General features: G+C 46.2%; 2 protein-coding genes and 1 long non-coding RNA gene across 18 annotated transcripts; 2 read left to right on the plus strand and 1 right to left on the minus strand.

Moving 5' to 3' along the window:
- Window positions 1–6665: 6665 nt before the first annotated feature.
- On the minus strand, window positions 6666–14442 carry LOC107077532 (uncharacterized). Of its 2 annotated transcripts, none has more exons than XR_011191051.1 (6): window positions 13766–14442; window positions 11047–11129; window positions 9142–9269; window positions 8469–8586; window positions 7737–7903; window positions 6666–7471 (listed from the first exon to the last, which is right to left on the minus strand). It is a non-coding gene; the product is annotated as an uncharacterized lncRNA (long non-coding RNA). The 2 variants fall into 2 exon arrangements; XR_001478562.2 differs by having other exon boundaries at window positions 11011–11129.
- On the plus strand, window positions 13323–20614 carry ccn2b (cellular communication network factor 2b). 2 transcript variants are annotated; one of them, XM_069195535.1, is made up of 5 exons: window positions 13323–13676; window positions 15089–15305; window positions 16399–16650; window positions 17616–17851; window positions 18819–20614. In XM_069195535.1, the coding sequence occupies exons 1-5, from the start codon at window positions 13623–13625 to the stop codon at window positions 19116–19118; spliced, it is 1059 nt and encodes a 352-aa protein (XP_069051636.1). In that variant the 5' UTR covers window positions 13323–13622; the 3' UTR covers window positions 19119–20614. The 2 variants fall into 2 exon arrangements, with proteins under 2 accessions (XP_069051636.1, XP_069051637.1); XM_069195536.1 differs by having other exon boundaries at window positions 13328–13676; window positions 17640–17851.
- Window positions 20615–25086: 4472 nt separating this feature from the next.
- On the plus strand, window positions 25087–106347 carry epb41a (erythrocyte membrane protein band 4.1a). 14 transcript variants are annotated; one of them, XM_069195505.1, is made up of 25 exons: window positions 25087–25144; window positions 62249–62673; window positions 64633–64893; window positions 65814–65918; window positions 67372–67414; window positions 68588–68663; window positions 69140–69358; window positions 70914–71001; window positions 72987–73139; window positions 73523–73620; window positions 73999–74171; window positions 75024–75137; window positions 77787–77903; window positions 78412–78510; window positions 79506–79744; window positions 80896–80955; window positions 81074–81115; window positions 83470–83532; window positions 87133–87312; window positions 97753–98160; window positions 100669–100797; window positions 100905–101006; window positions 101245–101325; window positions 102292–102405; window positions 104363–106347. In XM_069195505.1, the coding sequence occupies exons 2-24, from the start codon at window positions 62257–62259 to the stop codon at window positions 102388–102390; spliced, it is 3366 nt and encodes a 1121-aa protein (XP_069051606.1). In that variant the 5' UTR covers window positions 25087–25144; window positions 62249–62256; the 3' UTR covers window positions 102391–102405; window positions 104363–106347. The 14 variants fall into 14 exon arrangements, with proteins under 14 accessions (XP_069051606.1, XP_069051609.1, XP_069051604.1 ...); XM_069195503.1 differs by lacking the exon at window positions 25087–25144 and adding an exon at window positions 28880–29171; XM_069195504.1 differs by lacking the exon at window positions 25087–25144 and adding an exon at window positions 41984–42145.
- The last annotated feature ends 32531 nt before the right edge of the window (window positions 106348–138878 follow it).

Raw genomic sequence — 138878 nt, forward strand, 5'->3', positions numbered from 1 at the left:
TCACTCCATGGTTTTATACATTTGATGAGCTCTCTCATAGGAACAATTGGCAAAAAAGTGACAGGTAATGTTACAGGATTCAAGCTGTCAAAAGTCAATTTTCCCGTCACAGATAACTGGCCCTGAAAATTGTCCTCTTGCAACTCCATTACTCCAGATCCTGTTGCCATGCACACCCAAGTCAAAATCCAGCTCAACATTTTGGCCCTGTATCCCCTCTCTTTCTCTTTCTCTTCTGCGGGATCCCCTTTCTGTTTTCCTTCTCCCAGGGTTCGGTCATTCTCCACCCTGGCCCCTCAGTGATTGAGTGAATTTACCGCAGAAAGCAGAGCTGCTCAATCCTTGACTGCTTTTTGGCACCAGCTCAAGATTAATCTGTCAAGACAGCACCTGTCATGTCTCAGCTCATACCCTACATCTGTCAATGACTCCTACACTATATTGCACTAGAGTTTCTAAATCTCTAACTGGTAATAGAACTTGCTATTGGCACTTACTCACTGCTAATATGGAATACTTACCTACAGGGTGTTTGCATTACTTGTCTGGTCCACATAATTTGTATTGCTCAGCAGATAATTAATAGTACCAATAACGAGTCTGTCACGGGAGCCGGTTTTGACTCCCATGAAGTGTGTTGTTAAAGACCCTATGCAGGATGGTAGTATCCGGGAGTGACTGGAGGAGGACATCAGGGAAGATACGGCGAGGAATGGACGGAATAACGGACAGGGGGGCGGTGAAGACTGTGATCATGGAGGGGGAGCACAGGCGAACGAGTCCAAAAGGAAGTCCAGTGGGGGAAATCAGGGCGCAGTCCAGGGTTCAGGTGCCATGAGATCCATCAGAGACGCAGACGATTAAAAACAGGAACAGGGAACGGGGACCAGGAACACGAAGGGTTTAACCCAAAACGGGACAAGGTGGTCCGAGCCCTGGACTCAGTAGGTCAGGGCGTCTGGGGAAAAGGCCTTGCCCTTGGACTACTCCTGAGTCCGGTGGATAGGCGGGCCTTCAGACATCCGTCTTCCAAAGCTAAGCCCTGAACTACGGAGACGCCGGGCTTAAATAGGGAAACAGGAATAGGTGGGATAAATAAGGCTGGGGAACACAATGAAAAAGGAGCGCCCTCTAGAGGAGGGATGACACTCGTGACAGAGTCTCATTAGAATTAGGTGTTGACCAAATTACTTTGAGTCAGCATTTTCTTAGATCTGTGGTCTCCAAAAGAAGATGTGCTACTGGCCCATTGTTGGAGGTTACATCTCCTGAAGCCAAAAAGCATTGAAACCAACAGGGCACTCTGTCCAAGAGAGAACGCCTTGGAGCACAAACGAGAGCCATGGAGGTAAGCCAACCACATATGTGCTGATGGGGCATCTTGTGACGTCTGCCTCCCAAGTCATTTCCAAAGGCAGGGGCTGACAGGGCAAGCTGTCAAACCTCAAGAGACACCACCCACGGGTGGCACAGCCTGGACACCTATTGAACAGCGTGACAACAGAGGGCACCACTGGCGGGAGAGCAGCATACCAGTGCAAATCTCTCTGCTGCCCTTGCGGACCAGCAGAGGGCAGCATTGCTGATGATGAAGGTTTCATTTTAAATTAATCAAACCCTCACAGATGACTTTCATTTAGACCCATGTGAAGATGTTGCCTGGTGTGGTTTTGTCTGGGTTGTGTATCACTCCCTTAAATTGTCCTGTTAAGGGGGTTAAGGTTACCTCCTTTCATGTCTTTTAGCTTGTAACACTGTCCTGTAGATGTGATCTGCATAGTTCCTTGTTGATCCTTCCTACGTTCGGTGCTATGACACGCTCACTGGAGGTTCAAGAAAGCACTGCTTGTGGAAGAACTGAAGTTGTGTGGAAGCATGTAGGAAGCTCCCAACACTTGGCAGCCATTAACAAATTGTGCACTGCGGACACACACTCTGGCCCTTTCTTTTATCTCACTGGGCTCCACAAAGCTGTCGTTTCCCAGAACTGTCGGTGATCACATCAAATAAAAATGCTAACACTCGTGGAAACTATTCCTTATTGTCTGCTGTTGCACTTGTAAAAATATTTAACTTAGTGGATTCTGAGATTTGTGAAATAAAGCCCTCTACTAGTCTCAGTATATCTAACAATACATCTGGCAAAAGGGTTTTAAACAAGCTGGTGTTTCTCCAGCAGACTGGGCTGGAATTGTCCCCATATTTACTGGAAATTGTGGTCTGGGAAACAGAGTAAAGAAAATGGATGTTTTTTTGTGTGTTTCTTTAAAGCTGGATTGTTTGAAAGTTGAGAGGTGTTTTGTGGGTCACCCCATGGTTAAATATAGACGAGTGTTTATATGAAGGTCAGAGGGCCAGCACGGGCTATGGGTTTTGGTTGGGAACATTCGATAAAAAACATTTTGAAGGCAGGGGTTTCCACTCAGTACAGAGCCTCTTTCTTTGGGCCACCTGGTGGGAGGGAAGCTGTTTCACAGGTGTGGAAGCTGAAAGAATGGAGAGGTGGGGGGGGGGAGTCGACCACCATTGTGAGAAACATCTGGACAGCAGATCACAGGCTTCACAGACCCCCCCGTCTGTCTGTCTGTCTGGGGGCAGTGACAGCATCCTCCAGGGAGCAGGCCCATGTCCCTGGTGGAGCAGACTCCATGCAGGCAGTCTATTTCCTCTCATAAAGGTGGATGTGGAGAGGTGCCCCTCTGTATTGGGCTAATAGACCGTTTTAATGGACTTCACACAGCTCCCAGTACGAACTCCGCGGGTCGCCACCAGAAAAATAATTGACGGCACTCCAAATATGAAACAGAAGCTGGCCTAATTAGGCCACAGCATTGCTACTCGCGTCTTTTTCTGTGCTCTTCTGTTTCACTGAGCATAAAAACCCAAAGACGTTACAGAGACTTTGCTTGCTGGACCAGAAATGTAAAGATTTTTATATCCATAATGCACAGAATATAAAAAAGGAACCTAAAGTATTTCAAATATAGAAGTATGACGCAAATAATATAAAAAGTATTATAGCCTTATTCCTTATTTCTTGCCATTTCACCTTTCTAAGTCTAGTACCATTCTGTAGGGGAGGCTTGAAATGGATTTCTATTTATGAATAATTTATCCATTTTCTATCTGCTTTATTCAATTTGCAGTTGCAGGGGAGCCTCAGCCTATCCCAGCAAGCAATGGGCGCTAAGCAGGGTACTGTACACCCTGGATGGGATGCCAGTCCATCCCAGGGCACACACACACACAGACACACACACACACTCACACCAGAGACAATTTTTCCAGAAGCCAATTAACCTTCCAGCATGTCTTTGGACTGTGGCAGGAAAGCGGAGCACCCGGAGGAAACCCACACAAACACAGGGAGAACATGCAAGCTCCACACAGAGAGTACCTACGATTTGAACACAAGGCCCCAGCACTGTGAGGCAGCAGTGCTAACCACAATGCCACCCTGCCACCCATTTTAAAAAAAATATACTCTTTAAGAAAAAACAAAAAAGAAATCCAAAATTGAGTTGTTCACTGTCTAGGGTACTGCTAAGATGTCTGGAAGTGAAGCTCACTGATGCCAAATGCTGCAGGTCAAGACCAGAGTCAGCCTGCTTGATTTTCAAGGGGAAGAAGCAGACCTCATCGCAGCTGCCCAAGCGTGGTGAAGAATGTGCCCTTTAACCCGAGCACAACCTGGGGAACACAGAGACAGAATAAACTGACCAGGAGTCGGCCTCTATTTTTAGCTCTGCTTTTCACCTCATTAAAAGGATGTTTCTGCAGCCACAGCAGGCTGTCAGCAGGCAATCAACCAGTGCCAGAAAAACACAGACGAAGGAAAAAATGTCTTTAAAACCCATCTTCATTCCAGCACAGTGGTTTTCCAGCCTATTATACAAATTATGTAATAAAGCCTGAATTTTTGCTCTCAACAGTAAGTGCCTTCTTTTTTTACAGTCAGGAATTTCACTGGTGCACTTTGAGCATCTTCCTGGGCAGTCAGCATCAAACAGTTTATAGATTTTACAGTTAACATAGCTCACATAGCTACATAGCAGGCATTTTATGTGCCTATGCCGTCTTTGAGTAAGTGCTCAGGGCAAGACCAACAACAAAGTGAAGGAAAAATACAAGTATGCACAAACAGGATTTTGAGTGTTGGAACATATTTTGACTTTATTGCATCCTCCCTTTTATATTAGTCAGGAGCCTGTTAAGTTGTCTACTGTCTAATTCCAAAATTCATTAAAATATTAAGCAGTTACACATTACATATTAGTATAGCTGTATTTTTTCTAGGGGTTTTCTTGTTGTGGCTACCTAAGATTGAATCAGATTCATCGTTAGTTGAGGATGAATAGAATAATATCTCAAAAGTCACATACTAGAAGTTGGTAAATAGCTTTATTACTTGACTATTCCATCATAGCTGAGGAACGCATGCTGGTTCAGTTGTATGGACATTGATAGATATTTGAACTGACAATGTTGGATCCCTGTTATTTGTCTAAGAATAACACAGTGAGTGCTGAGATGTTTTTGTAAGCTGTGTACTGTATTTATTGTGTGCAAATGCCACTTGATTTATTTCCGAAACCATTGTTGGCTTCGACTTACATATGAAATATGTCACTGAAAATGTGCCTTACCATCATCTTTCTCATTGTCAAAGGCTTGAGGGTATTTTTGCTCCTCCATGAGATAAAACATGGAGTGATTCAGTGATATGTTTATTCAGCTCTGCACGTATCCTCCAGTTATTACTGAGCAAGTGGATCTGATGAGGAAAACCCCAGAAAATCCATCCCCAGAAATCAAACCTTCCAAAAAAATGGGAAGAACTTGATTTACAAAATGTATGAAGAACGTGTCTGAAGAGGTTTACATATGTTGTACTTGCTTTTGGCCCTTGACACTCTGGGGGCAGGTTCATAGTCAGGTACAGGTAGGTACATAGACACATAGACAGGTATTTGCAGGTACAGTGCATAGACACATAGACAGGTATATGCAGGTACAGTACATAGACACATAGACAGGTACAGGTAAGTACATAGACACATAGACAGGTATTTGCAGGTACAGTGCATAGACACATAGACAGGTATATGCAGGTACAGTACATAGACACATAGACAGGTACAGGTAAGTACATAGACACATAGACAGGTATTTGCTGGTACAGTACATAGACACATAGACAGGTACAGGTAGGCACATACGGTACACAGGTGCAGTACATAGACACCTTCCTGAAACTCTATGAGAAGGGATGAAGGAGCTAAGGAAAGCTTGCATCGGGGATCAAAAACAGCCCCTGATCCTGGGTTGAATTCAACCTTCTGTCCCAGTGTGGGATAACGAGACAGGATCTGTGGCTTGGCACAGGTGTGGAGAATTAGAACTCCATAATTTATCTGGTTGTAATGGAATGTGCGTGCGCATGGCGGATTTTTATATAACTGAGATCTTGCTTGTACACTGAACATCGCAGAAGCACATACAGTACAGAGATCTTTTTGGCAACATTTTCTCAGACCTGCCTACAGTTAATCTGCCTTTTGTTGTCTTGGCTGGAGGAGGGGGAGGCAGGAGCAGGGGGGCTATGCAGTGTTTTTTAATACTGCATCCCATCATGAATGTACTGGCTACCTTGGCCCACAGCACTGGTAGCTGTGTTGAAAAGATTCTGTTTCGGTCTGGTGTTAAACCATTTTCATGATCTTTTTTCATGTTAAACATAAAGTAATGTCAGGCCAGTACCCGTCTTGCTTGATGGCCAGAATACCATGTGGTGACATCCCAGTGGAGATCTGGTTACCTGTACGTCAGCATGAACTTAGACACTGCTCCAGTGAGGCATTCATTTTGAACTCTTCACATTGCCAGTGGTCTGCTATTAATGCGGATATTCCTTTTAAATGAGGCAAACCAATCTCTATAATCGAGTACATATGTGCTGAGAACTTAAAAGCAAACTTGCCGTTAGACAGGATTTGATGAAATACTATTTGACACCACCTCTGGATGTTGGGCCTGAGAGATGGAAAAGGTAGGGGAGATTTTCCACTGCTTGTTCTTGCTGGTGGCATGGGGGAGACAGCAGTTATTATTAATATTAACATATTGATAAGATCTTGGCAGGACGGAGGCACAGAGGTTAACATTACTGCCTCGCAGTGCTGGGGCTCAGGGTTCAATTCAATTTGTGTCTGTGTTTGCCCAGCGATGGACTGCTGTCCCATCCAGGGTGTACCCTGCCTTGTGCCTGTTGCTTGCTGGGATAGACTCCTGCTCCCCTATGACCCAGGAATTGGAAGAAGCACTTAGAAAATGGATGGATATTAATCAAACCCAAAGTGACTTGCATTTGCATCCTTTAATATGGAGGGGCATTTTGCATGAGTATGGCTGTGCCCCTTCCAGGATCTGAACCCGTGCAGCCCTTCTAGTTTCAAGTCCTGAGCCCTGGTGGCTCCTCTGTGCTGAGATCTCACTTGGCTGGCAGGTTGTCAGACAGTCACAGAGTGCTTGCAAGACAAGGTGCTGGAACGCTGGCTTCCTGTTATGCAAGTCATGGCCCACCACAGGCATCTGCTGCAGATTCTCATGGTGACGCAGGGAACATCGGAATGGCAGCACACTGGAGGAGCGCGAGCTTGGTGTGGTTTCTTGTTCAAACAAACCGCAGCAGGCCGAGCTCCTGGGAGAACAGTACGCAGTGGAGTGTCCTTTCACAACTCCAAGCGGGCTCAAATCCAGACTCCTCTCAGCCTCAACGGGCCATATTTCAAAACATTGGCAGGGTAAAAGCAGGTGGGTACACAGCGTCTCAGTGTGCTTTGCCTTGCAAGATTTTCCATGCTCCCCCTTGACAAGAAGTGTCAGCTCCCATTATGGTTCATTATGCTGCCTGTACTGTGTAGCTCTGCATTGCATTAAAATGTTTTGAAGATTTTTTCCCGACCCTCACTATGCAATGCCTGCAAGAACTAGCCTCTTTAGATGGGCAGATGGTCAGGCAGGCAGACAGATAGTTGGCCAGGTAGAAACAAATGAATGTTTAATAATGTCAACCTTGTCTACAGACGGAAAACCAGTTTTTTTTCTTCATCTGATAGATGGAAAGGTAGCAGGTTCCTCTTAACAAAATGATGTCATCACACGCCTGCATCTAAGAAACAAGTTTAGAAGACAACCACGAAGAACGTGCTGTCTAGTCCATTTTTTTAAGACAGCATCCATATACTGCCATAAATGATGAAATATGCAAACTTGCGTAACATGATCTGGGCCTCAGAAACAGAGAAAAGTCTACACCTCATACCCTCTGTACTTTTTTATTGTTTTTGGCGAATCAGCATTTAACTTTGAAACAGTCCACAAAGACAGCACGAAGGTGGCGACTCCCCTAGACCTTTGATGTGCCAGCGTGTTGGGTCAACAGTGCAGTAATGTGAGAAGGACCAGGAGTCTGAGGGAAAGGAACTGCGTGAGAACAGGGACTTATTCACAAGGCAGAGAAGAGGGCCTTGCCCTGCCGGAAAGCCTTCACAATAATAAATATGGGGATAGACGGTGAGATTAACGTGTAAAACAATGTCTGGAAAGAGAGAGGACAGGTTTGCCTGTCTATCAGGTCACTGTAACTCAAACCCCCTTCGGCGATTTGGCTTTCTTTTTCTGTAGTTGTCCGTGAGGACCTGAATCTGCTACCTGTACACTTCATAGACACTTACCCCAATATTGACAAGAACCTGGAGTGCTGCTCCAGAGGCCTGCGCGGGACCCAAAGCTGACTGTTCACACCCCCTGGAAGATGGCTCTTCCCCCCGCCAGCGACAGGAGTGGGCCACAAGCGGCAGGCGTAGTTTGTTTGGCTCATGTTCCCCAGGGGGAGGCGGTTCTGCAGGGTAAGGTGAGAAAGGATGGCTAGATTTGCTTGGTAATGATGAAGTGAAGAAGAAGAACGAACGAAAGCTTAGACTTGGTGTGTATACAGTACGTAGAGGGTTCAACGAAATTAGTGCTATCAATCAGGCCTGTACAGTATATCAGCCATGTTGTATCACCTTGATTTTCAGTCTTTTGCTGCCATTCGCCTCAGGTTTATGAGACTGGGGATCAGCTCCATCACCCAGCCCAGAGCTGACTGTCACTGCCACTCTGAAGTCTCAGAGCTGACTCCAGCGGTAGACTCCTAACGCAGCTACATCTTCATCAGCACTGTTCGACGTTCACATCATTGTTTTAGCAGCGGCATTGAAGCCTGACTTCGGTGTTAGTCTGTGAACTCTGAACTTTCAGCAGTTGTACTTGTAAATTTATTACATGGAACATTGTTATGATGCTTTGAGACATTTGTATCTGCCTACAAATTAAACAGGGCTCAGTTAAGCACGAGGGCCAATGCTTTGTGATTGTGGTCCTGTGTTTGCACTTGTATGAAGGAGCTGAAACTGCAGAATGACCTTCCGTCTTCCTGTCTCTTCCCCAACCACGCTGGGAGAGCTCAGAACCACTGGACTGCTGAGCACCGTGGGAATCCACAGTCCAGTCCAGTCCCAAAGTCTGGGGGGCTACTTCAGTCTGGAAGGAAGGGCGAAGATAAAAGAGCGCTCTCAGCTGACACAAGGTATAAAACCTGCTGATCTAATCTCTCGCCAGTCCCCTCAGCCTCTCCTCCCCAGCAGTTTCAACAAAAAAGAAATTCCGCCAGCAAATTTCCCCAGCCGTTTGCGTCAATATTTGTTCAGTATTTTAATTTGCTTCTTTTTTTGTTCTTTGTTTGTTCGGCTGGGCCTCACAAAGACCCAAATCCTGAAAAGAAAAGAATTCGGCCCTGTCTAATGCGATTAAGAAACGGCCTACCTAGCTACCCACGCTGCCTTGCGCTCCCAGTGAAAACACTGACTCATGGTCAGTTAGCTGGTGCCAGGTGTCCAGGTGCTGACCTTGCAAAGCAAATGGACTGGAATTACCCACCCCCCCAACATCTCCAGTTAACAATTAGCAGCTTACCTAATTATCCACCATAGCAACTGCAGCGCAGGACAAGGAATGATACATTTCAGCCTGAGGGTTCAAAGGAGTGATAGGTGGAAAGCTAATGAACAGTCATTGCTTCTCATTCAGAGACCTTACCAGTGCAAATACTTGGTACTGAAGTGAAAATCAGGAGCATTTCTTTGTAGCAAGTGCAGGATTTGTTTTCTGTCACTTTGCCTGCTAGTTCTTTTCCTGTTGATGTTGTTCTTCGTTGGAGGAGCTGTCTGTAGCAGACAGGGAATATAACAGTGAGGTTCACAGGGAGCTCTCAGTTGTGTCTTTTAATTGTGCCCCAGTGCCTATTGAATGTAAGAAGATGTTCTATGCATGCTAACAAGGTCCTATAGGTTCATTACTGCAATGTGTACATCATATTCTTTATCTTTAGTTTTTCTCCAAAGCCATTCAAGGCCTAAATGTTTTGGAGGTGAGTATGAAATGTGAATTAGCTCAAATGCAGAGTGTGCAGGTAGCAGAGCTCAAGACACCTATATTAAGTCAGGTTTCTCTGCCCAGTCTAGTCTTGTGCTGGAAGGCTTGGCATTCCTCTCTAACCTGCTGGGCAATAAATCCTGCAATTCTAACAAGTCATTCTGAGAAACACTGTACCATTGCCAGGACATATTGGTCAAGACAAATCTTCCCACAGAAGATTGTTGCCGATTTCCACTCTTAGATCAATTTAAGATTCACAGAGATGAAAGACAGACAGAGCGGAGTAATTAGAGTCCTTTTGAAGAGACTCTGAAATGAACTGTTGTTCGGTACTGTAATTCCAGAACCTCTAAAATGTGAGTTGTCATATATTAATCATCCCTTTACTGTATGTCTTACTGTCTGTTTCTTTTACCTATAGGCCTAGCAGTGGTGAAAAAGAACGTGTGTGTTATATATAACCTAACAATGAAAACATAAGCGCAGTTATACAACAGCCTTTGACGTTGATGGCAGAGGTTTATGGGCAGGACAAACCGGAGGAGCTGTGGGAAGGAGTCTGGGAGGGACACTGACCCTTGTGGACACTGTTCACCTTCCCCACCCTCTGCTGTTTAGCTAATCTGCACCTATGGGAAACAGGTCATGGGACATGCAGTGTGGAGCGCCCCTGTGTTTATCCCCACCCCTTCCTCCACGGCCGCAGGTCCCGCTGCCCTCTCTGCGCTCCAGGATACACACGTCTCCCTGCTGTCGGCGCCTGCACCTCCGCCACAGCGGAGCCTCAGCAGCCTGCCGGCTCGGACCCTGTCTCCGCGCGAGCACAGTCCCGAGCTGAGCGCCAAGAGGAGGCTGGGCGTGCAGCAGCCCCGTCCAGCGCCCAGTGTGGGCATCCCCAGAGGGCAGAGGGGGTTTCTCCCCCAGGCAGGAGGGTCTCCACCCCCCCGCCATCTCTGCCAAAGTGTGTGCTTTCCAGGATGGGGGACGCCAGGGAATTCAGGTGTGTACTGTATGTGGGTTCTGTACTGTGCATGGCACGGCTCCTATTCCACTGCTGTCTGTTACAGTATCGTGTGTTCAACATCCCTCATCAGGTGATCTGTCACACACTCTTCTCTGGGGCAGTTGCACCCTCTCTCCCCAGCCCCTGCAGAAACTAACCCCTTAACCCTGTGCTGGGAGATGTCAGGTTATCAGTGGCAAATGTTCCCCCCTCTGTCAGCTTTGGAATAATCTCCATGCTGGGAGCAGTGCAAGGCACAGGGGCCACCTGTTTGTAAAGCCCTAAACAACCATACAATGAGACTGAAAGAGATAGGATGTTTTTCTGGCCTTTCGTTTTCATCGTTGACATCTCTCTCACAACAGCCATCCACCCACTCATTCTCTAACCACCTCTTCCAGATCAGGGTCCCAGGGAGCTGGAGCCTATCCATCAGATAGGACCCCAATCTAGCACAGGGCACATGCAGACACAGACACACACAGACTCACACCAGGACCACTTTTCCCAGAAGCCAAGTAACCTACCAGTCTGCCCCGGAGCTGCAAGACTTCAATGCTTACCGCTGTGCCACCCTCTTCCACAACACGCAGAATGCAGAGATTGTTGAGGCCGGTGGAATGGAACATCATCCCATCCTAATGTTCTGTTACAATAGGAAAGGAGGAACAGTGGTCAGTGTTCTGGACCAGCAGCTGGAAGACTGGATGGACTGTCTTCCAGAAGTAATTGAAGGCTGAGGAAGAGGTGTCATTCATTTGTAAATCACTTTATAAGTAAAACTGAGAAAAACAAGCAGCTCTCTGTCCTGCTGGGGATTTTGAAGAAAAGTAGTGCAGGCAGACAGGAATTACTGTTAGACCTCTGGTGGCATAATTTGGTACTGCAGTCTGCGGAAAACTGGATCTGGCAAGTACTTTACAATACTGTGTCCATGATACTAACGAGCCATATAACTCCACCACAGAGGAAATGAGTATTAGGGATAATTATTCTTTGAATGAAGAGCAATGTATGTATCAGAGTGGGATTGATTATTTAAATATAACAGTTCTACAACTCAATGTGATTCTGATACTACAAATGTCAGAAGAGAAGCAATTATCCTACACATGGGCAAGGCGCAAAAAGTAAAGGATTTGATTGGTTCTTGAACCCATTATGAAGATGTATTTCCCAAGCAGTATTCCCCTGTGACAGGTGGCCCAGCCTTTTAGCATAGGGGAATTCAACCCCGCCTGACGGAGCCCTATGTGGCTCAGGGGCTGGGAGGTGACTGAAAGACACGTGTCAGCAGGGATGAGTGACGCAGACATGCCGTGATCTGAGTCTGCACCTGCAACTGAGACCTGTACAGCTCAGTTATCCAGCGCAGGTGTTGCTGAGCATGGAAAGGGCCTAATCCTCACGAGCACGCCACCACATGTGTCATATAGAGGGGTCGGCTGGCCATGACAGTGACACATTCATTAAAGCAGTTAGAGAAGCATATGAAAAAACACTGAAATGCTACATCTTGCTGTTTTTTGCAAAGATGACCCAGAGATAAGGCAGATACGGTCTCACAGCTGGCAGTCTTGAGTTTGAAAGGAATAGGGAATGTGTACTGTACCAGGCACTCACAGGACAAATCAGATTGGTCTTGGTGTTGACTTTTCAATAGACACTTCCCCACCTGTGGGGGTGTGGTGGAAGAGATTAGCAGGCACTGAAAAGGGCTTCTATCACAGATAACCAGCAATTCTTGAGGCATTTTGTGTCTATTGTTTTTGGGATGGGGGGCTTTTTTTGGTAGCAATTTCTGAATGGAGGATATGTAGCTCAGAAACTGATACAAAACCGTCGTTTCATTGCTTTTGCCACATTTGCACAAGAAATGACAAAACATTTTCTCCATTCTACTAAAACAGAGCCGCAACTCTGATAGGCTGCTGGCTGCTCTTGCTCCACTGTGTGCTTTGCAGTTAAGACTTATTTGTGTTGAAGCTGTGCCCCTTTAGATGTAACACCTTGGTTTCACAAGGCTCTCTGTATTCATTATGCTGTATTCATGAGCCCTGGCCAGCACGCGTTTCAAAGGTGTCTGGAACAGGGAGAACGTGCAAACTCCACACAAACGGTGCTCCAGTCTGGTAACGGATGTAGGACCCAGGAGCTGTGGCACAGATGCGTTAATACCCACCCTACCTGTGCTCTAGCTGTCTCATACCGCATTTAAAAACATGATGCGATGTTATATCGAGTGGCAGACAAGGAGAACTGATTTCCAACCACACGATTTCCCCCAAAACGAGAAAAGTTTAACTGTGACTGAAACGTATCTGAAATCGGCATTACGTCATATAATCACACTACATGTATTCACATGGAATGACATACATTTCTAGAAAACTATACCTTAGAGAAACACTGAACCCCCCTGTACTCGAATCTGATTATTTCACTACTACACTTTTTTCCGTTTTCCACGTTTGAACACGAGGACGTTTGAATCTCAGTGCTGTTTCATTCGAAACGAAAAACAAATATCACAGTCTAGCGAAAAAATAGACACATAGCACATCCGTTTTTCCCGTCGTTTTCTCTTTAGTGGTTGCGCTGAAGCCACCGGTGAGTCGCAGCGCAAACATTTGAACAGTAAGCTGGTGATCAGAGAAATATTTGAGATTCTTTCGCTTCCCATCCAGTCTGGACATTTACAGAAATACAACCCCCCTCAAAAAAAGAAGGGAAAGAAAACAAGCCGGCGGTCGGGGGTTCTGTTTCTAAAAGGAGGACTTGAACCAGTTCCAGATTGGACACGCAGCTTCGACAAACCGCTCGCCTCTCGGGAATTGGAAAAGCCGTCTGGAATTTGAATATTTTCGCCCCTTTAGGTCACTTGGCATGCCACTGATTTCCTGGGCAACACCCCTTCGCAGCGTATTTAAACGGAGGGAACTTTCTCTGTTTCCAATCCAAGCTCCAGTCCTAACGACAAATCAGGAGTGACCACGAAAGAGCGCAGCGAACCGAACCGAACCGAACCGCACCGCTACTGCAACAGCAACAACAACAGCAAACAGCAGCTCCTAGCTCCAGCTCCAGCCCGCTGACTGAGTAAATCTCTTGGAATCGTCAACTCGCAGACACTGTGAAGATGTTTGGGAAAGCTACTGCGAAGGGGTTTCTTCTTCTGCTGGTTGTCTACACGGTAAGGTGCCTCAGAGCTCAGGAAAGGGCTCTGCTTGATCTCCTTGGTTATCTGCTGTTATCTGCTTGGTTAAGGTGTTTGGTACTCACCCACAACCTCGAGTCCTGCAAATGTGGCACACTTGTTTTAAAATGCTATTTAATTTACGTCAAGTAGACACTCTGGTCTCCTGTATCAAAAGACGACTAGTCTTGCGTGTATGTTGTGTAGGACTGAAGCTTTCACGGCAACCAAGTTATTGTGTGTGTGGTCAGCGATTAATTCGTTTTCTCCGGAGCGTCGCTGAACATCTCCAGCAGGTTTTTGAAGTTCGCTGTTTCCAGTAAATCCGTACAATTGTTTTCTGCACAGTAGCTGGAGTTGCGGTGTAGCTTTATAGCATAGCCGTGTAACCAAACTCATCGCATTACAAGTAGAATGAATCTGGTCAACAACTCGCGCTTTGAGAATGAGAAAATAATCCTGTTTTTTGAGGTTTCGCGTTCACGTTCACTTAAAGTAAAAATAAAAAAAAACGTATTTGGGTCTTGCAAAGGTCCCAGTTACGTTTCTTGCAGCAGTAGAAAATTTAACTTATACTGTACGTACAGTCTTCATAACCTGTACCAATGAACAACAGGGTCGTGTTTATCATAATGCATGTTTTTTTTTAAAAAAAACGTATTATGCAAAAGGGAGAACTCTTATGACGAGAATTGCAGGTAATATGAAGTTAACGCTGGAGTGCCTTAACTCCAGGTGTTTGTTAAACACGTCCTGTGTTCCTGTAAATAACGTATCCAGGGAAACCGGCCACTATCTGTCACTCTTAACCTCTCACCTACTGAACCTTTGGAAACAAAGTTGAAGTCCGTGTTTTATCGTTTCCTAATCGTAAGAGTATTGCTAAGTAACGAAACTGAAAGATGCATGGGTGTACCCCCTGTTGCTATCCCTTAGGTATTTCTTGAGCTGGAATCATCAGCCTTCCTAGGTGTTCAAATGGTTGCTTGTGAAACGCGGTGCTTCCACCTGGCGGGTGTAAATTGACACTACAACCGACAAGGGACGTTGTACTGCATTCGTTGCATCTAAGATAATGTGATAAACGACTACTGTTAGACGATAATATCCTTTGTGAAACTGAAACTTTTCATTGCTAAAAAAAAGTATTGCAACGTAGGCTCAGACTTCGAAGTCTTGTATTTTTTTAATGTTTGTCTACTGGTAGTATTTGCATGTGTTTTGTCTGGAACCTAAGCTGTCGCTTGAGAAATAGCGTTGACCGGTAAAGACCCTCTTTAGCGCCGCCTTCTACAACCCTGACTACACGATCCGTAGAAATAAAAGCTTGTAGCAATAGTTCTTCAGGAAAGCGCAGCGGTCATGATTGTGGCTGTTTCACGGTGTCCGCGCCTCTCGTCCCCCTGCAGACCCGAGGACAGGAGTGCTCCTCGCCCTGCGCCTGCCCGCCAGATCCCGCTCCTTGCCCGATCGGCACCAGTCTGGTTCTGGACGGCTGCGGGTGCTGTAAGGTGTGCGCCCGGCAGGCCGGCGAGCCCTGCTCGCTCCTGGAGCCCTGTGACCACCACAAGGAGCTGTACTGCGACTACTCCATCCTGAGCGACACCGACACTGGCGTCTGCATCGGTGAGTCAGGCTTGGCGCTCACGACTGCTGGTGAACAGAAAGAGCCGATTGTTTTTTTTAAAGGAGCGAGCAATCACGAGCTTAAAAAAATACGCACCTTTGGATTTTTCTGGTTCACAATCGCAGAATTGTGGTTCGACTCCTGGTTTAAATGCAGTGCTTTAGAGTACGTCATCACTAATTTTGTATGAGTCAAGGCTGTACAGGGTGAGCTTTGTGCAATCCCTCTGTCCATGGCCTTAGAGTGTTTCATAGAGTTGATTTTGATGAGCTCTCATGTTCAATTATAACATTTCTGCCTGAGACGTTCAGTGCTCATTAACGATGGGAAAAGGCTGGTTTCTTCAGTAAAGCTGGTCTGGAGCCTGTTGGCTGACTGTTCCTAATGTGTAACCATGACACAATGTGAGACACTGAAGACTGAATTTTGGAGGTTGTGCTGTAAAATAATTAGTATTTACCCAGACATGCTTCAAACATGTGGGGGAAGACCTGGACCGTCTTTGAAGAATTATACTCCACTTGTTTTGTGCAAAAAAAAATGAATCCATGGACAGATGTAATGCAATTTTTTTTAAGAGCTTTCAATTAAATTTCCTGAGGGAAGACAGCAGCCAAATTATATTTCATCTCAGCTTCCCTAACGTGTGATCTTCCCTCCCATATTTTCAGGACAGCTAGAAATCCCCTGTTTAAGGCTCTGTTCCTCTAGATCCCCTGTGGCGTATTCACCCGTGTCTCTGTGCAGGAGACACTGACACAAGCTTGTAGAATATGGGGGATAGGCGTTCCTGGGTTTAGAAACTGCTTTCCCTGCCTCAACGCACAACATCTTCCTTCGCCCCATCTCCACCCCTGCATCTACCTTCGGGGGGACTCTGCACGTCGGGGGTCCTGGCCTAATTGACCTGGGGCAGGGGGTGGGGTGACCCTCAGCCAAGTGGGTAGAAGCCAAATTGTCTCCTGTCCCCTGTTCCTGGTCCTGTCCCCATTCTCCCATTCCCTGCAACACGTCCTGACCGCAGTGACCCCTTGGGGTGTTGCTCCTGCTTGAGACGTGTCCTCCTGACCGGCTGTTTCTCTCCCTCCCCAGCCCGCGAAGGCATGACCTGTGACCTCGGCGGGGTGATCTACCGCAGTGGGGAGAGCTTCCAGCCCAGCTGCGGGCACCAGTGCCTCTGTGTGAATGGCGAGATCGGCTGCGTGCCCACCTGCGCCAACGACGTGCGCCTGCCCTCGCCCGACTGCCCCTACCCGCGCCGGATCCAGATCCCTGGCCAGTGCTGCGAGGAGTGGGTGTGCGACCAGACCCCCCAGGACAGCCTCTTCCAGTCCGTCATGGCCGGTACGTATAATAATGTATAATGTTTCTTTATTAGCCCTATACAATTTCTTGCATTAGGAATTCGTCTTTTCGCATACCCCAGCTTTTCTCCAAGGAGACACAGACAGGGAGAGAAGCTTGGGGTCAGAGCGCAGTGTCAGCCATTGTACGGCACCCCTGGAGCAGTTAGGGTTAAGGGCCTTGCTCAGGGACCCAACGGAGTAGGATTCCTCTGCCAGCCGCGGGATTTGAACCGGCAACCTTCCAGTCACAGACGCAGATCTTTAGCCACAGAGCCACCGTCAGCAGCCAGGCGTCAGCAGACAGCACCCAGGCTGGGGCAGCACAGCTGGGGCAGGGCCCTGCAATGTCTTGTGGGCATCCAGAGCTCATAGATTTCCAGGGCTGCCAGTAGAAACCTTTCCTCAGGGACGCAAGAAAGACCACAGAGGGGAGCAGGCAGTTCGGGCCCATCTAGCCTGTTAGATAGCTCGTAGAGAACTGATCCAGGAGTATCGCCCAGCTATGTCTTGAGAGAAGCCAGGGGAGGGGATCAGCTTCAGCAACATGGCTGGGCACCTTGTTCCGCGTCCCCACCCACCCACTGTGTGAAGAAGGGCCTCCTGCTCTCCGTTTGAAACGCACTTCAAGCTGGTGCCCCTCTGCTCCGTGTCTGGCTGGTCATTCTGATGGCCTCCGCTGGGCTGACCTTGGCTGAGCAAGTCGTTGTGCAATGCAGTGACAGCGTGAATCGCGTGCACGCAGTTGGATGTTGGGATTAGGGTATTTAAATGCCGTTGGTGGTGTGATCCAAAGCCTGTCTTTGTAGTGGGTTGACGGAAGTGACGCAGACCTCTCGGTGAAATTTGGACCCAGTTTGCTCGAATAGCCAGGCCAGCCTTCAGCCCGCATTGCACCGTAGTTTGAAAGTCTCGGCCGTGGTTCCTGCTCTCAAACACTCTCTGTTGCCTCGCTCTGACCCTCAGTCCCTCCCCGTCTGTACCCCTCAGTGTACCGGGAGGTGCCCGCGTACAGCCCGGAGCCCGAGAGCCCGCGGGACAACTGCATCGTCCAGACCACGGAGTGGAGCGAGTGCTCCCAGACCTGCGGCATGGGCATCTCCACCCGCGTCACCAACGACAACGAGAAGTGCCAGCTGGAGAAGCAGAGCCGGGTGTGCATGATCCGGCCCTGCGACGTGGCCCAGGAGGAGGGCATCAAGGTGGGTGCCAGGGCAGACCGGTCTGGATGCTGGGCATTATGGGATGCTTGTGTGTAGTGAGAGGCCAGTGCGTCTGTCCAGCCACTCCCTCGTGTCCTGCAGGAAGCTGGTAAAGAGGAAAGCTGTAAGGGGTATAGCTACCTGACCTTTAATGGTGTTGATACTGGAAGTGCTGGAGGGATGACAACAGCCACGTTCAATCAGACGCGACTGTCTGTAATTTGCAATCACCGCTGACGTCATTTCCTCTCCTAAAACTTTATAAATACTCTACTTGATCCCCTTCTCTCCCTCACATCCCTCTTGGTCACTCCTCACTGTGCATGGGGGTCCCAGCCAAGGGGGTTAAGCTAGATTTTGACTTGAACTCTCCATAATCCTTTCAGTTTACCTAATTCCTGGGTGGTGGTATTCCTAGTGAAATACCATATGCTGTAGTTTGTGGGGAGGCACGGTGCCACAGTGGTTATAGCATCGCTGCCTTGTAGTGCTGGAGCCCTGGGTTTAACTTTTGTCGTGCTACCTGGGTTCAATTGCAGACCTGGGATGCTCACTGTGTGGAGTCTGCATGTTCTCCCTGTGTTTGTGTGGGTTTCCTCCCAAAGTTTAAAGACATGGTGGTCAGTTAATTGGCTTCTGGGAAGACTGGCCCTGGTGTGAGTGTGTCTGTCCTGCGATGGAATGGCATCCCACCCAGGGTGTATCCTGCCTTGTGCCTGTTGCTTGCTGGGATAGGCTCCGGCTCCTCTGTAACCCTGAATCGGATGAGGCGGTTAGAAAATGAATGGATGTTGTCGTTTGTGCTTGGGATGGGTCATATCACCTTTTAGAAGCATCAGAGGCTGTAACTGTAATTGGGATGCAGAGAACCTCTGTGTTCGGCCGGCGGCGCCGTATCACAGTCTCGGGATTTGCGGCATGTTGTATCCCGCGCTGACAAGCCTCTCCCCTGCGTCTCCCGTCACAGAAGGGGAAGAAGTGCATCCGGACGCCCAAGACCCCAAAGCCCATGCGCTTCGAGCTCTCCGGCTGCACCAGCACCCGGGCCTACAGGCCCAAGTTCTGCGGGGTGTGCACGGACGGGCGCTGCTGCACCCCACACACCACCACCACGGCCGAGGTGGAGTTCCGCTGCCCCGAGGGGGACAGCTTCCGCAAGAAGATGATGTTCGTCAAGACCTGCTCCTGCCACCACGACTGCCCGCGCGACAACGACATCTTCCTCAGCACGCACCGCCGCAGGATGATCGGGGACTACGACATCTGAGCCCCCCCCCGTACACACACGCACACACGCGCATGCAGAGACCCGGAGAGACGCCAGCCCCGCGGCATCTCTCTCTGCCGCCTAAAGAGGAGTGCACTGAACAGAGATACCCGTTTGCATGCTGTTTTGTTTTCTTTCTCTTTCACAGAGGAGTGATGGCCCCTCTTCCTCAGTCCCCCTTTACTTTACAATCACACAGTATTTGACATGAAGGAAAGTGGCCTTTTTCGGCTTTCGGCTCTCGGAGATGGTATGTTGTTGGAGTTTCTGTGGTTGGCCTTGTCGCAGATCTCGTGCTCCATTTGGACACCTTCCACTTAGGGGGGAAAACGCCTATCTTCTGTTCACCAGTACTGCGGGGTACAGGGCATGTCCTAGATGACAAGTCGTTTTTAGGTATTTAATGCCCCAGTGAAAAGCACTGTGTTTTCTCTGCTTGCACAGACTAGTCTTTCGATCAGTATGTTCAGTCCTGCCTCGGTGTGCAGCTAGTACAAGACTGGAATCTCTTATTTGCTATAGTGCTCTTCGGAACATTTTGCCACAGAGCGTTTGTCAGAAATATGCAGCAGGGATGTCTTCCTGCCATCCTGGGTCTGTCATCAGAGTTATCCGACTGAGGTAGCTGAGGTTTTCTGGATCTAGTAGTCCAGGATCTGATGTGTGCTTGGCGTCAGAATGCAGTGCTGGGATCCAGGCAGTGGGGAAAATTTAAAAGGAGGGGAAAGGGTGTCTCAGTGACCCGGCAGTAATCAGTCCAATGCTGGAAGAGCACAACATATCCTGAATCCTTTGCTTGTGCCAAAAGTTTATCACCACGGTTGGTTGAATGACTGATCAGATTGTATCTGTGGGGGAAAAAAGAGTTCTTCCGATGTCAGTCATCACAGTAAACTTTCAGGTCCACTAGAGCTAGTGGCCACTGCGAACACGACAGACTTACAGACCATAACACCAGCCCAATTAGATCCGTGCCACAGCCCCACCTCTCCATAGCACTTACTTGCAGTCACTCTGATGTAGCACTCTGATGAAGTGACTGCGAAAATGCTGTATGTCTGAACAGACGAATGCCCTGAGAGCATTCCCCAGAGTCGGCTCCCTGTCCTGAGAAGAGGGGGGGGATTTGTCTCTTGGTGACGCAGTGAGGGACCTGACACGACCTCCTGAAATGCTTGTAGAGGGAGGAAAAAACCTATAAAAGAAAAACAACACATTGAAAGTGTGGCTTTTTAAAAAGAATTACTGTTAATGACATTGCTTACTGTATATTTAAATAAGAAATGCGACTCTTGAGAAATGTGCCTTTGTGTAAATAATGTAAATAGACTGTGTACAGTTTTGTACTATAATTTATGTTATTAACTCCAGGCATAGATGTATTGTACTGTATCCTTTATGTTTCACTGCAACTGCTTGTGTTCTTCCAAGACACAAGTGAGTAAATATTTGTTGCACTTTAGTCGGTTTCCAATAAAAGTGTTATATTTTTTGTATATCCTGGTCTGTTTCATCCCTGAATGTGTTTTTTTTGTGTTGGGGGTGTGGGCAGAAGTTATTTCTATACACAGGAGTAAAAAAGTGAGGCTGGCTTGGTCGTTTTTTGGCTTTTTTCATTTCTCACAAGGGAGTTCTGTGCTCTCTGGAGGCAGATGGCCCTGAGAGTTGTTTCACTCGCCAGCTCAGGAAAAAGCAGGCCTACAATTTTTCCCACCCCTGTCAGGATGCGATGCTTCCCTGGGCTTCCCGATAGATTTTGGAAACATCTTGGTATGACTCTCGTTACGAAATGGAGGGGATTGGGAAAGAACATGAAGTTGATGTTGTGGTGCCCTGGAGGTGGTTGTTCCCCTCTCAGGAGTGTTAGTTTGGTGTTAGCTTTACGGGGGAAATGTGGTAAAGGCACCTGGCGAACTATGTCGGGGCGGACTGTGAGGTCTCAACTGAACAAGAGGCGGACTCCGCACCGAAAGAGAAAAACGCGGTTTAGCTGCGAAGCCTCTTCCGTGTGTGGGGAGAGCGGGAATGCGAGGAGTGGATCTGGGAGAACTGAAGAAAGAATTTGCGAGAAAAGTGTCAAGAGGTGGAAAACGTACTAAAAAATGGGCGAGGAATTCCCCCGGGAAGTCTGGAAGGTTGCAATCTGTAAGGGAACAGAGAAAAAATGGTCGATCTTGGGAGTGCGAATCCTGATTAACGTTAATTTTGGCTTCTGTAGTCTTTCTGGTGTGGGGGTCTTTGAATCTCTGTGAAAAGATGCAGATAGAAAGGGTGGTGTAAAAATACTGTTGATCTCCTTTCATTTTACTTCTTGGCACGGAATTAACCTCTTTGACTTCCCCTCCGTGACAAACAGGCAAGCGCTTTCCTGAAGCTTGTGTCTTGAATTGCTTTCTGCCAATCTCCCAATACGCGCTTAAAACGAGGCGGGAGATAAAGCTCAGCGGAATGCACTCTTCTTCTGCTGTCCTACATAGATTATAGAGCCGTGAGCATCGCTGAGTGCCACATAGATCGAGCCACAGCCGTCGATTAGATGGACCTGTAGTGTGTGTTGTCAGCTGTGTGCAGAGATAAATCAGGCAGGCAGGAGGGTTGTTAGAGTGCCCTCTGCTGGCGAGAGTTGGTGATGCAGAAGTGCTCAATACTAGTTCATACAGAATTTAATGTGAGGATTGGGTATCCATGGGAAGCGGTTAAGTGCTTCGGGTGATTTTGCTTTCATAAATAACATCACTGTCTCCGTAGCCATTGCGTAGGATCCTGCAGAGAACAAGACTCAATGCACTATAACTAGCAGTGACTCTAAAATACTGTCCTGTTTTTTCCTTTCATGTCAACTTCATGAATAGCCACACATCATGTAAAATGTAACTTCAAAAGATCTATGCAATCCATAGCAGTATGTTTAGATGAGGAGGAGTTAAAACCTGTAAAAAAATTACTTTTAGAAACACATTCCAGAATCTCAAAAATTAACGGGAGCTAGGGCATCACTTATTTAGTCTATTTAGTCTTATCCCTGCATCGGGGAACAAAACAAGTTGCATGTGAGTTTAAAATTGAAAAGAAAAAACACATATTCTGTCTGCTGCTGAGCTGGGGGCTGGCTGGGTGCAGGCTGAGCACCGTAATTTCTCTTATCTGCACTTGGCAGCTCAATGCAGCAGGCAGTTCTGGGAAGCTAATCTTCACTGGGTGTATCTCTCTGGTACAAGTGCAGGTCCAGGAGACACAGGAACCTCGCCAGTTCTTGGGGAGTGCCTGTCAGTGTTGCACTCCGCACTGCAGTGCTGGCTCACAGCCTTTTCACACAGAAGACACAGGCCTGCGCCAGGAGAGCAGCTCAACATCTGTAAGGATCCAGGCTCTTTATTAGACATTTCAGACTGGGCTGTGCTGCAGAATGAATGATGTTTGTTCAACACAACGCGTTATTGCTACAGGCCTCCCCACTCCCTCTGACAGCTGTACACACATCTCAATCCCCCAGCTGAAAGCCTGAAATCTCATTGATTTCGTACTGGGCTTTTCTCAACCAAACCTGTGCAATTCAGAACCACTGGACAAAATTCATACTGCCAGTGGTTTGGTCTGAGACCTGGCAGATTCCTTTCCTGTAGGGCCTGGTTTCTGTTGGTTATTGATGCAAGCCGAGTAATCAGTTCAACAATTAACCAGAGGCAAGAGAGCATGTACTATACTAGATGTTGGTTCATTTTGTTTCAGGTTTGTCCCAGCAGAAAAGAGACTCAACAGTGTGACTCAGCTACCGTAGTGAAAACCAGTTTCCTATAGAATAATCTTTGCTATTGTGTGTCAACACTCTGGGGAATGGACAATGTGGCTGAGCCATAAAATACTGTAACGCAACAGGGGCTCAGGCGGGCGCCCTTACCGCATTAGGTCGGCCCCCCACCGTCGGGGGCTCGAACCCAGGACTCCCACGTCTCTCTGCAGCGACCTAGCCCCGTGAGCTAAAGAGAGATCTCTCTACAGCCCAGTAGCTGTAGTCCTGCTATCACAGGGAAGGGCGGTGACATCACCTGCTCTGGTACGCCGGCTCTTACACAGTGCCTGTCGGCCGTAAGCGTTACAATACAGTGCTGTTCTTAAATCACTTCCATTCATCCCTTATCCAATACAGAGTCACAGGGGGGGGCAGAGCCTATCCCAGCAAGCAACGGGTGCAAGGCAGGGTACACCCTGGATGGGACACCAGTCCATCACAGGGCACACACAGACAGGCACACACTCACACCTACCAGTATATCTTTGGACTGTGGGAGGAAACTTGAGGTCCCGTAGGAAGCATGCGACACACAGAAGGCGGATCCAGAGCTGAACCCAGGCTCTTTGAGGCAGCGGTGATTATTTTTTTTATTGTTAACGAGCATGTTGCTTGAGCAATCGCCTCCACAGAAAGCCATGCGAGCAGGCTGCGCCCTCCCTCTCGCGCCAAGCAGCACTCCAGGGGGTCCGTTCCGCTGCTCGGCTCCTGCCCCGCACCCGTCCTTGAAACCGTTCCCACAGGCACCCTGGGAAGGAGCAGCGCCCTCTGTGTCTGCAGGTCTTAAGACACAGAGCAATAACTCTGGCGCAGGCTCCCGTTAAGGCAGGTCCGAACTATCTCCACCGGCTGTCTGTAGACAGTGCGGCGTGTGTGGGTGTAAAACAGCAGTAAAAATAGACCTACCAGAAAAAAAAAAACAGAAGAACATAGAGGCTGTTAAGAAAGCAGAGAGGCTGGTAATCTTTGGGATGGGGGGGATCTGTTTTGATTTTCTCTCCAGTGTAATACCATACCAACCCGGGGACTGTCTTCCAGCAGGCGGGGCGAGGTGTATGGGCATCGCGGGGGACAGACACTGGGACTGGCACACAGGCCTCCTCCTCTCTCTTTCCCAAGCGCCCCAGCAGCTTGGACGCCGGGTTCACTGACAGGCCAGCTCCTATGGCTGCTTCTCCTAAAAGCGGGAGGCAGATGTGAGCCTGTCCTCTCCCTCTCCTCGCGTCGGTCTCGCGTTCTGGGATGAGCTGCCGATCAGCTGGCGTGGGTGTGCGATCATCCGTCCGTAACGCGCAAGGGCACAGATGTGTGTACACATCCACGGCATGTGCTTTCATGCCTCCCTAAACACCGGGGGTAATGTGCTGCCCTGCTGCTGCGATTGATTTTTAAATATGTGTTTGTTTGTGCTTTATTTCCCCGTGGTTATTTACTGTTCATTTTGAACAGATGTCCACTGCTACAATCTTAGGTCACAGGTAAGCAGGCGCTGCAGAAGATGTAAATGTGAAAGAGTCTAATGTGTTCTTATCAAGAATTTCTAAATACTTTACTGAGGAGCAAAGTGCCGTTTGTTTGCCTTGAATACTGGACAACGTCTCATTTCCTTACTTCATCGGCATGATCATTGTAGTTTTAAGATTAAGAAGGTGAAGTTTCAGGAGGAAGCACATTTAGTTGTATTCTGGGTCCGACTTAATCCGGTTTGAGTTCTTTCGTAAGAGGCAACAGGAACACTCATTTTGCCGCAGGACTCCTATGACCTTTCCGTGGGTTGGGCATATAAAATATGATTAACATTATTACAGACGGCGTTTATAGAGCCAGAGCTATGGTTTTCGTTGGGTGACCCACTTGTGAGTTCGTGCGTTTCAGCGGGACAGACACACACCTGCAGATCAAAGACAGCCCTCATTTCTAACCTGCCGAAAGGACGCCGCGCTGTCTCTCAACCAACCTTGACACCTGACTCGCCACCCCACCTCTCCTACACCTGCGTTCCAGAGCCTTCCTCCAATCTGCTCGGTATGTGGGCGGGGTTTATCGTTCTTCCCGGTGATAGGCCGAGAGCGACACCCCACCACCGCCCCCCCCTTCTTCCGTGACGTCATTCGAGAGAAGGAGGCAGTATCTGTGAGAGAGCCGCAGAAGTAAGGCCCCCCAACTCTTAAAGGGGTAAATAACATTAAAAATATTACCAAGCGGGAATTGGGGACTGCACTCTCACAGCTGTCAGGTAAACAAGTTTGTGCAGCGTCAACGTCCAGTTTTCGCCTTTGCTTTCGGTGTGCTTTAGATTTTTGAGGACTGTCACTGATTTTTAATCTGCACGGGAATTTGTAACTATGCTGCAATGGCTATAAGGTTTAAACATTTGTGTTTCGGCTTTCGCTTAATTTGACATGTTGCCTTGTCTGGCAGCCGGAAAGCGGCTATCTTGTAAGTTAAGGTGTAGGTCTTTCTGTATTTTGGGGGGGCTTTTTCTGGGATAGGTAGGTAGCGAATTCCTGGTTGGGGGCTTTTCCAGGTAAAACAACTTGTGTCCCGGGAGGTGTGTATTTAGGGATGGGGGGTATTCCAGGTGATTGGCCGTGGTTAATGAGTCATTTCAGGGCTGTGGTGGCCGGAGCAGGCTGAACATTATGGGCATCTGCGATGACGGCGCGATATTGAATTTCCGGCTTTAATATCGATACAGTTTGCCTTGCGTATCACCTGCAGCGGGCGCGGATCAAGCAGTCCCGGTCCAGAAAGATTTCAGTTAAGCCAGTGCTCGTGTAACTAGCTGCGTGCTTGATGTCCTCGGAGCATCCTTCCTTTTTTATTATCGGCCGGGTGTAATACATGCCGTAGTGTAATATGCGCCTATTATATAATTCCTTGCGTAGCGCTGAGCGCATTGCCCGGTAACAGCTGCTGCAGCGGCTCAGAGGAAAACCCCTCCTCTCGCCTCTGTAGCTGTGCCTGTGCAGATCCTCGCCTCGGCTCCAGGGGAGAAGCAGCGCCGCAGTTCTGTGCCAGGGGCAGCACTGCGGATAGTAACTTCCCTTTTTACCGATCTCCTCGCCGTCTTACTCTCAAGTAGGCAGAGGATGTTGCGTGTGTGTATGGATGGTGGTGGGTGGAGGGGGTCCATGTTCATCCTCAATACTTGTTCAGAGCAAGGCTCTCTCTAGGTACTGTGGCCTGTTTCGGTCACCCCCCAGTTTTCATTGCCTTCACGGCTGATGTGAAAGTTTGAAAGTTTTTTTTTTCTGACACCTCCTTCTCGCCGATACATCGAAAGCAGGCGGCGCCCGGCGTTGACGGATCGCCGAAGCGTCTTGTAACGCTGGTGAAGCCAGCTTTCCTACTGCTCAAACAACAAGCTGCCTTTCCCAGGTTTTGTGAAACCAGATGTAAATCATTTATGACAGTTTCCGTGTTTTAGAAGTGAGCTGCTGTTTGGTTTCTCGTCAAATTGTTTATAACGTTTGATTTTTTTTTAAACCGACATTTCCCAATTTTACCTGCAAGCGGTTGAAGGCTGTGTATCTAGTAAGGAAAACCCCAGAAAAGTGAACATTTTACAGTGTTTGCTCGCCTGCTGAACACAGTGGTGGCAGTGGGGGACAGTACAAACACTAGGATTGCAGAAATCAGCCTTCGAGAAGGAAGGTCTGGGAATTCAGTTATTTAAAGCTGAAGATGTCATTTAAACCGAGTTTAGGATGGAAGGGAGGTGAAGGACAGTCCTTCTCCACACCCATGTCCATATGAATATGGGAATACAAGCTCGTTTTCCCAAGATCCAGTGTCCTGAGGTGTTCATCCCTCACAAAACAGGTTAGTCCATAGCTGTGTATCGGGACGGTCCCTTTGTTTGTACTGAGACAAGGCCGCAGTTCAGCAGAGTTCAGAAAGGGGGTGTTTTGCTTCCAAAAAGTGTTTTTTTTACTTCGCCGTGTTCTAGAGGTTGGAAGTCGGGGGTAGTGGTGGCGTGTGCTGGAGATGAGCACAGCCCAGAGAGCAGCTGAAGAGGACGCAGGGCTGAGGGGCTTGGGGCGCTGGCCGAGCCGAGGGCTGGCCAGGTGCCTCAGGAGTGGCGCTCACCTGAAAGGCAGGTAGGGCCCAAGATGCCACCATGCACCCATACCTGGGCTTACCTTGGCGGTGCCCGGCCACCTGTGCCAAGGTAGGCTTCAGCTGGTGGTGCAGGGGACCCTGGCGCTGGCCAGGCGCCTTTACCAGCCATGTTGTTGAGAAGCTTCACTCCTCCAGGTGGCGCTCACTCTCCCATAAGGCACCGCGGGAGCACCTTGAGAAGTCAGCAGGCTCAGGGGGTCGTGACCCGTGGTTGGAACGGAGCCACAGCTCACAATTCCAACCCAACAAAAAGAAAATCCAGGGACCGCACCCCCCCTCACTTGTATCTCCCCCAGTCCCGTTGGCACATCGAGGTCTGGGTCTCGATGTGCAGTGTAGGGCTCGTCTTCTGTTCCTCATGTCCGATTTGTGTCCGAAATGGAGTCACACACACACACGGAAATTAATAAAAAAATCTAAAAAAAGGCTAGAATACCTCCAACTGGCCTCCTAGATATCTCCTAGCAGCAATCTGTAGTTTCATTCTGCTGAAATTGAGTAACTCCAGGTTGGGCTTTGAGTGGGTGTTGGTGGGGGAAGTATATTAGTGTTGCACAAACCATTGGCCTCTCCTAATGGTGCGATGCTAATGTGAGTCCCCTTTGTCAAGGAGGCATCCTCAGATGGTTTGCTCCAGAGCCATTTATATTGCTGGCTAATAAAACCAATAGGAATGTAATATTTAGAACATAATGCAAATCATGAGACCTGAAACCCTATAACAATGCAGACAAAATAGTACCCTGCTCCATTAGATTTCTTTATGTAATCCTAAACCTCACTGTAGGCAAAGTCATTTTCTAATTCTTCTAGAGCCTATGGACAGATTGTAAGGATAGTCTTTTTCTGAGTGCATTTTAATGTGGAGAGCACAATTATTTCTTTGGGGATCCCAGGATGTTTCGGCAAACTTGCAGTTATGAGAAGGAGGGAAATTCAATGCAGTCCCAGCCCTGTTTCATTTATTTGTATTCGTGCCTGTTTTGTGTCCATGCTTGTTGGCAGCAGGATCGAATCTAAAATGATCAGTCCTTCGTTTATGACCTCACCAAGAGGTGAGAGCTCTTCCAGAATGAATGGAGCAATCCGAAATCGGGGAAACAAAACTGAATGGGCGTCTGCTGGGCGGGTCTGTGAGCGTGTGTCAGGGCTGCCACAGTTCTGTAGCACACTGCATCATGTTTTCTGTGGCCAGTTGGAAACAACCCCAATGTATCTGTGTGCTGTGAAGGCACTAGCTGAGCCTCTTGCAGTCCTCCTGGCCACTTTGATGTTAGCTGTCCAGATTTGGACGGAGATAAAGAGGGAGACAAGTGAAATGAGGCAGTGTGCTGGCATTGGGCACTAGGAAATAGACTTGGCTGCGCGTCAGGCCATCGCTTAGTTCCCGTGTTTGGAGTTGCCTTCTGAATAAAATATCAATTAGGAGTTCAATCCACAGGGGGGTTTAGAACAGCAAGGAGCTGCAATCCGCTTTCTTTCCCATGCCTGCCCTGCAGTCTCTTTTATACAGCTCACAACAGCCCTGACCAATCTCACTGCGTCTCCCTGGCTGTGGAGTCAGGATCTGAAGAGTCGGTAAATTCAGAAAGGATTTCAGTAGCTCTTTGGAGAGTTATTTAAAGTTGACAAACTGTTCTTTTCTCTTGTACGGTAATGTTTCAAAGGTCATCTCTGAAGGGTGATCATGCTTTTCCCCTGGAGTTTCCCCTCCTGTTGTACAGCAGGAGAAAAAACATCCTTTCTTTACAGGGACAGAGGCTCTCCTACAAGATGAATTGAAAATAATTAAATTGGGCCTGGAAATCCAAGCAATGCAGAAGAGGTGCATCATAGAGATTTGTGAAATCAATTTTTATTCATCGGAAATCTTGGTGATCCTGTAAGGAATCCAGATCGGAATGCTTATTAGCGTGAGATGGGCGAGTGGTGGCGCTCGTCGTAATTGTGCTCTTTTTCTTTGCTGGTCTTTGTGGGAAGCACCATGTATCCGATAACGCGGTCTGTGCTGTCTTGTGCTCCTGTGTTTCGCTGACCTCTCTGCCTGCTCTTCTCCCCCTGTGTCCTGGCCTGGCCTGCCCCCGGATGGTCCGGTGTCCGTGTCTGCCAATGGACTGGAATGCTGTTCCTCTCTCCTGGTGAGTGTCTACTATTTCACTCTTCGATATTCTCATACAAGAGCTGTTTACGGGGGGAGGGAAAGGCTCCGCAGAGTCTGCTGTCCTGGCGGCTGGGCTGCCATTAGGTTTGGGAGTGGTGCCCGCCATGCTCGGCTGTGAGAGACCTGATGCCCCCTTCCCTTCCGCTCTGCGGGATGTGTGCCGCTCGCTTATATCTGCCCTCTCCTCGGGTGGGGTGCAGTGTTTTGGGGCGCTTGTGATCAGACCCATCAGTTGAGGTGTGGGTGCTTAGGGAGCCCCTGTGAACGCAGGTGGGTGCTTGTGGCCCTGAGGACAGGTGCCCATCAAGTCTGTTACGGTGTGGTTTATGACTGCAAGGACCTGTCCGGTTCTGCAGGCATTGTACAGGTTAAATTCCACCAGCTGGCATTTAAACTTGAACTGCCGGAAACTGCTTCATGCTTCTGTTACAAAAGCACAAATAATTGAATAGTTTCAGCCTTGACCTTTAGGATCAGAAAGTCTTTTCCTTTCTGTCTGTTCTCATCCTTGTTAAGATGATCCTTATGCCCCGAATGCAACCTGACTGCTCACGTATAGGGAAAAAAAAAATCTGATTCAGCTCTGATTGGTGTGGGTGTTGCATGTTCTTGAAGAAACTGTGTTGTCTGAAATGTGAGCTGTCAATCACAACAACATAGCCTTGCAAACTATTGCTGGCTTCGATGTTGCTCAGATGAAATACTATATTTTGCTTGTATCGATACCCCTTTATTCCAAACTCTCATGCAGAGGTGTCCAGTCACATGGCAGGAGTCTGAGTTGCAAGAGTTTGGGATTTTATTTTCCTCAGATTTACAACTATAGACCTAAACTCGTATAGATCGTTTTGTTGTGCATCTTTTTGTCTGTCCATTAGGCTTTTATAGTTCATTGGGCTTTACTGTGCATGCTTATAGTTTTCCCATTAACCTTTAAAACCTAGATTACCAGTAAGTGCTGTACTTTTAAATGCGATTGTGTGACATTTCAGAAAGTACTTCTGATGGATTGTGGCATTTCTTGGCTAAATGTTAGAGCTGGGAAAAAAAGACTGTATTCTGTGTCTCTTGAAAGCAAATGGACACTCCTGTTATTGATGATTAAAGCATAAACAAAATCCGCAGTTCCAGAAATTATCCTCTGTTAGCATGGTGGAATACGCATTGTACACTTAATTACATTGTAATCTTATTTTGAGTTGTCGCTGTGACTGGCAACGTGCTCTACATTTGCTCATTCCATTGACTGTGTGGGTCTTTCTGCAAGTATGCACTTATACTGTACATAGTGGAAAATGCTTCTGTTGCTTGTTTTATCAAGTGCTCCCAGGTGCATGTCTCTGAGCAAATTGCTGGGTCTCATGGAAATTGACTTCAGCAGCCATGCTGAGCAGCTCGTTTCAGTTCTCGACCACTCTTTGCGTAAAGAAGTGCTTCCTGGTGTCAATTGTAAAAGTACACCCTCTTAGTTGTGGCAGATATCACATGGTGCTGAAAGCAGGCTCTCAGGATACATGCATGACCTTTTGAAGTAATGTTGCATCAGTGGCTGTAGCTCTTACTTGTACCCAAGTGTCTCTGAGCAGGCAGGACCCATTGGGTTGTTGTTGTCTTTGTCCCTCTTGTGCACCTCATCCTTTAACGGCTACCAGCTGTAAGGAAGGGTAACTCATTAACTTCGCCATTGCTGGCTTTTGCAACTGACTGATTTGCATGTGTAGCTGCCCTGCAGGAGCACCAAGGGCATACGGGGAAGGGCTTGTTCAAGTTTCTTGTGTACTGAAGAGAGCTTTTAAAAAAGTTGTTTGAACTCCCTTTCTTTTAGGCTGCATTAACAAATTGATATGCCTCACCTGCTTCAGGCTTTTCTCTTATTGGTGGTGTTTGATTTCTGTTTATGGATTTACTTAACGCATGAGTTATTTTCCGATCCCCTCTTCTAATTGAGACCCATCTCTGCAGGACTGAGCATATTGCTTTTTGTGTGTTGTAAATGCCCAGTCTGTATTGTAAAATAAGGTGGAGATTCTTCTGATTCCTAATGTATTCCTACTGATACGCTTAGACATGAAGAGATTCCACAGAGGGTTGTGCTATGTGGATAGTGGTATTTAAGTGCAGAAACGTGCATGTTCGTCTTTTCCTTCATCACAAGGGGAAAATCACATTTGTAAAACTTATTTTTGTCTAGAGTACAGGATAAACCCAATACCTGCAGATAAAACACAAGAATTCCAGATGCTTTAGGGCTTTTTAAAATATCTAATGTAGTGATGCTGAAGAAAGACACCATATTTTAGTTTTTTTTGATTCCCTGTTAATCAGAAGCTCACTGTAGCATCATCATTCTATTCATTATTAAGGTTTTGGCTTGATGCAGATAAAGTTTGCTGTTGGGTTAAGTTAGTCTCAAGCAGTATCAGAGTGAGCTGAGCCCTCACCACTGCACACTTCCTGGTCTGTGTCCTAGTGGTTTTGAAACCAGGCTTTAAAGATTTTTTGGGGGAGGGGGAAAAGACTGCAGAGGAGCCTACCTTTTCCTTTTCCAGAAGGAAGGAGCAGGTTCGACAAATTTAAAACGCTCCTGCTTCGATTTGACTAGGGCTGCTTTATTTTACATTTGCCCCTTTTTCTGAAGTTGAATATTTTGGCGGAGCAGTTTGGGGTGAAGCGGCGTCTCACCTGGGGTTTCAACCCGTGAACCCTAACCTGTGCCCCACGTGGGGATGTGGTTTGGGTCGAGCATTTTCCTGTCACCAGGTGAAACCCTGCAACACTGCATCGGTAATCCACCTGGAGGGGTTGAACAGAGGATCTGGCAGTCAAACTGAGTTCTGCAGAAGGCTGGCTGAACGGTGGGACACTTTCTTTTGTCAAAGAAGCAAGCGATGAGGGGAGTGCTGAATGACGTTTTGGGATGGCTGTGGACCGCTGGCGTTGACCCAGGTGCCCAGATAGTCTGTTTGTCGGCCAGGCGCATAGCTGTCAGGTACTCAGAGTTAGCACTTCTTCTGGCTTTTACACCCCGGTCTCGTCTGATGCGTCTGGGGACCGCCGGCGGACCTCGCTCTTGACCTGGGTGCGACATTTTCCGATCGGCTGGCGAGGTGCTTCGTCTTGGGTTCAAAGCAAAAGGCTGTTCCGGTCGGCGTGTGCAGCCCCGGAGCAAACCAGTCTGGGGAGTCCATTTACAAGGACGGACTCCGGGAGCTTAAGGAATCGATGTCTGTTGCAAACGGAAAGGCAGGCGGGCGGCGCTGGTTTGGAACTGGCTGCCAAAGGAGACCGGCCCTGTCTGCCCCTCTGCTGTCCTGACATGATCTGGCCCGGGTGAGTGAGACCGAGTTACAAGACAGGACCCCCTCCCAGGAGGGCTACTTTGGGCCAGGGTGGCAGACCAGACTGGACACCTGCTCCTCCTGCCACTGTGCAGGGCCTCCTGGGGCTCAGTTCAGTTTCTTTGTCTTGTAGTTCTTTTGCTCTCGATAGAATGGGGGAGTTCAGTAACGGTTAGGCCTTTGAGCCTGTCTCAGGACCTGCAGTGCAATCTGTGATTGCCAACATATATGTGATTATTTGGGCAATAGTCCCAAATAATACCCAGCTCATAGGGAATTATCGGAGATTAGGAGGACCGTTTAAAACTGGGTCAGAGATGGGGCTGGGGGGGGGGATTTAGGAGTCTAAATTTGACCTCACAGCAGTCCTCTGTAATTGCACATTCCGAAGTGCCCCGCGGTGTATGAAACAGCTGTTTTTCTTTGAGTTTTAGAAACTCGCCGAGTAAAAGAGGGCATCCCGGGTCTGTCGGTGTTTGTTTACTCAGACCTACTGTATATTAACTAGGCACACCCCTGGCATGCCGATAACTGCTTTTTCACGAGAGGGCCGTCCACACGCACGGTGCTGACGCGTGGAGAGAGGACGCACCGTGAGAGGTTTACAAACGGTATATTGGGCAGTTTGAAAAGCCCTCGTTTTTTTGGGGGGGGGACCGCGCCCGTGCGGAGAACAACCGAGCCCTCTCCCCAGCTCCTCTGGCGTGGGACGAGCGGCGGTCAGGGCGGATTGAGGGGGTGCGACGGGGCGGCCAGCCAGCCAGCCAGCGCGCCCTTATCTCCCCGCAGCACGCGGCTCCCGCGGCGCATCGCCGGGCTGCAGCAGGGCGGGTCCCGCGCGGCATCCAGTCCCCGAGCTCTGCTCTTCCCGGGCGCGCGTCTTTCCTCAGGTTCGGACCCGAGCAGGGTTTTCAGACCAGGGCTTCAATGAGAAAGTTGCATGAAACTAACTTTACATCACAGCTACGCTGAACACTTACCTTACTTACGTTTAAAGTGTTATTTTGCCAACAGACAGCAAGCTATGGATTAGATTCTGTTACGGGTCAGAAGCAGAGAATTTGCGAGTCAGCCCTTCGTGTAGCGCCTGACCGGGATGAGTTGTGTTAGAAATAGGGAGGGAGGGAGAGTTAAGGTTCAAATTTATAGCAAACCTTTTCAAGCCTTTTGTTCTAATTCTTTTAATTCAAGACCCTGGGATTATGTGCTGACCAGTTTTAATTACACAGTCATTCATTTCTTGCGGTGTTGTTTCAGCACACAAAATATTTCTTCGTGGCAGCTGTGTGGGGGGCAAATAGACATTGTTTTGTATTCACAGCACCTTTGTTTTTGTAGTACAAGCTGCCTTGCGATAAGACTATGTCTTTTTTTTTTAAAAAAAAGACAGAAATAAGTACAGTGTGTCCCATCAATGACAAGATGTTTGAGCTTACTCTCAATCCTTGGAGCATGTGAATTAATTGAAGCATTTCTACACACGTGTTCTGAAGTGCTCTGCAGTTTGTTCTTGTCGGTTAAAAGTTTATTTTCCAGTTTCTTTGAAGTTGAGGGCGGCAGGATAACGGTTCACAAATTCACAGCAAGTGGGCGGACAGTTATCCCCACCCGTGAACTTTCCCCAGACAGGTTTCATTACGGATTGATGAAGCACACGAAGACACGTTTTGCTTTAAGTGTGTTTGGAGCTGCCCTTCCCTTTTATAATCCAATCCAGGAAGGAAAAGTGCAGTGCCATAGGAGTGATGGCTGTCTGAGGTTCGGAGTGTCGGTTTTGTGTTTGCCCAACAGAGGGCAGCAGAGAGCCAGGAACAGCTAGCGAGGGAACAGGTGAAACGCGGGATTAATGAGAAGCACAAAGCACATGGACATCTGTAAAGAATGTGCTCTAAAAGATGATCTGTTTATAGCAACACCGCTCCCAATATAAAGAGAGAAAAAGTTTTTTTTCCCCCTAAACAGAAGTATTCTGAATTAATTTATAAAAATTTGGAAGTGTGATTTATATTGTTGAAATGGAAATTTAAGCAGCTACGTGTTGTCTGCAGATTATACATCTTTTAGGGACTATATATACATCTATAGGAGCGCAAAGCGAATATGAGAGTTGTTACTGATAGGTTTTTAAAAATATTTTAAGTTTTGGCCTTTTAAAATACAGTGCAGTGTGAAACAGGAGTTGATGTGCAAATGAAAAAAGAGAAGAGAGCTCAGTGTTAACTCAGGATTGCATGGGTACAGTTGCATGTATTATCTGGTCATAGGAGTTATTCAGGACCACTGCTCTAAGGAATCAGTTAAGAAACCGTTGTCTTTCTCTGATTTTTTCCCCAGCCAAGTTCTTGATCAAAAGCTAATTTTCTTTTTGAGGATTTAAAAAAAAAAGCTTCAAATCAGTATGAACCCTGTGCTGATTAAGAACTGCTCTCATTGAGGCGTGGGAGCTGAAATATAAAAGTGATAACCAAGCAGAAGTAAAAACACTGGATCACTGTGGGATAGATGTGTCTGATGCAGGGATTTAGAAATAAGGAAACAATTTCTTAATTTCCAAATTTAAGGAGAAACTATATAAAGTTGTGTACACTGCAAGTGAAATAGTGTCCTGTAGTATGTATTTTAAACCAAGGACTGAGTGCAGGAAGAGTCTAAAACTTTCTCCTAACTGATCACTGATCTCCTAAGCAAGGAGATCAGTTCTAGACACCAATTTCTGTAGCATTAAGTGCCCATTTGGAACAAAAACCGGCAAATCCAGGCATAGGATTGAGACCCACTGTCCTGAGTGATTTAAGTTGCAATTCATTCCACCGAGCAATGAATCGGAAAAACATTATAGCCGATCGGAACGTGCTTTGAAGAGTGATTAGGCAGATACTGCTCAGGAAAGTTGAACATTTCAGGGTAACTGTGGCTGTTGAAGAAGAGGTTTGGGTTGATGTCGTTTGCCTGCAGAGTGCACTGTGACCTTTGTCCCTTGTAGCTCTTGTAGGGTGACCTCCTTGATGAGCCTGTGATTTATGGTTCTTTGTCACAGATGCTTTTCAGAGCACGTCTGGCAGAGACACAGGGTGGCTTCTGGAGCTCTGATCCCGGAGCAGTTCTTGGAATGCGCAGGAAACCGGTCCAACCACAGTGTTCCGTTTGCATGATTTCACGGCATATTAGCCCCTGGATAAGGATCTGAAAGTTATTGTCACTGGTGCAAAAACCAGAAGACCCAGGAGATACCCAAGACCAGGACGGAGAACAACCGAAGGCCTGTGTGCAGAAATAAATCCTAGACGAGCAGATCAATTACTCGCAGCAGTTAACACGGGTGATTAAGGGTCCAACTTAAACAAAAGCCAGCAGACACCGGAGTCCCCCAGGACCAAGACTCATGTAAACTCACGCGTCGTAGCTAGAGGACCCCTCCGAGGTGATCCCGTGTTCCCGCGCCGGCTGGCGGGCTGCCTGTCGCCCACCAGATGGGCACAGGCTGGGCAGGGGCGATGCGGCAGTGATTTGTGGAAGGCCCCTCACCGACTGTGGATTATCAGAGCTGACGTCCCTGGCCTGGCGCCAGGGTGGCATCGCTGTGTCCGCATCTGAGCTCCCACAACGCCGCTGTCCGTTCTGCCACGGGGAGTTTGGAAAAGGTTTTTTTTTTTATTTTTAAAGACTTCAATGCTGCTGTGGTTCTGGCCGCACTAAGGATTCAACGGGGAAAAACAAATGAACGCGGCAGTAAGGAGGACCAATCCCACATCATCAATCTCTCCCTGTGTTTCTTATGCTTAGTCTCTGTGATCTGCTTGGTCTTTCTCCTCTCTCATCTTCATCCCTGTCTCCCTCTCTCTCTGAATTTCCCTCTCTCCGTCTGTCCCTCTCTCCCCTTTCTGGTGTTTTTCACGATCTCGATCTCACTCCCTGTCTGTTGTGCCACAGCAGTAAACCTGATTCATCACTGCAGGTCTAGCAGAACCACAGCTGCCTAAGAAGACGCCAAAGCACAGTGATCAGAGCCAGGGTTAAAGACATCTGCCGTCCCTCATGAATGTCTCATGCCATATATACCAACCAGTATACACGGATGGGCCTGTCGGTTTCCATATGTTGTCACATAATCAACCCTGTGATATGATAAATAAATAAAAAAATCGAATACATATTCTTAGATCCAATTTAAAAAAAAAACAAACAAACATGATGCTTAGAAATACTAAACTCATTAACAGGATAGTACAGTGCGGATGATTCCATTTTTAAAGTGGAGAACAGCCCCAATCCCTGCAATCTCCAATCTCCTGGATACGCAGCTCTGAGGTGTGGTGGACAAGAGCTCAAACTCTTCCTGCTGTCCCCTCTTACTTTCACTTTACCCGACCGTCAGGATGACTTACACATGAGTCTTTTGTCAAAGAAACAAACGCACGTGTCAGTGCCAGATTGCCACTTTTCTTGGCTTGAAAATATATATATTTGTTTTAGCTGTGTCCACCTCCTAGAATCTTTTCAAAAAGCTGTGCTGCTATAAAGCAGCCAAGCAGAAGTGTGCGAGAATGCCACATAGTAAGATAAAATATTTACATTCTCAACAGTTTGTTTAATGAATAATAGACTTTCAACGAAACCCTGTTCTAGAGTATAGTACTTTAAATGATGAAATATTTAGTGTCGTACTGCATTTGTAAGGACTTCAGTTCTGTTATTGCAGTGTGTGACATATCCTTGAAGATGCTTCTTTCTTATGCCCACAGATGTACATTTGTCAAAGACGATTTTATATGTTGCTTTTTAAAAATATACCTGTGTTTTATTTGTTCCTTCTTTGATGTGATACTCGCTGTGTAGTTAGACTAATGTAGAACCTTTGAATCTATTTTTTTGTGACCAGGCTCTCGCTAGTAAAGAGTTTGAAGCCACGTTCCCCCCTGTTTCGTATCAAAGGTGTTTGCTTTCTGGTATTTAGACCTCTGTCCCTAATTCGTGCAGCAAGACCAGCAAAACTGAACACACTGCTGACCCCCTGTTTTTCAAACTACTCACAGCACAGTGAAAGTTGTGGCTGACTTTCGTTCTCCGAGTTTCACATCTCGGGGAACTGTAGATGGAGGAAAAAGCTAGAATTTGTAAAAATATCCTAATGTTGATCCTAAAATGGGTAATTTTTTTTGACTGAACTTAACTTAGAGTAAAAGAAATAAATAAACTTGGTAATTCCAATTCAATATCTTTTTTTTGTATCGGGAAGATTTTTTTTATCAGTCGGTTTTTATGTAATGTACTGAGGTGTTTAACTAAGGCAGAGGACAATACCTGCTTTTGTTCTCTGTGCAAGTAAATGAGAAGAGATGATGAATCACTCCTCAACCACTGATGGGTTATTAATTGAGCTTTTCCATATCTCCAGTTTTTCATCCACTGGTGGAACAATATTTTGACTGTGTGGAAACAGTGGAATCAAGTTGTTTGCAATTTCACCTTCTGCAAGATTAAAACATTCCCTTCCAGATAAACCTAAATACACCAGATTTAGGCAGAAGCAAAAGATCATAAACAACTATGATATTCACAGTGGCATCTATGTCATTATATTATTGTTGCTGTTCTACAAAAGCAAGGCTTCCTACATTTGGTGCTGTGTTTAGGATGATGGTACAAATAGCCTCATTATATAAAACCACAGATGGGTTTTCAAAATTGGTTCATTGTAAAACAAAGGAAAAACAATGACTGCTCATTCTGACATCAAGGACGGCGATTATGTCATCTTTAACAGGCCGTGAGAGGTTAGAGGCGAGACGCGGAGGGGAGAAATGAACAGCCATGTGCTCAGCTGGCCTGCAGCCCCTCGCTGAAACACAGGGCAGGACGGAGACAAAGTGAGGGGGTGGGGCTCCGTGTACCCCCCCGGCCCTCTCGGGACTGTGTGTCTGCGAGGTGCGGCCGATTCATTTCACTGGGGGTCTGGCTGAACACCTGCTCCTTGCATTAGCGAGAGCCTCTGCAAACTGCTCCGCACAGCAGCCTGCTGGCCTCCAGAAGCAGGGGCACCAGCCACCACTCAGGCCAGGGTGAGGCCCAGACAGGCGTGCGACTGGCTGGCCGTCTTTGTCTTTTTTTTTTATTCCTCTGCACGGTCACAAACGGTTTCTAAATAATGGGAAACTATCTTGTTGAGAGATTGCAGTCTTATTTCTTGCTCCCTGACTCCGGGTGCCTCAGTCGTGTGTTTGCTTGCAGGAACAATGCAAGAGACGGCCCTCCTGTGGTCTTTGATGGGACATTTTTCATGTCTTGCCTGCGGACAGTCCATATGATTGGACATGTGGATGTTTTTTCCTCCTCTCCTTTACCGTCTAGGCTTAAACAGTGATCAAGAACAGGGTTCGGCAGCATTTCACGTTTTGCCGTGTATATATTTTTGGACCCCCAGACAAAATCTGGAGGGCGTATGAACAGTGCATTTGATTATGTGGAAAGCACATTTCTGAATCCTTTTCGCAGGCAAAGTGTGATCGATCTAGTACTCTGTTCTAGTCTTCCTGGCACGACGTTCTAGCAAATATCCACCTGCAACTCCGTTTTTTCAATGTTACTTTAAACAGAATGTATACCTCACATTATTAAAGACAACCAGGATTATTTCAAAAGTGAAAAGTGCAAAATTGGATAATTGCAGTTATCAGGATTGTAAAGGGGACTACATGATGTATAAAATCACAGTATTATGAACTGTAATGCTTTTTTTCTTCTTAGGTATAATTCACTGTGACTATCAAAGCAAAGTTCATAGAATATCACTGTAGTTTCAGACACTGTATTCTGTGTGTGTGTTTATGCAGAAGCTGCAGAGAACACAGTTCCAGAGAACATTGATTTATGTCTGTTCATGCTTGTATATAATGTGTGCACAAGGTGCAGTGAATTGATCACAGAAGAGAGACTTTCAGTTTCCTCTGCCTCCTGTAAGTTGTTCAGCTGTTCAGCCTGTCTACATCAAGTGATCAGTAAGTGCAAAGACAAGATGTAGAAACGTATTTTTTTTAAAACCAGGTGTGGATTGCAATCTAAGATTTCAATTTGGAAAAATCCCTGGACCATTTTCAAAGTTTTGTATGTACCCCTAAAAAGCTTTGATTTGCTAATTCTGCACTCTTTGGGTAAAATTAGCTGGTTTGCACTTTTTGTGAAGGATGATGTACTCCTAACGTTTCCTCTAGGAGACATACACTGTAAATGTGTGAAGGGATGCTACTGGGCAGCATGCGGTACTTGCTATCTGTGCCTATTTCGGGGAAGGGATTGGGATTAGAAAAACCGAATCATGACATTATACTTCCAAATAGCCTCTCTCGGGGGGGACTGGTTAAAAGGAGCTTCAATGTGCCAATTACTAGCAGGCTCTGCCCCCAGAGAGCTCTGGCTCTTGGCTTTGCGGTCTTCCCAGCATTTCGCTTTGTTTCTTGTCACAAGCAGTCGCTCCACAAATTATTGATGGGTACGTCTCGCCGGGACAGCACGGGAGCGGAAAAGCTTTGTTGTGTTTTTAATTGGCATGTATTTATTTTTTTAGAAACCCCCACCCCTCCCCCAGCCACACACGGCTCCCTCCATTAACTTTAAAAATGATATTTCAGACGACGGCGACCGACTGTTCTTTGATTTAGAAGTTTGGTCCAGGCTGCCAGCGTGTCCCCTCGGTCCTGCAGGGAGGTATTTATTATTTATAAGAGTTTGCCGATGGGAGGGGGGGTGGGTTCTGCTGGAATGTGTTTTACGGACAGATCGCGGAGGTGACGCGTTTGTGGGGGAGTGCCAAGCCATTGTCTGCTCAGTAAGACCCTTCCCTCCCGTCCCCGCGAGGAGTGACTTTGAAAACATGTGCTTTTTTATTGTCTCTGTGAACCCCCCCCACCTCCTCCACCACACCCAGGCCCCTCTGAGCCAGCGCTGTTTGTGGGGTGATTTATTTTGAAGGCTCCTAGTTGTCTCTCCTAGCTCCTGCTTGATCAGATAACTTCCACCTCAGTGGTTCTCAAGCTACACATCTTGGCTGAGCCAGTCTGTCTCCTTTTGTTGTGTGTTTTCCTTATAGGCATTTTTTAATTACCTTTACATGTATTTCTACGTATATACTGTATTTAAATACTATCCATGCTTTATTTTATAGGGACCATTTTTTTTTTAAGTGGTCTGTTCCATTCCGGTAGGCAGGTTGAAGAACTACTACATTTTCTTTTAATTTGAATGAAGGCCTTGACGTGGAGGAGAGATGAATAGTTGACAAAAGGCCAGTTCCAGCCCTTCATTGAATGTTTTATGGGCTCGGGTTGAAACAGGGCCTTGAGTGGGATCTTCCATTCATTTTTTAGCAAGAAGGCAGATTTAGTAGATTCCTTGGTGATCTAAGGCTCGGGGATATTTCGCTTTCCTGAAATTACTTTCTGAAAGTTTCAAGCAGCTTTGTGTGTGACCTACAAGTATTCAACTTGACCCCTGCTGTACACAATGTTGGTAATCCCTAGCAAGATGGCCCTGCTGTGCTGGGACGTGAGGGAAAACCCACACTACCATATTAGGAATTCAACGTTTTAGGGTTAATGTTGCAGAGGATGCTACCTCTTAATTTTCTATGCGTCGTCAGACTCAAGAAGTGAAATACCCAAATCTTCCTATTGCTGTTTGTGCAGTAAGAAAGGAATCTGTGGGAAGAACTTAGCACTGACGCAAATGCATATAACTCACTGAGAATTTCGAGAAGATCCGGTGTTTGGGATCCATTCATTCAGCAAGCTTCATTCCGAAAGCTAACGCTAACCATGTGCTTTATCATTTCACGACTCGTTCAAATGCACAGGGGAAAGTGACGTTCTGTTGTAAATAATATATATAACTATGAATAAATCCCTATTTTGTGCCAGCGGTTTGTGAATGTATTATTGCTCAGGCCCGGAGTGCGACATGGGATCAGGTCGCCTCAGAAGACCAGGTGTACTACACGAAGTTTGCGGTTTTGTACACGTTAGCTCTTGGGCTGTAGCAGGAATGTTTCATAATATATTATAAATACTGTATATCCACCTGCTCCTGCAACTCTTTTCCCGAGACCGAACAAACGGCGTTTTCTGCAGGTCAGGAAATTCTACTAATTCAGCGGTCGGGCAGGAAACAGTATTTCAGCGGCTAGGGTCCCAAGTCCGTGCAGGCAGCGGCGCTATGAAGTCCTTTATAAAGTAGCAGGATAACAAGAAAGAGGCTGCGATCTGGGCACAGCACCCTGTTGAGCGCTGCAGCTTCTGCCTTGGCGCTTTCAATGGTCCAGCGAAGCCCCGCGCCGCGATTGGGGGGATGGCGCAGCCTGCAGCGACAGCATTGGCTGCTTCCCTGGACAAAGTTCGCTCTTTGCATATGGAGCCCCACCTTTTTTACGCGAATCTTGAAACACCAGTGAAAAAAAAAAAATAGAGAGAGGGAGAGGGGGGGCCAAAAAGGGAGAAAAAAAAACACACACACATGGGTTTGTAAGACCGTACCGTGCCGTTCATGAATGGACTATCGTTGGCCATCTGACACGTTTCCAGCTCGGGATTTATTTTTTCCACCGGCGATACAAAGAAACGAGAAGGTAAGACCAACGCTAATCTTTCACCTTATCGGTGTACGGTATTACGCGTTATGTGGTGAGTGTGTGTGGAAGGGAATTTTTTTATTCTTTTTTTTTTACACACACGGCGCCATTTTCATCCATGAATCATTTAAAATACCTGCCTCAACACCACTACTACCCACCCCCCCCCCCCTTCCAGGATAAACAACCTTGGGAAGAACAAATATGAAATAATAACTGCGTAAAACCTGATGATCTAAATATAGACGAGTAAACGGGTTAATCCTGAGAGAGGCGGTCTGCTTGGTATTAACAGGCAACGCTACAACGCGCCGAATCTATCGCTTCCGCCGCTGAAACCTGAACGTTTAAATGCTACACGCGTCGTAGTACGATAAATACAGTGAGGTTATCAAAAGCCTGGTACAACGGAAGTCGTTTGAAATGCGTTTTAATTTGCATTACCTAAAGGGTGAGGTAGTGCGTTTCAGACGCATCATTCAAAGCATGATGGTGCCCACCGTTCAAACACGCGTCGGTAAAACTTGCAACACCTACAACCTCATTTTCATTTATCGCCCCCCGACTCAGTACTCCAGGTTGGCTTTTGCAGATATTGAACAGTCGGTATTGATAATCTTTTTGGGGGCGGTTCGCGGGAATTGCGTTGTTTTTTTTTTTAAGAGCGATGAAGCGCAGGCTTGGTGTCGCAGCTCACTGGTGTGGTGAAGCACAAGTTTTCCACGCACGGGGTTTGTAACCTCTTAGTCCGGAGAGACATTTCGCTTCTGCGAGATAAAAGAGGCACGGACCCCCCCGAGGCCGACGGGGAAGGGGAGAAGACTTCTCCGCCTGCCCCAGGTTGTAAACCTCATCCTTCCCAGTCGCGTTTGCGGCGCAAACCTGTACAAGAAGCCTTTCCTTTTGTGTTTGGAGCTGGTGTAGGGCTCGGAAGCGTTTTGTTTGTGAGGTGTTCCTTTGTGTAAAGAAAATGAAAGTATAGACTTTTCATTCGGTTTAGTTATTGGAGATCGAAACGGGGACGTTTTTATGTAGAAAAAGTGGGCATCGCTTCCACCAACGTGAGATTTATCTCCCTTAAAGTGCTGGGTGCGAGTGACCTCGGTTTTTTTAAAATTTCTCCTCGATGGGGAAAACGCGTTTGATATAAAGGCAACTGAATGCAAGCACAGAGTTTAGGGTCTCCTTTCACTCTGTCTTCTGTCACTTACACGGGTTATCATCTTTGTTGTTGTTGAAATATAAACTCCGCTCTTCGGGTACAAAACAAAAGAACAATCACAAACATTGCCGGCCCTTCACAGAGGTGCGAAATTGGGCACTCTTGTATCCAACTTGAAAGCCCTCCTAATCTCATTTGTTGGTATTCATTTGGGATTGTGACATTTTGCGCTTCTGGTATCCAAAGTCGGAAGCTTGAATCGATAAAGTAAGACACTTTGTTTAATGGAGTTGGTCTGAGAATAAAGATTATGACAAGGGAATACAAATCTTGCGAGTCTTGTGAAAGATCAGACATGTTCTGATTGATTGAAATATTAATGACGTAGAAATGTATAAAAATGGCTCGTTTTCTGCTGAAGGTTTTTAATTTTTTTTTGTTGCGATGCAGTTTAATTGTAGCAGATAACTCCCAGGAGAAGTTACAGTGTGTTAAAAAGCACAGCTGTATGTCGTTAGTTGTTGGCAATACAGTTAGTAACGCATTCAGTGCCTTTTCTGAGCACGGCACCTTCTCGCTAGCAAAACACGGTTTGTTCTTCCTTTGGTTTACCAGAAGGATGGTGGGGATTTTTTCGTGTGGTATCATTGCTTTTTTTTTTTACACGACCGCAAAGTAATTTCGACGTGCAAAATAAACATTTCATTACGCAAAGATTCCGAAGTCTTGTGAGCTTGTGAGACGTAATTGCCCTTAATCGCTGGAGCTCGGCCCTGTCTTTTGAAAGCGAGGGTTAGAATTTGCCCCTAACTCCTGCTCTACTTAGACTTGGCTGCACATTAACTTTCCCCGCTGCGCAAGCGAAACTAGAAATAACGATAAATTATGTTTTTGTGTATGTGTGTGTGTGGGGAAAGGGCTGCTGACCTTTGTAACACGTAAGACCTCCTGCCTTCAATCCTTCAGCCCTCGTCAGGAGCGCTCCCAGTGTCCTGTCTCCTGCATTGTGATGAGGTTAGGAGCTGGGTATGGAAAAGGCTGAGGAGTGCAGTACATGTGTCCTAAACTGCCTGGATTGACACATTCTCAGATGAAACTGACGTGCAGAAGACCTAGAAGCTTCTGTTGCAAGGTCTGAAAGCCTTTTATCTTTGCTCCAGTTCTGTGCCAGATGTTATTGTCAACATCATAGTTATGTTAGTTAGTTTTTTTTCCCATAATGGTATGATCCGCCGAAGACGGAGCTCAGCGCAGTGGACGTCGGGATATTCCCGAAAATGAAAATGTCCCTGATGTAGACGAGAACTCCTGGGCTGGAGGTCGTTTTCCTGAAGGATGGCCTCCAGCTCGGAGTCGCAGGGCTGGGATTGTGTACTTCAGGGACAGCCGGGGTCTGATTCCTCAGTCTGGGGGAGGAGCGAGGCCGGAGCACGTCGGCTCGATGATGCCGAACGGAGGGGCGGCTCCAGGCAAACAAAAGGTGGAGGGGTATCCCCAGAGCCCTTAATGTGCTGCCGCCACGCTTCACAGAGCATCGTCAAAGACCTCCCCCCTCCCCGCGCGCACACCTACTCCCTCTTGGAGAAAATATCTGACGCGCTGTAGTGCATCTGGGGGTACTCGCCTGTTTCCCATCACCCCCTGTAGTAAAACAGTGGTGCATTAGAGAAGCTCTGAGGGAAATCCTCCAGTTCTGCATAAATTTCTCTGGTCTATTTAGGTGTTTAAAGACCAGATCTCCTGAGAATATCCTCTATTTACAGTATAAGTGTGTGGCCCATTCGAAAGAATAGTCATTGTCATTGTCATTTTGATTATCTTGTGTCATGCCTGGTTGAGTTTGTGATCATGCCGTTAACTCTGACTGACTTGAGACAGTAAAGGACAATGGGAGATGGAGGGTACTGTTAGAGGAGCCTGCAGGATCAGGACTAGGGGACACACTAGGAGGGAACAGGACGCTGTTCTTTAAGCGTTTGTTTGGTACTCAGAATCCGTGGAACATACAGAGTGGTCACTTTGCGTGGCGTGTGGTGGGATGATCCTGAGAAACCAGGCTTACAGGACAAGAGCCAGGCCACTATGGGCCTGTGGTCACCACAGTGTGACGTCATTTTAAAGAAGCAAACATGAGGTCAGCTGTCCATTGTGATGTCACGTGCCGGCTTCAGAAAGATTCCACCACTGTGGTCAGAGACTTCAGATGCATCACTCACTGAAGTATGGCTCTTCTGCTCTGGCACTGTGAAGCAGTCTGTAGGTAATCAGAACTATCACCCCATACTTGCTTGATTATTGCCCCTTGGACAGCATGCAAGCTGTGAGGCAGGGGCAGCCGTCGTGATGCAACTTGAGCAGTTGGTCATAATTAATCTCCATTGTGCTGGAGCGTATGAAAGGCTAAAAAACTGCTGGCACAGCACATTTGCAGGCGTCCAGTTCCAGACTGCGATAGAGCACTGTAATCTCTTTATCGGACCACTGAATGGCCGTTGAATTTCTAAGCAAGAAGAAAACCTGCATTTTCACACCGTCTGCTGTCTTCTTTCCAAAATTTTAGATTTACTGTTAAACGCTGCTTTCTTTAATCCTATATGTCTGATAAGAACAGCAGACCACAGTAAGGTCTATAAAATAAGACAAGAGAACGTTGGAAAACTACATTGATGACTGGGATAAATGACTGTCACTTCAGCATTGGAGATGGGGTACCATGCGGGGCAGGGAGAGATGGTGAAGGAGGTTTTTAGATCCGAAAAGTGTTCCCAGCCTGTGACTGGGTACTGCCTGGTTGTGATGACTCTGGAGAGCTGTGCTAAGTGGCGAATGTAAACAAACGTTCGGGATGTGTTAACTACTGTTCTCTGGGGCATGTAGGGTCCTGGTATCTTGTTCAAGTTTGTTTATTTGTCATTTCAGCCATATACAAGTATACAGTGGAGCGACATATTGTTCCTCCTGGTCCACGGTGCAAATACAGGCAGGACACTGACATAGACATTGTAGACAGGATACACATAGTGCAAAGTGCAGATAGTGCAAATACATAATACAATATACACAACGCACTGGGGGGGGGGGGGGGATTTAAACCCTGTTTCTGGAATTGGGGCGGGTGCAAGTAGATTCCAGGGTGTTGAGGAGCCAGTCTGGTGGAGCTGGCCCGTATACTGGGATATCTTTCCAGATAGTAAGAAGGCAAAGAGTTTGTGGGAGGGGTCATCTACTATACTGGAGGCCCTGTGTAAGCAGCGTTTGTGATGGGTGACAGAAATGGAAGGCAGGGAGGCTCCAGTAATCTTTTCAGCTGTCTCCACAATTCATTGCAGGGTCTTGAGGTCTGAAGCATTGCAGTTCCCAAACCAAACAGTGACACAGCTGGTCAAGATGCTCTCAAAGTGGTAAGACTGGGCAGAGGAAGGTTTGCCCTCCTCAGTTGCCACAGGAAATGGAGACGCTGCTGTGCTTCCTTGGCTAGGGAGGTGGTGTTGAGGGACCAAGTGAGGTCATCTGTAATGTGTACACCAAGAAACTTGGTGCTTCTTACTGTCTCCACAGGGGAACCGTTAGATGTACAGTGGGGAGTGATCAGCGTGGGCCCTCCTGAAGTCAATGATTATCTCTTTTGTTTTGTTTACATTCAGAGATGGGTTGTTGTTTGTACACCAGTCCACTAGTTGCTCCACCTCCTCTCTGTATGGTGACTCATCGTTGTTGCTAATGAGGTCCACCACTATCATCATCGGCAAACTTGATGATGCAGTTTGAACTGTGCTTGGCAGTACAGTCATGAGTCATCAGTGTGAACAGCAGTGGGCTGTTCCAGTGCTCATGGTGCTACATGGTGATCGGTGTGTTATTACCGATCCGGACTGTCGGAGGTCTCTTGGTCAGAAAGTCCAGAATCTAGTTACAAAGGGAGGTGTTAAAGCTCAATTTTTCTGTCAGCTTCTGGTGGATGATTGTATTAAATGCTGAACTGAAGTGAATGAACAGCATTCTTACATAAGAGTCTTTCTTATCCAGGTGGGACAGGGCCAGGTGAAGGGCAAGGGATACAGCATCATCAGTAGACTGGTTTGGGTGGTACAAGTGATATCCTTCTATTGTAAGATCTGCTGAATAGAAAGTCCAGTTAGCAGTGGACTTTAGAAGATTCCAGAATGGAGATTCCCATCACCAAAGTGTATCACTGGGTTGCATTAAATTCCCAACATCTAGATCTTTTCTAGATGGTTTCTAGATTTTTTTCAAGAGCCCCAATGTTTGGTGTTATTAGTGGCATTTAGATGGATATATACATTTCTATATAATATCTCAGTCCAGATACCTGCTGTAATATTATCAGTTAACAGTAGTCTGTCTTGGGAACAAGGTGGAAAAACAGTTTGCTGTGTTTTCCTATGTTTAATCAAGCCCTTGAAACAAAAAGGAAAAAAGAGCAAAGAAATGCACCATAATCAAAAAATTCAGTTGGCTTCTTTCTAGTCTATTTTTAGGATCTGGCATATCTGAATGTGTATTCCTTTGAAAAACATCTTCAATTTCCTTTTTATAAACATAAATCGGGTTTGTCACCAAAACAGGAATCTGTTCTTGGCAGAGTGACTGCAGTGTTAAGTCTTGCTCCTCGCAAGGCAAGTGTGAGGAGAGACTGCTGATAGTTATCCAGCACCTTTCTTCAGTGCCCCTTAGCACAACATTGCCAGGATAAAGATATATCAGAAAAAAATAATTAGTACAGTGGATTAAGGATACTAAATAGTACAAATTAAACAATCTTAGTTTCTGTGAAGGTAAAAAAGAGCATCTATTTGAGAGTTATGTTCTTCCACTGAAACAAAATTCAAACAGAAACCGCGTTCTCTGTGACGTGGTGTAGTTGGATGACTGTTTTCAGCGAGGAGTCGGAGCTGGAGGAACTTTATAAACATGGGTCTAAAAATAATTTTCCCTGGCTCTGCTAGAGCTACATTCACGTTGTTTCACCTGATTCCCTTTGGTCAGGAAAAACAATCAGGGTGAAGAGGGAGAGGATTTAGGCCACAGAGTGTATACAGTCCAGGATGTGGAGTTCACTGTGAGGACAGGTGGAAACCACCGCTGTTTTCACACTGACAGTGCTGTCTGTTGCAGACAGTGAGAGTTTCTTGCTTTAATTTTATTGTTTGGCCAAATTTTTGCATTTCATTTCCATTGCTGTCGGTGTGGAAGGTCCCATCACGAACCGCAAGGACTCAAGATTCCAGCTGGGCTCCGTCAGGGAGAGACCGGTGGTGTATTGGGCTCTGCAGAGATGTTTGACCAGTTTTTTAGCACACAGGAGTTGCACTAAGCGATCCAGTCAGATGATTGGGTCAAGCTCACATGGAGGTTAAAAATGATTGATTGAGGATGGTGCGTGCATTGGTTTACCAGCGTTTGAGTTCTCGTGCTTTTCGAATCACACAATCATGTCGAAGTATCGCACTTTTAATGTCTGACAGATGTGCGGCTGATTGGAAGCTGCGATACAGCCCCAATAGCGTGGTTTGAGAAGCAGTTTTTCATTTCTTCTCGCCCAGTGCTGCTTAATTAATACGGATGCTTGCAGCTCTTCATCAGCTGTGTGTGTGGCTTTCTGCAGGCACTGTCTGTCTGAGCCCCCAGACAAAAAATAATCTGCAGGATTATTTTTTCCTTGCAGCTGCAAGAAGGTAGCGCAGACAGGAGTGCGATCTCGAGTGGGTTTTAAGTAGGATTCCACGGAGGATCCTGAGAGACGCAGTGGGCCCCAGTGTTTACAGAAAGGCAGAGACTTCATTTCCAGCTCTTCCACCTTACTAAGTGTCTCGGTGCAGCTGGGAGAAAGTTTTGCACTTTAACTTTGCGCACGGAGGTGCGGAAGAAAATTTTCCCAACTTTTTTTTCCCCGCCTTGCACATCCTCACAGGGTTGCATTAGAGATCTGTGAACAGTTTATTGCCTGCCTCATTTTCACCTTTTTTCATCCCCTCCTTCCTTTCTCAGACCGAGTGTTGCTTATTTCCCAACTTGCAAATATCCTGCTAGAAAAGAAAGATTTGATTCCCCTAGATTTGAAAAAAAATGAGGCTTTTCCAGCTTTTTATAGATTTCCGTTTTGATGAGTGTTGAGTGCTCTTGTGTTTTACACTTAGACTATTTTTAAGTTGCTGTGTTTGATGTTTCTGTACCGATGCGTCAGCATGGTCTACAGCCATGACAGAGTTTTTCATCTTTGCGGATGTGCAGGTCTGTGATAAACTCTGAAGTCTGACGCTTGTTTGTCTACAAACCCAAAGTGTTTTGTGGAGGTAGCGAAGGCCAGATGGCTCTCGGGTCCTTTTCCGCACGCCTGGGCGGCGAGCTTACTCTGAAAAACAGACTCTACAAACACACAGTTGAGGGACTTTTGCGAGGGGTTTCTAACATTTTTGGTTTCGATGCCGTGACAATTGGAAAAATGCACAAAGAACATCGAGGCCCTTTTTGCAATCGTTTTGATCCACGAAAAGGTTTTACTCAGTTACACACATCTATTTTTGCCATTTTCTTTTCACTTTCTAATAGAAACCCATATTCGCTGAGCAGAGGCTTATTATACAGCCATGATGTTACAACCTGCACAGAAAATACAGAATTTCCCACAGCCTCTGTGTAAGGTAACCAGCTCCCATAGCTTCCATGCAGGGTAACTGGTGCCATTTACATTGGTTACACTTTGTGCAGCAAAATGTTTATGGAAAGCAGAGTTCTTTTTTTTTTCTGTCATGCAAAAATGTTAATTAAACACATCATGCAGGTTTCTTTTGTGTTAAACAAAATATGCCTGTTTTACTTTTGTGATGCATTTACCGGTTTATTTGGAGTCTAATTTCGTGGTTGTCGTCATGAGAGAGGGGCGAGGTCTGTGCTCCAGGTGAAAGGGGTGTACGGTGATGTCAGCTAGACATTGATCGACAAAATGTCTGAGGCACAAAATCTGTGTCATTAATATCTAATTAAACTCATCTCATTGTGTACATGTGCTACTCCGGGAGTTTTCCCTTGTGACATAAGAGATCCCCTTTCATGAAGAGTTAATAGTCAATATCTTTCCAGCCTTTAAATATGACATTTCTAGCAGCAGAGGCTAGATGAAGGCTATTGATTTCCCTAAGGTATCGGTTGCTAGACCAAACAGATTCTTCAAGTATTACAGCCGATGTATGTTAAATGGATTGAAGGGCTTGTGCTGCATAGATCAGGGATGGTCATCCTTGGCTGCTGGATTTCAGGCCATCTCAAGCCCTTGCTCCAGCTAATCCTTAATTATCGAAGTGACCTGCAGCATGTGGGCTAATTAAGCAATTAAGGATCAATTCAGTGCTTCTCTTATTGGAAGGCTCACAGTCTCTCAGTGGGATAGAGAATAAGGGTGAAGGTTGGACTCCAGAGGCATAGCCTTTACCTAGACATTACAGCTTAAATTCGGCTTCACACTTACTAGCGGAAACAACTGTTGTTTTCATAGATTGGTTGGGTTTTCTGTGCTTGACTGCCATTAGTGTACAACACTAGACTTTCAATGGAACTTAACATTTCACATCTGGTCAGTGTTTTATCAGCATATTCCACCTCTTCTTCTGTGTCAGTTATTGGCCATTTGAAGTGAACAAGTTTTGCAGGGCCTGTTTGAAGAATGTGGAATAATTGCATTCAAATTAGTGTGGAGCAGTAGTATGCAAATCCTTCCACTTCATGGTCTTTCCATGTAACCAGTTTGAATATTTTCAGTGTTTTTTTTGGGGTGGATTAGGTGAAAAGCCATGAAAGCAACAAGGGAAACAAGCGCAGTAAGTAACAACACAAGATAAGGGTAAGGCAATAAAGCATAGCACAGAGAAGAGTTGTGTGCTAAACATTCTCCGCATGGTTAGGCATGAATGCAAAACTGAGGGGATGCTGAGTTTCAGATTCAGATTGGTTTCAATTTCCAGTTAGATTTCAGCAAAAACATCCAGTGGCAGCACTCGAGCTCTTGGGTGGGACTTATGTGTAGACAGGCAGATGCTAAAAATCGAAATCTTATAGCCAGAAGCTATATCACCCAGCAACTCACATCTGGCGACACACTGGAGCATGCGCCTGGCCAGTACCTGGATGGGAGACTCCTGTAAAAGCCGAGTCTGCTACTGGAAGAGGTGTTAGTGGGGCCAGTAGGGGGTGCTCACCCTGCGGTCTATATTGTGGGGCATTACGGCCCACAGTGACGGGGACACTATACTGAAAAAAGGTGCCGTCCTTTGGATGAGACATAAAACCGAGGTCCTGACTCTTTGTGGTCGTTAAACAATCCCAGGGTGATTACCTGGCCAAATTTCCAATTGGTCCTTTCCAGTCATGGCCTCTTAATAATCCCCATCTATGACCTTCATCACTGTTCTCCTCCCCACTGAGAGCTGGTGAGTGGGGAGAGTACTGGCGCACTATGGCTGCCGTCACGTCCTCCAGGTGGGGCTTAGAGGGGAGGGGAGTCTCCATTGCCTGTAAAGGGCTTTGAGTGGAGTGTCCAGAAAAGTGCTATGTACGCGCGATGAACCGTCGTTAATAATAGAGGAGTTTGCTGAAAGCAGGTGCGCCGAGAGCAGCCCTCTGTAAAGGACCAGGTGCAGGGGGCTCGTGACCCCGGCCTGACCTTGTGACGCAGGCGAGTGGGACAGAGAGCCGATCTCCATTGTTTCCTCTGTGCGTGTGGGCAAAGAGCGGCTGGCAGGAGTAATCCTGGGCCCCGCTGAGCACCCGCCCAGCTGCCTCGTCCCGCACATCAGTGCGGATCGCTCTAATCCCGCGCTGGGGCTGATTAACTTTAAAGCCCCCTCTAAATCCTTAAGCTCACTTTCAGCGCCCCAGCTCCGAGCCAGCATTCGAGCGGCATGTGTTGTCCTTCCTGCTTGGATTGTGGTGCTGGAGCTGCAGGGCCCTGCTGGCTGGGGAAGACAAGTTGAGAGCGGCGAGGTGTAAGAAGGCTGTGATGACACACGCCTTGTGCAATTCTCCCTCCTGCGTTGCAACACGAGTGCGGTCGTGCAGGCTCACGGGCACTCTGTGACACAGCCAGGTTTTGGAGTTCACATCGGTTGTGTGCAAAGGCTGTTTGAGAAACAGACACAGAATTGATTCATTTTTTCACAGTTCAGGACCGCCTTGCATATTTATAGTAGAGAATATCTAAATAAGAACAGATCTTTAAACCGCAGCGGGTATTCCTTGCACACTAGGATTTATTTGAATTTTTCAGCCTGTGTTTTGCTGAATTGTATTTTTCCTCCTGTTGCTTGGGTGCCTTGAGCCAGTTATTTTACAGCCAGATCCGCGTCTCCTGATAGACTTGTGCACACTCCTTCCGCAGTCCCTCTCGGAGCTGGGATTTGGCGCTGGATAGGAGCTTGTTTGCTCTGCTCCCCTGTTTCCCGAGCTGACATTTGAGCTGTGGCCCACATACTGGGCCCTCGTTGGGAGTCGGTTATCGCTCTTGACCCGAGATGAAGGCTGCTCTGTCGGCCATGAGAAGTGGAAATGAGCTCTGATGACAACGAGGGCCCAGAGATGCTCCCTCTCGATGTCACGTGCTGGCCTCCGCCCACAAGAGTTCTTCCAGGAGGCTTGTTGCCTGAAGGTGAAGCTGAAAGGAGAGAGTTTTCAGGGGCATTTGTAGGAACTGTGCAGTCCCGAAGCTTTTCAAGAGAAGTAAGCTCTCTGTCTGATCATTCATATGATGTTCGGTTTCCTGTTGCAAGGGTTCTGACAGGCACCTCCAGCCTGTTTTTTACCCCCTTATTCAAGGGGTATGGCACCCTGATCCTGAAGAGCACCCGCCCCTCCAGGTTTTAAGAGAAGCCTTAAAAAGTCGATGAGCAGACAAGTCCGGGAAACGTCAACTTTTACAACTGAAACGGCCAGCAGGTTTGTTTAAAGCCAGCTCCATCCTATCTGGGAAGCAGCGGGGAGACAGCATGGTTTTTCAGGAACCTCCTTGCTGATCCTTGTTTTTTTAGTTGGAAAAGGGACAAAAGCAACCCACAGACCTGCTGTCCACACTGTGGGTAGACCACTACACCTCATCTCGGACAAGGCAGCCATCTTGTTCACCTGCACTGGACTTCCTCTCTGCTCCAGTTGCCCCTTCGCACAGGAAGTCTGTTCCACTTCCTGCCCCCTGACCTTGCTCAGCACTCCTGCTTGACAAACCATATATCAGTGCCGGCCTCAGTCACACCTGATGGCCAGCCTTGGTTTTAATTCTTTTATGCACATTCTTCCTCCCCCTCACCGACGGGAACTCAGAGTCCCGTCTCTTCTGGTGTCTGAAGTTTTCTTAAGAGAGTGCTCTTAACTCACTCGGGGAATGTGATCGTAAACCGCATCTCAGCTCCGTCTGCTGATGGTGTGATTGCTGCCACACGTGACCAGTCCAGTAGGCTTCCAGGAGAACTTTTATTTCTCCGTGTGAAAGAGCAAGTATATTTTCTATTTCTGAATTCTAGCTGTGATTTCTTGTCCATCCATTTTCTAACCACTTCTTCCCATTCAGAGTTGCAGGGGAGCCGGAACCTATCCCAGCATGCAACAGGTGCAAGGCAGGGTACTCCCTGGATGGGACATCTGTCCATCACAGGACAGGCACACTCACACCAGGGCCAGTCTTCCCAGAAGCCAGTTATCCTCCTAGTATGTCTTTGGACTGTGGGAGGAAACCCACACAAACACAAGGAGAAACACTAGGCAGAGAGCACCCCAGGTCCTGAATTGAACCCAGGGCCCCAGCGTTGTGAGGCAGCACTGCTAGCCACCGTGCCACCCAATTGCTTGTCCATGTTGTATTAAAAGAAACAAGAACTTATAGAAAGCTGTGCTGCAAGCACCAATTAATTTGTCTCATGCTGTTATTTTTCTAGCTGCTTTGAAATTGGAATTCACCTGTGATGATAACACAGTAATGTGTGACCTTTGGTTTCCCTCGGATCAGCCTCAACGGACAAGTTACATTTTCTAGGGATTATCCAGTTCAGCTTGGCCTGAGCCGCGCCAGGCTTTGACTGAAAACATTGCACAAGGCTCTATATGCTGTCTTTGCGTTTGGATATCGCAGTCAGCAGCGTCTCTTGACAGGAGAGTCTCCAGCCCTGTGCCCTTTACTTTCAGCCATTCTTTTTCTCATCAGAGCAGCAAGACCGCTTACTGCTGAGCAAACATCCCCGTTTCGTGAGCAGTCATGTTTCCGTTCGTTCCATGTGCTTTGAAAAGCTGCAAAACGAATGACCTGAGATAAATCGGTCCTCCAATATGTGATGCTGTGAAAGAGGCGTAAATATTTGGTGACTCATTGTAACTGGAGAACCGTTGCCAAAATTATGTTGCTGCAAGAAAAACCCTGTTTCACAGTACGGCTGAACTAGAGAAGGGATGGACTAGATGTGAGGCTCTGTACAGGTGTAGAACAGAGGTGGGAAATCGCAGCCTCTTGCTTAAATTCCATGGGCGATGCCACTGAAATACATCGTGTCAGATGCAAGAACTGCAAGATATTCTAGTCGTCACTACATGAAAGGATTTCCAGGCCTTTGCCATAACTCTGATGGATGGGTAATTGAAACTAACAAAGTGCTTGAGTTCCCGATTTTAAAAACTAGTTTTACTGAATTGATTTGGAATCGATAATGAATATTAAACCAATAATTATAGATTAGGACATGTTTTATCTGAAGGGTGGACTGCTGTCTCGACCTGGTTGCAGTCCTGTCTTACACCCTGTGTTGCCAGGTTGCCATGCCCTTGGTCAGGTAAACAGCTTTCACGTGATGGATTAGCTGGCCTGGAGGGTTCTGGGTTCAATTTCCAGGTCTGTCACAGGTTCTCCTCTGGCTCTGTCTCCTCAGGGATCAGTCTCGGTCTGGTCCCCAAGAGAAAGGGAGCTGGGCACCTCACTCACATTAGTGTGTCCAGCTCCACCCCGGTGCTTCTCCGTACCGTATACACACAGAATAGGGAGCAAGATTATCCAAAGCACTGCTGCTGAGTCACTTACTGCAGGACCTTGATTATCGTGTGTCAATGAGTCAGTCGCTCACTGTTACACTTGGTCAGTTTGCTGGCAGGCCTGGGGACTGAGCCAGTGAACACCTGATATGGCTTGTGCTGCCATTGCACAGCTAGTCAAATGACAGACCAGACAGGAGCAGTGAATAAGAATCACTCAGGCCAGACCAGAGCTTGTCCTAGTTTCCGCAGAGGTAAGCAGACTTGAGAACATGCGAGTCCCCCCACTGGATGAGGCAACAGTCCATCACAGGGATCATCCCCTAGCAATACGGGTTCCCATTGCACAGCTGGGTGGGCTGGAGCAACTGGGATCAGCAGTGTGTGTAGATGGGACTGTCAGTTCTGTGTCCACACGCTTACCCACTGTCCCCGCACATCTGCTGGAATGCACACAAGATATACAGTGACTGAGAGGGGACATGCTGCAGATGTGCATGTTTTTCAAAGGCTGAGCATGTGCTGAGGACTGCAGAGTCCAGCTGTGCACATCAGTACAGGTTTCCTCTCTGCTGGTGATGATTGTTTTAACCTGGGCAAGCTCGAGGGTTGGGAAGGAGTGATCACACTAAAAATATCCCTTCTGTGTTTATTTTGGATTTGCCCTCCTGCCCGAGAGATGGGACTCTAGCTCAGGGAGGAAGTGATACTCTGCAGTGTGTGATAAAGAGCGCATTTCCCCTCGCTGCTGTGGTTACGAAACCAGCGTGAAAGGAACGCCTTTGTTTGTTTATTTCAGTCTCAATCATATCTTGTGTACTATTTGTAACTGAACTGTCTGTTTTGAAATTGAGATTCCACAGCAATACATTTTGGCAAAAGGAGGAGGGCTTTCTCCAGCAGCCTTTTAAACCAGAAGAGATGTCCTTTGAGCTTGGAAACGAATGATTGAGAATGTGGCGTGTTTTGCAGCACGCCAGAGTAGTAAAAGAACTACTTGGTGGTGGGTGGTGTATTGTCTGTGCCACTGTGAGCATCAGGGCTGCGGAGTGGAACAGTAGCTTAGCCCCAGACCTGGTGTTGGGGCTCAACAGTGCCAGGGACAGAGCGCCGTCTGTGCCAGCGCGTTTCCTTTGCGCCAGGGTGCGTTCTGGGACTGGCAGGTGCACCGGCCTGCTCTCGGGGGAGCCCTGTGTTGCGCCACTCCCGCCGCGTGCTCGGCGAAGACCAGCCGCGCGCTGAGCGCAGGTGCTGGCAGGGTGGGGGTTTTGATTTGTGAAGCGTGCACGGGCACAGCCCTGATCAATGATCGTGATCGCCCCTGGGCGTGCTTCCCAGTTCCCCTACCACAGCTCTGCTGTGCGCTGCCGTCTTTTGGAGATCAGCATGCAGCTGTGCGTTGGGTGTCAAGCAGAGGGGATTTGCATGGTAACAGAATGTCATTCAATTCAGTTCAGTTTATTTTTGTATAGCGCCTTTCACAACAAGGTTGCCCCAAGGCATTTAACAAAGCTGTGTGACAGTACGTGACATTACAACACAGAAGGAGAAGAAGTCAGAAGACAAGTCATGTGACGCGAACAGAGGAGCTGTGGGTTTGGAAACCGTAACGGCTCCAGTGTTTTTTATTTTGGGGGTTACCTGCTAAGAAGATGAAACTATCAAACCATTTGCCTAGTGTCTTTTTGTAAAACATGCCATTATGGAATACGTATTATGGAATTATGGAGATCCACATAGTTTTTTTTTGTTAAAAATTAGATTTACTGTATCTCTGAGGTATTTTGATGTGGTTTGATTATACTGTAGCCTGCCAAAGGCGTACAACGGGATTTGTGAGTACTGTTTTGCATTTTTTATTTTAGGTGGAAGAATTCTGTCCTGGTAAAAAAGAAAAAAGTCGCTAATTATGGGCACTGTAGTGGATTGATGTCACGCAGCTGTGCTGAAAACAGTCCAAGTAAATTGTCTAAAAATGATCTGTTCTGAATCCTTAGAAATAAAAAAGGCAGATCTTACCCGCTTCAGTTAAATCAAGAGCTATTGACACCCGTGATCTCACAGTGCTCTTGCACAGAAGAGAGTAGTGCCGTCGTGTGCTGGTACCCGGACAGACAGACCTGCTGTGCATCGGCGGAAGTGGGGCCAGAGCAGATCTGCCTCCTTCCCCTCTTGCACAGGCTTGCCAGGCCTCTCCCCCTGTTGTCCCACGCTACTCTGAGCTGGTGCTCCTGCCACAGCCTGGCGCTCCGTCACAGCGATGGCCCATCCGCCCCCGTGCGAAGCTGCGAATCCATGCACGCCGTTTCTGGTTCTCCCAAGCCGGCCCCCTGGTGAAATCGACTGCCTCAGACTGCAGGGGAGGACCTTTCCACCTGGGTCACCCGCTTCTTCAGAACACCAGGAGTGCGTAGAGTCTGGACCCAGCGTGTGTGTGTGTGTGGGTGTGTCAAGGTGGCTTGAAGAACTCTTTTTGGACAAAGGGGTTCAGGTCTGTGTTTTCCACTTTGAGATCTGGACCTGCTTGGCACTTTTTCAGAGCCTGTTGGTTAAGGGCAGCTCAGCTCCTGGGGGTTTCAGCCCTGTTTTTAATAAGTTAATTGAGTTAAACCCGGTCGTCGCACCTGGGGTGCTATCCCCATCTCCACATCTTCATGTGGGTTGCCTCTTAAGGGCTCCCGTTTGCTCCCACAGCCCAAAGACACACTGGTAGGTCAGTTTGCTTAAGGGAGTGTGTTTGTGTCTCTGTTTATGTCTTTCTGTCTGCCCTGCGATGGACAGGTGTCCTGCCCAGGCTGTGTCCTGCCCCGCGCTCGTTGCTTGCCAGGGCAGGCTCCAGCTCTCCCGCCACCCTGAATTGGTAGAAGCAGTTGGAAGTTAGAAATGGATGGATGTAAACCCAGCTCTGCTGCCCGAAGCTGGAGGGTCTTAAAGAGCCATGTAATAAAAACATGACGGCGCTGCGGATGGCTCACATTGTCGGGATGGATTTGATGGCGGAGATTAGGAGAGATCTCCTACCCCCTCCCCCTCCGTGGTGGATTGTACTCTTGGCTCGAGCTCACCACGGCAACAGAAACTGACGCAACACTGAGCGCCCTAAATAGATTGCACAAGTGGATCGAAATGACAAAAGCCCATAAACGACCTCCTTGCGTGTGAAACCGTTGCCATCAGATTGCGCTTCGAGGCACAGATGAAGCTGATAGTGACGATCTGTAGATGCGCGGAGCTGTGGCCGGTGGCTCACACAGGTTCCACTTTTTTTAAGGAGGCATCACCTCTTCCTTGGTTTTTAAGTGCTTCAGTGAGGGCTAATACATTATCTGACAGTAAGCTCTCTAGCCATACAGCAAGGGACCCTAGTTCAGATGGAGGGATACAGTAATGTAGGTTGTATTTCAGACAGCCTCTGTCTAGGTTTTTTGGTAGCTCTTTAGGAGGTGGCACTGCTGGGCAGCTGGACAGCTGACAGGCACGCCATCACCACGCCATCACCACAGCTTTCAGAGACAATAGATTTAGAAGGCGCGACTCAACCGAAGATGCACCCAAGGGCCTCCTCCCTCACCGTGCCGGTCACTCCTGTTCTGGTGTTTTTGTAAACGCAAGGATCCACTTCCGTTTGTAGCAGTCAGCTGGGGGCGGTTGATTTTGGCGTTAGATGTCAAAAGAGCTGAGTGTGGCGATTGTCAGCTGGGTGATTGGGGTTCTGATCACTGTGATCGATACTGGAGTTAGATGTTGAAGAGCTGAGTGTGCTGGTTGGTAGCGGTGTGACCAGGGTCTGATCGCCATGAGCCTGTAGGGCTGTTGACAGCAGAGGTCTGTCTAGGGGTGCTACACGATTGAGCAGGGTCTCTGGAAAGCCATCGGAAAAGCAGGGCAAGCCTTAAGGTGGTATCTGTTTAATTGCAAGAGGAAATCCTTTCAAACTGCGAAGAGTGCCTGCCCTGCGTGGCAGAAGGGCGCTGCCGAATGGCTTCGTAATCTTCTTAGCTTCCCGGGTTTACTGCAGCGCCGTGAGCTGCGCGGAAAGCCGAGTGCTGCTCCAGGGCCACGTGCGGCCGGCGGGGAGAGCTCACGACAGGCGGGCCTGTCGGTGGCCATTTTTAAGCCCCAGCAGGCTGACAGGGCGCGGGAAGCTGAGGCCCTCGTTAATCTCAGATCAGTTTATGCGTCACGTCACGCACAAGTGCAGTGAAGTGCTGATTTGCATGTCAGCGCCGATAGGAGGAGATTGAGGAAACGCCGAAAACCTAGACGCAGCGCAGCAGCAGCCACAAGAACACGTTAAATAACATCCAACTTCAGACAGAGCAGCGTGAGAAGAGGAAAAAAAACCCATCGGCGTGAGCCAGTGGTAGGGGTAGAGTTCAGGAATCTGACTTCCTGTGGGAAGAAACGGTCTCTGAATCTGGAAGTTTGTGCCTTTGTGCTCCTAGAACACTTACCAGAGGGAAGGAGAGAGGAAACTGAGAAACCAGGATGACTGGTATCCTTGGCAACCTTCCCGAGACCGCGAGACACTTGTAAAAATGTCCATGTTAGAGGGGAGCTGTACCCCGCTAATGGACTGGGCTGACCCGATCACTCCCTGTAACGCCTTCCAGTCAAACCGCGAGCTGCTGCCAAACCACACTGTAATTATCTGAGGGCCCTAACGAGCGCCCGATTGCGCTGCCTGGGTCTGGCACGGCTGCAGAGAGAGAGGGACAAGGGGGACATTGTGTGTATGGGCCTCTGTCCTCGGATGGCATGGAATCCAGGTTAGGTGTGCTGATGAGGCTGTTGTCGAGAGAGCACAGAGCACAGAGTACCTGACCATGTGGGGTGGGAGCTTTCAGCCTCAGGATGCAGTTAGGAGTGCATCAACGTGTAAATCGTTCAGAAATGTTTGTTGGTGTACATTTCTGTTTGCATATGCCTATTCTATTAATGCATTTCTCTTACTCTTATCTCTGGTTTGTTTGGGTCCTCTTAAAGCAGCTGCAGTTTTTCTTTTAAAAAGCAGAAACTGTAGCTTCAGGCCATCGAAGGGTTTGCAAAAACAAAGGTTTGAATGACAAATGTAGTTTTTAAGGTGTGTGATGTAATTTAAATCGCATGCTGTTTGGGATACCAACCCTTAGTTAAGTCAATTGCTTGCTCCTACAAAGACCTCAACAACAAAAAAAACATTGCATTTATAAACTCTGCAACTTTGCTTCATCTCAGTGTTAATTTAAGCTGCTTAAATGTTACACAACATGACTGATAATTGCTTAAACACTCACAGGCCTGAGGACAAAGTGAAATAATGTGGCCTAACCTTGAATTCACCCCCAGAGCTGTATGGAGACTTCTGCAGTGTCCTGTTGTGCTAATGGCTGGTTTCCAACATATAAACACAGTCCTGATAAGTGAGCTAATACCACTGTTCACTCTCAGTTTAGGAGCTGACTGTCACCATGAACAGACCCCACAGGGATATAAACCAGCCACAAATACACTTCAGTCCCTGACCGATCTAGGCCTGCCCTGCCAGATGTGAGCCTAATTACAGCAGTAGTGGCTCTTGACATAACGTGTTAGGTTCCTAAAGCAGAATGTCAAGAAATCCGCTTCTGTTTAAGAATTCCTTCTTGGATTCCTGGGAAGAATCCATTATGTTGGCATCTGTCTTGTGGTCAGATGGAGACCCCACTGTCTGTGGTATCTGTACCCTGTTAAACAACCCCACCTCCTTCAGAGAGGCAGAAGGCTTTGAGTTCAGGCATTGATTGGATTGCATTGCAAATTGTTTTGAGAATGTCCCAGGTCGTGATCCCATTCCGTGCTAAGAGAAAGCAATTGAATCAGTTCCATCACCATAACAATGCGCAGGGGCGCTGTTAGCCAGTGGCCGTGCAGCTCTCTAAACAGGATTAATCACCCAGTCAGAATGAGTTTGCCAGAATGCACTGGGAATGTATATTTGTGTGCTAAATGAAGAAGTGCTTTAGTAGAAAATTTCTAATTAAATTGCTGAGAAAAGACATTCCCTTTGGAGCATGAGGTTCAGAACCTATTTCGGCACAAAGATGTCTTATGATGCTCTCGATACCCTAATACCCAAAATGTGTTCCTTCACTGCCTGTAGGTTTTTGTCTTTGGAAGTGCGTCGGTCGTCTTTGGGGTTTCAGTACTGCCCTGCCAGCATGACGCAGGGACATTGCTATGAGGACGGTAGTTTTGGTATCTTTACTCAAACATGTTCCAGTCAGCTCGGCTTTCACTATAGCAGGAACATTGTAAAACAAAGTTGGGAAAGCATTACAAAAAAACCCAACAGTGCCTCCCTATAGATAGTGAAGAGGTAGTATTTTTCCCGGACTTTTCCTGCAGCTTATATATTTCCTTTGAAGGCTTGAAAGTCTAAAATTGAAGTGATGGGTCATTCAGGGGAGAGTGACTTTTTGTGGCTGTTACAGTGTAGGCATACTGCTAGAGGATGTTTTTTCTTTCTTCCATTTTGCATAAATAATTGGCTTTGCTAAAGATGAAAGTGTCTGTATTGTAGATTTATACTATACCCGATGTCCTTGAAATAGTCTCCTTAAAATTCTACAGAAAAGTTGTTTTTTCACCTTGTTTTTGTTCAAGACAAAATGTGGGCTGATCCTTCTGCTGCAGTTCGTTGGGGGGAAAGTATCTGTTGTCGTAGTCATAGTCGTCTAGTCCAGAGCCTCGTCATAGTCGTCTAGTTCAGAACCTCTTGTCATATTCCTCCAGTTCAGACCTGTTTCCAGCAGTGGGTTTTGGTTTTTAACAGCCCATGAAATCCTCAGAATCCTTGCCAGTTTCACGGGCGACGAGCTGGGGTGGTACATGGGAAGGGGAGAGAGGAGGAACGGGGACGCTGGGTCTGACGGTTGTTGCTCTGTTTCCTGTGGCTGCAGCCTGCGCCATGACGACAGAAGCCAGCGTGGTCGGCGAGGCGGAGAGCCAGCAGCAGCCCCAGGAGCCCGAGGCCGCGCAGGACCCCGGCCCCTCGGAGTCCCAGAACCCCCCCCAGGAGGAGCCCCCCAGCTCGCCCCCGGAGGAGCAGCTGAAGCCCCGCAGCCGGTCGTCGGCGGGCCGCGGGCTCTCGCGCCTCTTCTCCTCCTTCCTGAAGCGCCGCTCGCAGTGCTCGGAGGGAGACGGCCCCGAGGCCGAGAAGGGGGACAAGGAGAAGAAAGAGAAGGAGCGGGAGCAGGAGGCCCAGCCGGCGGGGCCCGAAGAGGAGGTGTTCCTCAAGGCTCCCATCGCGGCCCCTGAGCCCGAGCTAAGGGCTGAGGGAGACCCAGCCCTCGACCTGCACTCGCTCAGCAGCGCAGAGACTCAGGTGAGGACTGCCTGGCATCACTCCCTCACTCCACATCAGACATGCATCTACACACACGTTTACACTCGCACACCCATGTGCACTTGCACGCGCACACCAGGGGTCTTCAGCCTCGGGAGTTTGTTTTTCTCTGTGGGACATCTGACAGCTGACGGCGGCGTTCATGAAAGGCAGTTGTGAGGGGTACTAAGGCCTCCTCTTTCAATGCCCCGGGAGATGCTTGCAGCTCTGAGACAGTCCCAAAAGTTTTTTTTGTTCGTTTTACGCTCTAGTTTCTTAAACGTCCAATCCTGGCCAGCTCGGCCAGCTGAAGCGCTCCTAGTACAAGCGTGGTGGGAAGTCCAATTACAAGCAGGAGTGATTACTGCGAGAGAGCCGTGATCCAGATTCCTGTGTAGTTAAGTGGGACTGATTGTGCCGTGTGCTGGAACAGGAGGAATGCAGTTAGCTTCACGCAGGGACACAAACACAATGGGATCTGGCTGAGTCATCAGGGCGCTTTATTCAGATGTGACTCATTTTCTAGAAGCCCCTGCTTGTACCTTACACAGCGGAAGCGCTGGTATTATTTTTGCAGCCTCCTGTGTTTGTGCCCAGTTTGGCCCAGACCGAGGAGAAGTAAATGCGTGTGCGTGCCCGTATGTCTGCCTGCACTTGACACGCACTGTGTGAGGTTATTGTTTGGTTTTCGCTTTATGAAGCTTATTGCATTTGTGACAGTCACTTGGGATGTGTTTTTCAGATCCTAAACACAGCTGGGAAGTAAATTACATAAAAACACGTTAGCGAAGGAATGGGCAGAAAACAGGCCGTGGAACATTGATTGAATTTAAGCAGCCATGACCAGATTGGCCTCTCTAACTCGTAACGCTTTGTATGTTCTCCTGTCCCTGTTGAGTTGTGGCAGTGTTGGCCGGGTATTTTCAGCAGCACTTTACCTGCCAGTGCACATTCTTGTGTTTAGAGCGCAATTGCACATTCATTACATTCTTAATGTTTCTGCCTCACTTGAAGTGCCAAAAAAACGTCTTTGCCCCAGGTAACTGCTTTCACTCGTGCATTACAAGTGCTTCACGGGTTTTCCTGGTATGGGCAGTGTTGTCCTTCTGCCTGCTACAGTAGTAATAATACAGTCCATTACAGTTTAGTGTAGCCTTTGGCAGTGTTCACTACAGACATGCTAAGCTTTGCCTTTGTACTTTCAGAGCTAATCAGCTTTATACTCGCTGGCCAAAACTTTAGAATCCCCCCCCCCCCGCTAAATGACTTCTGCCCATTGCTTGCTGGGATAACCCCGGCTCCCCTAGGACCCTGAATTAGAAAAAACAGTTAGAAAATGGCTGGATGGATGTTGTTGCATCTCGGTTCAAGCTGTTTTGTTGATTTCATCCCCCAAGACTAATGGGAGCAGCTCGAGACAAGTGTGCCAGCACGCACAAGTCCGCTTTGTTAGAGGTTGTTTGCATTTTTTTCCCCCATTTTCAGTAGGTTTATTTTGGTGGACTTAGCACTGCCCTGGCATTTTACTATTGCTGTAAAAGCACAAAGTAATGAATTCACTGCCTGGGACTTTCTTAACAGCACCTTGTCTCGCGCTCTCCAGGACTGAAGTGTGTCTGTGTAGCAGAACGACCTGTGTCTGTGCTACGAGCCTCTTTAGGGAGATGCTGTATTGCTTTTCAGTCTGCAGTTGTTAGTCCTGACAGAAGGAGTTTCTAGTCCTGCTCCTGGGAGCTTAATTACTTAATTGAAGCCTTAATTGACCTAATTAGCTAATTGATTGGAATATTTGAAAGTTTTCTTCTGCTCTAAAATTTGGAATCTTATGTTACCTGGGAAAAGCAGCTATTGAAAGACAATACCCAAGATGTTTAAGAGGCCAAAGCTGGCCACCTTGGTGCAGGAGGGAAGGTGAAACAGCATCCACTGAGCTGCAGCTGTGTGTGTGTGCTGTTCCAGCCTGCCCAGGAGGACCAGGAGAACAAGGAGGACCCGGACACAGAGAAGGACTCGGAGGAGGAGGAAGGAGGCGCCGAGGAGGAGGAAGAGGAAGAGGAGGAGGAGGAGGGAGCGGAACAGGCTGAGGAAGGGAAGGCGGGGGGTGAGGCGGAGATCAAGGCGCCGGAGGAGCCCCGGGCCCCCAAAGCCCCACGCAAACCCAGAAGCATGCACTGCAGGGTCACGCTGCTGGACGACACTCTGTACGAGTGTGAGCTGGAGGTGAGGCAACACCAGCATCTGAGCATCCAGCTCTCTGCTCCTCTGTCAGTGGGAGAGGAGTTCTGTACCAACTCTGTGCTCCCCTGTCAGTGGGAGAAGAGTGCCATTCCAGCTCTCTGCTAATCTGTCAGTGGGAGAGGAGTTCTATGGCAACTCTGTGCTCCTCTATCACTGGGAGAGGGATGCCATACCAGCTCTGTGCTACACTGTCAGTGGGAGAGGGGTGCCATGCCTGCTCTGTGCTCCACTGTCAGTGGGAGAGGGGTGCCATGCCAGCTCTGTGCTCTACTGTCAGTGGGAGAGGGGTGCCATGCCTGCTCTGTGCTCCACTGTCAGTGGGAGAGGGGTGCCATGCCTGCTCTGTGCTCCACTGTCAGTGGGAGAGGGGTGCCATGCCTGCTCTGTGCTCCACTGTCAGTGGGAGAGGGGTGCCATGCCTGCTCTGTGCTCCACTGGGAGATGCAGGAAGTAGCATCTTGTGGTTCTAATATACAGGTAGCTGTTGATATGCCCAGCTTTGAGGGTAGCCCTGTTACAGAGCACTGAGAAAGGCAGTGCCTTCTCCTGACCTGTTAAATTAACTCTCACTGCAGCTCAGTGTTGCACCTCCTCTATTCCCTGCAAAACAAATGAGCAGGCTTAAGACCTTTGGCATCTGTTTTCTTTGCTTATAGTTAAGTAATCAGCCATTAATGTATAGCATATTAAATTAATCTAAATTACATGTTATACAGAGTACTTTTCATTTATACACAGGGATAAGTTAGGAGACTTCATCCTGTTACAGAGAAATTCCTTGTCCACTGTATTTTGGGTAATAGGAGAGTAGATGAAATATTAAGTACTCTCTGCTTTATTCAGGCTAACACAGTTGTGCTCCAGCAGCTGAGAGTCTGACAGGTTTCTGTCTTGGCTTTCAGAAACATGCCAAGGGCCAGGACCTTTTCAACAAGGTGTGTGACCACCTCAACCTCCTGGAGAAGGACTACTATGGACTGGCCATCTGGGAGACTCCCACACAGAAGGTAGGAAGGGCTGAGAGACACAGCTCGAGCCTAATCCAGGATAAACTCACAGCCTCACTCTCAGAAATCAACTACTGGACAGCTTATCTGGAGAATGTGCAAGTTGTTTTTGTACTCAGAATTCTGGAATTCTATCCAACCTGAATGTTAAAATGGAACCTCCAGCATGTTTAAGAGCTGAAAACAAATAGACAATTAAAATTAATCTTATTATTAAGTCAGTCAAGTGTTCAGCATGTGAATGGGCCACAGGTCCAGGATAGGATCCCCTGACTTACACACTTGCATAAGTGTCAGTAGACAGTTTTATTAGTAAAATAAACGCTAATTATTTTTGGCATAATTGAAACACTCACTTGGAGTCATTTGTCTTTAACACTGTGTGCAAAGGTGTTCTGAGAATCACTAGTTCATACTTGCAACACCTTGGCTCACAGAGGCCAGTGTTTTTCTGGGAGGCAGGATTGCAGACCACGCAACACATTAACAATACATCTGCTGTGTCACTCTAGCTCTATCTGCAGGGATTAATGGGTTTTTAAAATGTTTGGACAAACAAATCAAACATGAAGGAATTGACTCCTAAAGGCTCTCATTCAAAGCCTGCAATGGCTCCAGCTCTTTCAGTGAATACACATAAATCTAAACGGAGCTTAGTCAGTACGCTGATTCTGTCTCGGGGACACAGCTGTTCATACTGACTGGCTCTGAAATGCCTTTAAATGTATTCTTCTCGTAAAACCCCGAAATGTAAAGTTGTGCAGTTAAAAAATTACTACACTGAGCTTTTCCAGATATCAGGAATTGCCAGTAATGAAACATATGGAAAGAAGCTTAAATTTAAGAACAATGTAAGAAACTATCACACTCTTATTAAAAGTGAAAAGGCACCCATGCATAATTTCTGTGTTAAACCTTTTTGAACAGAGACCCAACGGCCCTGTACTGGATACGGTTTTAAATGCAGTTTCGTTCTCTATAGACTTATTGGCTCCAAATAACTAATGAGGAGGTGTTCTTTTGAAATCAGGTGAATCTGACTTGGCTCTAAAATATAATTCAGGCCATTGAGTTTAGTATGCAGATGGCACTTCATTTGTTGTAATAGAACAGCCAGATGTAAGGCACCAAATGTGAAGGCTTTGTTCCAAATGTTAGGAACAAGATTGCGAAATAACCCCGTCAGAATAATGAAACACTTTATAACTCTTCTTCTTCTTGAAAAGGTCTGAAAAAGCCTGTTAAACAACTGACAATCCGGATTATTCGTAATATATTTTTTTAAAGATTTAGAAAGGATCTTTACACGTACGTTTTTTTTATGTGAGGCTGGCTGTAGAAAGGAGAGGCAGTGCCTTGTGTCATCAGCTGTAGCGTTGTAAATATGTGGAGCATGCAGGTCTGTGCTCTGCCTTATGTCTTAAATCCTACTTTTCTTCTCTGGTGCTCATAGACCTGGATGGATGTTACCAAGGAGATCAGGAAGCAGGTGCAGGGTGAGTCTTTCACTCAAACACTCGTATTTCTGTGCTTGTTCTGTTTTTACACACTGTTCTCTCCTCCACCAACGTGAAACCCGACATGGGATGTACACCTGAAACGTAGTTTACCTACTGGAGAATGTTTAAAGATTATACCCTTTCAGTTTATATAAAAAAGTATTTTGCTTCTGATGACTTTATTAGGAGTTACTTGATTTTTTGGAGGACATTTTCTCAAATTTGGTCCTTGCATGTTGTAATGTGCACACATTAATGCTCTTTGGATACAAAAAGTGTTTCAAAAAGTGCTATATGTCAGTCTGCAGCCTGGGAGACTCTTAGCCTGGTAGAACTTAACTGTTCCTCACTTAAGTTAGCAGCTTTTATCAGCAAGGAACATGGTTTACAGTGTTTTTCAGTCAGTTAACAACTATATAGAGGTATTTTCCTGGATCTCTGGCCTGTTAAGCCTTTAGCTGTGAAGAGATTCTTGAAAAAGTCTGGATGAAAGGTTCAGGTGGAAGAGCAGGGTGCATCTCAGTACAGTTTGTAAACGTTTCACTTGTACTTAAGAAGCATGAATTTCCTGTTGCATTATGATCAGTTTGATTTTATCTGTGAATGTGCACTTATTATGTCTAATGCGTTGTGCTTCTTTTGTGTATTTTAATTAATTGTATTACCTGTATTGGGAGAAACCGAAGACAAATTTCCACATTTAGTGGACAACAAAGTTAATCTAATCTAGTCATAAGATTTCTCTTGGTTCTGGGTTGCGAAAAACCTTGAGGCTTTAAGTGCAGTTACTGTGGCATGTTTTTGCCTTCAGGTGCGTAGGCATTAGGATTGTGAACAATAAGATTGTGCAGTGCAGATTTCACTCGCTTGATCAGTGTCTGAAGTCATGAACAGTCTTCACCTGTGGGTCCTAGTTTTCAGGTGTATTGAAATTGCATTCATGCACAGCTAGAAAGATTGTAATCTGTTGCTCTAGCTTGGAAGTGTTGATCAAGTTAAAACAACTAGCTGGGATAACTTTTCCATGACAAAACCATTTTGACAAAACATGTCTCTTTGGGTCTGTGCCTTTACCCTTTAGCAGTAAGTGCTTGCTTGTGGTTTGAGGGCTTTGTGCAGAAATAAGAGGGCTGCTGTTCACAGTGGAAGTAAGGTTCTGTGGTTTTCCAGGTACTTCCTATGACTTCACTTTCAATGTCAAGTTCTACCCCCCTGACCCGGCCCAGCTGACTGAAGACATCACCAGGTAAAAAGACTCCTTTCTCCTTCTCCTGCGGCAGTTCCTCTTGCTGTCTCCTTCTTTAGGCATGAGAGAAGATTCTGATCTGATGCAACCAAAAATACTGGTTTGTCCAAACACTCAGTGATCAAACCTTGCTTTGTTTGCCCTGATATCCAGAATCTGGGCAGACTGGCCCTTTGCTTTTTCAATGGCCAAGCCTACATAGTCCACACAGAGCTGTTGTGATCTCCGTATTGCACCGCTGAGCAGAAACGTGCCCTCAAGCCTGAAAGGAGAGTCCCATTCTCCTTCCCCGACTGGGGACAGGGTGTGTGGCAGGTGTCTGACGTCTGTCAGTTTGTTTAAGAGGCACAGAGCTGTGCCTTGGATGAACCTCTGACTGCCACTGGTTCTGCGCCCGTGCTTGTGTTTTGGAAAAAAAACCCAATCCGGGACGAGAGCTCGAGGGGAACTTTACTCGGCCCTCTCTCGCCTTGCAGGTACTACCTGTGCCTGCAGCTCCGGAAGGACATCCTGAGCGGCACGCTGCCCTGCTCCTTCGTCACCCTGGCGCTGCTGGGCTCCTACACCGTGCAGTCGGAGCTGGGCGAGTACGACCCCGAGCTGCACGGCGCCGACTACGTCAGCGAGGTGCGCCTCGCCCCCAACCAGACCAAGGAGCTGGAGGAGAAGGTGATGGAGCTTCACCGCACATACAGGTAACTGGGACGCTGCCAGACCACGAACACACACCTGTAACCCTCCTTCTGGTACACGGAGGAAGTCTATGGAATGTGTTGCTGTTCTGAGTTGCCTGTGCTACTGTCTGCTTAATTGACATGCTCCATAAATCTAATTTTGAAGGGATGGGGCAAAAATGCTTATTTGCAGTTCTGGTCATGCAAAAGGATACAGCCTTAGAAGGAAAACATTTGTCCTCAACTGTACTGCATTTTCTGCTTGGTACTAGCCAAGACGTTAGCTGGAGATTTGAAGCGTTAACCCTGAGGAGCAGCTCGTAACGTTTTTGCCAGAAACGTCTTGGAGACGCGCGTTTTCATCTCTGGGTAAGAGTGAAATCATTGCAGTCTAAGGCTGAGCGCTGTAGCTGCCCTGAGAGTTCTCCAGGGATTCAAAAGATCACGTCCCGGCTGAGAATGTGCTTTGTGCCTATCAAAAAGAATTTTGATTTAAAATGATGAGTTTTTCCATATTTATACAATATATTCTCCACAATCTTTAAAGGTTAACCTATCCACCTCCATGTGCCCCTGCCCAGGCAGGTATGACATAATGACATAAAGGCAGGTATGAAATGAGCTGTTGTTGTATTTCAGAGCCAGTGTTAATGAGGTTGTAGATCCGTGACCAAGCTTAACTGGGGAGAACCAACTGCTGAGAGTATCAGCCTAGAGTTCAGATATTTATATGTCTTTAACTGCTTCACATCTCCTTTCAGGCAATGTAAGTAGATTAAGGGGAAAAGTTCAGAGCCTCTTCCAGGCACCACTGGTAATTGATGTAAAGTTAATTAGGGCCATCAGTATGCAGTGTACCCAAGCTGCATGCCTGGAAGAGCTTAATACTGTGCTGCAGCTATTTATAACAAACCAGAGGACCCCTCTCTGTGTTAACTGGTCTTCCCCTCCCTCCTATGCTATGTAGTGGACGAATGATGGACCACCTTTTTTTTTAGTTAATCAATTAGACTGCAGCTCATGGGTTGTTGTGGCAGCAGTGGTGCATCCTCTTAATAAAGGCCGTTTTGTGCTCTTTACTCTTTCTGTTTTTGCACATACCTTCTTCGTGGAGGATGTGCGTCACTGCTGATGTTTCTGTCTGCGTTGTTTGCCATGGTGACTTACAGTACTTGTTGGTTCATTTTCAAGCTTCTGAAAGACCTGCCCAAATCAAACCAAATCCCTTTCACATTGTGCCGCTTTTTTGCTTGTTGAGCAAAGCACGGTGGTGTTACACTGATGCACTTCCCCCGGGTCACTTCCTCTCCCTCAGGAAGTTCTCACAGGAACTGTTCAGCCTCCAATTGTCCTGAAGCCAATCAAGTAGCCATCTTAGCAGGAATGACAGCAAAAAAAAAACATTTGAACACATGTGAGAGGATGTGCAAGAAGAAAGCACTTGGAACAAAAGGAATATGCGGATCGGGTGGGCATGGTGCTGTTTCTGTCTCTGTTAAGAATTTTGCCTGCTGGTCAGTCCCACCTGTTGTTCTTGGCCCCAATCACCGACAGCACTGTTTCTGTCTGCCTGCAGGTCCATGAGTCCTGCCCAGGCGGACATGATGTTCCTGGAGAATGCCAAAAAGCTGTCCATGTATGGTGTGGACCTGCACCAGGCCAAGGTGAGATGAGGAGAGGGGGGGTGTTTTATGAAAAGTGGCAGACTACACCTGTTAAAAACCTGGGCAAGAAGGCAGGCAGGCAGGGTGACCACAGCACTAACATTTTCATTTAGCCTGCAGATTGTCTGCTTCGGTAATAGTAATAATAATTGCTTACACTTATGTAGCGCTTTTCTGGACACTCCACTCAATGCACTCTACAGGTAATGGGGACTCCCCTCCACCACCACCAATGTGCAGCATCCACCTGGATGATGCAACGACAGCCATAGTGCACCAGAATGCTCACCACACATCAGCTATCAGTGGGGAGGAGAACAGAGTAATGAAGCCAGTTCATAGGTGAGGATTATTAGGAGGCCACAATTGGTAAGGGCCAATGGGAAATTTGGCGAGGACCCACATAGACTGCAGTGTGAGCACCCCCTACTGGCCCCACTAACATCTCTTCCAGTAGCAACCTTAGTTTTCCCAGGAGTCTCCCATCCAGGTACTGACCAGGCTCACACCTGCTGAGCTTCAGTGGGTTGCCAATTGTGAGTTGCAGGAAACCCTTTTCTGTCCACTAAGGAAACAGAACTTGATTCAGCATGTCACAGGAAACACTGGATGGGGCAAGAGATTGTAAAACACTGAGATGTAAGCAGGTCAGGAACATTTATGACAAACTCAGCATGGTAAATATTTCAAGGGCCAGAAGGAGATTTTTCCTTGCAGCCATTGCCACAAAGCTAAGACTTTAAGCCTTTCAGGACCTGCCTTGTAGCTCTGATGTGTGTCATCACAGGGATTTCCATATCATTGTCGAAGATAAGTGACAGGATAATGGATGGTTATTTTCACCCTTTATGAAGCATGCCCTCATTGATCACTTGAGCTACTTGTATAAAGAGTACTGTTTACAACGGGTTCGGTGTCATAAGCCTTGGAGCTATACGTCTTCGATTGTGAATTCATTTTTAAAGCAGATTTGTTTAGAAGTAACCAATTGTAATCAAGCAGTGTTTGACAGTTCCATGAGTAACACAACATCAAGGCTTGTGTTCTATCCCTTCATTAGAAAAACATACATAGATACAGGTAGATAAATCTTAATTAAAGTGTAACTCTGAGTTCTAGAGAAAAGCTTTTAGATCCTGTTCTGTATAGGCAGAATCTGTTTTTTTTCCCCTGAAACAGAACAATTATATTCTTGTAACTCCAGAAAAAAGTCCTGAAGGACATAGATCTAACACACAAAATTAGGTCAATTGGTTTGTATCAGGCCTAGGATTAGACAAAAGGTTGGCAGAAGGTGCCACCTAGTGGCGATCCTTTGAAACTACAAGTATGGCAGGCGACAGGCTTCCCAGCATTCTCTGATTGACCTGTTAGGTTTTCTCAGTTTACTTTTTAAATAACGTGATGCAATAAAATGATAATTGAGGAAAATCAAAGTTTGCTGCTGCTGGCACAGAATGACATCCTCCTCATATCAAGGGCTTTAGGATTCTCCTGTAGGTATATATAGCTATATTGGACTATAGGTCCAAACTGGACATGTGCTCATGTCTTTATAAAAGAGATGCCCTCAAATTGAAACGTGTGAAAAAACAGTGAGAGCTGTGTAAAGACATGGTGGAGCAAATTAGAATGCAGAGCTGTTGCATCTTGACTGCGGTCACTTTTCAAAAGGCATTATCTGTACGTCTTATTTAAAAAGAAGAAGATGCAGGCAGATGTTTACAAAATGGCAGATTTGCCATCAAACTGCAGGTCCTGCGCTTCTGTGTTAATTCATCGCTAATTCATTTGGCTGAGGCTTCTGTCCAAAGCGACGGACGTTTGCACCCATGTATGCAGCTGAGTGTGTTACCGGAGTTGTTCAGGTGAAGCACCTTGTTCTGTGTACAGCAGCTGGTGGAGTTTGGACTCGCAACCCTCTGGTTACAAGTCCAGAAGCCTAACCAGTTCTCCACACCGCTGTCCTGTGTGCTTGTGTTCAGGATCTGGAGGGTGTGGACATCACGCTGGGGGTGTGCTCCAGTGGCCTGCTGGTCTACAAGGACAAGCTGCGGATCAACAGGTTCCCCTGGCCCAAGGTCCTCAAGATCTCCTACAAGCGCAGCAGCTTCTTCATCAAGATCCGCCCCTCAGAGGTACGACCCCGTCGGGCGTCTGATGGCACACCTGCTGCCTGCGTCTTTCTGCCCCAGCCTAGGCCTTGTTCCAGCACCGGAACTGCTTGGTGCCAGAGGGGCTTATTTGTTTCTTGTTCTGACCTGTGACCATCACTGTATTCCACGTTTCATTCCCAGGCGCGAGCAGGTAATCTGTGCCTTAATCAAAACATGTTCTTGTGCTCCAGCTGTAGTTTTTGTCATTATTATTTCCACTTGGAATAGAATAGAATTTTGTTTCCCGTGGCCCTTAAACAAGTACAAATGTTAGCATGGTCGAGATACGTGTCCTTTTATGGTTGACAATGAAGAAGCAGGCAACTCCTGTTGTGTGTTCTTTCCATCTGTGTCTTGTGTCGCAGCAAGAGCAGTATGAGAGCACCATTGGATTCAAGCTGCCAAACTACAGAGCTGCCAAGAAGCTGTGGAAGGTCTGTGTGGAGCACCACACCTTCTTCAGGTGAGACCTGACACATTGCAGTCACTAGAGGGCAGTGGCTGTCTCCTGTGTTGTCCGGGGGCAGGAGCTGGGCGTTCTTGCCTTTGTAGAGCTATGATACACCAAAAGTATTCCAGTAGTAATTAACCGTCAAATGCTTTAATGACTTTGCTGTTGAAAAAAATATTGGCACGTGAAAGAAATTTAAAAGCCACATATGCCCAAATAAACATGGACCAGGGATGGGCATCTTTGGCTCTTCCATTCCAAAGAAATGTGGGGAAAAAGCATGAAAACAGATGGTTAATGCCAAGCACTTACAGTAGAGGTGATTACTGCTCACAAGGTTGGCATTGGAAAATGAAAGGGCTTGATTGACGTGCTGTCTGTGGTTCACAGGCTCACCTCCACAGAAGCCACCACTCCGCGGAGATTCCTGGCCCTGGGCTCCAAGTTCCGCTACAGTGGGCGGACGCAGGCCCAGACGCGCCAGGCCAGCTCCATGATCGACAGACCGGCCCCGCAGTTCCAGCGCACGGCCAGCAAGCGGGCGTCTCGGAGCCTGGACGGAGGTGGGTGCGGACTGACGGGCTGGCGTGACCCCCCCCACCCCCCCCCGCCCTCCTGGCTCCCTGAGGGAGAGGATGCTGGAACATCAGCGTTCTTAAGTGCTGATGCCCTGTCTCACAAGGCCGCAACATAACATCTCCTCTGCCTCTAGTGCCAAGACAGCTCGAGACGTTACTGAAAGGGTTTTGGTCTGCGTTAAGAGAGGAGATTATAATACATACTAGAAAATGCATAAACCGAACTTCAAGAAAGCGAGGTTAGCAGTGAATGGCTCAACCAGGTTTGGTGATAGAGTGATAGATGTATATATGTCATTATTTTCGCCATTTTCAAGCAGAGGTTTGATTGCGCATCTGCCTTGTTTATTTTTGCCTGTGTGTTCTCACTTCCAACTCCCTTGTGTACCTCTGCATCCCACACAAAAGCCACGAGATGTTAGGAGCATTTCGAGGGGCCCACTAGGGCTCCACATCCACTTTATCGAAGCAGTGGAAGAAAGTCAGTGACCTGTATATGTGTGTGTGAAGCATGATGGATCTGCTTGGAGCTGTGAGCTCTTGGTTTCTAACAGAGATGCCCGTAGAACATGCACAGAGAAGCCTTTTCAGCAAGATCCATCTCTGAGAGGTACAAAACCGCGGTCTGACTCGTAACCCAAAACAGCCTGCAGTCACCAGTTCATCTTGTGCCGCATCCTGGATCCTTGATGTCCACCCTAAATTCCCAAATATTTGTTGGCTTCCTGGACTTGGACAGACAATCTAGGAGCAGTGCACTCTGTGTCTCATTGGTAAGCCTGTTACGACCACACCTCCCATTGTGCCTCCTATGCTAATGTGTTCCCATCTCTCCAGCTGGAGGTAAGTCTCCTCATGCGGAGCTGAATCCAGTAGAAGAGCGGAAGGAGGAAGATGATTGGTTTGTTCTGATGGATCCTAACCAATCACAGCTCAATCCCGAGCCCTCAGGTACTCTCTCCTGCTTTGCAGAGTACAGACTGTCCCTCCCACTCCTCCTCCCGCTTCCTCTCGCTTGTGTTGCAATCCCACCACTGGCCACTGCACAGCTATCCACAGCCCCTCTCCTCAACTCCCACCTGGCCGGGTGTGGCCAGCACTGTCTCCTACGCTTGCCATTCTGCTGCTGGCACCAGTCTGAGTTAAACCACTTCTGTAATGCTCACAGGCGTCTTGACAGCTGTAACTGAAAAGGATTTTGTTAATTTCCTTGCCTACAGCTTTGCTTCTCTATCCTCCCTGAAAAACCGAAGGGCATGTTGCACCAGAGCCATGTATTTTGCCGTTGAATAAGTTCTCGTCAGAGGTAATGACTAGTGTTGAGAGCTCTCGTGAAACCTGTGCTGTTGTGGCGCTGCTCAGCTGTGGTAGATGTAACTCCCAGCTCCACGTTGGTTTGTAAGCTCATTTATCACTGCCACCTCTCTCACTAAAGATTTTTTCATCTGAGCTCCGGATGGTGTGTGCAGTGTGCAGTACTCTGAGCTCCTGGCTGGTCTAAGGTGGTGTCGGGGAGCTGGGCTGAGTTCCTCTGTGCCATGCCAGATGTGTCTGTGTGCTATGTGGTACACAGAAGGTCAGGTACACAGAAGGGCTCCTGAGGCTCAGAATAATTGCTTCATTTGTTAGGCTCAAATCCTCACGAGCGTGTTGGGTAAGAGCTACAGGGAGGCTCAGCAGAAGAGCAGAGTTCTTAGCAGAATGTGTGCAAAAGCTTTTGAAATGCCTACAGTGTGCTTGTCAGCTTTTGGAACTTAATGAGTGCGGCTTCCAATGGTATTGTTTCCTTGAAGTTGAGGCTGAAAATGTGTTGCAGCCCAGTGAGATGTCTGTTGAGCTGGATGGCTGAACACACCTGAGGCTATCCCGTTGCCGACCTGAACTGACCACTTGTCCAGCTCCTTTCTCCCCTCTGCACTCTGCTGACTGATGGATCTGCCGCAGGCTCTGGATGGGGTTATGTGAAATGTAAAATGTGCTCTCTCTGGCCAAGAAATAGATGAGGAAGCAAATCTGCTTTTATACAGTCTAATAAAGAACAGACCCCAGATGACCGAGATGTATTCTACTCCTAGGTCTGGAGTGTTCAGAAATGAGATTTTTAGTAGATGGATCTCTTATGCAAAAAGAGGCTTTTATAATTGTGCTGTAAGTGGCAAGCATAATGAAAACTTCTATCGTTAGCTTTACTATGGCATTCATCTGGCACTTTCTGAGGAAAGGTGTGGCTATCTTGCCCTTTGAGAGTTGAGAGTGTGCTTTATCTTTGGCTTCCTTCCCCATCTGAGATGGAGCACTCTCTGCAGAGGGGACCCCCAGTTTGTTTGGGGCTCGATGGTAAAAGAGTCCATTGCAGGTTGTGTGATGCTCTCCCAGTCCCCCACACCCAGCCCAGCTCTGTCCTGCTCCTGCCTGACCGCTCCCACAGGCCTCTTGGTCAGCGTCACTGCGCTTTCTGTGGAGCTGGTGATCACAGCTCGGCTCCGTTCTCTCTCGCTCGCCTGTCTGCGTCACTACGTTTGTCTTCGTTTAAAGCCGGACTCGAGGCTGGGTTCCTGACGTAGCACTGTTCACCATGTGACTGCTGCAGATGGTTTGGGTTTGGGGGGGGGCCTTTAAGGCACTTCCAGCATGAACATACTCCTTGTCATAAACTCCCTGGCCAGAATATTAGAAACCCCAACTGGATAGTGTGTTTGGGCCTCTGGAAGCAGAAAGAACAGCGTGAAAGGGAGTAAGGCTTTTCTGACATGGGTTTTTAAATACTTGTGTCCCATTTCTCTCGCATTTGGCGTCGTGAGGCTGTGTGAGATTGCACAGCGTCTGCTATGGGTCTTCAGTAGGGAGCTCGTGCTTCACAGCCCTGCGATGTAGCCGGATTGTGCTACATCAATATCAGCAGTGTTGCTGAAGAGGGTAAAAGACAAGTTGCATTAGCTATACTGTGCATTTACTGTACCTCGCATGACGTTTTCTCCTTCAAGCTGCTGTAGTGCGGTGATCTCAGGGAGTAGCCTGTACACAACCCTCCTAGCCATCAGCCTGCTGTTGTAACGTGTCCCCCATCTCCGCCGTGGCCAGGAGACGGCGCTGAAGCCAACAGCACAGCGAGGGCAGGAGGATTGGCGCTAGCATCTCCTCTCCACACCTCCTGCCCTCTCGCACAGAATACCCAGCCTGCCACTCAAACAAGAAGAAGCCCAGTTTGTCGTAAAACGCCTCTCGAAAGGTCCTGCGTTTCATCCAGCTCTTGCGTTTCGAGAAGAGCGTGCAACAATGCCACAGACGCTAAGAAACTTCTTAACCAACTCTGCTGGAATAATAATGTTTTCAAAGAATTTTTCTTGGGTAGGATGCCAGAAATATAACACAGGTTAATGGAAAAAGTGAAAGTTGAGCTTTTTTGGGGCTTCCTCGTTGTCTGCCACACACAGCATAGAATCACAGACTGGCTGTGCTGCCACCTGCTGGACACTGCCATAGTGACAGCAGGACAGGTGCAGGCCGAGACGGACGCACTGGGGTTTGAGAGCGTGAACAAGAGTCTGGAAGGATCCAGGCTGAAGGGCGCGCTGCTTTAACGTGTCCCCGTCTCTCCAGCCGCCGGAGAAGCTACCCCAGCCCCGCCGAAGCCAGCGGTGGATCAGGAGGAGAAGGAAGACGACTGGTTTGTGTTGCTGGACCGCGCAGCTTCCCAGCACACGCCTGAGCCCCCAGGTACCCCCTGCTCCTGCAGCTTCGCAGAGCACAGCCATCCCAGCGCGCACTGGGGCCGCAGTTCCAAACCGTTTCTGCTTTTGAGACCGAACTCGGCATTCCTTTTTAACAAAAACCTTCCACATGCTGTGCAGCGGCTTCCACCTGCTTTTTAAAGACGGTATCGGCGGTGTCGCCGAACAAGACGGAAGACAAGTTCCATTAGCTTTGCTGTGCGTTTACCTCTCGAGAAGTTTGCTCCTTCGAGCTTGTGGACTCTTGCAGCCTGGAGGCCGCTTCTGCATCTCCGCTGGTGCCCGTTTGTTTCTGCAGAAGAGCTGCGTTAGCTACGACCCCAGCCTGTGCAGGCAGGTGTAGAAGTGCTGGCATGTGGCCTGTGCCCAAGGACTGTTTGCTGCTTAAAGAGAGCAAAGTGTCGTCTCTCACGAGACGCGAGCTGCCCTCCTCTCCAGCCCAGCAGCCGTGACCTGGTGGGTCACTCGTTCTGACGTGTTCCCACTCTCTCCAGCGGGGGGCAGTGTTGCCCAGCCTCGTCCCACGGCCGCATCAGCGCGAGAGTGGCAGGATGACTGGTTTGTGCTGCTGGACACCACCCCCAGTTCCCCAGGTACCCCCCCCCCACACACACACACCCACCCACCCAGCGCTGCCCGTGTGGTGCTGCCACCTGCTGCCCATAAACTCCTGTTGCACCACAGCTCCCTTCGCTGCAACCCGTCAGAACGTGCTTTTGGACTCCTCTGTGCTCCGCTCGCCTAGAGGGTGGTGCGGTGTCTGTCTTCTGTCTCTTTCCGTGTGTGCTGCACACCCGTATCGGTGCAATCTTCATTTTTGTTGTTGGTATCATTGCTCGTTAACGCTCTTAACCACAGTAGATGTCGATTTGTCGCTTGGATGCCAGTAGGTTTGTTTTCTTCTTTCCGGAGTTTATAATTAACCCTCTGTTGTATGCATTCCGCCAATATGGTGGAGAAGAAAAAACAATTTTTCTGAATTTCTTAAAAGGATCTGTGTTGCACAAAAAAAAAAACATTGTTGGGGTTATTCATGTTGTCCATGTACTGACCATATATTTTACAGTGTGCGATGCAGGGTTAAAACAGCTATGTGTGTGATGGGTGTTATACAGTGAAAGGCCTGTAGATTGCACAGAAAAAGATGCCATGTTAATCAATGAGCAAATTAAAACAATTTCAAAGTGTTCGCCCCTCATTGTTGACTACATATAATATGGTGGTGCTGTATGATGCTTTTGTTTTAAAGGAGCAGCTTTGACCTAAAGGTAATGTGTACAGGAGATAACACTGAGCATAGAACGGAGCAGACACCAACACAGCAGCAGCTCAGGCCTGAGCCAAGCTGCCTCACAGGGCTGTTGTGGTATTTCTGACATGGATTAGAAGTGTTGTGGTAAAGCTGGTTGATCCTTTTTTTTTGGACTGTTGGTTTTAATGTGGCAGGACGTTGTGCGTCAGGCAGAGTGGCTCAAAACAGGGACACGGGGTTCCGGCTCGGAGGGTAATCTCTCTTCTTGCCCTGTTAGTACAGTTGGGCAGTTTTAATCTCTGGTCTCCACCCCCCCCCTCCTTTCTCCCCCAACAGCGGTGGTGCCAACCCCTGATAAGAGCACGCGCCCGGTCAGTGCCCCGGTCATCTCCCCTGTGCCCCGGGGAGGGGAGCCCAGCCTGCCGGCTCCTGCCTCGGCCGCCCCCCCGGCTGACCAGCGGGAGCTTCCCCCTGCCGCGCCCCAGCCTCCCAAGGAGGAGCAGAGGACGGCGGAGGTGAAGTCTGAGGCCCCGGCCTCCGAGCCCTCCAGACCGGAGCCCACACAGGAAGTCAAGGTACAGCTCTGATCGGCCATGGAGGGACAGGGAATGTCAGATTACAGCACACCGCCGTCCATACTGTGCAGAGTACTCCCTTTGAAAGTGCTGTCTAATGCAGTGGAATACAGCGTAGCCACAGGTACTGCAGTGCCGTAATGGTAGTTCATTGAACAGCAGTGCAGTAATAACGGTACCATGCATTACAGTGGAAGACAAGCTGTTGTGCATTTCACAGTATCGCATTTTATAGTAGAGGTAATCTGTTACAGTGTAATAGCTGATCAACAAGGCGGTTGCTAGATTTCTTTGCAGCGATGCACAGTGCCTACGTTTGTTAGCCCAGTACATGTGTGGAGATGGGTGGGTAGGGGGAATTAGGTGGGGAAAGGCTTTAGGATGCAATTTCTGAAGTACGAATCTGAGCGAGTTCAACCGAATTCAAGTAGAAGGGCTCGTTCTGTTTCCTTTCCCATTCCGTTAGTGGACAATTATGTGCAGTAGATGATGTGATGCGTGCTGGAAGGATGTTGAAAGATTGATGCAATTGAATTTGCATGTAGAATCAAACAATAGATTATAGAACTGAACAGCCTTAGAACCTGGTAGAATCAAAGGTATGAGCAACGTTTGCATGTTTCTGCGTTGCTTGTAAAGGGTTAAATTCACTTTGCTGTTCCACTATTTCTGATACATTCCGATTTACATTCTAGATTTTTCATTCAAGACTGTACTGATTGGAAATCCAATAAATGCATATGCATATCACTCTAAACAAGCCCCGTTATGTAATGTGAGTGTGTGTCAGAAATGAACCTGTTCGATTTATTTTTTGGATCCAAAATGACAGAAAAGCAGTTAAATGTGAAGGAGTACGTATGTTCCTTGATTGGGTTATCTGTCATTGCAAGTATATCTTTGAAAGGATGTTCTGAAGTCTCTAAAGTGGGTCCTACGGAGTGACGTTTACTCCGTTTTAAGGTTTGTTAATGAGTGATTAGAAATGCTTCTCCTGGAGTAGGGTCTGTTGTCCCTGTAGAGCTGCGCGATGGCTGTTTCACTGCCGCCGCGCCCATGCAGTGCCCCCCAGGTAAGTCACGCTGCGGTAGCTGGAGCAGCAATAGGCCCCACCTCCCCCGAGCGTCTGACCTGTTTCTGTGCTGATACAGGTGGGGAGGGAGAGGAGAGAAGGCCCAGCAGTCACCGCCAGTAATGGCGAGAAAGCTCAGGTTTGTGTCCAGAGCCCGAGAAAAGATATTAAAAGCCAATCGACATTTCTATACACCTGTTAAAGAGAGCAGAGCGGTACTAACCTACCTGCCTTTCTTTCCCTCTGCGGGGAAACAGCGCCCTCCGGTGGCGGACGAGGAGCTGGTGCGAATGCGGAAGGTTAGATCACAACCATTCTCCCAAACCTCCACCACCCCCACCCCCCCCACGCATCCCCCTAGCGGTAGTCTTCACCCCCAACCCTGCCTCCCTACCCTCCCATCGTTTTGCTTAAAAGAGACTGTGAGCTGCTTTTCATTAGACCTCTGAGAAAATGCTCCTGTTCCCTGGGCCATGAGCTTCTGTCAGCAGGATGTACAGAGACAGCAGAGAACTGACCTGTTCTGTGCTGCCCTGTCTGTCAGACTCCAGGCTCAGGGCAGAGAAACTCACCAGACCAGGATGGTCTTGTGTGCTGAGTGTTCAGTGTGTTATGTGCTGCATGGGTCATTTCGAACCTGCTTGCTTTGTGGTTTTGCAGGTTGTGTTTGGGATCTTTCGGCGCGTACGTGCACCCGCAGAAAGAGAGTCAGCCTCTCAGTCTGCTAGGAGGCGTGACTGCGAGTGAAATAAGGAACTGGGTCAATTTGTTGACTGCATGCAGACAGCGTCAACTTCAAACTCCCCCAATCCTTTCAGACATTACAGAGGTGATTGATGGTGGAAGCAAGAGACAGACGAGAGAGTTTTATCAGCATATTGATTTTTCATTTAAAAAATCATCCCAAACGTCACTTCAACCAGTTTGACCCAGTGAAAAAGGCACGGACAAGAGTGACTAGTTGCAACCGAAAGGACTTGTCCTTGCAGAAAGAGGGTTGCCCTACCTTCTGGCTAGCCACAGGGGTTTCCTTTAGACACCCCCCCAAGATAGTTCTCCATCTGGGAGTTCTGAAACCTGCTGAGCACAAGGAAGACCAGCTGTGTATCTCTGTGCTGCCTGAAACAGTTTGTGAATGCCGTGCCCGGTCCACTTCTCGTTTTCAAGGCGCTTTTGCTCTTTTTACAATTATTAGACACACGCGGGGCCCTTAGTAGTTTTTTCCCGTTTGTACTCTTTGCCCTCCTCCTGCATTATTCAAAATATGAGTTCAAATATCAGGCTGAATTTTTCAGCTGAATGTAAAGAGACAAAACAGCCTAGCGTAGCGAAATGGTTTCTGGGTCTCGGACATGCGGTCATTCGTGGATGTGCTCCTCAAGAAGCATTCAGCCTGTGTCCGTTGGCAAGTCCGTGCCTCCCCTACCGACCTGAACCCGGCTGTGTTTTCATCCGGGCGGATTCCTACATCAGCTGCAGGACTAAGAGATGAATGAAGGGACTTTGAAACCTCAAGACGCAAAGCTGCCATGTTTTTGTTTAAAAACAGCAGTGTTAACTGTTTGAATTGGTCATGTAAATTGAGGTGGCACAGTGATTAGCATTGCTGCCTCGCAGTGCTGGGGCCCTGAGTTTCGTTCCAGGCCCAGGGTGGTGTCGGCGTGGATTTTCTCTGTGTTTGCATGGGCTTCCTTCAGGTGCTCTGGCTTCCTCCCACAGTCCAAAGACTTACTAGTAGATAATTGGCTTCTCGGAAGATTGGCTCTTGGTTGTCTGTGTGTGCGCCCTGCAATGGACAGGCGTCCCTGCTAGGGTGAATCCTGCCTTGTGCCCATTGCTTGCTCGGATAGGCTCCGGCTCCCCCACAGCCCTGCATTGGATAAAGTGGTTATTGAATGGAAGGAATATAAATGATCCCAACATGATCATTAACAGATGAAGAGACCTTTTCAATAACCGCAGACTATATTTCTGTGCTCTACCACTGTTTCTACTACAGAGTATCCCTTCATTTGGGATTTGTCTTTTGAGTGCTAGAAGTAAGTGCGTTCAGATCTGTCCTCAGCTTTAAGACAAAAACACACATTTCTTCAATTTAGTTTGCAAAAATCAGATCTTCGTCCTGAAATGGACTGAGACATTAAAGCACATTTGATTATAGATGCACTTTTGTGAAAACACCCTTAAGAGAGTTTTGCTTTGCTGCATTTGTCGTTTACTCTGCAGGCTAGACAACGACAGATTTTTCCAAGAGCTCTGTCATGTCTGTGGAAACAACAGCGTGCTGTCTCTTTTAACTTGGGCCATTCCACTCCTCACTGCTCGTGATCACCAGTCTTGCCAAACCCTGTCTACCCCCTGACCCCTGACCCCTGACCCCGAAACACCTCCACCAGCCCCTCACGAGAGCGACCGCGGCTCTCGGCATGTGACCTTGCGGATGCGCGGTCTGCTCTCACACACCTCCCATGGCTCCGCTGAAGTCGCATTTGGTTTTGTTTTGTTGCTGTTGCCATCGTTATTCTGGTCATTGTTATGGCATTAACTGCCATTTCAGTTGCAGCCTTTTTATCAGTGCCACAAGAACAACATTCAAAAACAAATGTGCTTTTTTTTTTCTTTTCTTTCCCCCTTTTTTCTTCATTTTTCACAGAAAAGAGCAAAGAAAATTGAGGGTGAAACTATATATATCAGACATAGCAATTTAATGTTGGAGGTTGGTATGAACTCTGAAGCTGCTTGTCACAAGAAGTTTTTGTTTGTTTTTGCTCCGCGGCTGTTTTTTGCTGTTGCATGCACTGCATGACCTGATGTTCAACAGGCTTTTTTTCACAAACATTGCTTTTCAGCATTTTTTTTTTATTTCATGCGCACATTTTAGCTTTGCATTACCCTTTTAAGCTTTCGCCTTTTTCATTTTTCTTCTTCATTTTAAATTCTAGCCTTGAAGTCCCGTTAGATTCGCCTAGTTCACTTTTAACTGCTTGTTGCAAAATATATGATTGGGGTCTTAGCGCCTTGTAACAGCACCTCTACAGTGAAATGTGGGATTGGGCAAAAAGGTTTTCCCCTAACCTGGATTCAAGAGCACTGACTTGAATTTGATCCAAAGGCTTTTGAGAATTAGCTGCTGCATCTTATATTTTTATGTAAAAAAAAAAGTTGTTTTCAATTCAACCTGCATTATCTGGCACTGGCTTGCACTCAGTCATTTCTTAAATGGAACTGAACCAATTACTGATTTTTCTAAATCACTTGACAACAGCTTTCACACCCCCCCCCCCAAAAAAAAACTTCCCTACCTTCACCTTCTCTTCCAGAACTGTGTCCCCTTGGACTCCTTTCCTTACTGTTTCTGTCTTGTCCGAAGATTAATGGAACTGCCTGTCATCAGCGATGACAACAATGACAAATTGTTGCTCTGTGTACTGATTTTGAACCAAGGTGCAGAAACAGATTGGATCCTGCTCCGAACTGGACCTTTTAGCATGCTTTGCATGGCTCTGTTTGTTCAGAGGACAGCGTGAACCCTCAGGTTTGATGGTCTCGGCCTTCTTGGCAAACAGTTGGCCTCCAATTCACTTAAGAAACTTGAACGTGAGCCAAATTGGTTTGATTGCAAAGAAGAAGTTTTTAATGTAATTACACTTGGGGGGAAAAAAAAACATTCTTGGCATCACAACCCATGCATTACACAGCGATACCCAGGGGAATGAAACGGGCCAGGGAGGAGACAGAGGAGGTTTCAGACATACAGTAGGGTCAGATAGCAAAATCCAGGTGGCGCTTTGATAAAACGAGATTCTTCCCCTCAGAGGCTTCAAGAGAAAAGGCACTTCGACAGGGTAGCTCTCTTAAGGACGCTGTTGTGCTAAAGCGATTCTCCCAGTCATATATTTCTGCATCGGCTCATGAATTGTCCAGTGCTGACGATACAGCTGCTGCAGCCATCACAGAGCCTCGGCCCACTCCCATCACATGACCGTTGGCCACCAATCAGAGCCTCTCCATCACATCACGTCACATCCGTCGACCGCCGACTTAGAAAACTACCTGCTTGCTCTCTTGTTACTATGTCTTTTCCTTCTTAAGTCACTGTTGCGCGTGCCAGCGCTTTTGCTAGATTAGAACCCAAGACTCCTGTTGCACAGAAGGTTTGAGGTCTCCATCGGTGAGATAAGTGCAATGTCAAATTCCCAGCTATGGGGCTACTTTATATGGGTGTTACAAGCCACAGTAGCCATTAGAAATGTATGGCTGTTGCTGGTGAGCAGTATCTCTCTAATGCAGGCCCACATGTATCCAGTATCCAAGCTCCTCCTAAAGACCTCACATCAACTATACAGGAGAGTTTCTGTTTTCTGCTTCAATGCACAGCTGGTGAAACACTAATAAAATGGTCCCAACTGTTAAAAAAAACCTACTGATGATAGCTGAAGGTATGTAGGACAGTGAGTCAGTGTCCAGGTTAAGCCTGTGATGCCACAAAGCCATTAGATCCTAAAAGACAACTAGGGATGTGCAGGGCTAAATTTCTGTCATAGGCAAGAGCGCATCAGCTCCACATTGCCCATGTGATTGTGGACACAGTAATGGCCACTATCAGTCGGATAACCTGTACAGATAACTTGAGAGCAAGAGCTTGATCGTGACCCATGAAAACAATTATTTGTATGTCAGTGTGGATTAGATTGCGGGTTATCACAGACTGAGAATGGCAGGAGCTCAGTCTCAGTCCTCAGCTTTCTGATTCACATGGTGCATTTCCCATGCAGAGTTATTGGGACAGAAGTCACCTTTACAGGATGATGCACATGGTCTGGAATCCCTGCAGCTTTGATAGAATATCCATTTTTAATCCATTTCTGTCAGTGCTGTCTTTTTTTTTTAGTCATAATGTTCACACCAGATATAAGTCGAGATCTGCTGTGCGTTCACAGTGATCAGTTGGATTTTCATCTCTCTTTTTTAAAGAAGTGTTAGCACTAGCGGTACCAACTAATGGGAGTACTTTCACAGGCTGTTGTGAATCTTGTATTTCACTCCAGATTAAGAAACCTGTCAGACTTGACATTGCAAGACAGAATCTCAAGAATATTCAGTAATATTTCAAATGTTAAGAACTCTGATTCTGTCATGTAAATTAATTAAAAAAGAGATAAAAGGTGACCATTTTACTAGTGTTAGTATGCAATATAAGTCCTGCTTTGTTTACAAGAGTTATGTTTGTTGAAATATCCCTTTTTATTCAAAAATGTTTATGGTTACATTTAATTTCCTCTAAGAATCCCAGCTCAAGTATAATCAAGACTGTTATTTATTTTAAATGTTATGCTACAGAATTCTCTTAAAAAACTGAAGAGAATCTTAAAGCTATGTGTAAACACCTTGTTTTAGTGAAATTCCTAAAATTCATAAATTCCTGTCACGTTAATCAAATCCTAATGATAATTGTGCAGGCAGGTCTAGGAGACGAAAAATGTGTTTTCTAGCAGCAGAATCCACAGTAAAAGGTTGAAAGTGGAAGAGCATTGAAACATGTTTAGTGATGTGCATAATCTTTTAAAGTGCCTTGAGCCATCCTTGGTCTAAAAAAGTTAATGTAGTTTTAAAGGAGCATGGGATTTAAGCCAAGACCCTTTAGATCTCGTGCCTCACATTTTGATGTTGTTTTGAAAGGTCAGTCTCATCATTTGTTTTAGCCTTAAGACTGTTGCACACAGTCCTCATTGGTTTTGAAGGGAAAGGGAATTCAAGGTTGCTGCAGTGCTGCCCAGTGTATGTATTACAGTGTCTTATGGCCTGTGGCATTAAACTTCCTTGTCATTTTTTCTCTTCGTTTGTCACAACTCCTCCCCTTCCTCTCTCTGTCCTGACATCTGTGAAACCTGCCTCTGCCATTCTGTTCCATCTTTTTTCTCTCTTTCTCCATTTTTTCTCTTTTCCTGAACCTGTCCAACTTGTCCCGATGTTTCGTCCTCTTCCCCACCTGTCTCCCCTTCTTCTCTTCTCTCTGTCCCGTTCTCCTTTCCTGAATCTATCCTGCCTTGTCCTGTCCTCCTCTCCGCCTTCTCTCTCTGTCCTGTCCTCTTCCCCTCCTGTCTCTTCTCCTTCTCTCTCTGTCCTGTCCTCATCCCCTCCTGTCTCTTCTCCTTCTCTCTCTGTCCTGTCCTGTCCTCTTCCCCTCCTGTCTCTTCTCCTTCTCTCTCTGTCCTGTCCTGTCCTCCTCCCCTCCTGTCCCTCCTCCTTCTCTTCTCTCTGACCTGTCCTGTCCCGAACTGTGCCCCCGTCCCCGGCCCGCCCTGCCCCTCGGCAGGACCTGGACAAGACGCAGGACGAGATCATGCGTCACCACGCCAGCATCAGCGAGCTGAAGCGGAACTTCATGGAGTCCGTGCCTGAGCCGCGGCCCAGCGAGTGGGAGAAGAGGCTGTCCACACACTCGCCCTTCCGCGCGCTCGGCATCAACGGGCAGGCGCAGCCGGGCTCCGACGGGGTGAGTCCTGCGTCTCGCGCCTCCGCCGGGAACGTTGCTACAGGCAGGCAAATAAACGTGATCACATCATCACACGTCTCATTTAAAACTGCTGTATAGAGAGAAGAATTTGAGATACGCTGTGTCAAGTGTATTATGACATTCTCTGCCTTGTGTTTTGCACCAATGATAGGAACAGTTTGAAAATCCTTTTGCAGTCTACAGTGTCATTGGGAATACACAAGTAGGTTTTGATCTGGAGCGAAGAACCCTAAAGCTCATTAAAGTGATCACCAAAGTGCTCTTGACATGTCTGGACCATCAGTCCTGATTGATCATTAGTAGGCCTCAGTGTTTATCTCCTGTTGCATGTATGAAGTAATTAGAGCTTGTCTCATTGTATTGGTACAAAACACCCACGTTGATAGGCAACTCTGTTTGGTTCACCTGCTGTTGGAGTGCACCTGTTTGAGTGGCCCACGATATGCTTCAAAAAAGTGTTAAATCACTGCCAGCCAGTGTTAATCTCAGTTTTGTAGTAAATCTTCCTTGCAAGATTTTTCTCTTGTCCTTACCAGAAATGTTTCACTGCTGTTAGACCATGGGTCGGTAACAGAACACGTTCTTCTTTTTAAAATTTTGGAATCTCCCCATCATTTTTGATTATACGCACACGGACTTTGGAATCATCGCTTGCTTTAAGATGATGAGATTGCTTTAAGACTCCCATGGGAATAATTGTAACCCGCAGAAATGCTTTTCCTGTGCATCCATCTGCAAAGTCATTTATCTCCACTCTTCCAGTTGGAGGGTTGGTGAATCTCTCACCTGCTGGCACCCAGCGAGTTGTGTCCCAGCTTCACGTTGGCCATCCTCAGCCAATTGACCAGCACGGTCAGTCAGTGACGTGACCAAGACTGGCGCCGGGGCGGTCGGTCGGTGACGTGGCCAAGGCAGAGTCTGGCAACATCTGAGTCTCAGAGCTGTACTGTACCTGCAGTCCAAGCAAGAGCCTTTTCTCCTTAAAACTCTAGGCTAGAATCCAACATAAGTAAAAACTACCACAGAAAAATGAGCACTCTTACCCCTTTCTAACATGTGCAGTGTTTTGGGAGGACATTTAGGGGAGGTGCAGGAGAATAACAGTTAACCAAGAATAACAGAGTCTCATGAAGCACAATACGGTTCTTAGGGTTAGTTGAAAAACGGGCTTACATCTTTTGTTATCCGTAACATGCGCAAAATATTTTACAGCTGGTAAACAACTGACACTCTTGGGATTGAGTCTCTCACTCAGCAGTGAGTGAAACAGATAAAGATTTTTTTTTCTTTAATGCGTAGGTGGCACGGTCACCTTTATTTGCATGGCAAGCCACTTGAAATACATGTGTGCTAGAAGACTAGAGAGAAATCCACAGAACTATCCCTGTTCCTTTACTGTGCTAGCGTACAGTGAACCAGTCTGGCCACTGAGTGGCGTCAGAGGCTGAGGTTCAGAAACTGCCCAGCGAAGCAGAGGTCTTCATGTGCTGCACCTGTGCAATGCTGCATCCTCCACTAGACTGTGTTAAAGTTACAGGCTGTTCTTTAGTTGTGCGTTAGGAAACCTTGGGACTACTTCAGTTCAGTTACTTCTACTTCAGTTTTTACCTGATCAAGTGATGAATTGGGCTATTTTGAAAAAAACACAGGAAGTTATGGCTGATAAGACAGAAGCAGTTTGTCACAACCTCAAGATGCATAGAATAAGTAAGATTATATTATGCAAATGTAGTCTTAGCTCCCATATGGACGATCACACAGCTGCTCTGCCAAACTGCTCTAATGGTTATATCATAAGAAAAGGTGTTCATACTGTATACAGTATATACACACCTTTTTAATGTGTAAGTATGCCATCAGGTAATCAAGTGATGAATAGTGCATGGAGGCACTGGTGCAGACTGCCCAGCCCTACCACCGACAGCGAGCCATTTTCAGGGCTGTGTCTGTGCTTGTGACCCAGACGCGCCTCTGGTGCTGCGCGAGGGGAGGGAACACGCCGAGATGAGTGGCCGGGGTTCTGATCCAACCTGCCAGCACCGGGTGCCCCTGTCCGTCCTCCACGCAGGCCCGGGGTCAGCTCAGTTGTTTCGATGTGGAGGGAACATAAGAGCACAGGGAGACCCTTCGTGCTGGTTCGCTGAAGACTAGTCAGATCAGTCCCTCACACGGCCCGCAGGGATAATTGTGGGCAGGCGCTGGCTCTGTGGGGTGAACCACAGCCAGGATCATACAGCTAGAAGAGGGATTTTAGGATGAAGAAGGTTTCGGGCTGTTTCAGTTTGGGATGTTAATTTGCACTGTGGTCTGTACATGTTTAACATGCATACATGCAACATGAGACCTGCAGACTGTTTGATTAACCTGTAATGTAAGTGAATTTTTTATTGGTTTGATTATAGCATGTGACAAATGCCTTGAGCAGTGCAGGAAAACAGCAGTGACCTCTGCATTTAACTCATCCCTCACTGTCTGTCCTTCTCTGGCAGTACTAGTCTTTACACTTTGGAGACTTCTTTTTTCCCCGTGCTCTGAACTTGATCTGCTGCCTCTTGTGTCTGTCTCATGTGTTTTTCTCTATCTGTCGCTCTACTTAAAATGTGTGTGCGTGTGTGTGTGCGCGTGCACAGGTGAAGGCACCCCCTTGCCCACCCACTGAGAGAACGGTTGGTGGCGACTCTGAGGTAAAGTTACTCTGACTTGGCGCTTTTAATGCAGAACTGCAAAAAATAGGCTTAAAAAAAACCCGATATGACACAGGCGCTATGGCTATGGCCCAAACAGCTAATGGCCCATTGAACGCTGAGTTGCACCCTGCTGGCGTCATCAATGTCCTGATTCACAAGGCCTCCCCTTCTGCCTTTCCCCATTCTCTTCTCCTTCCTTTGCTTTTCCTCCTCTCCCACCACCCAAGAATGGCTCCTTCTCCGCTTGGGACACTCGCTTGTACGCATGGCTGTGTATGGAGCAAAGCTGCATGACTCTGTATAACCACTCCTTTATTTATGCAAGGAAAAAAAGAAAGAAAACAGCAGACAACGGCGAACACAGTCCAAGGAATAACTGACCCCTCTTCTTCTCCATGTCGTTGTGTCTTCTCCCCTCCACATTTTCCCTTCTCATTATCCTCCTCTTCATTGACCGGTTTGATATTCCCTCCTCTTCTCTTCCCTTCTTCTTTCCAAGTCCTATTCCAGTGCTCAGTGTCCCAACACCCCTCCCCCTTCGTCTTCATCCCCCACTTCAGGGGTGTGCAAAGACGCCACCTCGCGGCATCACAGCGACCCGAATCACTTCATCCGCCTGAACCAGCTGCGCACCCAGTTCTTCCTGTCCTAGCGCGGAAGGTCTGATGACCGTGGCCAGGCCCGAACTCTAGAGTTAGGATCAGCAGTGTGACTAGGAGAAGTCAAACCATTCAGAGCAGGGTCGTCTTCCCCCTGCACAGCTCTAGGGATTGATGCATTCTCCCGCTGATCTTAAATGATTCTGCAGAATCCAGAGACTGAGGAAGTCTGTACTGTAGGGCTCACATTGCTCCCCTACCTCAACCTGCAGCTCCACTGCTCTTGGAGAGCACAGGGTAGTACGTCCTGCATGAGCACGTTATTCTTATTTCTTGGCTAAATCTGGAAGCTAAAAGATCAAACATCTGGAAATGTCTTCATACTGTACATCTTAACGTCGGTAAAGTTTAAAAAAAAACTTTTCTCCACTTGAAAAATCCTTAAAAAATGTTGTCCAACTGCCTTGATTAAGGTATAGCCTGATTGGAAAGCTCTTCGATTGAAAATGTTTACATGGGCCTGCTTTGCTAGCGTGGATCCAAATGATCACAACGCCTGCTGTCTTGCCTGACTGTACTTAATCTTCTGCCTGAAACCCTCAGCCCGAAGCTGGAGGGAGAGCTCCACTTCCACAGCTTCGCTGCATGAATGGTAGCACTCTAAAGAACTGCACAGCCCACACCCGAGCAAAGAGGCTTGAGCATTCCCTTGGAAGAGCCTGCATAGTTCCACACCAAGACTGCTGAGTATAAGGACACAACCAGGCAAGATATCAGCGTATCGGTGATTCCTGATTGTGGAAATCTGGTGCACAAACAGTGGGTTGGCTGAGTCAGACTGGTAGGTTTTACAAGTCTTGCAGGTGCTGTAAAGGTCCTGAGCCATTCACTTCTAGTGAAGTGAAAGCAATTTCAGTAAAAGCATTCCTTTCAGTCGGATGACTAAAAACCCGATCACTGATCGGGTGCCAGCGTTTTCTGTAGTTTGGCTTTGCTGTGCCAATGTGTGTTGGTCAGCTTGAATTCACAGACTGCGGACCAGGACTAAGCCAGGATACCCTTCTCACCATGCATCCCACTGCCATAGCAGGCCAGGGGGATGGATGTCCATTGCATTCGTAGGGATTCATAGGGTTTTGTAGGGATCTGTAGGGATCAGATGCGAGCCAGCCCATACACCACCCTTCCCAAACCTCGTGACAGCAACGTTGTCACGTTGACCTTTTCCATAATTTCTCTCTCCGCTGCCTTCGCCAGACCCGGCTCTCCGTGTCGCTCTCTGTCTGGAATGATTTCCCAGTGGGGTCTCCCTGCTGCTAGCAGCACAGTGCAGACCTAGTGTGTGCCCCACTACACAGTTCTGGACACTTAAAGTATTATTGCTGGACTTGTTCAGTGGGATCCAACTTAACAGAAAACTGATGAAACGGTGTAAAATCTACAACAAGTAAGACATTTGCTGATACTGCGAGAACAATTTCCTTTAAAACGATGATTGACCTGGGATATGTGAAATTATATGAGTGTAAGATCCACTAGGACGTGGAAAATTGTATGATTTTCAAATGGTTTCATAGATTACACAAAACCCCAGGAGGAAGGGTACTCCTCGTTTGGTTTTAGATGTTTGATGGGGGAGGAGAAGCTGCTTTGAAACAAGAGGGAGAGTTTGAATTAGAGAAGCTGCCCCAGTTCACCCCAGAATCGTGCCCCCTCGTCTCCTTTGCACACCCCACCTCCCTGACCTCCTCCCCCCCCCCCCTCATTCCTGGTGTATCACTCTTGGCATTCCACCTCTCCCACACGTTCATCACTCTCTGTCTTTCTTGGTCTTCTGTCACGCCATACAGCCGAAGGGACGTCCTCTGTTAGTACAGGAAGAAGAGGAGATCGGGGTGGAGGGGGCGCCTCCGCCGGGGCCTCAGCGCGCCGGGGAGCCGTCCCGAAAGGTTTCGATCGCCATCCCCGAGGAGGCCAAGCGCGCCAAGCCCTGCCAGCTCTACCCCGCCCTGGCCCTCCAGAACCGCCGGCTCCCCTTCGTGGTGTCCTGCCTGGTGGTCCTGGCGCTAACCCTGTGGTGGCTCGTCTTCATATGAGGGGCAGCGGCCCCCTCCCTGCCCCCTCCCCCCCACCAAAACCAAAAAGAAAGGCCCCACTCCTCTCGCCACCCGTCCCGGCAGACTGGGTTCATAATGAATCTTCCAGCCAGCCTGCCTGACCAAAGCCTCCCTCGGAGACGAGGAGCCGCTGAGTGAGCGAACGCGCGTGTGTGTTCGTGTGATCTCTCTGTGTTTCTTCCACGTCTCCTTCTCCTCCATCTGCGCTCTGCTGCGGAAATGGACCTTCACTTCCTGTCTCCTCTCTTAGCCCCACCCTCCCGCCTGTCTGCCTTTCGCCAAGATTAAGCGGCGTTTCGCCTCGGAACGTTTCTGTCGACTGGTTGACAAAAGAGGGAAAAACAAAAACAATTGGGGGTTGAGTTCTGCTGGGAACCTGTCCCAGATTTAATCTTGAGTACTGTCGACAAAAGCTCTTTCCACCCGGCTTCAAACCAGGCCGAAAACAAGGTTTTCAACTCATTAAAGACTTGCAATTTGTTGCTTTGTTTTTATGTTTGTGGATATGAACAAAATGTTAATGACTTTCAGCTGTCGCCTTCTGCCCAGGGGCCTTAAATTCTCAGTCCAGTGCTTTTCCTATTTAGTCTTTTTTTTCCATTGCACAGCAAATGTTGCCGCGGAGTCTGAGGGCAATGTTCATCAAGTGCATTGGGCCCTGCGCTGATTTTTTTCGGTCCTGGAGAATGGTAGAAAACACCCAGAACCAAAAAACAGAATCATAACATAACTGCTTTTGGGAACTGTTCAGAAAAATGTACATGCCCTTTTATACCTTGACTGTGTCGTTTTCTTTCCGGGAGAATCTGGTCTCCACGCTGGGGGAGGAAATGTTTGATTTTGTTATTTGTGGTGTTAAGAAGCTGATTTTTCCATTTCGGGCTCGTGGGATAGGAGTGTGGTGCTGCTTTATCGCACACATCAGACTGAAGGCTGTGGGCATTGGCGGATCAGTATTGTTGGAAATGGTGGTGCGTTGCCAGTCAAAACCTGGGTTATGTTTAAAAAGCCAGGTGTGGGCCAGGGCATTTTTTTGTTTCAGCTTGCGTGTGGTACACGGGAGAGGCCGCTGCCATTTTGTTACAATCAGAGCCCCTTGGAGACTCCCACAGTTGTGACAGGCAGCACTGCAAAGAGCTGTCAGATCAAGGGCGGCTTCTCCGCCACTTTCCTAGATAGAAGTCTGAGTGAACTGCTGGCTTTTCCATGTTGGAGTCGGCCAGGAATGCAAGAGCCCTGGTTCCTGGGTTGTAGTTGGGTTTCACCGTATGAGCACAAGGGAGTATGTGTTCATTCATGAGCGCCAGACACTGGGACTAGAGCAGCAGAATAGAGCAGCAGCTTTCGGGGGTCCCCTTACTCAGTTTTCCCCCCTCAGCAATGATGAGTGTTGCTGAGGGGGTGGGAGGTGTCGTGGTGGAAAAGTGTCAGGGGGCTGATAGGATACTTGATAGATTAAGTGGGACCCAGTTGTTGCTGCATCTTCCCTGTGGGAGTCTGGCTAAGGTGGCAGCTGTTTTGCCATATCAGTAGAGGGGCTTAAAACTGCACTCAGGCCAGAGCAGTTCAGCTGGAGCTGAGTGGTGCTGGGGGGCAGTAGTGGCCTTAATTGATTTAAGGTGGTTAATTAATTTGTTAATTCCCTCATTAAAACTCATGGTGCAAGTTATCAGTGTTTGACCACAACCTTCCGGTCTGATGAGAAACATTTGGAGATGCTTAGGGGGGCTTTGTAGACTGAAAAACTAGGGGGGTGCCTACTCCCACTCATGATCATGCACTAGTACAGCACAGGGGTCCCATTTTCCCAAGAGCTCCCACTCTTCACATAGGTTTCTGCAGCAGTGGCTGCATCGTTATCATCATCATCATCATCATCATCAGTGTTATAGCCTTAATCTGCATCCTGTTCCAGAACAGGAGCAGAACGTTTTCCACTCTGCAGTTCTCTACAGCAGTTATTATTCCCATTTCACTTTCATAGGTTCTATTAATCAAATCTGCTCCATCCAAGGTGGGGAGGCCTGTGCAAATGTCTCCTCTGGAACTGTCCTGCAGATTGGCACATTAAAAGAAGAATCTCTCTCTCTCTGCACATATGAGGTGAGAGGGGGAAGTTAGTCAAAATGTGCCGGCTTTTTAAAGGCCTGTGGCCTTGAGTGAAGCAAAAGAAACTATTTGAAATCTCTTTTTCTGGTAAACCTCAGCATTTCAGGGACTGGTTTGAGAAGACAGATCAAAAGCCTTTTCCTTACAGGTTACAAAGGATTGTCATTAGTTTAGCAGAGGAGTGGCCAGGTCTTTGAGCCTGAAACACCAGGTTGTTCATTGTGCTTTCATTACATCAGATCATTCCAAGTGTATCTGATGAAACCGTTATACTGTTGTGCAGCTGGCCGGTAATTTTAACAATTCACGTTTGCCTTTGACCACTGCGAGGTGCACTTCAGTGAATCAGTGCGAATGTATGGACTTTCAAAAACGACCTGTTCGCAGCAGCCTGTCAGAGCTGTGGCTTTGTTGCTGGCAAATGGCAGCCTTACCTAGATGAGCGCAGTTCGTCAGGCGCTCACCACAGAGTTTTGTCCTCTGAAATCCAGTCCTTTTCAGCAGGATTAAGGAGCTCTTCCATTTCTCTGGCGCATATGTGGGCTCGTGCTTCCCTCATACACTGACAGACTGTGACAGCAGTTCACTCGTGTGTAACTTGAAAAGCAAAGTGCATGTACAGAAAACTGCCTCCTAGTACTGTACCACGCCACCTGTTGTAAGAGACCATCGCATACTGTTTACTGCAGGAAGCTGTATACAGACACTGATAAATTGTGGAAAATAAATCTATGTGTAGCGCTGATATTTTTAACGTGCTTCAAGTTTGTTTTGTATCAATGATTTGTATGCTGGGCGGCTCGGTGGTACAGTCACAGCACTGGGGCCCAGGATTAATTTCTGGAGCTGTGACCTCCACCTGTCTGTGTGGAGTTTGCATGTTCTCCCTATGTTCCTGTCTGGGTTGCCTGTGTGTGTGTTGTTTTTTACATGATCGCTAAATACTCATTTAGTACCCACATGCAGAGAAGCCAGATGTATTCTAATGTTACAGGGTGGAGAATTGATAGTTGCATACAGTAGCTGAATAAAATAGTGATTCCCAATGTATATGCTAGACTGAGGAACAGATATTGTTTTCTGCTTGAGCTACAAGCCAGTTGCAGGCCTGTATTCATACCCCAACTAGTTTTGCAGGTCTCCTGCTCGTCACCCTGGGTACTCGACTTTGTGCTCTTATTTGTTCCCATGACATTTCAATAAGAGTTAGGTGTGTTAACCCTTAAATTCCATAATCATGTATAACTACTGTAAACGTGCTCCGCTGTAGACGTTTAAAAAAAAAAGGCTGAAGCTATGAAAGTAAAGGGAAAACTTGTCGCTTGGCTAGTAGATGTGGAAATGGAGTTGGCAGAAAGGGATTTGACAGATTTCATCGTAAGTTACAAACGAGAGGAGGTTATTCAGCTTGTCTAGCCCATGGGGCCAATAGTCGCTAACTGATGCAAGGATTTCCTCTTCAACGACATGGCTGGAGAGCTTGCTTCTGCGTTCCGACATCGTTCGAGTAAAGGAGTGCCTGCTGTTCTCGGTTTTAAATGCCCTTCCACGTTCTTCACACTTTAACCCTCTTATTCGTGTTTGATTGATAATGCTGAGAAGAAAAAGACACTATTTTAAGTCTTTTTCCAGAAAAGGGTCTGCATTTTAGGGACTGTTTGAAAGGTTGGGGGCTGGACTGAAGAAGTCCACTGGGTTGACTGTCGATGCCAAGACCTTGGGCATCACACCTTTAATCAGCCTAACTCTAGTTGAAATACAGTAGTGGGGCATAACCTCCGGGAGTGTCCCAGATAGTTTAGATTCCAAACTATGAAAATGAATTCATGAATGCATTTGTTAACATGATTTACGTATGGGAACAAGTAAGAGGTTTATTCCATGCTGAAGAGAGAAGAAAGAAAGCACAACATTTTGGCTGTGGAGCCGTCTTCGGGTGTCTTCCAAAAAGCCAAAAAGTTGTTTTCTTTCTTCTCTTTTCAGCATGGAAAAAACCTATTACTTGTTCCTTTGCAGCCTACGCATGCTGACAGCTCCCCACCTGAATGATTTTCGTATGTGTGTTCTGCAGTCCAGATGAGTTCACATGAATCCTGCAGCTCAGTTGAAAACCTCGCACCTCCTGGAATCGTCCTTAGCCAGGCAGCTGAGGGGTGCACACAAGGACGAGCTACCTGTTAACAGGCGTGGCTAATGTGTGGCCCTTCTCCGAGGTGTCCTGATGTGGCCTTTCTCTTGCGATTGCAAAGTGTTCTGGCTTGATGGCCTGCCACGCTCGTTATTATAGCTGATTGGAACTTCTCCTGCCCTTTGTTTCACTTTTGTTTTGCTTTTTTCTGTCGAGAATTTGCCAAGTTACCAATTACAACAGTTGCCCGGGCTTCTTGCTTCAGAGAGGAGCTGCCTGATGGGTGAACTCTGATTTATTTACAGAGGAACCCATTACCTGTGCCCATTGTCATGAAATGTGATTCCCTCACAATCCTCACAATCTGATAAAAAAAGCCAGGGGTTTCAGATGTTATCCTAGTTGCTATTATTCTAACATTTAGTACAGTGGGTGACACTAAACTAATAAGGCATTTTGACATTGATATTAGTGTAGATTCCTTTTTTTAGAAGTTACTGAAAAAGAAAACAGACTTAGTCTTGAGTATTGAGTATTGTGTAATTATTTATGAAACCTGTGCATGTGTTTTTGAAGTAACAGTTGACAGTAGGGAAAATTATCAACCTTTTTGAGTGTATACAGAATCTGATTGATTTGCGTACCTCCATATTGACACATTGTTGGGTTTTTTTATAATAACCGTTCCTACACCTTATAATCAGCCCTTACGTGACTTTTTTTTTAGAAAACAAACCATATTTTTCTTTTGGGGTTTGTCCTGTGTTTTGTCTCTGTAGAATTTATGTGGTATTCCTGACAATGAGCCTTTAGACATTGTGGCTCTGAGGGAGGACAATGGCCCAGACATCACCCGGGAGGGCGGGGCCCTGCTGAGCTCCTCCTCTGGGGGCAGGGCTTCTTGTGCGGTCGATGAAGGGGTGGAGTCATGTCACGAGGAGGAGGAGCTTGGTGGGGAAGGGCTCCTTGAGCAGGCGGAGCCAGAAGTCATACCCGAGGAACAGGCTGCACAAACCATCCAATCAACTGAGCCCCATGACCTGAGAAAGTGTGGCACCCCCTGTGTGTGTGGTGGAAGTGAGGAGGACCCTGCAGCAGAAGCATCACAGCCTTTTGAGGTTGAAGGAGCTTCCCTTGCCTCCTATTATGTATGCGAGAATCGTCCTTTCCTCATTCGCTGCTTTCAGGTAGTATTTGCCTCCTCCAGTCCTGGGCCACACTGTCCTTCCCATCTCTGTCTTGTGTGTGATTGGGGAAGGTGAAGGGAAAAACACTCAACACACTGCAGCAGGCTTCCCTGCAGCTCTGCACTCTCACACCCCGTGTCAGATGTCCAGCTTGCCAGATCCCCCAACCATCTGGCAAGGATATCGGAAACAGAGTGTCCACATACTAAGTGTGCAGAGGAATAAGGAAGGTTTTTATGTGGAGGGGTTTGCCTGTGATGGTAGCCTTAGTATGCAAAAACTGTCCCAAAATGAAAAAAAATTCTCATCATTATAGAAGCACGTTTCCGTCTGATCTACAGCACTGTTTGACTATTCTACATGCTGTGTGTAAAAAAAAAACAACATGGTGGTGATGGAGAATATACAGTAGGCCATCTCATGATAAGGTTCTGGTGTGCTTAAACGTGGTTTGCCGAGTTAAGCAAGTCACCCATGTCCTCTTTCTGAAATGTGTCTGCAACGTTGAAACATTGTCTCTTATTCCTGGGCTTCTCATTCTGATCGGGTCAGCTCGTTCCTCGATCGCGCAGCAGTTTGTAGTTCTCGTGTGTGAAGACCACCCTTTATGTTGCCATAGCATGGAGAAAGATGATCGCTGTCCCATGACCTTTGACCGGGCAGTACTGGGGGAGGTTTCCTGACCGGTCTGTGGCCGTGTGTGCATGTGTACTGGTGCCACAGCAGGCCGCACTGGCATCGAGCCGTTCTCCAACACTTAAAGGAGCCATGGAGCTCTGGGCTGCAGACAGCCTCCCTTTTAATTTGGGTTTTTCTGCATTTTTCGTGCTTTGCAAGCTGGGTCATTTGCACTTCGGCAAAAGCAACACAACGCTTACAACAAAGAAAACAGTTTCATGGTCTGATGTGCTTGAAACATTATAATTAATGAAAATGGACAGTTTCTTTGTCATCACCCCTAAATGAATCCTGCAGTGCTGACTAAGGGTGGCCTACCTCCCAGCACTAGGAAAGTAGTATTAACAGCCTCGGCAGAGGCCCAGACTGCGCAGTATTATTGTGGCTTTTATTGATTAAAAGTGATTCTTGTAAAGCTATGGTCTCAGATGAAAAGGCTGCTGGGTCATTCTAGTTCACCATCGTTATTGATCCAACTTTGAAAAGAAGGCTTTGATTTCAGTTATCAAAAACCACACCTGCCTCTAAAGCAGTGGATCGTTTGGTAATAGTAGATTTAACACCGTAATTAGGAGGTGATACCACACCTCTTTTCAAGTTTTACGAAGTGCTTATAACCTAGAGCTCTGGGAATTAAGCATACAGCTGCCATGCAGTGTGAGGAGTGCGTCACATGCTTGCCTCTCGAAATTGTTTTCCTGTGACGACAACTCTAACGTCACTTGTTTGGCCTGTTATCGTGAACATAAATCTAAAACACAAGTCTCTTTTTTTTTTTTCCAAAATCTGAAATGCTACAAGTGGGCCAGTAGTTATACGGACATTAAAAAGTCTGGAATGGGATTTGAATCTGAGTGCACCAGCCTGCTGCAGTGGTTTTGAGTCAGTGGCCAATGAGAACGGTGGATCTGTAATCGTACCACTATGTAAGAAATGGGAATCTCTCACTGGAGCATTCTGGGAGCATGCGTATGGCACAAAGTCTTTTTCGTTCTTCCTGTCTGTTGGTCTCTGATCAGGTGATGGGCTCTGTCAATTCTTTCTCCTGGTTTGAGCGTTGTTTATCAGAAATTCTTCTTTCTCTAACTGATCGCATTGACTTTGCATGCACGATGGCTCTTCAGATCATTGCCAGAGAGCTTAAGCCGAGCAGATTCATGAGTTTTGCTCCTGATAATTCACTTCCTGTACTTGAGCAGAGCCAGTTTTTCACCTGTTATATTCTTGCATTAAAGCTATTTAAAGGATTGTCAGCATATTTTCTCAGTATTTAATGCCTCTATTGCAAACCTACAGTTCATACACTCACTTTAGAGTGAGCCAAGGATGAATAGGACAGGCTGTGAAGATCACAGGGCCATCAGCAGAACAACAGGGCAGAGTTTTGTCCAATTATATAATATATAATTATACAGTCGGAGTGGCTTTTTCCAATGATGGATTTTGGTTTCAGATGTGACAAGTTGAGAGAATGTCTTTTTCAAGTTGCCGTGCATGAGCAGGTGTCCTTAAGCTGGATCTCGTGCCTCCCCCTCTTATAATAAGTCAGAAATAGCCAATATTCATTCCCGGACTTGGGGGGGGGCTACAGGGTCTTTGGTTCTTATCCCAGCTAGGTTTTGTAGAAGGTGATTTAAGTAATTTGTCTAGATTACCGCTGTTAAGAGCAGTTTCAGTTGCCTATAAAGACGTAGCAATGTGACGGGGTGAGGAGAGCAGGAGAGAGGAACGCAGAGGGGGCCCTAGCAGTCAGGGAAAGACGGAGTGGTCCGCGGTCCCCCTCTCTCACCAGCTCCTCATTTTCTTTGCCCCTCTCCCCCTCCCCTGCAGCCGCCCCTGGTGAAGACACAGACGGTCACCATCTCGGACGTCTCGAACTCCGTCAGGAGCGACTTCAGCACCAAGGAAGTTCCCATTGTCCACACCGAGACCAAGACCATCACCTACGAGGCAGCCCAGGTCAGCGGCCCATCCTTCTTCACCCTTCTGCATGGCCATGTCACGCTTCTTCACCGCGGCGTCCAGAACGCCTTGCATGATGGCCGTGTCGTGTTTGTCTTCTGCAGCTGGAAGGCAGTCCGGCAGACAGAGACCCCGGCGTCCTTCTGAGCGCCCAGACCATCACCTCCGAAACCATCGGCACCACCACGACCACTCAGATCACCAAGGTCAGCGCTTCGGTGCCCCACAGGAGCTCGACCACGGGGTTCCCTTCCTCCCTCACTGGCACGCCCACTCCCTCTCTCTCTTTCTGTCGCTCGCCTGCACGGTCTCTCCTTCGCTAAGTTCCTGCCTCTCCCGCCTGCGTGGGTGGTGGCGTCTGTGCAGGATCGTTACGTATGATCCTGGAGGTGTAAGTCTTCTTGTTGTGCGTCCCTCTGACTCTTCCTCCCCTTCCTCTTCCAGACGGTGAAGGGAGGAATCTCTGAGACGCGCATTGAGAAGAGAATTGTCATCACTGGAGATGCTGACATTGATCATGACCAGGTACACCTCACCGGTCCATTGATGTAGCACTCCGATGTCCTAGAGCTCAGAGTTACACCACAAAGGACTTGGTAGCTTATATCACAACACATCTTTTGGTCAAATAGAACATGTGGATCATGATTTGAAGACCGTATACAGACCGAAAGGCTGAATCTCTGAAATATTCTATGCATACATAGTACCAGTCTGTAAATTCATTTTGTTCAGTAGTGTTCAAATGACCAGAGCAGAACTAGTTGGACAATACCTCTCGACCTTGTAATATTTTTATCAAATTTGCCGCAATATCCTGCGTCATGTCACAGTGATGTTGCTCTGGAACCAAAATCTGAAACTGTTAACCAAGAAGTGATGTGTGTTGTGTTTTTAAGATTACAAGGGGTTGAGCACTGAGTTAAGGTGCTTTATCTGACAGGAAAGAATCTCCAGCTTCCTGAGACCATTGAAGAGTTCCGTGGGAAAATCCCATTATTGTAAAAGTGCTGTGCGTTCTACAAGTGTGTTTTACTTACATTTCTGACACGGCAGGCTTCTTGACTGAATTCTTTCATTCTGAAACTGTTTATAGATCTACATTCCGAAACTGTTTATAAAGTAAAAGCTGAGGGTTCCCATTTAAAAGAACCCATTGTTTTATAGTTTTGAGTAATTTAGGTAGTGAAAATTTTATGTCCAAGCTTAACATCGTTTTATTCTACATAAAGGAATGGGAGCCTATTGGATGCTTATCTGTATTCTGATCTTTCATTGTGGCCTTTCAAATTGATCTTAAAATAACTATCTGAAAATGTGCTTCTCTAGTTCTCTTTTAATGTACTTGTGTGTGGTGATTCTCCGTTGATCTGTCTAAGAACAGACAGAGGACTGTCAATTAAAACGCTGCTCTCGGAGACCTGTGATTCCGGCTGAAGTAGGTACAGGGAGAGTGTCCATACATTGACCTCTTTCATCCTCCTCACATAGGCTCTGGCCCAGGCCATAAAAGAGGCCAAGGAGCAGCACCCTGACATGTCTGTCACCAAGGTGGTGGTGCACCAGGAGACGGAGATCACTCCAGAGTGACCATTGCAGCCATGGGTGAGCGTAACCTCCCACGCACTGCACTATGGGTAATAACACACCACAGGCTGCCAGGCGAGAACATCGTTCCCATTGAAAAGCTGCACTGTTAAGCCACATTTTTTGAAATTCTGTGACTCTTTCCAATGAGTAAGTATTTTTTATGTAATGAAGCAATGAAAAAGTTCCTACATAATATATTCAGGGGCTTCCCCTTTTCATCAGGAGTTGGTCTTGAGCTGGTTATTGCTATTAAGTCTTAGCAACACTGAACTGGATATTTTTTAAAAGCCTTAAAAGCTCACAACTTACATGCTTGGTTATTGCATGAACGGGTAAGTTTTTTGTTTTCTGTTTTTTCATGCATGTTGAAACACTTCCGAATATACAGACACTCCAGCGAATAAAGTGTTGTGGACAGGGCACTTGGGTTTGAAATGCTTGGAGCCCAATCCCTTCACGGTCTGGGCTGCCGCTGTGGTTGTGATGAGGACTGGGAACTGAAGTGCCCTTTCCTTTGGTTCAAACATCATGCGGTAGGATTCAGGATTATTGTGGTCAGAGATGGCAATGGTGGCCTGTCTCGCATAATCAAGCTAACCTCCTTCAGGGTTCTCCAGCAGTGGCCACTTCTATTACAGTTAGACACATCTCAAACCTTCACTGGACTGTGCTGTGACTCCTTGCATCCCTACATTCATAGCTTACTTCTTGGGCTTCTGGCTTGTGGAAGAACCTCCAGGCTGGGCAGTGAAGGAGCCTTCTCTCAGTGTCTCGGCAGTGGACTCTGTGACAGGCAGCCTAGCTTGTATGGCTTCCTTTAGGTCCTCAGACCTGGCACGGAGGCCTCTTTACTGTTAATTGCCGCTGTTGCTGCAGATTTTGAGCAGGCTTGTCTGGTCTGTGCATGGTGCCACTTAGCGTGGAGGCCAGAATACCTGAGCTGCACATGTGCCTGTTTCCGAGCGGCCCTGTGTGTTTACTCGCGGCTGCCAGCCTGGCTTATTTCATCGCTTCAGGGCTTCTTGCTGGATCGCAGTCGAGGGCGCCGGCCGAGGCGCGTGCCTTTTATCTGCGTGGCAACGGGAAAACAAATCCCAGCTTGGGACTGCGGCCAAAAGCACCAGACCGGGACTGGCAGCAATTACAGAGCAGTTTTCAGCAGTGAGCTCGGAAACCTGACTGTGGGGCCGCTGCAGACTGGATGAATGGGCGCTGGCTCTGGGGTGGCCTTTTCCTAAAATCAATCATCTTCCCGTCTTTGGTTTTCTCACTGAACTGCATTCCACCGGCTGCATTGGCTCCCTTTGCAAGCAGGGGGGAGTGCATGCTGTCCAGACTATGGCGCTGTGTGTGCTCAGGTTCTCCACTCCTACAGGCTCATTAGTTTTGCTTACAGACCAGCCCAAGTCTGTGACGGGGTCATGCTGATCTCTGTCCTGCAGCCTGGCCCTTCATTTCAGAGGCAGAGGATCACACAATAACAAGGCATCTTTTGTCAACGCCCAGCGTGTCTGGAGTTCTGTGCAGTGATTAAACAAAGGCATTTCCACGCTATAGCAGGAAAGGTGCATTGTGGTTTAGGGTGAGCTTTTTCCCCCCCAAAGTGAAGTAGAAAGGTGCAGAGTTACAGAACTACCGGCTCAGTTCAGAAATAACAGTAGATGGGTAGCAACTCAAATGAGCAGACTTAATCAATTTATACAGCGGTCACCTCTGCCCAAAATGCATCTACAGATATACAGGATTTTAGCACTTGCATATCAGTTTAATCATATGAAATTTGTTTTCAGTATCATTGCAGTTTCAAATTTAATGAAGCAAAATTGATCATACCTGCTACTGTATGACCTATTCTTTATTCTCTGCAGAAGGTTGAGTACTTTGCTCAGTGACTGTATGGAATAATAAATGTGTGATACAGCATGAAAACTCGGACGCCTTTACCAAGACCCTCCTCTCTTCTCTTGTGCAGGTGAGCAACGAGGCAGCGATCAGGAGAGTGACCGAACAATCCCCCCCCCCCCCCCCCCACTCTACACCAGCCCTTCCCTGCTCCTGAGTGCAGCTTCATCACATCACAGCTCCAACCTGCCTGGTCGGTGATGGCAGAACTACCCCAGCAAGTCACCCCGACGCCCCCCCTGCCTTTTCTCTACACCTCCAGTCCAGGTCCCTTCCAGGGTGACACTCCTCAGAACGTTTGCTGGGCCTCACTGTCTGGGATGCACCACCCTTCGATCAGGAATCTATCAGGGACTCTGTGCAACTTCTCCCACCCTCACTATTCCTCCCTTTCTCTCCCCACACGTGTGCTTTTATCACAGAGGTCTGGCCTGCTCCTGCTGGTCACTCAGGATTGAGACCCACAACCTCTTCTTTTTTTTACTGGACTTTGGGATTTTTCATGTTTCTTTCTGCTTTTTCTTTGTCGTTGTGGCTATTGTTAGATCGCCGTAGACAGTGGGTCCTTTGTATATCTTAGAGAATTTAGCTGAAAGAGACGAGTAAAGAAAGAAATGGCAGTCCAACGCTTTTGTCCTATCTGGGAGCAGGAAGTGGAGCCGACGGACGCCTGTGGCATATTATCCATACTGGGGCCATGTTTATTTTCAAGAATGTGTTGTCTTTTGTGCTTGATCTACAGTACCAGCCCTTAAATGGAGCCAGATATTTTAAATAATTTCTCAAATGAATTGTGTGGCCGATCAAAAGAGGCGACAACTCTGCAACCTGCCTCCAAATATGAAAATCCCGTTCAACCGCCAATACTTTTCATTTTGTTCCTACAGCATTACAAATCTGCCATGCATTCCTCACACTTTGCACCACGCGAACTGCGGATGAGTAGTCCGCCAGGTGTTTTTTTGCTGTTAATGTGTATTTTTTCATGGGGAGGAGGTACAGGGGGATATGATGCTAGGTTTTTAGCTCTCTTTCTTGTGTGTACGTGTGCAGAATTCTAGACAACGAGGCTTTTAATATATAGTTGGGTTTTTATTACACAAACCAGTGACAAATCCAGTGATAATGCACCACTGCGGTAGCTTTAGGTCTTTTTATACTGTGAATTGAGGAGGCAGCTTTTCTGTCTCACAATCCCATTGTGCATTTCTATTTTTTCAGCCAAGGGGACAGTATATATATATATTCAGAGGGGAAAAACAGGAACAAGTTGAGAAAAGAGCAACACTTCAATTGATGGAGACCCTTAAAAATTCCCTGTTATCTTTCCAATGTTCCTGTTGGTGTGCTATTAGTGTTACGGCTGAAGAATATGGTTATAACATAGAGTTTGATCCTGGCAGTTTTTTTATTCGGTTTTAGAGCGGTGAGACCTTCAGGGCCAGTGCGTGGTGTCCAGTGTCCAGTGCCGCACATTCTCTTGTCGGTCCTGAGCATGAGAAGCCGATCTGTCATCCACCCAGGCCCGGCACTGCGGAGCCTGGATCTGCGTGTGGGTGTGGAAAAGGAGCCCGTCTGCCCTTCGTCATCCTGTCCGGGCAGCACAGGGGTCGCTTCCTGTGAGCCAAGACAGAATGCAAACAGCTGGCAGGTCCAGATAGAAAAAGTGCAAAACATCCATCAGGAAAAAGCCTGCAAAAAAAACAACAAACAAGCAAAAATCGGCCAAAATTCTAGTTCTCTGATTGTGTTTTATATACTGTCCCTTGAAGTAACTCATTCTCAAAGGAAGGGAACAATCTATTTTTAAATGTTTGATCTATTTTAGACTTTATGCTTTTATAGTATTCTGTACAAAAAAAAAGTGTTTGTTCTTTTTACATGTTGTCTTTTTAACTGTGACATTTCCTTTAAATGGGCAGCATCAGAAGGAGCAGTTCTTGAAGAGCGTAAAGTTTTGCCAGTGCTGCTCTCTCTGCATCTACTGATGTTCCTTTGTACAAAGAGAAGCTGACTGAGTGCTGAATAAACTGCAGAGACACCTGTTTCCACACACATTTGCTGCAGAATGTGCCGTCTTGTCTTTTTATATTTTATTAATAGAGCTGGCTCATTCAGAACTACTGTTTTGTCAGTTGTTCTTCAAGTTTAAGATAAATCAGCTTAAGACAGGAAGGGCATGCTTGTCCTTTTAAAGAACAGTTTACATTTTCTAAAAGTAACCCTGTATCGGTGTCATCATTTAACAGTTGTGCTGAAAGGAGAGTTTATTTTTATGATTATAGTTACAATCTAAACGCATATATATATTTTTACGATTAATTAACTGATGTAACTCTATTACAGGGATTATTCATTTAACAAGGTTGGATTTGTAAATGCATAGGCCAATTTAAATTTACACCAGCAAAGTGCTAGGGTTCTGTATAAATTGTAGTTTTAATACAAAAGACTTCTGTGTTTCTCATCTCGACACGAGAGTTTTTATATAAGCATTTTGATATGCATTTTCTTAACTGACAGAACCGAATAAAAAATTTGCATCCAACATGAAAGAGAACCCTCAAACCATTTCTGCGGACCCTCAAAATGGTCTTATTTACAGAGGCAAGATACTGTAGCTGGCTTTTTGTCTTGTAATAAACATTGTGAGATTTTTCTAAAAGTTCACAAAGCTTTCTGTAAAAAGAGCATATATATAAATACACACTGTACAGATCTGTAGTGTCATATTTTCAACACCACACCACAACCCTTATTTTTCCTTTTGTCGGGGCCCTCATGGGTTCCCTTCCTGAAGAAAATGCAATTTTTTACATCGCAGAAATAAATTGACATTTTCAATTTCTTTACAATGACGCATGCCTCTAGTCTGTCATATCTACTGCATAATTAAATTGATTTAGAGCAGTAAACCATGACACCACAAATAATAAACAGTGAAGGTTTTTTCCACAAGTATGCGAAGGCATTTGGGGGAAAACAAATTGAGCACGTGTTTGACTGCAGTGTCCCGTGACGTTTCCCTGAAAGTGAAAGATGCACAGGGACTTGGAGGCCCTCCATTCACTCTGCGGGGAAGGGCAGCTGTGACTGACCTGCAGGCTGTGTGTCATCTACTGACCGCTGACTGGCAAGTCACGCCATGCGATCCCTTCCCAGTCCAGTATTTGTCTCTCGTCTTTGGAAATTGCCATTGAATCTAAAGTCTCCGCAGTCACTAAAACAGTGCGGTCTTTATGGAAGCTGGAGTGCTTCCACAAATGATGTGAATCTGTTTTGACAGGCGTAACGCATTTCTGACTGATGTGCATGTGATGGGCAGCTGCCTTTAGCCTACATGACTGTTGCATTTCTCAGCCTTCCAGCTGTATTTTGCTGTTTCCCTTTCTGGGGTCCTGTAACAGGAGCTGTGCTGTCTGCATTGACCCCTTACACCTTGCCATGTGCTTTGTCTAGACTCCGCCCCCATCAGCGTTCTGCTGGTGTCTCGTTGGCTGCCTGTGTAGGTGGCGTATCATTCGGAAACAGCTGGCTGTGCTGCTTCCAAAAAGGCCACGCAGGGGCATTTGAGAAAAGTCGGTGAGAAGCTACAGCATCAGCAGCACGGCACATCCTAGTGACCGAGATGTGAAAAGGACTCGAAAATTAGTGGCTGATGTCAGTGCTATTTCTTTTTCTCTTCAAAATCAGCCCAGAAATCGCCAGTGGCCAGTCAGGATATTGAAATACCTGCAGCTTAGGAAAGAATACGTGTCAAGGGCGTGTATTGACTTAACATTTTGGCACATTTCCTTGTGTCAGAATTTATATGAAAAGAAGACTTGGGAAATGAACTTTATTCTGGGGGAGTCTGCACATACATGTTGACCTTCATAATTTGAATGTTATCACTTTGGGGAAAAAAATAACATTACAAAACGGGAGAAAACTGGCCAGAGTTGAAGATGTCAAGACTGCAGAGAATGAGTTGGGTCCTTTCCTTTTCATTTATTCTATATACTTTTCAGTCAGTTCATGAGAGAAGGAGAAAAAGTCTAGTCTTTTCAAATGAAGCGTGATGGCTGTTCAAACCGTGGGGATAGGCTGGTCCCAGTGACTGGCCTTGGCTCAGTTTGTCATGTTCTGAGCTACAGGTGATGTCAGCAGTTGATAAGCTGCGTTTTGAGGAAAAATCATCAGGTTGGGTCTTTGTAGGGTATATTTTACTTTCCTTTCATTGTTTGTATCTTTTTGTAAGTGTGCTAATTTATTTTTGTACGTTTTATAATGAACACTTGGTCTGTGTTGTGTAGTTGTCACTGAACAAGCTGGTGTTCATCGGTACTCTGAGCGTGTTGTATCTTCCGTCTTGAAATCAGTCTTTCTGGTTGGCAACACAGGAACCCGCTCTCGGAGAAGGATCGTTTATTTTCTCAAGCGTTTGGAATAATGAGACTGTAGAGAATAGACGTGCACTTTTCCTGGTCATTTTTACTTTTTTGCTTTGGGAAAGAGACGACAAATATGCAGGATAAAAAGGATGCCAGAAACAATTTCTTTGTGTCTTTCTGGCAGACATCTGAAGAGCAGCTAACAAGAACAGGGGAAAATTCAGGGCGAGGAGTTTGTAAAGTCCCCTGGACTTGTCTCTTGGTATGCTGCAATTATAGTGACACACAGACATAGCTGTGTTGAGAATTCGATTCATGTATCTGTTTTCCTTCTCTGTTTTATTCTGAAAAAATGCTGGAAAATAAAAATGAAGTGTCTCAACTGTCAACCCTTCTTGATAGTCTGTGTTCTAAACCATTTGCCAGTTTCTATTTGTACCCTTCAGTGTGGAGCCATGAATTAGTTTTCCCAGCTCACTGCCCGAGCCTAATGAAAACCTTGGGGGTCACTGATGCGCATCAAGCTGAGGCTGAGCTGCTCTGCTGCACCCCAACAAACTCCCTGGCTTGGCTAGTTGGACGTCACCACTTGGGGAACCCCAGTCACAGTGATGTGGCCAGTGATGTGACCCGAGTTTAAATATGAACGTCTAGATCATGAGAGCTCAATCAGTACTATACTTGTACAGTATATATACAGCATCAGAACCTTTATGATCTCAGGGTTGTAAGTGACTGCACACAGTGGTCAAATTTATTAACCCCCAACAAGACCCAACTCAATTTCTGAAACGCTTCACAGTGGTCAGCGTTGGTGCCTCATAGCGCTGGTGCCCTGGGTTCAATTCCTGCGGTGTCACCTGTGTGAAATTCGTATGTTCTCCCTGTGTTTGTGGGAGTTTCTTTCAGGTGCTCTGGTTTCCTCCCACATTCCAAAGGCATGCTGGTAGGTTAATTGGCTTTTGGGAAAATTGGCCTGGTGTGTGTTTGTGTCTACGTCCAGGGGGTATCCTGCCTTGTGCCTGTTGCTTGCTGGGCTAGCTCCAGCTCCCCCTTGACCCTTGAATTGGATAAAGTGGTGTGAAGATGGATGAAACTTACCTGTCTTTTCTCCCCATGGTAACTTCTTTTTAGCTGTGTTATAAACCAGCCTGCCCTCCTTAAACCTGCTCAACTCAGCAAGGAGTTGCTGGCAGTGACAGTGTTTGGGACAGTATCACGCTGCCCATGTGGAGATCTTCTCTTTTTTTAGATTTCTTGGTGGTTTAAAGTATGGGCACCTGTACTCACTGCTGCCTGCTGTTGGTGTGATTCTCTACTCTTCATCAAGGACACTCTGAGTGGCAGACAGGTGAGGTTGCCCACCTGTTAACGTACCCGTTCTCACCAGAGGTGTAAACATTTGTGTGTTAGTGGTCTCCTCTGGCCTTAGTGGCTGCAGTTTAGAAAAATGCCGTTGGGTTTCTCGAATACTTTGTCAAAAGCAGCCTTCGCAAATTTTGGAATTATTTAATATGCAGTGTTCCCATGTGGCCACCAGAGAGAGGTAGTGTGCCTGATTTCAGTTCACCGACTTCTCGTTGTCAAAATGGAAGAAGAGGCTTTAGGGAGAATCACAGCTGCTGGTAGCTGCAACAGAGGCAGTAAATTGTCACATGGTGAATTATTTTAAAGACCACACAGAGGCCCGTTCTGGCCATCTTAACTGCCCACCTCTGGTTCTTGGGTAGAAATAAGTTTTTCATTATATAGGCCTCTAGTTCAGTTGAATGGAACTCGTGCTCCAGTTTCCTAAAGCATCAAATCTCCTTGTGCCTGTGCGGTTTAGTGACTATCCCAGTGATTTAAGAGAGAGCTTGTTCAGAATAGCTATCAGTGAAACCTCTCTGGCCCTTATCTGTTTTATTATTAATTTATCAAACACTTCCATACAGCCAGGCAATTTACTATGAAGTATCTCAGGGGTGGAATAGAGCCTCGCGCTGGATTGGACTGTACAACCCTCCAGCTTCCCACACATTTTTCTCCAGCCTCTTAACAGCCACAGACTTCAGTGATACAGTTTGTCCCTTTCCCCACTTATCACTGCTCCAGGCCACCTGCTAAGAAGACTCTGCGATGGAGAGGGACAGTGGCCTACATGTTGTGTCTGCGGTGCCTAGTGATGAGAGGGGCTAGAAAAGCATCTGCAGAGCTGTGTCCACTTCACAGCACCAGCTCGCTCCCTCAGTGTTGCTCTCTGCTCAGGTGCACAGGGACAGTGTATCTATTACCGATGTCTTTGTGCACCTTTTAATCTCTTGTGTTACATCAACGGAATGGTTAGGAACGCAATGTGACAGGGAGCTGATGGAGAGAAACCTTTCAGGTAAGCTGTTTATCCAGTTCCTGATAAATCCTAGTGCTGAGTGAACTAGACTAGTAACCCTAGTAACAGCTTAGTGCGGTTTTGTTTTTCATATAGAGGAATCTATGTGAGGAACAAGCCCTGTTCTCTTATATTGCAAACTGCTCCCATCGGCATCACCACCGGCAAAACTAATTCCTTTCATGACTGGAGCTTCACTGCCGTCTCTGCTTGCAGTCAGTGCAAAAACCGCACAGCGAACGGGAATTCGTCCGATATCTCCTTTTGCAGTGGACTTGGGCAGCATGTGGCTCTTGCCCTTTCGACAGATTTCGCATTCTGCCATCCTTCCCTTCCTTAAATGGAAGTGCATTAAAAACCAAGAACAGGAGGCACTTCTTCACCCAGAGGGTTGTGAGAGTGTGGAACAAGCTAAGCCATGTGGTTGAAGCCCATACACTGGCTACTTCTTTCAAGAAATGGATCAATTCACTACTAACTGCCAGACAGTCTAGAGTAGGGGTTCCCAACCTTTTTTGTCAGCTGAACCCCTTCAACCTAAATTATTTGCCTCACGTACCCCCTTGAGATTTTAACTAAATCAAACCTTTCAATAAATGTAGATAAATGCTACAGCACATGCTCTTCACATGCTTCTTTTCACTTTGTAAAATAATCATGTTACTACTGTTGTTTTTCTTATTCTTATTATGACATTGTTATTTATGAACGGGGCTATTTAATTTGGCATTGATGTTTCCATCACAATCTCACGAACCCCCTGCAGTACCGTCACGAACCCCTAGGGGATCGCGAACCCCCGGTCTTGAGAAGCCTAATGGCCTCCTCTAATTCAGAACTGTTCTTGTGTTCTTACTCCCACACCCTTCTGCCAGCCTGCTTCTGCTCAGGATGAGCCCACTGCGTGGTGTCATCACAGACCCCCTGTCTCGGACAGAGCAAGGCCATGCTACAGCACATCTGTAGCTCGTCAGTCCCTAAACACCTAGGCGAACATGGCAGCTAGTGGACTGCTGATGAAGGCCTGCTTCCAAAAGAGCCTTCTGAATACTGGCCCTCGCATGTTTTTAATGACCTAAAGGTGCTGCTTTTAACCGAACCAGCTCAACACTTTTCCCTGAAGCTGGAAATGACTTTTTTTTCCCCCCCAAGAGATGTTTTGGACTAAACCCCTTGGAGACTGGAATGGGAAATTCCAGGATCAGGGGATGAGAGAACAAGCGGAGGTGTTGGAGAGTGAGCTGTACCTTGCCGGTGTTGCTCCAGCTGTTCCAGACTCGTGCCTGTGACATCATTCCTAGTGTTCTCCTCCTGCCAAAGGTTTCATGTTATAAAGGCATTATCGTTCTGCACAGCAGGGCGTGTTCTCAGGGAACCCATCCATCGCATGTCACTCTCAGCTGCCGGAGAAAAGGCCTTTTGCCAAAATCTGATGCGTTGGAAGTCTGGGCAGCTGGCTTTTCACCAGCAGTCGTGAGTGATGTCAGACAAACCACAGCTTTAAAAACATACCCCTGCTGGGTAAACTCAAACAGACACATAAATAAGTCGAAGCTTGGCTGTATACCATGCGGTGTTTTGAACAGTAGTTTGTAAACGGAAAAGAACCATGTTATATAATGCTGCATTTTTCTTCAGCTCTAAGGCTGTTAGGGGCTGTAAAGAAGGCTGTCCACTTCTCCACTGTGGTTTAGGTATCGACAGGGAGCCTCTGTATTGCGCGTTTGCTGCCTCACAAGTCACATCTCCGCCTCTTCAGCGGCACAGCAGGCATTAATCCTGCAGTCCCCTCCTGGGATTCGGCGGCTGGGGTTGGGGCGAGGAGACAGGGCAGTTCTGACGCCTGTCCCCTTGCAGGGAGCAGTGCGAGTGAATTAGGAACACAGGCCCTCTGGATTAAGGGAGGGCTCTTCATGCTCTTGCATAATTCCAGGCCCCTCGTGAAGACGGGCAGAGATGCCGGGCTGGGTAGAGATCAGATGGAGAGGGACATGGGGGTGTCCAGCAATCGGTCAGCACAGGGGGACAAACCCCCATCTTTCGGGGGGCAGAGGTCTTTTCACTTCCTTCACCTCAACCCAGAGTTTCTCACTCGTAAATCATCATGTGTCATACCTGCTCACATTCGTGATCATATACGGAATAGAATCCCAGCGCTTATCATCAGCTGTAGTGAGGTTTTGGGCTGGCAAAAAGACCGTTTCTAACTAGTATTAGTAGTGTCATTGCCCACTATTGAACACATCTAGTCTTGCCCTTGCTGGCACAGTCTAGGCTAGCTAGGGTTACTCGTGTAAAGCCAGGAGAATGAACAGTGTATTAAAACTGGACATTTTCAAACTCACCTTCTCCAACCCAAAATGGAATTCTGTGCAGTGGGCTGGACCCCAGCCATGGTGAGGGGCAGTGGTGTTGTCTTTGAATATGTTCCAGATGTGTTTTTGGAGCACTTCCAAATATGGGATCTTTTATTTCTCCAGTGTTATTTTAACTCAAAATCAGTGAAGTTGGAAAATATACAAGGACAGAACTTTTTGTTTTGGTTTATTCACGTAATGAGCTTATAATGCTGGCACAAGTATCCTTGAGTACTGATAAAACAGAACCACTAAGGCCTAGTGTTAATCTGTACTCCAGTGCTTTTTTAAAATTCCCTTTCCTTCATTATGCTAGTACGAAGGTGTCAGACTTCACAGATGTAGTATATTTTTATTCCTTTTTTTGTCTTTTTTGTTTTTATTTTTTTTTAGCTTACTTGCTCTATTTTTGCCACATCATATAAATTCTAATCAAAATTTGTTCATAAAAGCATCCTCTGTTTACTGTTACTTTCCTGTGGCAGAGCTTGGTAATCCTGGGTTGACTGGGCAAATAACTGGGCAATAGGAGTCGAGATTTATGAATCTACTTTCATATTAAGACAGTTGATTAAAAATCCTTAATGAGCTAGAGGTTTCCCTGGCTGCAATGTGGCTCCATGCTGGTGTGGGGTCCTGGGTTTGGTTTCAGCCTTGTATGCCTGTCTGTGTGGAGTTCACATGTTCTCTTTGAGTTTACATGGGATTTGGGCAGCTGCTCCAGTTTCTTCTCACTCCCTGTGGGTTACACTGGGTTACACTTGACTTGCTAGTCTTTCTGGAGGGGGTTGTTCCCAGTATGGCCAGTAACTCGGACCAGTCAGCCTGGTGGTCTGAACGTTTTCATCTCATTTGAGGTCAATCCCACTTTCTTGGCCCTGTCCAAGGTGAATAATTAGGCTCCTGGGCTGATTCTGTAGTGTCTCCTCCCAGCTGAAGGCAGTGAGCCAGCCATAAAATGTTGCATCCAGCTGCCTTCACCAACAGGAACTGTGCACCTCAAACACACAGTCCTGGAAGGCTTTCTGCCACATGGAGTTCGTTAACGTCACAAGGAGGGGCTGCTGACATCTGAAATCAGACGCTCAGGCAGAGTGATTAAGCAGAGTCTTGCTGAGCTGATGGAAGCGTGAGAATTGATACTGAGGGGGACAGGTTTACCTGACAGACCCTCAAGGCCTGCAGGAGGTGCTTACTCCTGGTCTCTTTCTCTCTCAATTGAGCAGATTTCTCAGGTCGGCACATTTACAAGAATGCTTTGAAAGCATTTTGCTCTACCACTACATTTGCTGCTCAGGCGATAGGGTTGCCTGCTCAAGCTGATAGTTGCGCGGGAGGTTTTTAGGGGAATGTATGAATGTTTGGCTGGGAGCGGGCGACATTCCTTCCCAGATTTATTCCTCCTGATTGGGATCGCCTGTGTCCAGGAGACTCCAGGACAATCAGGGACAGCTGACAGCCTTGTCTGCCTGCTGAACACCCACCTCTTTTGACGTTCTGATTTTCTTTTGTCTGGATTCCAAAGGAAAAATGTCTGTCTCGCACTTTTTCCTGTTCTGTTTCCCAGAGCTATTGCCAATCCTGGGAAGTGAAGATGACTGATTTTTTTTCTCAAATTTCTTGGACTGTTGGACTGACTGTATCCACCATCTGCTCACTGAAAAGCAGTGTAGTGCCCCCCTCTGTCTCTGAACTCTGACTGTGCAGTGCGTGTAACACGTGCAGTAAAGTAGGTGCCCTTGGCTCTACTGATGTAAAAAATGCACACACAAAAAAGTTATTTTTTTTCCTGCACAGGAAAGAGAATTTGAGCAGCATCCTGCAGATTGCCCAGCAGATTGGGGGTGAGGGCAGAGGTTAATGAGGAATGTCTTCTGCAGTCTGGGAATGTAAAGCAGAGAATGGGGAGGGGACAGAGCTGCAGACTCCAGAGTTTCAGGAGAGAAATGCTAAAGACAAGACAAGAGGCTGCTTATGGCAGGCTTACTCAGACATTCTCCTTTCTGCTCCAAATGTGTTGCTCGTCAGTTTGTTTTTTAATTTAACTAGATCATAATTACACGTTTGCAGCACTCGCACTCGTGGAAGTTTGAGGTTTCCTAGACTTGCTTCATATTTTATTCCATGGATGGCTCTCTGAAACACACTCAGTAGGTTATAAATTAACGATGCACAGACACAGGCTGGGTTTCAGATGCAAGCCCTTTTAATTGGTGAAATTCCAAAATCATAGACGCTGACACAGCATCCCTGGGTGAGGGAGACTCTGCATCCCAGCACTTGCCAAAGAGATAATGTTGCTTTCTAAACCCTCGAAACGTGCTTAGCAGCTCAAGACATTTGGAAGACGTCCAATTAAGGGAAAACAGTTCAGTGAAGGCTCACCCTCGGCAAGAGCTTACCTGGAGGGAGAGCAGGAAGCAACCTGGGCTCCCCAGCGCCCCCACGCCTGCAGAGCCCTGGGTGAACAGGAGGGAAGCTAAGATCCGATTTCCAGGGCAGCTTGTGTTCCTTCACAGTGGGACGGCATGTGGGACGCCCCCACCCCCTCCTCCCTGACGACCGCTTCAAAAAGAGGAGGACGAAGAGGACAAAGCAAGAGAACACTCTGCCCCATAAATCCACAACTGTCCTCTCCTGCTCACCCGTTTCCCACTTCACAGACATGACGTCATGCGAATAAGGTGTTCCTTACCCGGAGCAGTCAGGAGAACTCACAGGGCTCTTGTTCCTTCAGGGCAGATTTGTGTAATAGTTCTATGTGTGTGGGTCCGGAGGAGGAGTATCGGAAAGCGTTCACTGTCCCTTCGGACTCATTTTGAGGATCTACAGTCCCCCTCTGTCTTCAGCCCTGCAATCTTTCTCCCTCTGCCCATCTCTGCCACTGCTTTCCTTCATGTGCTCCTCGTCTTCCTGGGCTCTACAGCACAAAGGTCCTGTCCCGCTGTCTGTCTTTTCCAGGGAATATATTTTTAACAGCATCGTTCACCTTGAGAAAGAGCATACAATGCAGCATACCTGCTCCGGCACCAAATGAGAACAGGGGCTTGAGACTTCCAGCACACATAAAATATAAAAAATTCCCAGGTTTCATCATAGGAGCTGATATAGGAACACGAGAGTCTTTATTGGCCTGCTGCTGGATCACAGTTTAAACCAAGGTTAGAGTACTGTAGTTTGCAGAGGTTACAGTAACCCAGTTACAATGACTTGTGTGTCTGTGAGACTTAAACCTGACGGTTTTTTATGGTGTACGCCATTTCTAATCCAGAAACTGGACAAAGCTGGATAAACCTGTCTCATCTGTCTCGGTTAAGAGGACGAATGAATTGCCCGTACTGTACTTCAACATATTGAAATGAGAGCCGTTTGGAAGTGTGCTCACCACCATCATTTGTACGTTTTTGAAGGCGAAATTCTTAAGCTTTTCAGTTACAGCCACTGTGCCGAGTTTCTGTCTAAAAGTGAAAACCAAAGCAACAGTCCCTCGGACTATCTGTAGCCTGTTAGAGAAATTTGTATTGCAGACCACAGTGCTCAGCATGATGTCACCGCAGCTCGCTGCAGAAGATGCTGACTCAAAACTCAGAATTTGCTGTCTGTATGGCGGGAGCAATAGATCAGCCAGAATTTCATCATAAACTCCTGAAGCTTTAGATGATGATAAATGATTTAACTTATGTTTTAAGGAAGCTTTTTTTGTGCTCCCTGATTTAAACATACTGTACCTTTTGAAGTTTGTTAGTCTGTCATTGTTTCAATACCTGGACGTTTGCCTTTTTTCAATCACATTCATCCTTCTGTTCTTATAACACTTATAAAGAGCAGGGCAGTTCCCATAGAACATCAAAGCTTTTTTCCACATTTATAAATGTTATGTAAGGTAACTAAAACTTTTATCTTTAACATTAACATTTATGATTTAATTTCCATTTCAAACATCTTCAAAGTGATTTTCAAAGTTACTTAACTTTTCATGAAATCTTTAAATATCAGTCATGCATGGATTTTACGCCTGTCTAACAAGTGGGTTGCTTGCTGACATTGTACAAAAGACTGACTACTTGATGTTTCTATTTGTATTACAGGCAGAATATTTATGAGGCCTTTTAAATAATTACACGCTACTCTTGAAAATTCTGATTTATGTTCCCCCTACCTAAAAATGAAGCATACATAAAATTATTCATTCAGACAAAACGTTTGTACTATTGTAACAGGAGACAAACTGCTTGTGTAACCTGATTGTTTCTGAGCATATCATGTGTATCAGATGTTCCTTTCATACAATGGTTTCATACACTTGATCTATTGCATATCAGTCAAATTAAGGACTCCACATAAACATCTTCATGAATGCATGATGGCATGTTAAGTTCATTTCGTGCACTTTTCAAGTCTTTCTGTGAAATTGACAGATGTTGACTACCAAAAAAGAGAATTCAGTAAACTAAATCTTTCTGTAATTATCATTATGCTTGGAATGAATTTGAGGATAACTTAATAAATGGATAACTTATTAAATTAGAGCAGTGATTAGCACTCTAAATGTGTAAGTGAAAGGTCGAGGGTTCAGTGTGGCACAGCTGGTGTACTCTTGAGTAAGGTAGAGTATTTCCACCCAAAGTGCTCCTTTAAACTATCCTGCTGCTTGAATGGCTCTAGTTGGTAGTGGATTTGATTTAAAGCTTCATCTAAAACATTAATCAAAGACTACTGACTGATATGTGTTGCCCTGAACAGCTAGCAGGTACAGAGTGTGTGAGCAGTTGGGGACTTCAGGATACTTCAGACTCCTGGTATCTTCTGGCCCTTCAGTATGGCAGTTCCCAGTGACTGCTTTGGAAACACCCCTTTGATGGGATTTTTATTGGAGCTCTTGGAATAACAAGTGAAGGCTGGGACAGTAGGAAACTTTCTCTGACCCCTCTGAGACCCCGCTGAGCCTCACTATAAATAGAAAACCTGGAGCAGAAGGCGAGTTTGTGCTTCTAGAAGCTCAGAAGGCACGGAGAAAGCAGAGGCAAGAGGAAAGACTCAGACTGGCATGAGTTTATCACAGCCGAGACTCTCTGGCAAAAATACAGAAGATGAAAAAGACTCTGGGGCCAGTGTTTTGTTTTCTGCATGTGTTGTCTGTAGTTGTATGTTCTGTCAGGGCAAAAGCAAATCTGAAAACCTTTGGTAATTGCATTTAAGTGGTGCCTTAAAGTCTCCACTCTGAGATTGATGACTTTTCTTCGAGAGCCCACAAAACGAGAGGCAGCCATTTGGCCCATGTGACTCTGTGGTCGTTTAGTAAGCAAGAGAATAAAACTCCTTTCAGCTATAACTTTAAGGAACCCAGATTTGGGTTATCAACAACATTTGCTGGGGAACCTGTTGCATACACACACAACTCTTTGTGTAAATGATTCTAAATCTCCACCTAAATAAACTATCAGGTTTTGTATAAAATATTTAGTTTTGTACTGTTGCTGTGGTGTGTGAAGAAGCTCCCCTGGATTGACCGAGTCTATATCCTCATAATCTCCTTTCGATCTAGATTGAAATGCTATATCTCCTTTAATCTGTTTGTATGCTTTGCTCTTGTTTTTTTGTGATATAGTGACCAGAACTTAACACAATATCCTCTTTGAGGATTTCTGCACAATAATTTAAATCTACTCTTTTTCCTAATACTGAAGTTGGCCTTTTTTGCTTCCCTTTGTTGTCTTATTGAGGAAATAGAAGAATCCACATGATCTACACTACTGTTCTGTTCAGTTGTGGTGTGAAATACCATCTGTCCAGCTAGCCAGTCTTGTGTTAAGCAGTGACCCTGTCCCAGTTATTGTCCTCTAACAGGGTGGGCTCCTGTGGCTGTCAGACACTGTCTTCAAGAGATCCGTGCCCCATTTCAAGTCGGGCTCGCTCCTGTACGAATCCTTTGGGTGCTTGTCTTGACATAGATGAATGAGCTAATTTCACAGAGGCTCTTATTCTTCCAAGGCTGAGCCAGACTCGAATTGTACTGTTTCTGACCCCTCGTCTTCACCAAGGTGAGCCACTCGTCAGGTGACACACATGCAAATTTTTGGCTATAAAAGGATTTGGTCCCTTTGGTTTTGAAAACAGGGCTGGTGCGATGTCTTACAGGCCATGTGCAAGTAGGCTGTGTACTGGCTAGGCTGTCTCAAGTTGTATAGCATCAAGGCATGCCTGCTGATAGGTGTCTTCAGCACTCATTAAAAATAGGATGACAAAATGAAGAGCAGATACAAATCACTGTAAGCCCAGCTTTCCTGAAAACAGAAACTAACTTCCACTTGAGCTGTGACCTACTGTAGAGCATGCTAACTGCAGCACCGGTTACAGTCAATCTTTGCTCAAGACTGCAAACTTCCCTCGTCCTAGCTCTATAGAGCTCATGACCCAGGGGCATGTGACTACCAAATCTCTGCAGCATCAGAAAAAGAGGGTGTTACTGGGATTGCCAAATAAGTCTGCAGTACATCTCTCTATATTGATACAGCTGGCCCGAGATTCTGTGTGGAGGGAAGTGATTTCATTCATCTTAATAAGCAGCGGCTTAAAAGATTAGGCGTGGTGGCATATCGTCAGACTTAAATTGACAATTTTTTGCAGGCAGATTTTTTTTTTACTTCCCTTTGATCTCGTTATCTGACGTTCTTTAACTTGTATCATCTTTAAGTTAAGAGCAGCATGTCCCTTTTGTTTTTTTATGTGCTAACTCGGACAGGAGACCTCATCCTCACAAGCATGGATCGGCTGATTGGTTTATACACTCTGGCAGCTTTTCCTTTCCTATTTTAATCAAGTCCAGCTCGTGTTTCTCCGCTGACCTCCTTTCTGTCTTGAAATGACCAGCAGTTTACTGCTCTTTTCTAAGTCTTGGCGTCTTCAATGCCCCTCTCTACAGAGCCATTACAGTTTTTTTCTGTAAAATATTACACACCAGTAGTTTACAACCATAACATTTTAATAAACACATGGATTTACAAACAATCAATATTACAGTAACAGGCAAAGCAAAATTTGACTTTTGCTCTTACAGTGGTTGGCTTCAGTTGTGTGTTTGAGGCTGTATCCGTGTCTAATTGAAAACTAGTGTCAGCTTAATTTTACAGAGTTCATTCCAGCTTCACAACAAGCATTAAATAAACACATTTTACTGAAAGCAGCACTGATGGAGATGTTTTGAATACTGATGGGACCCACATAATGTAAATCATACATACAGAATAAAATATCTAGCAGTTAACACAAACCAGGTGCTTTTTCACTGCTGATTTTTGGGTTGTTGTATTTTTTTTTTAAAAAAAGGAATACATTTTGTGGCAAAACATAAACTTGCAATTTCCAAAAAGAATTCAAAGACTGGGTTGGATTGTGTAGTCACTGGGGATTTGAATTAGAAGTTGTTGAAAATGTTCTTTTGGGCTTCAGGCCAGTAGGCACTCATTTCAAGTACAACTGATATAAACATATGAGCTTTGTATGAATTGTGGCGACTGAAAGCTGTTTGGATCCCACATTAGCATTTGAGAAGGCATGCTTTCTGCTGGTGATTGTGAAGACTGTGTGAGTGTTATTTGGATAACCCAATGTTTTCTGATAGCAGTGCACTCCGTTGGGATTGATCTTGACTTAAATACGACACAAGAAAAGACGAACAAGCTAAACCAAAGGTGGAAAGTGTAGAATAGTGAAGTTGATGCTTAGAGCAAGCATGTCAAAATTGTGGCAAGACTGCAGCACTCTCCACAAAATTCACTGCATAAATCTTCATTAACACTCCTGTCATCCCTTCTGTAAAGGTTTTCACGTTCCTCGTTTCTTGCTGGGTCATAAGATGTAGCATTGTCATTGTTCGCTTTCTTATGAGTTAGTTTTGTCCAGGGGTTATGAGTTATTCGCCTTGATAGCACACTGACATTTTTAATAAGGTAGGTACAGTAAGTCGGCAGCAAAACCAAAAAAAATGGTACCTCAGAAATAACACATTCCTCAGCTGTTCTGTATAAAGTTGCCAGCCTGTCTGCTGAGGACACAGCACAAGAGCACAGCTGTAATCGTGATGCTAAGAACTCACCCAGCTGTGCTCTCCTAGGGTGTCCAACAGCAAGAGCACATCTGGGCTAGCCTCCAGTCTCTTCCCCTGCAGCCCAATACACAACAGCTGCTGGCTGTTCTAGCCTGTATGTGTGGTACATGATTTCCAAACCTTTCACCTAGGATGCTAAATTGTTTAAAACTCCAATTGCAAAAGAAGCTTTGTCAGCAATAACTCTGTCAAGGCAGCTTGTTCTTAGTTCCTGTCAAGGCCTTTCTCTGGACATCTGGGAGGTTTGAATGCAGGTGGATTTCCGCTTTAATCTCTCTTTAGAAGCTGGTGAAAAATCCTGCTGAGCTGTAATATATGTTCTCCCATCTGCCTTTCATTTCTGCGAAGTAGCAGCACAAAAATAAGAAAAACCATTACTGCTAGCAATGGCCAAACCCCAGATCACGCCACTTAATGGTTTCAAGTAAAAGTTCATCCGTGACGATATTAAATCTCTGCCCAGGACTGCCCTTCAGTCTCTCTGACTGCCATGTCACGGGAAGCATTAATAATTGTTTTAATAAGCCTCAGCATCAGCAGCTCAAGTGTGGTGCTCTGACCTGGCCTGATGAATGCAGCACATTTGTGATCAGCTTTTGGGAAAAAACATATCAAAAGAATTGACTGTTTTACAGAGGGGGAAATAAAAGTGGGATTAGGCGTACTAAGAGGCGTTAAAAAAGATTAAATTGCAAAACGTTCCAGCCGAACCCTTGCAGTGCTGATTTCAGTGTGAAATGCTAACTAAAAAAATGTTGTTCAATGTAATTGTAATGGAGAGCAGTGTCTGAATCTTAGGGTCAGATACTGGGATCTATTGTCTGGAGTATGTTAAGTGAGTTCTTCCCCTCTCCTGTTGTTTGAGTCACAGCTCCACAAACACTGGATTTGTCGGATCTCAGAGCTCTCCGAGTTCCTTTAGCTCCTTCTCCAGTGCGTTGCCTCCTTCAGGCAGGAACAAGACTTTTCTCCGGTTACCACAGAAGTACAAACGTATGTGTAGAAAACAAAGAAAGGACAACCTTTTTTTCATCTTCTATTTGATGTGCCATCCCCAGGGTCACCCGAAATCATATGCATTTATGATTGTAATATAAACGTATTCTGTACATAATGTAAAACATTGATCTGGTAAAGCTTTAAAGAAAGCACTCTAAGTTCTTGCCCTTGTCTTAAGTGATTCAGGAACTCTTTGATCCCTTGTTTTGTTTGTTTATTGCTAAGTTAAGCCTGCCGTCTTTAATAAAGCCAGTTGCACGTCATCAAAGCTCAGCGTGCAACTCGTAAAACTGGCCTGCATTCCTGCCCAAAACTTCAACCATCGTCCCTATCCCTCGTCCCTCGACCTTGTGATCCTGGTTTCCTCCCTTTTCTCAGTCAACCAAAACACGCCTTTCTCCACACTCCTTATTGCTCTCCTTCTTTCCCTCTTTTATCATTTTTAAAAAACTTTTCATCCCTCTATCTCTTCAATCTCTCTCTCTCTCCTTTCCTCCTTCTTGCCCTTCCCCTGTCTGGACTTAGGTGGCCTCTCTATCTAAGCGCACATCAAACACTCTCTCCCCGAGTCTGGAGAATCACCGCCCGTCTCTGGGCAGCACCTGGGGCTCATTTACTTCTGTCGCTCCTCCTCGCTTTTTGATGCTGTCATGAGAGGAAAAAAGGTTTTTAATTAGAGAGCGTTTTTCAATTTCTTAAAGACCTCCGGAGCACTTGAGCATGTTGAGTGAGTTCTTTGTTATCATTTAAATAACCCAGTGCATTTCAAGCGAAGTGGCTTCTGTTCCTTTTGTGTACGTTCTCGCTGGCGGCGTGCATTTTAAACACACGGAATTCTGACTTGGATAAGCTCTCGGCTCCTCGGAGCACGCCTCTGCCGCGTCCTCAATCGCACGCTTTGATTCTCACACGACGAATCGGGATCTGCGCGACTGTTTCAGGACGTTCAAAAAGAAGCTGACGCTCAGCTGCAACATTGTTTTTGGAAAATCCGGTTCCATGAAAGCATCTTTTCTTTTAAAACGAGTTCACAGAAATCACAGAAGGCCTCGAAAAAGTTTCCAACTGATGTCATAGTAATGTAAACAGATTTTAGGCTGGATTCCTCTAGGATTTGGGTCCAGTTCTATTTTGAAGAGGGAAAGGTTATCGTCGGCGCCTGGACTGGGGATTCATCAGAGCACGTAAAAACTCTTGTGACAGTTGCCATGCATTTACTAGTACTGGAAATTATTTTTATTTGTCACTGAAATGTCTTGAGTTGCAAATAGGCCAACATAAAATAGGCCTGACCTGAGGAAAGTTTGTACTTCATGGAGAAAAAAGAAGCAAATTGGATCCTTTAAATGATAAATTATTTAAAATTGTATTGCATATTGTTGGCATTATCTGTTCCTAGGCACTGGGTAGCTGGGTTAAGTCCAGCCCTCATAAAGCCATAAAAACCACTCTGGTACTCCTGGTGTTGAAAAAAGGTCCACTTCCTGTTCTCTGACTGGAACCTCGATCCCTCAGTGTTATTTCTGAGCTGCCACCTGCTGCAGTGAACAATCTCTTCCTTCTGAAAGCAAACCTGCTCCTTTATTAGAAGCCGTTGAGTTATTGCAGTAGACAAGAAAAGTAACTTGGAGTCACACAGAACAAAAAAAAAAGGATTTGAAATAGTTCAGAAAATAAAAAGGCTGCTGTTCAAAAATGTTTCTTGTTGAGCATGACAGCTCACATAAGCAACCACATTTGTGTTTGTTTTGTTGTCTCCCTTAGTTATTTGGTGACTGTGATTTTGTTTTTCTGGAGAAGAATTTGCTATTTTTTAGTGAATAAACCCTTCAGGAAAGATCAGTGCAGACGAAAGGAAAATAAAATTATAGGGCATCTTATGTAAGTACATTGTAATTATATCATGATGACTGCATACTTCCTAATTATGTCACATTGATAGGAATAAGAAAGCTATTTTTGAAAATGCATTTAAATTATTTAGATTTACGGTAAATGTACACTGGTGTGTGTGTGTGTGTGTGAGAAAAATGCACTTTCCTTTGTCCCAGAAGGCTTGTCTGCAGGGCACCTCCAGTGTTTCTGGGTGTGTGGGTGCGAGGGTGCATGTGTGTGAGGAGGGGGTGAGTGCTCTTCAGCTCCTGGGCAGTGCGAGCTCTGTGCCGTCAGTCTCTGTTACAGACAGGCAGAGCACATGTTCTCCGCGAGCAGTGACTGCGTCACCAGCCGTACGAAGATGGGATTGTCACCTCTCTCCACCAGGAGGACGTGCCTCTTGACTGCTGTCAGATAGCAGGCAAGGGCTCTTGCCTCTGATACGGTCTGACAACATATCCTATATACACATAGGCGACACAGGCAAAGATTTCACCAAAAGCAAAGACTGTCCTTTTCGAAACTCATGGACAGCTAAGTTTCACTCATTCATTTTTTAGTTCTGTAGTTGCATAATGCTAGCTTGTGGCAGAACTGACGTCACAGGTAGAAAGAATCCTTTGCTGTTTCTAAAGCCTAATCCTATAGTCATTACTAATTTAGTGTTATATTGTTGGATTTAGGTTGTTGCTCTAGGTGATTCATGCCAGTGTTTTAGTTTGAAACCAGTGGGTTTCAAATGTTCAGGTAGGAGCTACTTGATGCTGGCTTCTCAGTGCACCGATTTACATATAACCTCACAGTTGCCACCCAGACTGGACTCTGGATCAAAGGATAAGTGGGTGTGCTTGGGGCTCAGGGATGGCTTCACCTGTCCTCAGTGAGGACTCGGGAAAGAAAAGTCAGTGCAGCACAGTGAGGTAAAATCAGCTTTATTTCCCTCAATGGCAGAGTCTAATTATGTCCCTGTGAGGTTGCTGTACATCGTAGACTGCTGGCCTGGGTCTACTGGAGCGCATTCGTCATAAACAGCTTGCTCAGTGCACAAGGATGCCACTGAATGCCCTACTGCTGCGTGTCTTACCAAATGTTGAATTTGTTCTCCTGCTGCAGTGTAGACAATAAACAAAAATAACCTTTTTAATGTGCAAAAGATATTTAGTGTTGTCTGTGTCAGTTTGAACACAAAAAAAGAAATTTACTGGCAGTAAACTTGCCTTATAATGTGTATATAGACATCTTTTTAGCATTTTCATTTTATACATTCCAGCTTTGGAATCACCAATTTGGAATCAGCAATGACTCTTGTGCTGTGCCTTTTTGTTATCTGTATTGGATGTAGATCAATATGGTGAACCAACACACACAGATACAGTATTAATGGTATCTTGTGACTTTTTCCAGAGTAAAGCCTGAGCTAAGATTTGACATCTGTGCCATAGGGATACATCACATCTTATACTGTAGCTCAGGCCTGTGGACACACTGAGAGCACACATGAAACAGAGCTGCCTGCACACAAGAAGGGTTCCGACAGCCCATGAAGAAGAACAGGACATTGATTCCATTAACCTTTCCTGCATGCTCTCATCCCCTTCCCCCCTCCTAGTGTGATGACAGTGCTGGGGTCTCCTTTCATATCCCTGTGCCCTTTCCAGAGTCCTTGCCCCCCACCAACCGGGAACGCAGACTGCAGGCGAGACTCAAAAACCCCTTGCTGATGTCCGATCAACATTTTGCCATGACACCTTCCTCTCACCTGTGAGGCCCTCAGAACCAACAAATGTTTGTTAGGAAGCCGGACAGAGGAGGAGGCAAATCCTCAAAGCTTGTGAAAAGTGAGAGATGGGTTAAAGGCAGAGTAGTGGTTTAAAGAGCCTGATAAAAATAGGTCTCTGTCAGGGGCTTGGAGGAAGTAAAGGAGACAGAGGGAGAGAGACTTCAGGAACTTCTCTGGGACTCAGTGCCTCACAGGTCAGAATGCAGCCTTGCAGGATGACGTGACTTTGTTTAGCCCCCCAAAAACTATTTCTGCAGTCAAGCAAGCTATAGCTTTTTCAGACCTGCTAGAAAGAAAGGAAATGTAGAATTAAGAGGATTTTTCAGGATTGCTTTTTTTGTCATTTGTGAGTCATCTCTGCAGAGCCATGTGTGAGGTAATACAGTCCTACTTGACCATGTAGCTTTCAGCTGCAGTGTTCAGCTTTTTGTTGTTGAGAATTGTCAGAGATGTTTTTAAAAAGCCTTGGTTCTTGGTAGTCTCATAAAGGGCATTCCAGGGATATACTGTATGCAAGCGTTGTTGTAGAAATACAGTAGATGGCTATCTTAAAAATAGTTTAAAAGAGAAAGAAATGCCGTTCTTGTGACGCTCAGAGGAAAGTGTGGTCTGCAGTGCTGCTTTCTCAGAAACTGACCTTACTTTTAAGGTCTCCAGCACTACACAGTACTGTCAGGAAAATGTATGTTTGTTGGTCTTACAAGTGGTAAATTCTGATGTGTCATGGTTCTAGGAAAACATGCTTCCTTTAAAGCTGCAGAAATGTTTTATCTTCATATTAGCCTCCTTTTTTAATGACTGGACAACAAACATTGTGTGCTGTTTGGAACAAATAAGAAAAAATGTGCTGGTCACTCACTTGCCCTCGCTTAACTAATGTTCTTTAATATATTTCTTCTTTCATGAGAATGTCACAGATGAGAAGAGGCTGCTCAACCCAACTAGCTGCTTGTCGGTGGTTCATCCAAGGATCTTGAACAGTAACCAGAGTCTCAGTTTCCATAATGTATCTTTATAGCCAATTCCAAACTTGTCCCAGGACCATCTGGTCCCAGCTTTTTTTGTTTTTCTTTTCCACGGGCCGGCCCCCGTTGTGCCCGACTTGGGGAGAGAGGTCTGGAGGCAGAGAGGGAAGAGAAAAGCTGCAATCGCAGGCCATGTTAGGATGCTCAGGGGGTATTTATAGAGATGCTGCACGACTGCTGCTGACTCACTGCAGAAATGGCTGAACTGTCACTGTTCCTGAGCTCACATTGTTACTGAAATACGCCCTAGAGAATGAAGCCTTATTCATTATTCGTTATATTATTGGTCATTGTGACGCAGTGGTTAACATTACTGCCGTGGAGTGCTGGAGTCCTGGGTTCAATTCCAGACCTAGGATGCTGTCTGTGTGGAGTTTGTGTTCTCCCTGTGCTTGTGTGTGGGTTTCCTCCAAGTGGCCCACAGTCCAAAGACATACTGGTAGGTTAATTGGCTCCTGGGAAAACGGACCATGGTATAGGTGTGTCTGTCTGCCCTGCAATGGACTGGGCACCTACCCAGGGTGTGCCCTCTGCTTGCTGGAAAAAGGTTCTGGCTCCGCTGTGACCCCGAATTGGGAGAACTGGTTAGAAAATGGATAATTGCATTTTTATCCAAAGCCGATTTATACAGCTGGGCATTTCCCTGAAGCAGTCTGAGTGGTACCTTACCGAGGGCACAACTGCAGGGCTCCTCCTGGGTCTTGAACCCACACCTTTCCAGTTAGACGTCTAGAGCCCTGAGCACTACCTCTACAGTCCTTCTTCACACCGCTGCTGTTAGAAAGCCAATTAAAGAATAATTAACTCAGAAGGAGGGTGTAATCTGTTCATTGTTCTTTTTCTCTAAGCTATTGCATTCGACATCTTCACTGGTTCTTCCCATTGTAAAAATTAATTGTACAGAGGATTGTACAAAGCATTGCTTTGTGTGGTTTGGACCTTCTCTGTTTTTAACTCCTCATTTCTTCTTAGGTCTTCTACTGAGGTCATTTCAATTCGACCTGAATTAGTTTGGCCATGCCACTTCAGGTTTTTTTAAAGGATTGATCTGTGGACACTAACCTGTCCTTTCCACGCTGGCATTGCATCGTCCTCAAATTGGTCTTGCTTTCTAACTTGGTCATTTCTTGGTCACACTGAACAAGTGTTTGGCACTCTGCTTTCGTGGCTCCTGTCAGCGTTGACTGTGGCGAAGGGGAGCTGTGTGCATTATTCTCCAGAAACACCTCCCTCCTTAGACTCAGGTGACCTACAGTAGCTAGACGAGCTCTGTCTCCAGCAGGGCTGTGATAAGACCATTAGAGCCCAGGACATTGCCATCACAGCACGCTGGCAGATAAGGGGATTAGAACTTAAAAGCCAGTCAAAAAATCTCTCTGTGCTGGAGGAAAGAGAGGCAGAAATGACTGATAATGGCCGTGCAGGGAAATAGCCCAGAGCTATGATGTGGTGTGGCATGACACCTTGTCTGAGTCTGTTCTGTTGTCAGTTTCAATTTGGCTACATTGTCAGTGTCTTTACTTGAGTTTTATTGTATTTTAAATGAAGGCAAAACTCCTCTTACCTTTAGAGTTCTTGATGAAGGGTCTGAAAGTTATGGTAGAAACGTTGTTGTTTTTTCTCTTCAGTGAACAGAGCAGGTGTACCCAACAACTCAAAATAGGGGCTGTGAAGGTACCCTTAGTTTACTCTGAGCAAACCCAAATGCAGTATTGTAGCATCCACTTGATAAGACGACAACGGCCCTGGAACATCTTAAAACTTGTGTCCTGTGCTGTTACTTCCTCTCCCCGTGTTGTCACTGCCACCTGATCTGTCAGTCTGAGGCTCGACTGCAGTTTCCATAAACACCAAAATGTATGTTTCTTTTACACTGGTGCGCAGTCTTGTTGCAAGACTGGGTATATACTTGATCAATAAGTAAAAACACCCTGGTCCACTTAACATCCATTTCCTTCCTAAATTCCCTCTCAAACATGTCAAAACTTTGCAAAGATCATTTAAATTGCAAATCAGGTTAGCTCTTTTACTTAATAATGAACAGTGCGTAGCAGCCTATGGGCTAGATTTATCACAGTGATTAAAATACAAGCCCCTGCAGCATATGATTTCAGGAACAGCGAGTCTGCTGTGCCACAAACTGGCCTGCTGGAGGCTCATGGGCTGCCCGTCTGTCATGCCTGATCAAAGCTGTGCGAATTTTCCATTTGTGTCATCAAAATCTGCCTTTTTGTCTGATCCAGGGCGTACCCTGCCTTGCTCCAGTTGCTTGCCATTTATAGGCGCTGGCTCCTCCACAACCCTGTTCTGGACACAGCGCTTAGAATTCCACTGATGGAAAGCTGCCCTTTAGGAATCTTATCAAAGACTGGAGTGGATTTGAAGTATCCAGGTACCCTTAGAATCACGCAGACCTATTTAATGTTTAAGCCAAAAGGGAAGAAAAAAAATCAAATGGATAGCGCAGTTAGAAATCATTTTGGGATTCTAAAAAATAGCCATCCAAGTTTTATTGTCCTCTTTTTATGCAGATTTCATTGTGAAAGGCCAAATATTTTGTTTGTTTGTAATGTGTAATGTTGGTGAATTTTCAATAACATTGAAAATGTGCTTTTTTTATTTGATTATAATAGATATAGGGCCCAAATTACAATCAATGCACACAGTAACAAGCTTGGTGATGCTCTCTGAGTGCTCTTTTTTATTTTACATATATGAAGGCTACATTTCAGCCTTAACTTTGCCTGTCACTTACAGTACATCCTGGAACATGCAGTGCATTTCTTTGGCTGTTCTCTTTGGCTTACTGATGACAAATCCTCCTTCATATGCTTACGGCACCCACGTCTGTCGGATTTCCTGCAGCTCTTGATCGAGCAGGTCTTCAGAGGCGAGGCGACAACGGGCTGGGAGAACGGCTGCTCATAGCACCCAGGAAGCCGAAATCAGCTCCAGAGCACAGCGTTCGACAGACAGGAAACAGGGCTGCTGATGAGCTTTCTGTCCTTAGCAAGGGATCTTTAGCACAGGAGGCCATTATTTGCAAAATTATTGTGCATTTGTACACCACCAGAACTACAGGAATCTCCAAAGCACAGAGGAATGGTTTGCCTTCAGGAATTCTACACTTACTGGTACCATGTTATATATGGTTGCATGCACCATGCTTGGAAAATGTATTTCACTGAAACAGTCTAAAAATGTATGCATTTTTATAAATGCATTTGTAAAAATAATGTTTTTTTTTCAAAATGTTTATCAGTATAATAATAACATATAGATTTATACAGATACATCTCAATTCTCTGTACAAAACATTTGGTGTGGTACTGTAACTGAAAATGTTGATGGCATCTTTACACTCAACCCATTATGATATTCACAATTAACCATCCAGAGCAAGGACATGTTATTGATAAATTGTTCCAAGTGAGAATTTTTGACACCTTGTGAGACTAAACAGGATTTGATGCTAACTTTACAGCTCTGTCTTCCTTATGGTTCAGAATTTAAATCGATGTGTGCACATCTGGAAGCCTGCATTGAGTTCAGAGAAATAACAGGTGCTCAGAGGAGTTTAATAGTTATGGAACATGTACATCACTGCAGGATGCTCATCACTCAGCTTGTTTCTAATGTGAATAATAAAGTCATATCTTAGTGGAACATACTGTACACTGCACATCTCCCTGTTGAGTTTGGCGGGATTTGCAGGGATTTTCCCTAACCCTTGTCTTTTTTTCTCTTCAGCAAAATCTTTTGCATTTGCCGGCAAAGAGCAGAGTGAAATCCGACCAGTCAAGAGACCCTTAAAGCCTGTGTTTTACAGCAGGCCTTGAGAGAGGGAGAGAGAGAGAGAGAAAGAGATGGAAGTGAGCTGTAAGGTTATATGGTTATATTCCCTTTCTGTTCATGAGAATCATTTTGCATCTCAAAAAAATTACTTTTTTTCTTTTATTGGAACAGCCACGCGAAGTATGAGTAATGTGCTGAGTGTGTTTGATACACTTGCCCCTGCAGCTTCATGTACAGTCCTCCCCAGGAGTGACATTAGCCAATACAACTGTGTTGTCCATGCTGCATTCCTTTATTGGACAGATCCAGACCACAATGCAATTCAGCTTCAGTCTGAACCACATTTTCTCTCTTCTAATTTCGCAAACAGCTTTTGTCAGATCCCTGGACGTAGGTCCAAACACAGGATTATTCTACTCAGCACATGATATAACTATGAAAGCTCTGGTGATTAACATGGTCTGCTAGTAGGAACTCACTTAAAGAGATCTAAGAGCTTTGCAGCAGAGGTGCTGTGATTGATGATTACCATGCGATTTTTTTATTTCAGTGAGAATATTCAGAGGAACTTTACAGATGAGGAATATCCTGGCACTGCTGTTAGACACATCGCAAAGTAGGCCGAATGGGTCCCTTGTGTGCCCATTGATAATTAACTTTCTCACAACTTCCCAACTTCGAAAGCAGCATCCTCCCCCCAGACTCTCCACAGACACTTACTCGTGTCTTATCTCTCATGGAAAGCAATCCCAGGAATTCATCGTCATCAAGAGTCGTATCACGACTGCTTAAATATGCAAGCAGCACCGACAGGATTGGAAAAATATGATTGTAAATAACAAAGTTTTGTCTTCGGCCAAAGTCCCATATAATTCAAGTCATTCCAATATCCATTACTTAAGAGACTACATTCCCAGTTAATCATGTACGGTACTTTGCAATAAAAGGGAAAATGCTCCAATATCAGCCAAGGTCATAAAGGGTCATTTATGTCTTAATGCACATGGTTTCTTGGTACACTCATCTCTAACAATCCAGCTCACTCTTTTTCCACCATACTAATTTGATATGGCTGACACTTTCATCTAAAGCGACTGACATTTGCACCTATTTATACATCTGGGGGCTTCAATGGAAGAATTTGAGTGAGCTTTCTTGCTCAAGGGTACAACAGTTTCGTCAAACCTGTGTGAATGTGAGCTCATGCCCCCAAATCGCTACTGCAACCAACTGCATCTCCAAGCTGTCTAAAACATCCACTGGGGCTGTCCGTACGCGATGTGGGCGATTATCAGTACCCCCTGCCTCTAATTAATTGGTGTTAAGTCCTGACTGAAGTCCTGGAGCTCTGTCATGGGGTTTTCTCCTGAGTCTCTGCTTGTCTTGCTGTGCTCCATTTCGATTTGCTTCTGCCTTGCTTTGCTTGTGTCTCCTCGAGCTTGCTCTGGACCGTCCTCTTGCTTCGTCTCCTGACCAGGATCCTGGATCCTCCTCCCTGGCCTGTTCACTTTGGGGACCACAAGGCTACGTACCCTCCCCGGTCTGACTCCGTGTTTTGCACACTCCTTCGGATTCTCCCTTGTGTTTTCCCACTTCCTCTCTCCCTTATCCTTTTACCTCGGCTCGCCGTGCACCAGCCTGTGTGTGGACTTCAGCTCCTGCCTTGGAATCACCGCAGTCTCCCTGTGTGCCGAGTCATCATAGGTTTCTCCTGGGATTTGAACCCACAAACTTCCAGTTCTGAACCCTGTGCTGTTCTTCTTCAGGAGAAGTGGCCTTCTGGGATATGTTATGAAAATGGTATCGGAAGCATGAAGTATCTGTACACAGATAGCTGATCAAACAATTAGGATTTTCTACCTCACTCATTTTGATATTCCTAAAACGTATATTTTCATTATCTCTGTCCATAACAAGTTTTCATCTTTCCCCTTATCACCACTCTTATCTCCCCCAGACTGTGACATCAGGTACAGATTGATATCTTCCTTTAACAAGGATTACAATGGAGAATTTTGCAAGGTGTTCTTGTATCAAAAACTAGGTCAATTGTGTACCAATGTGACAGCATGTGGCAGATGTGTGCGTGCCCCTGTTTGGCTTGAGTTTCGATCCTGTCCCAGACTGGCTTCTTTCTAGCCTTTCAGATTTACTGTCAATCTCTTTCTGTGGGGATGTGAACTAACGTTGGACCACTTATCATTCAAGACCAGTTGCTATTGGTGCCCACTAACATTTCTCTGCCTATATGCAGGCCAGATTCCCTGACTTTTGCAACCACGTCTAATTTGATCAGCTGGAAGCACGCTGCCCTGGTTTCACTGATGCGGTGGGCTAGGGATGTAATTCAACTCCTGACTTGAAAAAACTAGTTTGCAACTCATGGGTCGATTCTTTTCATTCAACATAGCACTTTTTAAATCATCTACAGCTCTTTGGGCCCTTCATAGATTCCTGCCAATCTTTTGCCCAAATCTTAGTTTGCTCTACACTTCTGTTGTTCTGGTCTAGCGACCCTGTTCTGTTGTTGTTGCCTTAGTTCTTTTTTCTCATGTTCTCCAATCTCATACCTTGATACAGTATATGGCAGTGAGCCTCTGGTATTTCCCATGTCCAGTAATAGTGCTGCACTGCTGATTGCTGTCTGAATGTTTGTCTTTTTAATGATAGGAAAATCTACAAATACATTTTAAAGAGAAACTATAGCATATATTTTTTCTCAGCCAGTCGAAATGTTTTAGTGTAAGGAAGGATATTATGACTGAATTTTATTGAGCTGTGATTGAGAGTGCACTTACATTCTCTGTGGCAGCATAGTCTGGGAATACATCATAAAGTGATAAATATGGCCATGTTAAAACTGTCAAGTCAGCATTTAAAATCGCAGGCTCGCTCTCCTATATTCTTCCACACTAGAGAGTGAGCACTCTCTTAGAAAGGCCAGGCCTATTGCTGTTAATCAACCAACTTATCAACTGTTTCAGCTCTAACCATCTGCCAGGCATTATAAATCAATAAAAAATTAGCAGAAACATGTCGTTTAGCCTTCTGTCATACGGATTTTGTCCTGTTTGGTTGTAAAATGTTTGCAGTGTGTGGTGCAATGTAAAGCGTGTGTATGAATGAATGAGTGATAATTCCTGGTGCATTCTGTGGCACCTGATAAGTCAAGCATTTACCATTTGCTCTTCACTGTCTGTGCTTCAGCACATTTATGGCTGGTAGCAAGCATTTTAAGATGGGTCAAAAGCAACCCCAACATGTGCTTGGTGGTAGTGGATGTTTTCCAATGGTGGTCAAAAAGAAATAGAGATGTAGAGACTCACGTGTAGGAGTGATGTGCTGCCAGGGTCTGGTGTGGGTTACAAGTCCAGCTGTCGGGTGTTGGACACATTGGAATTGACTGAGGAGAGTGTGAGGGAGCCCATAGAGTAAAGAGCTGCAGAAATCAACCCTTGGTCTTATAGATGAATCACTCACTCAGTATTGAATATTGACAGAAAGTGCACTAATGCGGGTCATCTTTACAAGGTGAAAAAAGAGGTCTGAATCACATTTTTCACAGGGGGCTAAAAAGACGCTGGGATGCTGTTAACACGCTGACAGACTAGTCCTCCAGCATGACACATTTCCTATACAAGAAATTGCATAATTGTATAGGCTGTGCAGAACATTAATTTTATGCAAATTAAGAAGCATGTCTTAAATGGCATGGCATTTGTCAGACGCATCAATGCATCAATGGCAAGTGTTCATTACTTCTTCTCTGTGAGCTCAGCTGAAGATATTAAAACACAGTATCAGTTCTGAATGAAAAAATCAGTATTGCATTTATATGTACAGTAGCATCCCATATGTACTGTATGTGTATAAACTAGAGATATAATCATCACAAAGGGGAAAAGGCCAGCCTGAAGTCAGTAGGTAAAGCTTTAAAATACTGTGCAAGTCTTTCATTAGGGCTCTCTCTCAGTCAAAACTCTTTATTCTTTAATTCCTGGCATCTGATGTTTTGCTGAGCTTGTAACGACTAACCAAGCTGTGTATCTGTGCGGCTGATATTATCTTGTATTTCTTCGTGACTCGTTTAATTCAGTACTTAAAGGTCATGGAGACATTTTTTCAAGACGGTTTTCCTTTAAAAAACATTATTAATGTCTGAAGCATTCCATGAGATTTAAGCTGTAGCTGGTAATCAAAGCCAGTGACATAACGCGAGCATTATTGAACAGAAAACAAATCTGGCCCAAGTAGAGCTCTGAGACACATAAGGGAAAAAAAGAACACAAAGTATTAAAAAAAATGTCTGATATTTTAAGAAAGATATTGGCATTTTCAAATTTGCAAGCAATTTACATAAAACCTAAGTCATTAATGTTTAAGCATTCATCCCAGGAGTCTTTCTTTATCTGGATTAGTTGAAGGAAAGATTAGCTGTTGGGTCTCTCTCCGATTCTTTCTTTAAATTCAAAGCACAAATCTCCAAATGTTAACAAAACCTGCATGTACAGAGAACTCTAAAATTGGGGTAAATTTGGCCCATTCATCCAGTTTTTAAATGAGCTTCAGTCTCTCTACCACCATGTGTGGTGTTAAATACATGTCTATAATTTGCCTGGAAAGATTGGTAGGGGAAAAACAATTCTCAAAAGCTCTCATGCAATCTCTACATTCCCATACAAAATTGATATCATTATGTAAGATGCACACTGCAGAGAGCCTACAGTACATAGTTTGGAGGGGGAAGCGGATAGGGCCTGAGTTATAAAACTGGTTTTAAGGGGAAAAGAAGCCTGTTGCAGGGTTTAATTATGCTGTTTGATCATCCTTTTCCCTGTGCAAGCTCTGACTTGACAAGTGAATCTGGCCAAAAGTATGGGAAATCTATAGCAAGTAATCCCTGTCAGTGCATGGGGAAAATTCCATGACTTGTCTCAGACTAAGACCAGTGTAGCTGCTGTCCCTGCAGAAGAGTCACATGCAGAGCATCCAAAAGACATCCTTCTGAACGACGGACCTCTGCACACCTCAATATTGTATCCATGACAGTTCCCTTACTCCAAAGGTTCAGAGGCACATTAAAGCCCTCAAATGCTTATGAGCTGATATCAAATTAATTTACTGACTGCTCTCGTGCAAAACCCTTGAGGCCTTCGCTTACTGGAGCCCCACATGTCTCTTGTAGCAGTGTTGTGTGGCTTCACAACAAACCGCATGTACTACATTCACCCCATTATGTGCAGATCTTTCGGACTGATTGTCCAGATCCTATTAATTCATGGAATGCATCTGTAAAATAAGAAGCTGAATGCCCAGCCTTGATGGTGACCCTGGAGAAAACAGGCAAGTTACAGCAGTAATTGGAAAAAGTGATTGGATTTGAAGTGACAGAGTGCTCAGATTTCCTACTTCATGCAAGAGTAAAGGGTTGGCTGACGCTTGAACGCTGTTTTCCAATTGGCAGTAGGGTAAACAGTGTCAGGGCTTTTTTGGTGTACCCTACTCATAATCCAACTTTCCGAAGAATGCACCACTGTTTGGTAAAAGCATGTGATAACCCTATGATCTTCAGCAAGTTCATGAAAAGTGCAGTTTAAGATGGTGACAAAGTGCTGTGAACTGAGAAACTATTTTGTGAGTAGTTTACTCTGATTTGAAGTGACTCAGTCCATAAAAAAACAGCCCTCCTCTCAAATACCAACTCAAAGCCTCATCAGAATAACAGAAGTTCTACAGACTCCCTGAAACCGTTATTTTCTACTATATAAAGCAACAGCTCTTAAGTTGAAGAGCCTTTAGGAAGATGTATAATATTGCAGGATGTGAATGAATTTGTATTTATCTCACTTGAGCTGTAAGTGCAAAAAAAGGCTTCAATTAAAGCTCACTACAATCTTACTCAGGTGAGGCTGCATTAAATTATCAGCTTTGGGCGACTTTCCAGCACCTTTCCAAAACAACACTTCCGTTATTTCAGGAGAAACATGTGTTATCAAAGTTTGCTGAATGAGTGGAGCTTCCCATGTGACTCAACAAGTGATGGCGTTTGTTCTGAGCACAGGCTGCGGTCCAGGTTTAGACATCGTGTAAGATCCAGAGACTGGGCCATGACTGTGGCTGTCACTTCCCAGAGCCAGAGCACGACTGACAGAGCAATGCCAGGGGCATGCTGGGATCAGACAGCCAGGGCTCATTTGGCCTTTGTAACATTGTGAGTTTTTTCTGTATCCTCTCTGCCTCTCTGCACCCATCTCTGCCTTTTATCTCTCGTGTGGACTCAGAGTAATGACACACTGCAGGTCCCTAAATTGCTTATATGAATCATAACAGTCGCTTACGAACAGCAATAAAACCCAGCATTAATAATAACCTATCGATCATTGGGAGGAAACCAGAGCACTCACAGGAAACCCACGTGAACAATAATTATTGTTGTTATTAATATTATTATTATTAGTAGTAGTAGTAGCGTTATTATTATTATGGAAGTAGTGAGGTTGTGGTGCAATACTTATATATGCTGGCAAGTGGAAGTGTGTGAAATTAGGAGCTAACCTTCCACCCAAACGTCTGTTGTAAACTCCATTAATTTCAAGCTTATGTATTCATATTCTTCAGGAATAAAACAGTGTTGTTCTTTGAAACAAGCCTTGTTAATGTGCTAATCCCGCACACAAAGAGCTCTGCCAAACCCGGGTTTGAGCCTGGGTCATGCCGTAACCAAACGTGATAGGGAGCCTTTAACAAAGAAATCCGCACACCTCCAGAATTTATTTGTCTGTTTTTTTAATCTTATTTTTCAGAAGATAGAGTTTCTCTTTAACTCTTTAGAAACCCTTCAATACATTTAAAATTGTCAACATTTAACAGACTTTCTGGATAGTATCAGTGGAAAATATTGAGAAGTTCAACTCGGTAGCACTACGGATTGAAATCACACAAAGTCCTGAAAATAATATCTGAAGCTATATTTAAGATGTGAGGATGTCAGCTCTCTCCTGTAACATCCTCAGAATCGTCATTCCACACCTGCAACCCATCAACTCTGTCAAGCACAGCATTCAAGCCGCCTCTCTATAAATACATTGCTGTAAAAACAGCTTGAAAACAATTATAACCAGCTTTTAGCTTTTTTTTTTTAGTTATTACCCTCCATTTTACTACGAAGAATGTTCTCACTGGTTAAATGGCCACAAAAAGGAGTCTTAGCAGTGTTTTCGGGGCTGGTGGGGGTATAGGGAAATAGAGTTGGCTCCTTACTTTCACAGAAGATCTGTCCGAATGCACCCTGTAACCTTCCTGGAGCTGAGAACTGTTTGTAGGCTTCAGGAATGTCTGTTATTCCTGTGCATGTGTGCTTATTCAGAAAAAAAAACAAAATGGTATGAAAAAGACAAGAAAATTAACATCTTTTTAGATACCTTTCAAACGCATTCAGCTTGAGTGAAGTATTAGCTGCATGTCACCTAGAGGGGTGGCAGCCCTGGAACTTGGAGGCCAGAGGGAGCGAGATTATTCATCTCACGGTGACCAATCGCTTTGCTTGTTTGAGCAAGTTAAAACGGAGAGATCAAGCGGTCAATAGCCACTGCAGGCGCGACGCAAAATGTCCACACCCACGGGGTCCGCCACTCACAGATTCCACCCAGCCATACTCCATCTGTGCTGGACAGAGGCCCTCGGGGCTGTTTTTTTACAGGCTGTAAGAATCGCAGAAGCATCTTGTAAACCATGAATTAAATGAGCAGCGATCACGAGAGATGGCGTACCCGCCTGGAAGGAACAATAAAACTTAAGAGGGTAGGAGGAAAAAAAAACAACAACTTGGACTTCTAACGATCCCTGCTGGGGATAAAAACGACATGGGAAATTTCGCTGTGTCTCTTCCTTCAAGGGCTAAAATTGGA

This window comes from Lepisosteus oculatus, chromosome 11 (assembly GCF_040954835.1).
Source record: "Lepisosteus oculatus isolate fLepOcu1 chromosome 11, fLepOcu1.hap2, whole genome shotgun sequence".
NCBI lineage: Eukaryota > Metazoa > Chordata > Actinopteri > Semionotiformes > Lepisosteidae > Lepisosteus > Lepisosteus oculatus.

Bases quoted from the DNA above. Each gene is read 5' to 3' on its own strand.
- ccn2b (XM_069195535.1), top strand. From the start codon at position 13,623: ATGTTTGGGAAAGCTACTGCGAAGGGGTTTCTTCTTCTGCTGGTTGTC. The intron at 13,677-15,088 runs GTAAGGTGCCTC...GTCCCCCTGCAG, and splicing joins TTCTGCTGGTTGTCTACACG to ACCCGAGGACAGGAGTGCTC. The intron at 17,852-18,818 runs GTGGGTGCCAGG...CTCCCGTCACAG, and splicing joins CCCAGGAGGAGGGCATCAAG to AAGGGGAAGAAGTGCATCCG.
- epb41a (XM_069195503.1), top strand. The intron at 79,745-80,895 runs GTACAGCTCTGA...GTGCTGATACAG, and splicing joins AGCCCACACAGGAAGTCAAG to GTGGGGAGGGAGAGGAGAGA. The intron at 80,956-81,073 runs GTTTGTGTCCAG...GCGGGGAAACAG, and splicing joins GTAATGGCGAGAAAGCTCAG to CGCCCTCCGGTGGCGGACGA.